The sequence below is a fragment of the Astatotilapia calliptera genome, chromosome 11 (genome assembly GCF_964374335.1).
Source record: "Astatotilapia calliptera chromosome 11, fAstCal68.1, whole genome shotgun sequence".
Lineage (NCBI taxonomy): Eukaryota > Metazoa > Chordata > Actinopteri > Cichliformes > Cichlidae > Astatotilapia > Astatotilapia calliptera.
This window is the reverse complement of record NC_137432.1, coordinates 303,701-447,879: the sequence shown is the minus strand read 5'-3', so window position 1 is coordinate 447,879 and position 144,179 is coordinate 303,701. Positions and strand designations below refer to the sequence as shown.

The 144,179-nt window shown below is 43.2% G+C and overlaps 3 protein-coding genes across 9 annotated transcripts; 2 read left to right on the top strand and 1 right to left on the bottom strand.

Moving 5' to 3' along the window:
• The first annotated feature begins 43,602 nt into the window (after positions 1-43,602).
• LOC113032636 (NACHT, LRR and PYD domains-containing protein 3-like) lies at positions 43,603-97,000 on the top strand. 3 transcript variants are annotated; one of them, XM_080308213.1, is made up of 13 exons: positions 43,603-43,718; positions 44,591-44,728; positions 46,182-46,408; positions 48,014-48,055; positions 51,672-51,947; positions 53,022-54,819; positions 56,754-56,927; positions 57,140-57,307; positions 57,448-57,621; positions 65,943-66,116; positions 68,039-68,212; positions 94,465-94,511; positions 95,735-97,000. In XM_080308213.1, the coding sequence occupies exons 2-13, from the start codon at positions 44,640-44,642 to the stop codon at positions 96,436-96,438; spliced, it is 4,047 nt and encodes a 1,348-aa protein (XP_080164339.1). In that variant the 5' UTR covers positions 43,603-43,718; positions 44,591-44,639; the 3' UTR covers positions 96,439-97,000. The 3 variants fall into 3 exon arrangements, with proteins under 3 accessions (XP_080164339.1, XP_080164340.1, XP_080164338.1); XM_080308214.1 differs by lacking the exon at positions 44,591-44,728 and having other exon boundaries at positions 43,635-43,718; XM_080308212.1 differs by lacking the exon at positions 43,603-43,718 and having other exon boundaries at positions 43,812-44,728.
• A 16,629-nt stretch (positions 97,001-113,629) lies between these two features.
• On the top strand, positions 113,630-118,753 carry LOC145431946 (uncharacterized). Its single transcript, XM_080308419.1, has 4 exons — positions 113,630-113,738; positions 117,051-117,199; positions 117,907-118,071; positions 118,149-118,753. The coding sequence occupies exons 2-4, from the start codon at positions 117,143-117,145 to the stop codon at positions 118,314-118,316; spliced, it is 390 nt and encodes a 129-aa protein (XP_080164545.1). The 5' UTR covers positions 113,630-113,738; positions 117,051-117,142; the 3' UTR covers positions 118,317-118,753.
• A 918-nt stretch (positions 118,754-119,671) lies between these two features.
• LOC113032019 (protein NLRC3-like) lies at positions 119,672-143,609 on the bottom strand. Of its 5 annotated transcripts, none has more exons than XM_080308646.1 (9): positions 143,517-143,609; positions 142,177-142,308; positions 141,991-142,092; positions 137,170-137,371; positions 135,221-137,009; positions 126,463-126,636; positions 125,146-125,849; positions 123,591-123,637; positions 119,672-123,442 (listed from the first exon to the last, which is right to left on the bottom strand). In XM_080308646.1, the coding sequence occupies exons 4-7, from the start codon at positions 137,204-137,206 to the stop codon at positions 125,666-125,668; spliced, it is 2,184 nt and encodes a 727-aa protein (XP_080164772.1). In that variant the 5' UTR covers positions 137,207-137,371; positions 141,991-142,092; positions 142,177-142,308; positions 143,517-143,609; the 3' UTR covers positions 119,672-123,442; positions 123,591-123,637; positions 125,146-125,665. The 5 variants fall into 5 exon arrangements, with proteins under 5 accessions (XP_080164772.1, XP_080164773.1, XP_080164770.1 ...); XM_080308644.1 differs by lacking the exons at positions 119,672-123,442; positions 123,591-123,637; positions 125,146-125,849 and adding exons at positions 130,482-130,648; positions 131,138-131,311; positions 131,539-131,712 and having other exon boundaries at positions 126,498-126,636; positions 141,965-142,092; XM_080308643.1 differs by lacking the exons at positions 119,672-123,442; positions 123,591-123,637; positions 125,146-125,849 and adding exons at positions 130,482-130,648; positions 131,138-131,311; positions 131,539-131,712 and having other exon boundaries at positions 126,498-126,636.
• Positions 143,610-144,179: the final 570 nt, after the last annotated feature.

The following is a 144,179-nucleotide window of genomic DNA, read 5'->3' as shown; positions in this document are numbered from 1 at the left end:
GTTTAAAAAGGTGGTATTTAGAATACAGTTACTTTGTTGAAATAAATGGATTACACGGCAGTATTTTCCGGTTTCATATTGTCGCGGGTCAGGACTGTTTGGGTTTTGTTTGACAGCTACGTTCTGTTGTTACAGGTGGCAGCGTTACGGTTGCCATGGTTACAGGGCGACGCCCTCTCTCTCTCTCTGCGACTGTGTGTTTCCTGGGTGAGAGAGGCCTTTTCGTTATTGTTGTTGTTGTGCTAAGCTAACAGGCAGAATGCTACAGGTATAGCTCTAAAGAATGTAGCATCATGGGCAGTGTAGTCTGTGGTGCAGGGAGAATGGACTGCCATACACGTTATGTGTCTGTGAGCGCGAGAAGGGAGAAAAAGGCGAGTGGAAAGGTATGACCTGTCATCGAGCAAAAACGGGAGCTGGAAGCATGTAAATATAATAATAACCACTTCAGCCAAGAAGAGTGCCTGACGAGCCCAGTTGTAAGTAAGCTGTTAAGACTCGACTGTACACTGTGTTCGTGTTTTCCTCCGAAACAATAAGTTCCGTTGGAGCAGCCTTTCAACGCCTGTCTCTGCTAGCAAAGTTGACCGACACAACAAAGTAAAGCTATTTTTCGGCTACGAGCCGACAGGGACCCCGCCGTATTAGTCAGAGGTCCCTTTACTACAGTTCGGAGTCGCGGACCTTCAGTAACAGTAATAAATCACAGCAATAGTACATTCACGTAGTTGTAAACAGCATGATAATATATTAAGTAATCCAAAGTATTTAGAATACATTACTCTCATTGAGTAACGTAACGGAATACGTTACAGAATACATTTTGGGGCATGTATTCTGTAATCTGTAATGGAATACATTTTAAAAGTAACCTTCCCAACACTGTCTATGGGCAACTGACTGCACTCAGACCAAAGGGGGCTGAATAATTACGCACACCCCACTTATTTATTGTATTTATTTATTTGTAAAAAATGTTTGGAATCATGTATGATTTTCGTTCCACTTCTCACGTGTTCACCATTTTGTATTGGTCTTTCATGTGGAATTCCAATTAAATTGATTCATGTTTGTGGCTGTAATGTGACAAAATGTGGTAAAGTTCAAGGGGGCCGAATACTTTTGCAAGCCACTGTAGCTCACTTAAATTACACAATTGAAAGCATATGTGTATTGTTTGTGTATTTATACACAGGCACTCATATATATTCAAATAATAAAAAAAAAGTTCATTTACCTGTTACTACCACACACCAAATCCGGTCATTGGTACTTCCTGGCTTGTGTAGCCACTAGGTAACAAAAGCTCAACACTGGAGTTTGTACGTGTTTGATGTTCAGTAAAGACTGGATTCATGATTACTAGCAAGCTTTGTTTACTGTGTAACTGAGCAGACATTACACGTAAGCCACCTCACTCCCGGGGGGCGGGTCTCACCTTTGTGCTGTCTCACTGCGTGCGTGCGCAGCGTACTACACGGAACAGGTACTGTATATTAAAGCAGCATTAATGAACAATATTAGTCAGATGTTCTACAGTACGTGCTTTGTCTCTAGGGGCCATTGTAAATATACTTTTATTTATTCACTCCACATAAAATGTAATAAAGAAATCATATAATACAAAAACCAACTATTTACATTTCAACTTTTAACTATTTAAATTTTCAGCTTTTTCCTTTTAAACTAATTTAAAGTGAAACAACACAAAACACTGCAAACCACAACACAATTAAATATAAATATGAAATAAATATGAAATATGAATCCAAGATGGCGCCGCGTATGGATGCCCTGGTGCTTCAGTGCGTTACTTCTGTTTTGTTTTTGTGCATAACTTCTGTGTCTGGGCACTCCTCTGGATATTCTTACACCAGAGAAGAGCTCCTTAACTACAGGACTACAACACCTGTGGATTTACTTCCAATATTTGTCGCATCTGCGGCAGATTTACTGCTGACTCTGATCAGGAAAGAGAGACGCCGAAGGAGAGGAAAGCAAGCCGGCGCACTCGTGCATCTGAGGAGACGCGGACTGCGAACTGCTCTTCCTGGGATCTTCCTTTCTAATGTACGCTCACTCGGCAATAAGATAGACGAACTGGCCCTGATAAGAAGCATGAACAAAGACTTTGCCTCCTCCTGTGTCTTATGTTTTACGGAGTCGTGGCTCAGTGAGGACATCCCGGACTGCGCGCTCAAGCTGGAGGGTTTTCATCTGCTGCGCGCGGACCGGCAGGCCTCTCTCTCTGATAAGACCACAGGTGGAGGTGTCTGCTTCTACATTAATAGTGGCTGGTGCACAGATGTAACAGTGATTGCTCAGCACTGCTCTTCCTCTCTGGAATATCTTTTTATTCACTGCAAACCGTTTTATTCTCCGCGGGAGTTTGCTTCATTCATCCTGGCCGCTGTTTACATCCCGCCAGATGCGGATGTGCAGGCAGCTCAGTGCGCACTCGCGGAGCAGATACTGCACATGGAGCGGACATTCCCGGACTCTCTCATTATTGCTCTTGGGGACTTTAACAAAGCCAATCTGAGCCATGAGCTTCCAAAATACAAGCAGTATATTAAATGCCCCACCAGAGAGGAGAGGACATTAGACCACTGTTACAGCACGATCAGCGGGGCCTGTTGGAGCCAAGTCCAGGCCAATAATTTCACTCAGTTACATCATGCCATATTTAAGTATTTGTCATGATCTTTAAGTTTCCATTATAATCTTGATCATTTTATGTTATAATGTAATATGCTGTGCTCCATAAATTAATCCTGCTTTATTAGTCTGTTGTTGTTGTAAAGTGTTGGTAGATGTCGTAAAGGGGTGTGTATTTGGCCCGCATGCGGAGGGGTGTGGGTAAAAAAGGTTAGGTAAGCAAGCAGGACGTGGAGCAACAGTTTTCTGACCGTCGCCGTTCTGACCGTCGCCGTTTTAATGTTATTTTTTGGTTGTAACATAAAGGAAATATAAACGGAGCGCCCACCAGAGGCATTTGTTTTGTACCTTTCGATTTGTTTGGAAAATAAATGTTTTGCCCCTTTTCTCCTTCGCCTCGTTTTTTTTGCTACCGGAAGGCATCCAAGCGACTGAACAAGAGCACGAGTCAGAAACTTTACGTTCTTCAGAAGCGGCAAAGAAGGACCGAAGGCTGCCGCTACAGGGCCTATCGCGCGGTGCCCCGCGCTTCACTCGGACTTTCTGACCACGTCATGATTCACCTAATCCCCGCGTACAGACAGAGGCTGAAGCTCTCCAAACCTGTCGTGAGGACCAAAAAACTGTGGAGCAACGAGGCTGTGGAGGAGCTTCGCACGTGTTTGGAGTCTACAGACTGGGACACAATGAAGGCTGCTTCTAACAGCTTGGACGAGTTTACGGACACTGTCACCTCCTATATCCACTTCTGTGAGGACAGCATTGTGCCATCACGCACCAGGGTGAGTTATAACAATGACAAACCCTGGTTTACTCCTAAACTCAAAAAGCTGTGGCTGGAAAAGAGAAAGGCGTTCAGAAGCGGAGACAGGGACTGCTACAGAGAGGCCAAGTACAGGTTCACTAAAGAAGTGGACGTTGCTAAACATCAGCACTCTGAGAAGATGCAGCAGCAGATCTCAGAGAATGACTCGGCCTCTGTGTGGAAAGGTTTTAGGAATATCACAAACTACAAGCCTAAAACCCCCCACTCCACTGATGACTTGCTCTTAGCCAACACCCTTAACGACTTCTACTGCCGTTTAGACGAGCCATCAGGCAGCCTTCACACCTCCAACGGCCCCAACAATAGAGACACTTTGGACACTCATTCCCCCACCTATCCCCCCTCCATAGAGCCATCACCACCTTCAAACCGTTCACCTACAACACCCCCCTCCTCACCCCACACAAAAGAGGATTTCACACCACCTCCTCCCACCACAACTCTTCATATTCATGAAGCAGATGTGAGGAAGCAGTTTAAGAGTCTGAATGCTCGAAAAGCTCCCGGCCCAGACGGTGTGTCTCCTGCCACCCTCAGACACTGTGCAAACGAGCTGGCCCCAGTGTTTTCTGGCATCTTCAACTCCTCACTGCAGGCATGTCATGTGCCTGCCTGCTTCAAGTCCTCCACCATAATCCCTGTCCCCAAGAAACCTAGGATCACTGGACTAAATGACTACAGACCCGTGGCTCTGACATCTGTGGTCATGAAGTCATTTGAGCGCCTGGTTCTCTCCTACCTCAAGACCCTCACGGCCCCCCTCCTGGACCCCCTGCAGTTTGCATACAGAGCCAACAGGTCTGTAGACGACGCCATCAACATGGCTCTACACTTCATCCTGCAGCATCTGGACTCCCCAGGAACCTACGCCAGGATCCTGTTTGTGGACTTCAGCTCTGCCTTCAACACCATCCTTCCAGACCATCTCCAAGGCAAGCTTTCCCAGATGAATGTGCCTGATCCCATCTGCCGGTGGATCACTGACTTCCTGACGGACAGGAAGCAGCATGTGAGGCTGGGAAAGAACGTCCCCACTCGGCGACACATCCGCCGGGGGTCAAACTCTGGTAATTGGTGATTCTGTTCTCAGACGTGAAGCTAGAGACACCGGCAACCATAGTTGTTGAGAGATTTTTTAGTTTTGTGTTATGTTTATTTGTAGCCTCATTTAAAGGAAGAAGAGCTTGTGAGTTGGACAATTGAAGGAAGGGAGTGAGGCACTGTGTGCAGAAAATATGTGCTGTGTCAGCTAAACAGTTACTTCCTGTTTCAACAGATAAGCTAAAGGTCTCTCCTTTTAAGGAGATATTATCTGTTCCATACATGCCACTCCTACTGCTCTGGAAACTTGCTTGAAGTATAAATAAAGAATGTGCTGAGAGCCCTGGGCGGTTTCCTCTGTGTCACATCTGTTGTGCACACGTTGGTGCAGAACAGATCGGACCGTGACGGGGGATCGCCCATGTATATGTACATGTAAAAAGATATCTGAGTCTGAGTTTCTTTGCCTTCTAACAATTTTCTCCTCACATTTTCTTGGTCCTCCGAGCCGGAGTAGGAAGCATCAACTGTATTGTTGCGACTCCAAACAGAGGTCTACACTGTATCCTGCCGTCGTGGAAAGCTGCGCTGAAGTCTGTCGACAGCCTCCTCTAGGTAGGAGACGTGAAATTCGGGTTCTGGCCAGTGTCATTAAGTGGTCCACGACGTTGGGATCCAGTGGCTGACCTTCAACATAGCCAGAGAATCTTGGGGAGGTAAAGAAACCACTCACTTACACTCGCGTAAAATGAACTTAGGTCTTATCCGCCGAAAGGATTTAATGAGTCTGATCCACTGCACGGATCTGTAAAAATAGGAGTAATCCACCGAAAGGATTTCAAATTAAAAGTTTTTAAGGACTGATCCACCGAAAGGGTCCACGTGTAAGAAAAGGACTAAATCCGCCGAAAGGATTTCAAATTAGGAATTTTTAGGACTGACCTGCTGAAAAGGTCTGCGCGACTGTGTAAATGTTTGTGTTTTCTGTGTGTTGAGAGTGAATTGATTTAAACAGCACAATACGCTGCTGAATCACTCTCACTGTTATTGTTATTTTATTTCCTGTCAGTAGCTGAAGTACTGGTGACAAAAGAGAATGGTTGAGTTTCATCTCATAAAACTGACACCGCTCCAGAATAGCTGGAGTAGAAGGGCGTGTCAATAACCACTCTTATTCGTCTAATACCAGAGAAGGCTCTGCAGTTCTGTTTTAATGGGTAATCAGCCCACTAAGTTTACTGTTGACGAACAGTGGTTAGAAAAAAAATGTCCAGGCGCCGGACAAATTAGTGTGCAAAGATGGAGAAATCCTAAAAATACCAAATGTCCCACCTGGGAAGGAAAATGTAGCCCATCTGCACTATCGCAACTTAAAGAAGCACTACTAAAAGAAGTAGGAGAAACAAAAGATTTTTTAAAAAAAAGGAAAACGCACACAAGAATTAGAATATTTCCAAGTGTGGAAGCGAGAGGTAACAGACAGGGACAGAGAGGAAATACAGGCAGAGGAAGAGGAGGATTTAGAGGAAAAGGGCCAGAGATACGTAGGACAGACAGACTTATGCGAAAGAAGTGAAGAAAGAGATAATACGTGCTGGAATTGTGGCAAGGAAGGGCATTTTGCCAGAGATTGCAGACATAAAACAGACAAACAACAATATTCAAATGAATGACTAAATGAGAAAAAGCCAAATGAAAATGACAAAAGTGACGCAGAAGTATTTAATGTCCATCAATTAGTTTCTGAAGTAAAAGGCAAACCTACACTGACAGTATATGTTAATGGCAAACCAGTGCAGATGTTATGTGATACAGGAGTATGTAAAACTGTTTTGAACAGAAAACCACAGGAAGTACAATTCTCAGAAGATACTTTAATAGTAAAATCAGCATCAGGTCACACTACAGTGCAGTGACTGATAAAACCCTTATTAAGTGAAAACTAGAGATCAAAATAGTTTAAAGTAGTTTAAAAAGGTTGGAAACAGACCCCACTGAATAGATATAAATATAAGAAGTACAAAAATAAAATAAACAAAGACAAAATTACATTAGAACTTATTTTTAACGTATTGAAACTAATAATAGGAAGGATAACAACCTGTAAACTGATATTAACAATGAAACATAGTTGGCATGACGACCATGCCCAGAATGTATAAAATGAATAAAAGGAAAAAAATCACACGAAAACCTTTTAAATAAAATAGAGAGATGTATAAGGTACATTAAGGCTGTGTCATTGTTCAGCCAAGGAAAGTGTGTGAAAAGGTAAATGTCTCCAGCTTGGGAAAGGGTGAAACTGCAGATCACCCGAAGCCCTTGATGGATACAAAATAATATATAAAATATATAATAATAAACTACTTGGTTCGCCATGCAACAGAGAGAATGAATGTGACCGAAGGTTGGATCTGAGATGAGACAAACAGAAGACCAGTCTAAAAAGTAGGCACAAACCTGTTCAGAGAAAAAGCAAATTTGTACAGATTGGATGAATTCTAAATTATCTGTTTGCTGAGTAAGATGATCCTAACTATTAAATTGGCTCAGTAGTAGTATAGTGGTATACACTAATAAAATATTGTAATATACTATTGTTATTATATAGAAAGAAAAAGATGATAATATTAATAATGATATAATATTAATAATAAGAAGCAACCTAGTCAGTTATGATGTGAGATGGACGATTGTTATGAAGTAGTCTGCATCAAGCTTAAGGTTTGCACAAACTCAGTATAATGACATATGAGATGAGGAAAATAAAGAAACTATCTAAACTAATTAAGTGCATAGAGGCACTTGACCTGCTTAAAAACCTGTCATTTATTCTAGTTAAAATATTACTGAGATATAGAGCACATCACACAATAACAACTAATAAGCCAAACCCTGTAGACAACAGCTAAAGCTACAGGATTGAGAAGCTGAATTAAATATGTGGACACCGCTAAGTTGATGAGCATGTTACACATTTTCTTTTATTTTTTATTTATTTGTTTTTTAGAGCAGAAGCTGCATAAAAGCCAACACATGCAGCTGTCTGTGAGCTCAGTTTTTTCCCCTCACACTTCTGCTCTGTTTCAGTAGCAGCATTTTTCTTTTTGTGTCCTGACTCATGTATGTTTTCTGTTTTGTTTGATTATTTTATTTTGTTGGTTTGGAAGCGAATTTGTGACCATACTTGTGGATCACAGTGACACATAGTGATTAGGCATATGATTTACAAATGCCTAGTTTTAGAACTGTGAGCAATTCAAAGTTTAAAAAAATATATATATATAAAAAACCCTAACTTCAAAGTTTGAAATATGTAAGATGTGTGAGATGGGTGAATTCTTTGAAAAACTAGAAATTACCTAAAAATGCATTAAGTGAAAATGTAATGTTGCATCTATAGAGAAGAAAGAAGAAGCATTCAGTTATTTAAAAATAGGCATTACAGACAGATACAGTTTTAGCACTGCCTGACTATGATAAGCCTTTCTACTTGCGTGTAGATAGAGGAGCAGGTTATATGAAAGCTGTGATAACACAGGCGTTTGGAGGAAAACAATGCTCGTTAACATTCCTGGTGAAACTTAGACTCGTGTAAATTAGACTCTGTTGCGTCAGGCCTGCCTGCATGTGCAAGCCTGTGTAGCCGCAGCAGAGGCAGTAAAAGAGTCAGCTGCACGTATGCAGTCATATGTACATATGAATTGCACGCAGGCCAAAATATAAATATATACACTGACAGCCAGTTTGTTCTTTCAGCAGTGCACCACTTTGCAAAAATTTGGCATAACAGAGGTATGGTCACCTCTACGGGTAACCCAGTGCAACACGGCAGCTTATTAAAAATCTTATTGGAAGTGATCACCTTGCCAAAACAATTGGCACTTTGCAAATGTGCAGCACATCAAAAAGACAATTTTATTGTCACAAAAGGAAATAATTTTGCAGATCAAGCAGCAAAACAGGCTGCACAACAATCGGCAGAGCTACTAGTATCCGACTACTGCCCACAAATACCACTTGATGTACTAAAAACCGAACAAAAAGCTGCAACAATCACTGAACAGAACAAGTGGCTGAAATGTGGAGCACAACTGAAAGATGACTTAATGGTCTGTGATGGAAAACCAATATTATCAGAGTCGTTACGCAGGACAGCGGCTGTAGTGACACATGATGTAACACATGTGTCAACAGGAGGGAAATATAGTATAGATAAACAATACACACTTTTACACTATAAATTTTGAAACTTCAGCGAAAAATTTGTAAGAACATGCCTATTCTGTCAAAAACACAACTCACAAGGAAAAGTTAAGACCTAAGAGAGGCCAGTTCTCCACAACATCCACATGGATTTTATTGAATTGAATGAATGTCAAGGATCAAAATATGCCTTAGTGATCATAGATGTGTTTTGGGGTGTGTGGGGCGATCGTGGCTCAAGAGTTGGGAGTTCGGCTTGTAATCGGAAGGTTGCCGGTTCGAGCCCCAGCTTGGACAGTCTCGGTCGTTGTGTCCTTGGGCAAGACACTTCACCCGTTACCTACTGGTGGTGGTCAGAGGGCCCGGTGGTGCCAGTGTCTGGCAGCCTCGCCTCTGTCAGTGCGCCCCAGGGTGGCTGTGGCTACAATGTAGCTTGCCATCACCAGTGTGTGAATGTGTGTGTGGATGGGTGGATGACTGGATATGTAAAGCGCTTTGGGGTCCTTAGGGACTAGTAAAGCACTATATAAATACAGGCCATTTACCATTTACCATTTTCAAACTGACCAGAGATATATCCAGTAAAAAGCAGAGGCAATCTCCATTGCAAAATGTTTATGTAATCATTTTATTCCAACATATGCTATCCCTTCTCTGACAAGATCAGACAATGGGACACATTTTGTCAATGATGTGATCAGTAAGGTCTCTGAAGCACTAGGATTCAGCATAAGAAATCATTGTGCATGTCATCTATGGAGTGCAGGGTTAGTAGAGAGAACTAACGGCACCATAAAACAGAGACTCAGAAAATGCCTGCAATACATAAAAATGCAAAGAGTTTAGTTTATTTAAAAGGCAGTGTGTGTGAGAGGATTATGAAATTATTGTGTGAATGACGCTACATTTTAGATTAAAAGTTAGTAGAATTACAGAGGGTTTGTAGATTGTAAATACAAAATGAGTTTGATTAGCCTGTAGAAACACAAAAGAGAGTAACAGGAAGTGTGTGTGTGACAGGACCTTTGCATGCCCATAAAAGGAGTGAGCACCCAGAGAGGAAAAACAGAAGAGACAGACTCTAGCCAGATGAAGCAAATGGAGGCTTTAAGAAAAGAAATGAAAATGATATTAATGGTATGGTTTAGTGTGTCAATACAGGTCACAAATAGATAAAGGTGGACTTTTCTCAACCTAGAATTTTGAGCATAGCAGCAAAATCATAGATTAACATAATTGTGAGAAAACAGGCCAAAGTTTGGCTTAAAATTTTACAGCTTGACCTCCCACTTGTCCCGATCCTGAGAAGAAGCTCAAAGGACAATTAATCTCCTGATGAAGACCAACAGAATATCGTGAACCTGAAGAATTAACAGCAGGCTGGTAAGAACAGTGTGACATAACTGTTTAAAGGCACTGAATGTGATATTTTGCCTGGCTGGGACTTAATCTATAAGGAAAATACTGAAAAGAAACGGAGAAGAAACAGTTGCTGGAGATTTAAGACAACAAAGGACACTTTGAGAAGGGTACAGGGGCCAGTGGGAAGGTGAAGCCCAGAGGAGTATAATTGGGTTGAAATTGAAGCCTGAACTCATGATGGTGTTTAGAGATGTCCACCAGATCACAACAAAGAGGTAAACAAAAATAGAAAACACACATATATAAATTGTTACATGTGAAATTATTTTTGGAAAGAATCAGAAGTAAGATAGTTTGAATCAGACCTCAGTGAAAAGATGCATGATTTGATGCAAGTGAACCAATAGATAAATCTGTTAGAAAGACAACTTTAGTAGAATGGATAGCAAAACTAGTAGAAAATAGGGATATTGTTTTGAACTGCTGTGCGACGCTTCTCAAGTCTCTTGCAGATTAAAGCCAGGCGATTGGGTCCTTATACAAGTACTCCAGAGAAAGAATTGGAACTCACCCCGGTGGGAAGGTCCATACCAAGTACTCCTAACGACGCCAAAAGCTTGCAAAATCGCTGAGAGGCCCTCTTGGATCCACCAGAGCCATTGCAAAAAAGTGGAAGTGAGTGACAGCACAACCTAAAAGACACCACCACCCCGACTCTTTGGTGATCTACAGGTGAAGGGAGGGCTGATTGGGTATATCCCGCCTTCTACTTCTCGCCTGTAGTCTACTCACCAGAGTAAATCGGTGTGTCTGGTCATCATGAAGATTATTCTGTTTACCACCTTGGCCCTGCTGCTTACAGCATGGACCCTGATGCACTTAATGGATCAAGAAGCCAACTTGCATAGGAGGGCATGGACATATGACAACTCACACCTGGCTGAAGTGACACAGGACCACATCCATCCCTGGATGAACAACGCCTGGTATAGATACATATATAATCGCACAGAAGGCAAAGATTGTTATATATGCTTACACATGCCTGCTACAACACAGCATGCTACATTATATGGCAGACCTATGAACATGACTCAAGTGACATGCGCAGCAAGCTTTGCCAGTCTAGGTTATCAATATTCAGGAATTGTCCTAAACCACAGCGACCCCCTGACTATTGGACTATCGTTTTGGGCTGTTTTTAAATGCATCGACCACCATCAACAAAGAGCAAAATCAGGAAATTGATGCCATAAGAATAACTGTTATGCAACACCGAGTTGCCCTGGACATGATCTTGGCAGAAAAGGGCGGACTGTGTGTTTTGTTCAATACAGCTTGTTGTACATATATTTCAGACAATGTGCATTCTGATAATATGACAAATGCTCTACAATTACTTAGAAATGTTCAACAGGCACAGGTAACCGATTGAGCAAATTCACAAAGTAATTGGTGGGATTGGTTTATGAGCGGCTCATGGAGAACATTGATGTTTAAGGTTTTGATGTTTATTGGCCAAATACTTATCATGTTTTGTATCTTTACTACATGCATTATCCCCTGTGTAAGAGGAATGGTATCAAGAATGATATCCCAATCTCTTGTTGCATATGTCACTGTGCCAGACAAGGAGGAAGGAGAAGACGATGAGTATGAAACTAATGTGACGAATGATTATGTTTGAATGATACACATTTTATGACGACCAGACCGAAAGCACTCACAATGTAGGGTCTATGACTGAAACACATTGAAGTATCTGTTTAAATTTGCTACAACAGGAGAGAATGTTGAGAGATTTTTTAGTTTTGTGTTATGTTTATTTGTAGCTTCATTTAAAGGAAGAAGAGCTTGTGAGTTGGACAACTGAAGGAAGGGAGTGAGGCACTGTGTGCAGAAAATATGTGCTGTGTCAGCTAAACAGTTACTTCCTGTTTCAACAGATAAGCTCCGGTTAACAGACAAGTTAACGGTCTCTCTCTCTCCTTTTATGGAAATGTTTTGAGATCTATACATACCAAGCTATCTCCTGTTTCAACAGACAAGCTAAAGGTCTCTCCTTTTAAGGAGATATTATCAGTTCCATACATGCCACTCCTACTGCTCTGGAAACTTACTTGAAGTATAAATAAAGAATGTGCTGAGAGCCCTGGGCGGTTTCCTCTGTGTCACATCTGTTGTGCACATGCTGGTGCAGAACAGATCGGACCGTGACGGGGGATCGCCCATGTATATGTACATGTAAAAAGATATCTGAGTCTGAGTTTCTTTGCCTTCTAACAATAGTCAATTGTCTCGTAAAGCTCCGGGTCCTGACAATATTCCTGGTCGTGCACTGAGAGACTGTGCAGTGGAACTCACTGATGTCTTCACAGACATCTTCAACATATCACTCATCCAGGCTGTCGTCCCCACATGTTTTAAAGCCACCACAATCATTCCGGTTCCAAAAAAGTCATCTCCCTCCTGCTTTAATGACTACCGTCCTGTTGCACTTACTCCCATCCTGATGAAGTGCTTTGAACGACTAGTCATGCAACACATCAAGACTGTCCTACCCCCCTCCCTGGACCCCTTCCAGTTTGCGTATCGGCCCAATCGCTCAACCGATGATGCCATCTCCACTGCACTCCACTCAGCACTCACACACCTGGACAAAAAAGATTCATATGTTCGAATGCTGTTCATAGACTTCAGTTCAGCATTCAACACTATAATCCCCCAACAGCTCACTCAAAAACTGGTCCAGCTGGGGCTCAACACCTCACTGTGCAACTGGCTGTTGGATTTCCTCACCGGAAGACCTCAAGCAGTACGGGTCGGCAGTAATACATCCAGCACCATCATTTTAAACACGGGGGCCCCGCAGGGATGTGTGCTGAGCCCCCTCCTCTTCACTCTGCTGACCCATGACTGCACTCCATCACACAGCTCCAACCTCTTCATCAAGTTTGCGGACGACACAACGGTGGTGGGTCTCATTAGCAACAGGGATGAGACCGACTACAGAAGTGAGGTGAGACGCCTGGCCACGTGGTGTGCTGACAACAATCTCTCTCTGAATGTGGAGAAGACGAAGGAGATTGTTGTGGACTTCAGGAGAATGCACACCCAACATGCTCCTCTGACCATTGACGGAGCGTCTGTGGAGAGAGTGAGCAGCACCAAGTTCTTGGGTGTGCACATCACAGAGGATCTCTCCTGGACGTACAACACCACAGCACTGGCCAAGAAATCACAGCAGCGTCTCTTCTTTCTCCGCAAACTAAGAAGAGCAGGAGCTCCAGCCCCCATCATGTACACTTTCTACAGAGGCACCATCGAGAGCATCCTGTCGAGCTGCATCACTGTGTGGTTTGGAGCCTGCAATGCGTCCTGCCATAGAACCCTCCAACGCATAGTGAGAGCTGCAGAGAGGATCATTGGTGTCTCTCTCCCCTCCCTCCAGGACATTTACAGCACCCGTCTCACTAAAAAAGCCCTTTGCATAGCGGCTGATCCCACGCACCCAATGCAAAGCTTCTTCAAGCTGCTGCCGTCAGGGAGGAGACTGCGGAGTCTCCAGGCCAGGACCAGCAGACTGAAGGACAGCTTCATCCATCAGGCTGTCAGGAAGCTAAACTCCCTCCCGATTCTGCCCCCCTCTCCCCTCTTCTCCACCACGGTCTCACTGAACTCTGTCACACACACACACTCACTCTCTGACGCACTCACTGGCCTGCTCCAGTCACTTTGTGGAGCATTGGACTGCTTAAGCATTGGACCTCATAAGACTTTGTTGTTACACTATCTCTTACCGTACACTACTAAATCCCCATTTGCACTATTTGCCTATTTTGCACCACTATGCCTTCTTACTTGAATATTGTATATTGTATATTGCATAGCTTTTTTTGTTATACGTAAAATTGTATTGTATTTATTTAAATTTTTACTTTTTAATTATTTTATTTGCATTTTTCTAATCACTAGGGTTTGAGAGTAACGCAATTTCTATTCTGTGTATGTCCTGTACATGTGGCAGAATTGACAAATAAAGTTGACTTGACTTGACTTGACTTGTCTTCCAGGGGCCAGAGCAGGCGACATTGAAGGAAATTTAAAACTGCTGGCTAAGGGTAAACGTAAATTCAGTAAAATCATAATTCACGTCGGCAGTAATGACACCCGGTTACGCCAATCGGAGGTCACTAAAATCAATATTGAATCGGTGTGCAACTTTGCCAAAACAATGTGGGACTGTAGTTTTCTCTGGTCCCCTCCCCAATCAGACCAGGAGTGACATGTTTAGCTGCATGTTCTCCTTAAATTGCTGTCTGTCTGAGTGGTGTCCCAGAAACGATGTGGGCTTCATAGATAATTGGCAAACCTTCTGGAGGAAACCTGGTCTTGTTAGGAGAGACGGCATCCATCCCACTTTGGATGGAGCAGCTCTCATTTCTAGAAATATGTCAAATTTATTAAACCCCCCAAAATATGAGTATCCAGAGTTGGTACCAGGAAGCAGAGTTGCAGTCTTACACGCCTCTCTGCAGCTTCTCTCCTCCTGCTACCCCCCAAAAACCCATCTCCATAGAGACTGTGTCAGCTTCCAAACAGACAAAAAACAAACTAAAAACCAGCAACAAACAACTTAAACATAAACAATTACAAAGAAAGAACAATACAGTATCCACATCTGAACCAAAGAGTAAAACAGTGAAATGTGGATTATTAAATATTAGGTCTCTCTCCTCCAAGTCTCTGTTAGTACATGACTTAATAATTGATCAACAAATTGATTTACTCTGCCTTACAGAAACCTGGTTGCAGCAGGATGATTATGTTAGTTTAAATGAATCAACACCCCCGAGTCATTCTAACTACCAGAAATCTCGAAGCACAGGCCGAGGGGGCGGTGTGGCAGCAATTTTTCACACCAGCCTATTAATTAATGAAAGACCAAGACAGACTTTTAATTCATTTGAAAGCCTGATGCTTAACATTGTCCACCCCAGCTGTGAAACTCAGAAACCAGTCTTACTTGTTATCATCTATCGTCCACCTGGGTCTTACAGAGTTTCTGTCTGATTTCTCAGACTTTATATCTAATTTAGTTCTGAGCTCAGATAAAATAATTACTGTGGGTGATTTTAACATCCATGTAGATGCTAAAAATGACAGCCTCAACATGGCATTTAATCTGTTATTAGACTCAATTGGTTTCTCTCAAAATGTAAAAGAACCCACCCACCACTTTAATCACACTCTAGATCTTGTTTTAACATATGGCATAGAAACTGAACATTTAACAGTGTTTCCTGAAAACCCTCTCCTGTCTGATCATTTCCTGATAACATTTACATTTACAATAATTGATTACACAGCGGTGGAGAGTAGACTTTATCAAAGTAGATGTCTTTCTGAAAGCGCTGTAACTAAGTTTAAGAATATAATCCTCCCACTGTTATCATCTCCAATGCCCTGTACCAACACAGAGCAGAGCAGCTATCTGAACGCTACCCCAACAGAGGCTGATTATCTTGTTAATAATTTCACCTCCTCACTACGTACGACTCTGGATACTGTAGCTCCTGTGAAAACTAAGGTCTCTAATCAGAAGTACCTGACTCCGTGGTATAATTCTCAAACACGTAGCCTAAAGCAGATGACTCGTAATCTGGAGAGGAAATGGCGTGTCACAAATATAGAGGATCATTATTTAGCCTGGAGAAATAGTTTGCTGCTTTATAAGAAAGCCCTCCGCAAAGCCAGAACATCTTACTATTCATCACTGATTGAAGTAAATAAGAACAACCCCAGGTTTCTCTTCAGCTCTGCAGCCAGGCTGACAGAGTCAGAGCTCTTTTGAGCCAACCATCCCTTTAATGTTAACTAGTAATGACTTCATGAACTTCTTCACAAATAAAATTTTTATCATTAGAGAAAAAATTACCAATAATCATCCCACAGATGTAATATTATCTACAGCTACTCTTAGTACCATTGATGTTAAGTTAGACTCTTTTTCTCTAATTGATCTTTCTGAGTTAACTTCAATAATCACTTCCTCCAAACCATCAACGTGTCTTTTAGACCCCATTCCTACAAAACTGCTCAAAGAAGTCCTGCTATTAATTAATTCTTCGATCTTAAATATGATCAACCTATCTCTAATAATCGGCTATGTACCACAGGCCTTCAAGCTGGCTGTAGTTAAACCTTTACTCAAAAAGCCATCTCTAGACCCAGCAGTCTTAGCTAATTATAGGCCAATCTCCAACCTTCCTTTCATATCAAACATCCTTGAAAGAGTAGTTGTCAAACAGCTAACAGATCATCTGCAGAGGAATGGTTTATTTGAAGAGTTTCAGTCAGGTTTCAGAGCTCATCACAGCACAGAAACAGCTTTAGTGAAGGTTACAAATGATCTTCTCATGGCCTCTGACAGTGGACTCATCTCTGTGCTTGTCCTGCTAGACCTCAGTGCAGCGTTCGATACTGTCGACCATAATATCCTATTAGAGCGATTAGAACATGCTGTAGGTATTACAGGTACTGTGCTGCAGTGGTTTGTATCATATCTATCTAATAGACTCCAGTTTGTGCATGTAAATGGAGAGTCCTCTTCACACACTGAGGTTAATTATGGAGTTCCACAGGGTTCAGTGCTAGGACCAATTCTGTTTATATTATACATGCTTCCCTTAGGCAGCATCATCAGAAGACATAGCATACATTTTCACTGCTATGCTGATGACACCCAGCTCTATCTGTCCATGAAGCCAGATAACACACACCAATGAGTTAAACTGCAGGAATGTCTTAAAGACATAAAGACCTGGATGGCCGCTAACTTTCTGCTTCTTAATTCAGATCAAACTGAGGTTATTGTACTCGGCCCTGAAAATCTTAGAAATATGGTATCTAAGCAGATTCTTCCTCTGGATGGCATTACCTTGGCCTCCAGTAACGCTGTGAGGAACCTTGGAGTCATTTTTGACCAGGATATGTCCTTCAACGCACATATTAAACAAATATGTAGGACCTCTTTCTTCCATTTGTGCAACATCTCTAAAGTTAGAAATATCCTGTCTCAGAGTGACGCTGAAAAACTAGTTCATGCATTTATTACTTCCAGGCTGGACGACTGTAATTCATTATTATCAGGATGTCCAAAAAACTCACTGAAAAGCCTTCAGCTGATCCAAAATGCTGCAGCAAGAGTCCTGACAGGGACTAGAAAGAGAGAGCATATTTCTCCTGTATTGGCTTCCCTTCATTGGCTTCCTGTTAAATCCAGAATTGAATTCAAAATCCTGCTCCTCACATACAAGGTCTTAAATAATCAGGCCCCATCTTATCTTAATGACCTTGTAGTACCATATCACCCTATTAGAGCGCTTCGCTCTCGCTCTGCAGGCCGACTTGTTGTTCCTAGAGTATTTAAAAGTAGAATGGGAGGCAGAGCCTTCAGTTTTCAGGCCCCTCTTCTGTGGAACCAGCTTCCAGTTTGGATTCAGGAGAGAGACACTATCTCTACTTTTAAGATTAGGCTTCGAACTTTCCTTTTTGCTAAAGCATATAGTTAGGGCTGGACCAGGTGACCCTGAATCCTCCCTTAGTTATGCTGCAATAGACGTAGGCTGCCGGGGGATTCCCATGATGCATTGAGTTTTTCCTTTCCAGTCACCTTTCTCACTCACTATGTATTAACAGACCTCTCTGCATTGAATCATATCTGTTATTAACCTCTGTCTCTCTTCCACAGCATGTCTTTATCCTGTCTTCCTTCTCTCACCCCAACCGGTCGCAGCAGATGGCCCCGCCCCTCCCTGAGCCTGGTTCTGCCGGAGGTTTCTTCCTGTTAAAAGGGAGTTTTTCCTTCCCACTGTCGCCAAAGTGCTTGCTCATTGGGGGTCATATGATTGTTGGGTTTTTCTCTGTATCTATGAAGCGCCTTGAGGCGACTTTTGTTGTGATTTGGCGCTATATAAATAAAATTGAATTGAAAATTGAATTGAATTGAACGTCTTGGACTCCCCGACCATCAGCACCGGCTCCCCTCAGGGCTGTGTTCTTTCTCCTCTGCTCTTCTCCCTGTACACCAACTGCTGCACTCCATACTGTATATAAATGCCACTTGTTTTGCACATATTCAACTCTGTATATTTTATATATTTTATTATTATTATTATTATTATTATTATTATTATTATTTTTACTATTTAATTTGTAAAAATGTGTACACACACACACACACACACACACACACACACACACAGGAAAATATTTAGTATACACATCCAGAAATGCATACACTATTATATATTGTACATATATTTATTAGTTTCAGGTTGGCCATTCTTGTATTTTGCTCGTTTGTGTTGTTGTGTTTGCACATCTGTTGCTTGTGGGGCTCGCACACAAGAATTTCACTCGCATGTGCTGTGCCAGTGTGCCTGCACATGTGATGTGACAATAAAAGTGATTTGATTTGATTTGATTTGATTTGCTGCACCTCCACCCACCAGTCTGTCAAGCTAATCAAGTTTGCAGATGACACCACCGTTATTGGACTCATCTCGGACGGGGATGAGTCTGCCTACAGGAGGGAGGTTGAACGACTGGTGTCCTGGTGCAGCCACAACAACCTGGTGCTGAATGCCCAGAAGACAGTGGAGATTATTGTGGACTTCAGGAAGCACACAGCCCCACTCCCCCCATCATCCTGACTGACACCCTCATCACCTCTGTGGACTCATTCCGCTTCCTGGGTACCACCATCACCCAGGACCTGAAGTGGGAGCCCACCATCACCTCCGTCATTAAGAAAGCCCAGCAGAGGATGTACTTCCTGAGGCAGCTGAAGAAATTCAACCTGCCAACACGGACGATGATGCAATTCTACACTGCAATCATCGAGTCCATCCTCACCTCCTCCATCACCGTGTGGTACGCTGGAGCCACTATCAGGGACAAACAGAGACTGCAGCGTGTTGTGCGCTCTGCTGAGAAGGTGATTGGCTGCAGACTCCCATCTCTGCAGGACCTGTACACCTCCAGGACACTGGGCCGTGCAGCTCGGATCTCAGCTGACCCTTCTCACCCTGGACACAGTCTGTTTGACCTGCTCCCCTCAGGCAGGAGGCTCCGGTCCATTCGCACCAGAACCTCTCGCCATAAGAACAGTTTCTTCCCCTCTGCTGTTGAACACATGAACAATAACCGTATGACTGTTCCCACCACTAACACATGACCCTACGCTGTGTTCACTGCATCATTCCATGTTTGGCATTGATCACCACCTGCATTCATGTATATATCTATCTACTTAGCACTTTTAATTCTTATTCTTATTTTTATTTTTATATCTATTTAAGCGTTTATGACAGTATGTTTGCACTAAGCACCACAGCAATTTCCTAATGTTGTAAACCTGCTCAACATTTGGCAATAAAACCCTTTCTGATTCTGATTCTGATTCTGAAAAAATATGAAAACAAAAAGAAGATGCACATTCTCTGTGATATAGACCTGCATGAATAAACTTTCTGAATCCTTTATCATCCGCAACTGAAAATAGTTGTGGATGATTACTATACCTTTCTAATGTGACGTTGTTGTCCCTGGCTCTCTTTCTCTCTCTCTCCCTCCCGCTCTGTTCCTGTGCTACTGCGAGTGTAACTACCGCCCCTCCCCCCTCTTCCCAGCACAAAGCACAAGGCTCGCGTGCGGAGTGAAGCGGAAAAAAAGTGCGAGAGAGAGAGAGGGTGAGAGAAAGAAAAAATAAACCCACGACTCCCAATAAGGAGCCGGCTCGCGTCATTCACTTCAATGAGTCGGCTCTAAGAGCTGTTTCGTTCGCGACTGACACATCACTAGTTACACAGAATCGAGGAAGATTTGAAGCTGTTGTATAATGGTGTCAAAATCCAAACACGGAGGGGTGATATGGATTTGTTTGGTGCTGTTGTCTCAGTTTGTGGTGATACACTTGCACAACATGAGCTGGCCGGTTTTAAGGAATAAGTTGGATTTGCATATAGTAAGTGTAGGCATTGCGAATGTACCTTTGACGAAATGCAAATAAATTTTGATGAACAGAAGTTTTACTAAAGGGACAATAGAAAAACATATTAAAGAATGTTGCGAAATAGAAAAAGCTTCTTGAAATCAGCTCTGAGAGCCACCTATGGTTATGAACAGAAGAAGTAAGCTAATTGATTTTCCTGCATTTGACTTAATTCAGCAAACTCCACGAGATATAATGCACATCATTCTAGATGGTGTTGCGCCAATGGAAATTAAGTATGTGTTAAGCTATCTTCTTCTCTCTGGACAGCTTGAGTTGGATGTGTTCAATTCAGCCATGCAGAGTTTTCCATTGTCACCAATAGACATATGTGACAAACCCTGCTCCATCAGTGTCAGTACCCTGGCTTCTAATGACAATAAACTTAAACAGTCTTCAGGTCAAATGTTGATACTGTTAAAAATCATTCCTTTTCTGCTCAACACTATAGAGAAAAATGAATATGTCCAGTTTATTTTATTCAGATAGTTCAGGTTGTTTTTGCACCTGTTTTATCTGTACTGTGTATTAATACTGAAAAGTATGATTGAACATCATTTGAAACAGTTTAAGCAACTTTTTCCTGAGAATAATGTAACACCTAAGCAACATTACATGCTGCATCTTCCTGATCAAATTCTTCATTTGGGGCCTTTGGTAAGGTACATGTGCATGAGATTTGAAACCAAGCACTGTTTTTTTAAACAGTGGTCATCTAAACTGAACTTCAAAAATGTATACAAGTCTCTTGTGAACCATAATCACAGCTTTTTGAATGCTGTCAAAATGAAATGGGTACTCACCATCCAATTTTTGAACATAAAAAAGATTTGGGTCCTGTCTCTGAAGTTACAAACATGGAGTACATTACTGAAAAGATGAGAGGTTTTTTGGGAGTTTGTGGCATACAACATGGAGTCAAAGTAAAGTGGCTCATTCTTAATGGTAATAAGTACCTAAGTGAAAGATCTGTAATAATCACCAATACAAGTGACACAGTTCCTGTTTTTGGACTTATAAAAACATTTATGTGATAAACAGTTCATCATACTGTTTTGAATACCAGCTTTATGAGATTGCTGGCTTGAATTGAGATCTTTTGGCGTATGAAGTTGCAGTGCCCAATCTTGCCCAGGCAACAGAATTCATAGATGCTTTAAAGTTGGTTGATTATGCATTATATTATCTAGTCAATTTCAAAAGCAGTCTGTATGTTCCTATGTATGCACCCTGGACCCAGTGCAGGTGGTGGGAGACAGAAGGACTCTGGCCAAAATAACATCTCTGATGGACAGAGTCTCCCAGCCCATGCATGTAAATGTTGCTGAACTGCAGAGCTGCTTCAGTGACAGACTGCTGCATCCTCGATGCATGAAGGAGCGTTTCCGCAGGTCCTTCCTCCCTGCAGCTGTCAGACTGTACAATCAGAACTGCTCCCAACAAACATAGATGTTTACATCTGCGCTGTAACTGCAATAATTTAACCAACCGATTCGCACTACAACCTGGCTTTGCCTCTTATCTGTAGTTAATTTTATTTAATTTAATAACTGTACAGTACTCTGTTTATAGTAACCACTGTCCTTGATGTAAATATGTAAGAAAAAAATGTCTATGTTTCTGTTCCGTGTCCTGTGTGCTGTTTGTTTGTATATGTGTCTTTTTGGCTGCTGTTACAACCAAATTTCCCCTTGTGGGACAATTAAAGGATTATTCTATTCTATTCTATGTTCTGATAAAATATAAACTTGATGATGCAATGGCACTTAAATGTTAAAACACTGAAAGATAGGTGTTCAGTATATATTGCATGTAATTAGTTATTGTTCATGCTGTGGTAAGAATTTTATTGAAAACCTTGAAACAAGTTTTCTCTTCTGAAAATTATTAGTTGAGTATGCACCATATTGTCTAGTCAATTTCAAAGTATGTTCAGACAAAATATAAACTTGATGATGTAATGGCACTTAAAAGTTAAATGAACCACCACACTTAAAACATGTATGATGTTACACTGAATTTTGAATAGATGTGTCAATGTTGGTACAGCAAGTGTGAGTAGTTATTGGAAAACCTTGAAACAAGTTTTTCCTTCTAAAAATTATTCTGAAATATGCTGGATAATCTCAAATACAATCCTGTGAGATAATTTTGCCTAAAATGCATGCAAAACAACTATTTTTAAGATCTGGTAACTAAGTAAGAAATAATAGACATTTATTCTCTAAACAAGATTAAAATTCTACCATGTTCTGTTTTTGCTTAATATATTAGTCTCAAAACAAGAGGAAAAATACTTTTTGGCTAAATACAAGATTGCAAAACTTGGTAAGAACGACAATTTTTGCAGTTTGTGAAACCTTGTTTTATTATTTATTGCTGCAGTCAGTGGAACATTTATAGAATAATGATACATTTCATGGAAACAAGTTTGAACTGATTATATCTAAATGAATCTCTAAAATCAGCTCCAAACAAATCATTAAAGAAGAGCAGTTCTTCACTGTAGTGAGACAGGAAGTCAAAGTTTCTGGTTAAAACAAGTAGAAGAAGAAACATGGAGCTGATAAAGTGTAACATGAGTTTGTCATGAAGAGGCTTCCTGCTCTGCAGCAAACTGTTAACTTTAAGTTGGATTAAGGACAAAGCTCAGCTAACAACAACTTCCATTAACACACTGAGCGTTTCTTTGATCTGCAGTCAAACAGTTTAAAGTGTCACTACAATAGAAACTACAATAGAAACATCATTTTAATGCTGCGCTCAGTAACAGGACAGAAAGCCTACAGCAAACATTTCTACATGTTGCTAAAGTCCAGACTCCATTTCTGCTTTTGTTTCATCCAAACTTCCTCATAAAAGCATGCCTGCTCAGTTTCACATCACTTTCCTGAACTCAGTCTCAGATGATCGTCTCCACCACAAACAGCACAAATCTGCTGCTCCATAGTTCACAGTAACGGGCTCACAACTGCATCAACGAGACAGAGTGGAATCAGAACAGCAGCAGGTTTGAATGTATCTTTTCACTCTGATATTACAGGAACCTTGTTTATAGAAGTTTAGACTTAGACTTTCTCCTTATCATCTTTTGGATAGGATAATAAAAATTCCCTCATGATGTCATTTTTATCTCCATTTGAATTCATATTTTCAATGAAAGCCATTTAACAGTGTTAACATTGAAAATAAGTGATGTGCAAACAGAATGATCATTTCTGAGGCCACAGAGAGAAAAGAGGAGCACAAACACTGGCTGTGAGCTCACTTCTCATGTCAGCACTCATGAACTAGGAGAGACCAAACAGCCACTTCACAAATGTATGGCACAACATAGAAGAGCCACCTCCACGGGACAAGACTTGGCTGTCGATCTGCATCTAAAGGACAAAGGTTACTCTTTCGAGGATGCCAATGTTCACATTTTGGACAGAGAGGACAGATGGTTTGAAAGAGGAGTAAAAGAAGCCATCTATGTCCACTGTGAGCGACCATCTTTGAACAGAGGCGGTGGTTTATGACACCAACTGTCTATAATCCAGTTTTGAGATCCTTTCCAGACGCCTTAACGCCCACTCACATCCTGGGCCATCTGACCTCAGGAAATCGCATGATAGGGTGGGGCCAGGTTTCACAATGAGTTCACCCGAAACCTTGGCTGATTGTGATTAGGTAGAGGATCATTAGGGGGTCCATTGTCCCTCTTTGGTGGGTTACTCCCACAGGGCTTAAATCTGGGACTCCCCACCATTTGACCCTAGAACTGAAGAAGCTTCTCGGATGAGAGGTGAAACGTCTTCAAGCAACTTAAAGAAGTCCAGACGCTTTTCTTTCCAAGCTCCTTAGACTACGATGACCTGGATGACTGAGAACCTTCACAGACAAAATTTCTTTCATGTTACACATTATATAATGAGTCAGTCAAAGAGGCCAGATCCTCTTACTTCAATAATCTCATAAATTTTCATAAAAATAACCCAAGAATTCTATTTGATACTATCAACAGTATTGTTTCTCCTCCAACTCAGCATGCTGTGTTACTTTCTGATGAAGACTGTAGCACTTTCCTCAATTACGTTGTAAAGAAGATGATGGACTTGAGATCCAAAATCTCCTCAAGTGCCTCCCCCTATGAAGATGCCCCTTGTTGTCCCGGGTCGTTTACTTCTTTTTCTCCAATCACACTCAATGACTTAATTGCAGTAATAGGTAAAATGAAATCCTCATCATGCTCCTTAGATATATTACCTCCCTCTGTCCTGTCTGGGACTCTCACCAGCATTGGTCCCACACTACTATCCATCATCAACAATTCACTGAGGCAAGGCTGTGTCCCGTCCTATTTTAAACATGCTGAGGTAACCCCTCTGTTACAAAAACAGAATCTAGATCCTACCTCCCCTAGTAGTTATCGTCCTATTTCAAGATTGCCATTCATAAGTAAATTACTAGAAAAGATTGTAGAAAATCAGTTCAGGTTAGGGATGGGTATTGATAAGATTTTCACGATTCCGATTCCATTTTCGATTCTGTTTAACGATTCGATTCTTTATCGATTCTCTTATCGATTCTTATTTTTATAAAAGGAGAACACAAGTTCGATTAGCTTAGAACTTCGTTTTATATCTTCTCTTTGAACAAGATAGAAATTTAGGAGTAACATGGCCTTACAAACCCAACAGTGAGATCTTAAGAGATCCAGCCTACGGCTCTTCAATGGGGTGTCACAGGGTCCCCAGGAAAAAAAAATTGTAAATGTAAAATAATAAAATAAATATTCTTCTGTAGCAATAACAAAGTGTAACATAAATTATTCTGTAGCAATTACACAAGAATATCCAGTAATGTCCCTGCCTACAATTAAACACATTCACTTACCAAAGTGAAATCGAGGGCATCTGCTGTGGCAGCCTTTTAACACAAACTTAGTCACTGCTTGGTGACATTCGTCTATCCTGGCCTGAAAGGAGACGCTACCGGTAGACTGCAGCGAGAACTGCCAGCATCTGAGCCAGCCAGACTCTGTCTGTCTCTCTCATCATGGTCACCTAAATGCACAGTAATGGCAGGTTTGTAATAAGGCAGATTGCGCTAACATAATATGCACTGTTAGTTGATTATTTACGTGCCGCATTAACGGGAGAGGACGTGCAAACGTTACCGCTGCTGCTGGGTTGAGATTCACGAGTCCGGAGCGGATTTAAAAACACGACATTCATTTAAGGTCATCGCGTGTTTTGTGAGCAAATGCTTTTGCATATTCGTAGTGTTTCCTCCCTTAAATGAAATATCTACTTTGCAAGTAAGTTGCCCTGTTGTCATCCGTTCTCGTAAAGTATAATCACACTTTTGAGTGTTTGAGCCGCTTAGGCGCCGTGTTTCCTGCCAGATAAATGACGCTCCGCAACGCGGTGACGTCATTCGGGGCGACTGGAATCGATAAGGGAATCGTTTGCAAAAATGGCAAACAATTCCAAGGAATTGAAACAGTGGGAACCGGTTCTCAACAAGAACCGGGTTTCGATACCCATCCCTAGTTCAGGTCCTTACTATGCCGATTGCAGATCTTTGACCCTTTTCAGTCTGGCTTTCAAAAGCAGCACTCTACGGAGACCGCTCTCTTAAGGGTCTATAATGATCTACTAATGGCATCTGATGCAGGAAATTGTTCCGTGATCATTTTGCTAGATCTTAGCGCAGCCTTTGACACCATCGACCACAAAATCCTACTCAACAGGCTGAAGGTTCTGGCTGGTGTATCTGGCACCGCCTTAGACTGGTTTTCTTCCTACTTATCAGACAGGACCCTTTCCGTTAGGACTGATAGGTTCTCCTCTAACACTGCTGCCCTAACCTGTGGGGTTCCACAGGGTTCAGTTTTGGGTCCATTATTATTTTCTTTTTATATGCTTCCTTTAGCTGGCATTATTCAGTCTTTTAGTGACCTGTCTTATCATTTCTATGCCGATGACATTCAGCTGTATATGTCCTTTAAGCCTCATCAGCTGGATAGGCTGTCCACCCTAGTCCAGGCTTTAACTCAAATCTCTGATTGGCTTTCTAACAATTACCTTGTTTTAAACATGAATAAGACAGAGACCATGATCATAGCTCCTCCTGATCTATATTCTAAAATGAGTCCGGTCCTTGCCCCTTTCTGTTCTTCTGCTGAGCCAAATATTCGAAATCTTGGAGTAATATTTGACTCTTCTCTGGGCTTTGACTCACACGTAAAATCTCTGTCTCGTTCCTGTTTCTTTCATTTAAGGAATATTTCTAAACTGCGACATATGGTCTCCTTAGCTGAACTGGAAAAAATTGTCCATGCATTTGTGTCATCGCGTTTAGATTATTGTAATTCCCTGTTTACCAGCTTGGATAAATCATCTCTTTCTCGCCTCCAAGCTATACAAAACGCAGCAGCCAGACTACTAACTCGCTCTAGCAAGCGAGCTCACATCACTCCTATTTTATGTTCTTTACATTGGCTCCCAATAGATTTTAGAATTCGTTTTAAAATCATTGTTTTAACGTACAGAGCACTAAACAGCCCCAGATTATTTATCCAAGCTTCTCATAAAATACACTACTGCTTGCCGCCGAGTTTGTTGGTTGCTCCCAGAACACGTCTGAAGACGAAAGGGGGCGGAGCCTTTCAGTCTGTGGCACCAAGGCTGTGGAACAGTCTGCCTCTACAACTACGTTTGGTTGACTCTGTGGAATCCTTTAAAAAAACAGTTAAAAACTTTACTGTTTCAACAAGCTTTCTGTTGACCAATGCTTTTTACATTTTTATATTTTTAATTTACATTTAAACACTATATTGTGTATACTGTGCATTTTGCTATTTATCGTACCATTTATTTTAATCTCTGTGTGCAGCGCTTTGTGACTACCTGTCTATGAAAAGCGCTTAATAAATAAATTTTACTTACTTACCTACTTACTTATCAGTCTGTGAGCTGAAATCCTCTTTAGTGAAGACTGAATATAAACTAGTTTACACTAATGGACTCTCTGACACAAACAGCATGCCCAAGGTAATCACGCTGTCAGGGTTTCTGGGTCGTTGACCCAGTATTTTCAGTTCACGTTCACTGTTTATCTACTGCCTGTTCCACTTCCTGTTTTATTGTGTTAGCCTTGGTCTGTGTGCATTATGTTCAGTCCTCTTCCCATTTATCATTAGTTCATTAGGTTCAGCTGTTCACTCACCTGTCTCCAATCGTTGTCATTGTAGTCATGTATTTAAGCCCTCTCTTCCCTTCAGCCCTTGTCGTGTCATTGATGTTATGTTGTCGTTTCCGCCTGCGTTCAGTCAGCCAGCCATTCAGTCAGTCAGTCCTTCATTCATTCAGTCAGTCGTCCAGCCAGCCAGCCATTTCCTACCTCTGTTCTGTTTGTTCACTCACTTAAAATCAGAATCCGAATCCGAATCCGAATCGTGTTTATTGGCCAAGTATATGCACAGACACATACAGGGAATTTGGTTCCGGCAGATGGTGGCTCACAAGCACAGCAATGTAAATCACACACACACACACACACACACACACACACACACACACACACACACACACACACACACATACACACACACACACACACACACACACGTGTCTATATACACACATTACACATACATACACATACATACACAAAGCTGTGTAAACCAACTATAAATAACGAATCTAAACTTATATACATAAAATACAGAAATGAAATGAGGTGGAATGAATACTACAGAATGTACATAAGGTGCAGTTGCAGTCTGGCAGTGGGAGCAGTGTGACAGGTCAATTGTTAAGAAGGGAGATAGCGAGGGGAAAGAAACTGTTCCTATGTCGGGTGGTCCTGGTCTGCAGGCTTCTGTACCGTCTGCCAGAGGGCAGCAGATCAAAAAGTCTGTGTGCAGGGTGTGAGGGGTCTGCGATGATTTTCCCTGCCCGTTTCCTGGTTCTTGAGAGGTACAGATCCTGGATGGAGGGCAGGGGCGTGCCGATGATCCTTTCTGCTGCCCGTACAGTCCGCTGCAGTCTGCTCCTGTCCTGTTTAGTGGCTGCTCCATACCAGACTGTGATGGAGGAGCACAGGACAGACTCAATGACCGCAGTGTAGAACTGGATCAGCAGCTCCTGTGGAAGACTGTACTTCCCCAGTTGTCTCAGGAAGTACATCCTCTGCTGGGTCTTTTTGAGGATGGAGTTGATGTTGGTCTCCCACTTCAGGTCCTGGGAGATGGTGGTACTCAGGAACTTGAAGTTCTTCACAGTCGACACAGGGCTGTCTGATATGGTGAGGGGGAGCAGAGTTGAGGGATGTCTCCTGAAGTCCACTGTCATCTCTACAGTCTTAAGAGTGTTCAGCTCCAGATTGTGCTGACTGCACCAGAGTACCAGCCGCTCAACTTCCTGCCGGTATGCAGACTCATCACCATCCTGAATGAGGCCAATGACAGTGGTGTCATCTGCAAACTTTAGGAGTTTGACAGCCGAGTTCTTGGAGGTGCAGTCGTTAGTGTAGAGGGAGAACAGTAGTGGTGAGAGGACACATCCTTGAGGGGCACCAATACTGAGGGACCGAGTTTCAGAGGTGATCTCCCCCAGCCTCACTTGTTGCTTTCTGTCTGTCAGGAAGCTGGTGATCCACTGACAGGTAGCTGGTGACACGCTGAGCTGGGAGAGTTTGGAGGAGAGAAGTTCAGGCACAATGGTGTTAAAAGCCGAACTAAAGTCCACAAACAGGACCCTGGCATAAGTTCCCGGGCGGTCAAGGTGTTGCAGGATGTAATGCAGCCCCATGTTCACTGCATCATCCACCGACCTGTTTGCCCGGTAGGCAAACTGCAGAGGGTCCAGCTGGTGGCCTGTAATGTCTTTCAGATGGGCTAACACCAGTTGTTCAAAGGATTTCATGACCACAGACGTCAAGGCGACAGGTCTGTAGTCATTCAGTCCTGTGATGGTGGGTTTCTTGGGAACAGGGATGATAGTGGAGCGTTTGAAGCAGGAGGGAACTTCACACAGCTCCAGGGATCTGTTGAAGATGCGAGTAAAGATGGGAGCCAGCTGTTCAGCACAGGTTTTGAGGCAGGAGGGTGAGACACCGTCTGGTCCGGGGGCTTTCCTGGGCTTCTGTTGAAAGCTGAATGTTCTAAAGCTAGACATTTTAAATGAGAATAAGAAAGAAAAGTATGTCTTTGTGCCCCCTTTTCCCTGTTAATGCCCTATCGGCCCCCCTGGCTAAACTTTGCTAGATCCGCCCCTGCACAGTTACCAGCCGTCAGCTACGTAGAAAAAGATCCTGGTGTAGAAAGTAATAGTAAATAAATTCTAACAACAGATTATCAAGGTTAAACGTGCTGCTGTTGTTCAGCCGCTGGTTTCCTCTTTCTGGTGCAAAGTGGGCCAAAAACAAACGAGAGACGGACTCATGACAGAAAAGCTGATCAGCTGATCATTGATCAGTTTCATGATTGAAGTAGCAGCAGGAGAGAGAGGGAGAGAGGGAGAGGCAGTCGCTCCATATATCGGTTGTTAAGCTTAATGCTGGAATGCTTTACAAACATTCAGAGATGAACTTACATGCTTGCTTTACTTTTCTCTGGGATAACTTTGTCAGAGATGAAATGCTGGGTTGTTAGCGAGGCTCCAAATGCTCAACCAGACTGCCGACTGTCACGGTTCTGGGTCAGTTTGACCCAGTATTTTGAGTTGTCATGTTTTTGCAGGTCTAGTTTAGTTCCATGTGTCATTTTCTGTCTGTCTCTCAGTGTCGAGTCTGCGTCTTTGTGTGATGGTTTCTTGTTCCTGTTTTATTGTGAAGGTCTGCGTCTCATGTGAGTGTGTGTGTGTGTGTGTATGTGTGTTCAGTTTTACCTCTGTCTCGTCTTGTTGATTACTCCCAGCTGTGTCCACCACCTGTGTGTAATTCCCCTGTGTTTCTCTGTGTGCATTTAAGTCGTGTCCTCTGTCATTGTAGTCGCTGGTCTGTCTGTGTATCCACCATGTCTCACCCGTGTGTTCTCCCTGCTGTCCATCGTCATTCTCCTCTGCTCGTTCTCATTCTTGTCCAGGTTTGTGCTCTGTAGTTTAGTTGTTTCCAGTCTAGTTCGTGCTCCATTTGCTGTTTGTCTATATTTATTTCGTATTTAATAAACCACCCTCACCCCTTTACAAGTGCCTGCTTTTGGATCCTCCTTTATTTCCCACACGGCTCATCGCACTCGCCGTGACAGTACGGACCAGCCCGATATGGATCCAGCGGCATTCACCCCACCCACGGAGCTTCTGGACATCATAACGAACTCTGCTTCAAAATTAATCAACCTGTGGCTAGAGCATGAGGGAGAAGCATTTCTCTACCTTCTGGAAGCCAGGCTACAACAGCTTATTTCCGATTATCCCTGGCTATTGGACTCACTGCACCCTCTGGTACAAAACTTCATTCTCCACGAACTACACCTCCACCCCCCCGCCGCTACTGCTCGCCCGCTCGCTTCAACGGAGGACGTGCCGTCCGTACCTCTGGAGGAGTTACCCGGCCCGTCGGAGCCGTCTCCACGGAGGAAGCGACGTTCGCGCCGCTGGCGCAGCACCCCACAGCCGGAGTTCAGAATGTCAGAGCAGCCGGCTGTGGTGAGTGAAAGGGACACTTTTGTTGACTCCGTTGCTTCTGTGACTGTTGTTTCTGGGGCAATTTTTTGTGTTTCTTCTGAGGATAACAATGATTTCTCACCCATGGCCATAGCTCCTAAGACTGCCTGTTCTGAACCCTCGTTCCATGTTTATGACCGTGTCCGCTCCATTGTCCCATCCTCACTTCCATCCCAGTCAAATGCCAGGCTTGTAACGCTGCCCTCAGTTCAGTCAGCATCCGCGCTGCCCTCAGTTCGTCAGCCACTCCACCACTTATTACGACTCCACTACAATCGTCTCCACTACCTGTAGGTCAGTCTGTAGCCGCATCGCTGCCTATTGCACTGTCGCCACCAGTTCAGCTGTCTGTCCGCTCGTTTACTCAGCCACCATCCTCACTGTCTCATTCAAAGCAGGGAACACACTTCACCACGATATCTGCTGGTTCTCTTAAGCTGGCCATGTCAGAGACAGTTGCTCCCTCTAGGGCCTCCCCAGAGGCTGGATGTCAGTCACCAGCCAACTCTGGACCGCTAGAGGTCAAGACGCCCCTAGAGGTCACCCGTCCGCCTCCGTCCTCTGCTGAGTGTATTTGGGAACACTTTCAGCCCTCCGAGGACTGCATCCCACTGTTGCTGCCTGAGTCAAGCCACTGTGCTGCTCAGCCCCAGCCAGTGTCCACACTGCCAGAGGTCTCCGTACCTGCTGTTTCAGTGTCTGTCTCCACTGGAGGGCCCGAGGAGCCCGTCCAGTCTCAAGCCACGTTAGCTGGGGGTTCAGGTGAACCCAGCCAGCGTCCTGCCTCATCGGCTGGAGGGCCAGAGTCGCCTGTCCGGTCTCAAGTCAGGTCTGCTGGAGGGCCCGAGTCGCCCGTCCAGCTTCAGGTCTCGTCAGCTGGGGGTTCGGGAGAACCCAGCCAGCCTCAAGTCTTGTTAGCTGGAGGTTCCGAGGAGCCCGTCCAGCCTCATGTCACGTCTGCTGGAGGGCCCGAGTCGCCCGTCCAGCCTCAAGTCGCGTCTGCTGGAGGGCCCGAGTCGCCGTCCAGCCTCAAGTCGCGTCTGCTGGAGGGCCCGAGGCGCCGTCCAGCCTCAAGTCGCGTCTGCTGGAGGGCCCGAGTCGCCCGTCCAGCCTCAAGTCGCGTCTGCTGGAGGGCCCGAGTCGCCGTCCAGCCTCAAGTCGCGTCTGCGTCTGCTGGAGGGCCCGAGTCGCCCGTCCAGCCTCAAGTCCCGTCTGCTGGAGGGCCCGAGCCGCCCGTCCAGCTTCAAGCCAAGTTAGCTGGTGGGTCCGAGGAGCCCACCCAGCACCACGCCTCGTCTGCTGAGGGTCCTGGAGGATCCAGCCAGCACATCCTTACATCTGCTGACGGTCCGGGGAAGTCTGTTCAGCCGTCATCTGCTGAATCATCCCCTGCGACTTCTACATCATCGCCATTCGCATCATCACCATTTGCATCACCGCCTGCAGCCGTCCCGCTGCCATCGGGTCCCGCAGCCGTCCCGCTGCCGTCGGATCCAGCCTCTGTGTCTTCATCCACGCCTGGTCCAGCCTCGTCTTCGTCTTTGTCTGGTCCTGCCTCATCTTCGTCTTTGTCTGGTCCTGCCTCGTCTTCGTCTGGTCCTGCCTCGTCTGGCCCTGCCTCGTCTGGTCCTGCGGTTGCCACACTGCCGTCAGGGCCAGCTCGACCCATTCCGCCTCGCCTCTGCCAGCCGTTTTCCGGGCCTCTAAGTCGGCATCATGGCCTTCGGGGACGGCCTCCAGAAAGAGTTTGTCGCCGCCGCTGGCATCGCGGCCGACCTCCGGACCTGCTCAGTGGCCGCCACTGCCTTCCAAGTGGTCGGCCTCCAGAACTGTTTGCCCGCCGTTGCCGTGTGCACGGTCGGCCTCCAGAACTGTTGGCCTGTCGCCGCCGTTGCTGTGTGCACGGCCGGCCTCCAGAACTGTCTTGGTCTTTGTGTTGTCGACCCCCGGGTCGACCCCCTGAACTTTTCTCGGACTCTTGTTGAGCTCTGGTTTGGTTTTGTTTTTGATCTGTTTTCCAGTGTGCTTGAACTGTTTGCTTGTGTTTTTGGACTCTTGTGCTCCTTGTTTTTTGTTTGGTTTCTGTCCCTCCGTCCTTGACCCCCTCCGCCCGCCCTGGTCTGGTGCTCTGTTTTTGTTCTGTTTTTTTGTTTTGGGCTGTCGGGAGCCAGCCCTTGGAGGTCAGGTTGTTTTGCAGCTGAGCTCTAATGAAACTCTGAGTCTATTTTGGTTTGTGCGACATGAAAACATTCGGGTGCCTCGGGCTGCACGCTGATCACAGTTCACAGGTTTTAAACAAGCGAGAACACGAAGACGACAAGTGTTTCCTTTTTTTTTTTTTTTTTTTGCCTGTCCCGTTTGGCTCTTTTGCCATCAGAATTATTGTCTAAAGGCAAAGAAAGCTGCCCAACGGATTTACTTTACCAAATTGACCATCCCAGCCTTGCCGTAATGGTCCATTTGATTCACCTTTTATTGTTTATTTTATTTTCACTTGCTGAATACGGGACAGACTTGACTGGGGGAAAGAAGGGGAGAAAGAAAGAGGGAAAGAAAAACAGCTGAGAAGAGGGATGGGGGAGAAGGGCAAAAAACAAAAACCAACAGAATAAGCAGAGAAAAAAAATGCATATATCAATCACCTGGATCACCTGTTGAGAAAGAAAAAAGAAAACAAGCAGAAGAAAACGAGAGCAATACATTAAACAACATCACGATGATATATGGGAATATAACAGTAAATACTAAATATTAAACATTATTGTGCAGCACGTAAGATCGACAGCGCACAGTGTGCTTTTAGGTAGGAGCGGAAAAGGGTGTAGTCTGTGTGTGTGAGCACCCGTGTGTACACCTGTGAGCATGAACGTGCTTGTTTTTAAAAGGTTCCTTCATATAATGTTCTGCTAGAGCATAGGTGTCAAACTCTGGCCCGCGGGCCAAATTTGGCCCGCAGCCTAATTACATTTGGCCCGTGAAGCCATACCAAATTACTATTACAGCTGGCCTACTGGTATTATACAGCTAATATATATATTGTTTAGTATTAAGCTTTGCTTGTTCCATATTAAGTTTTTCAGCAAAACGTGTTTGAGTCCATAAGAAAAGATTAATTCTTATATCTGGAGGAATAAATATATTTCAATAAATATTAACGTTAGCCTGCGACTTTGTTCCAGTTTTGAATTTTGGCCCACTGTGTATTTGAGTTTGACACCCCTGTGCTAGAGGGTGTGGGGAGCCACAGCCCCGTCCACCAGGGCATGAAGCAGGTATGGAGGAGATCAAAACTCCAGACATCCAGAGGCCCTCAGAACACAAGAGACCAAGGAAGACCAACAGAGGGGCAGCTGCGCCACTGTCCCAGAAAGAGCTGACGAGAGTCCCAGATGAGGGGTCACTCAGCAGCCGCGGAGGAGAAGCCAGGGGGGGTTGCAGTGACGTGCCCGTGAGCTCCGCAGGCAGCCAGCTGTGCCAGAGTGACCGAGCCCCAGGCCGAGAGGCCGAGGGCACCCCACCCCCGAAGTGGCCCGAGTGAGCCCCAGGCTCCAGGCCCCGATAAGCAGCCACCAAGGAGTGAGCCGGTGTGTACCTGGACGCCCATCCCCGGACACAAAGAATGACCAACGCACCGATGTCTGAGGGCGTCTGCCATTGGTAGGGGAAGTGGTGGGGGAGATAGGCCTCCATACCTTGGAGGACCTGGGATGTCCCCAGAGAGGTGACGTCTGATACGCGACCTGACATATGGACACAGACAAACAGGCACACACAGATACAAACATCCATTCGCCACCCTCATGCTCTCATAGATACAGAGAAAAACCCAACAATCATATGACCCCCTATGAGCAAGCACTTTGGCGACAGTGGGAAGGAAAAACTCCCTTTTAACAGGAAGAAACCTCCGGCAGAACCAGGCTCAGGGAGGGGCGACCATCTGCTGCGACCAGTTGGGGTGAGAGAAGGAAGACAGGATAAAGACATGCTGTGGAAGAGAGACAGAGGTTAATAACAAGTATGATTCAATGGAGAGATGTTTATTAACACATAGTGAGTGAGAAAGGTGACTGGAAAGGAAAAACTCAATGCATCATGGGAAGCCTACGTCTATTGCAGCATAACTAAGGGAGGATTAAGGGTCACCTGGTCCAGCCCTAACTATATGCTTTAGCAAAAAGGAATGTTTTAAGCCTAATCTTAAAAGTAGAGATAGTGTCTGTCTCCCGAATCCAAACTGGAAGCTGGTTGTGGTGGAGCGGGAAGAGGGAGGCAGCTGGAGATGGGGAGGGAAGAAAGGGAGGGGCAAGTGACCCCTCCCTGGGGCCAGCTCCCCCGCTGACCCCAGTAGGTACCCCCATACTCCGCAACCCGCCAGGGAAAGGGGGCCCAGGCCCATCCGGACCAGGGCCCAGTACAGCAGCGCCGCCCGGCCGCTCAGAGCCCGGTACAGTCCACCCGACCCCACCTCAGAGAAAACTGCACCCACCCCGTCATCCACTCATCTTCCAGACTACACAAGACAATAGACGCCCAGGCTGAGATCTTCCTCCACCTCTCCTGTATCTCCCCCTCCTGCAGAGTGAGTTCCTGAAGAGAGGACAGCTCCTGCAAGATGTAACAACCTCCCCCACCAGTTGAAGAGCCCCCCAGGTGGCTCGATGCACCGGCGGCACCCTGCGCCAGGACTGGGCCCCCATACACCCACCCACAACCCCGGCAACACACCAACAAGGACCCAAGCCCCCGAGGCCCAGCCAGGGCCCCAGCCCAGAGACGGAGCACCCCCAGAACCTCACGCCCGTCCCGGACCCACCCAGAGGCAGCCAGGCTACCAAGTCAGTAACCCACGTCCGTCAGCACAGACCCTCCCCTAGTCCTGCTGCACGCAGCCACGAGGAAACCGTCACCTAAGAGCCAACAGAGCCCTTAATAGGCCATGACCGCTACCCCGGGTTGAGCCCTCCAAGGAAGATGCTCCTGGGATTATAATGTTGATTACACCAAATATGTCTAGGGGAAGGTTGCTTTCCCTAACCACCATCTTCCCTGGTGTCCACTTTCTCTCTATATACTCAGACTACAACCTCTGTCTAACAAATTTTCAACCTTTTATAGTCTAACACAGTGTCTTCCAGGTTGGGCGATTCTCTCCGCTCTTCCTGCTCTTCTTACTTCAATCTCAGGGGTAGACTACCCTGAGATCTTTACCACAGACCAGGGGATTATTCTGCCCCTGTAGTTGAGGTCTCAGGTGTAACTAACAGTGAAGTGTTCCAATGTTTTTCTTGTGTTTATATTTGTAAGTTTCCTTTAATTGTGGAACTTTGTTTTGTAATTGGTGGTAGCGGAAGTAACATGCAGCACGGACTGAGTTTGTGGTGACACAAGAGCAGAGAAGCATGGCGCTCTGTGAGTTCTGCTGCATCGTCCTACTGCTTTAAACTGGACTTAAGTTTTAAAGAACACATAAGCTAAGTTAAATTAAACCCAATTGTGGACTCACAGTTGAGAGGAGTAGCGGCTCGCGCGAAGAACGGACTTTCTCCCGTTTGGCTACAGCAGGCAATGAGGGTGCCTCCGTTAATTTCAGTTTCAATGAAAGTGCCATAAAAAGGCATTTATGTGTCTATACCTTTGTTGTTTGGATTTACTGTGATAAGAGTTATTGTAAACATGTTGCTTATTGTAATTGTTTTGATGATGATGATGATGATGACGACGCTGAGTGATCTTGTCGCCGAACATTGAATAAATCATCTGTAAACAAGAACTTGTCCGCGTGGTGGCTGACGGGAGCTACATCAGGGCTTTGGACCTGCTCCGTCAGGTCCTCCTGGATTTCCTTCACACTCCGTCCGGGCTCCTCGGCCAGAGCACACTGGCTCCAGTGATACCAGGTCTCTCCCTTGCCTTTCATCTGGACCGCATGGGAGGTCCACTCCACCACCTCGAACAGTCTGGTCCACCTTGGCTCCTTAGTGTTATTGGTAATGCATCCAACCAATTTATTTTGGTCTGTGCACAGATTTTAGCCTATTTGTTTTTCAGATTCTGGTTCATTCTCTCTTCTTTACTTTGTGATTGTGGATGGTAAACTCTCTTTCCTTTGGTGGCCCATGCCTCTGGCCACCTAGTGCATGCATCCACACACACACACCAGTACATACCTACAACCCCTTAACTGTGTTATCATATCTGTAAAGTCTACGAAAATCTCCTGTCCTGGCTATGACAGAAGTGGGAAAGCCCCCATCTCCTGTCTCACTGTTGGTTTAGGGTTATACTGGTTGCAAATTGGGCATTTTTGCATGTGTAGTTTTATCATGTCTCTCAAGAATGGGTGCCACCAATGACACAAATCCCTCTCCTTTTGGGCAGTTCCCACTTGTCCTAGTCCATGGGCCTCTTCAATGACCCCGGTTCTGATTTCTGGGGGCAACACTGGTCGACTGTCTGGTCCTCTCCACAGTCCTTCATTCTCTGTTGCCCCTCTCTGCTTCCATACTGTCTTCTCTTGAGGTCTCACCCCCTTTTGAGCCTCTATGATCACCTCTCGAGTGACTTCTGGGTGATCCTCCCACTTACGCCTCATACTTAACATCTGTTTCCCTTCCTGATTGCCAGCAACTTTATTGGCTTCCTTGGCTGCCATATCATTTCCTTCGGCCACTTGAGTATTAGCCCCCTCCCCCTTTCTTCTGAAACAAAACTCAGCTTACTACACCTTTTGTTTTAGAGACATCTAAAAAGAAGTCTCTGTTATAATCAGGCACTGCCAAGTCTTCTGCCTTCGACAGGGCTTGTTTCAGTGTGATAAAATCCTGCTCAGCCTCCACTATCCAATTAAGTTTGCCGGTGGGGTTACGCATAACTTGCTCCTTCACCAAGTCACATAAGGGTTGAGTTAAACCCATGCAGTCTGGAATGTAGTGTCTGCTATACCCTGTCAAACCCCAAAATGACAACATGTCCTTCACCCTTAATGGTTTTGTGTGATTCAGAATCCCCGACTTTTGTAAGGAAATCGGTGTATACTGCGTCAACTCAAAGTTCAAAAGTGCGCAGTCAGTTAAGCCAACATCAGTGGGACCCTGACACCAAAGAGAGTTGGGCAAAGCTGCCAATGCCCGGAGAGCTTTGGATGATCCCTTTTTTTTCTCTTCCATGAACTCTGCTGATTCAGGGTTAGGGTTAGGGTTAACCAGTAGGACCATGTCTAAAGCCTCAAGATCAGTCCAATAAGTTTTACACCTGGAACAACAGGTGACACCAAGTATTTGTGTGAATACCCAATCAATGGATTTACCAGCCATTCTTACCATGGGACCCAAATCCTTAGCTTGGTGTTCTACATGTAAACCCAGTGACACATGGGGGATGGATTCATCCTGCATCTTATACCACACCATCTGCTCTGGTGTTAGTTCAACTAACGTAGGCACCCTCCATGGGCCAACATAAATCCCCTTCGAATGAATCTCCCATGATTTCTCTCCCAAATAGTTATCAAATAGATCCTCATACCACTCTGTATATTTAGTGTCATAAAGCAGAGTGACATGGTAGGGGTCCACAAAAGGAGAGTACATGTCCAGAGCCAGAATCCAGGGTTCCCACTTCAGGTACTGTGCCGGAATGCCTGTATCAGTGGTTAGGCACCCCCAGAAGATCTCTGAGTGTGACCGGAAAACCACAGTCAACAGTAGTGCCGTCTGGCAGGGTCACCAGTGGTCTATCAGGGCCACGTAGGATCATTGCTCCCAGTTTCATTAAGAGGTCCCATCCCAGAAGATTCACCGGGACAGAGTGAGAGATATCAAAAGGATGTGTGACTGATTGTCGACCCACTTGAGTTTTCAGTGGTTCAATGGCAGAGTTTGAGGTACCCCAGAGAAACTAAATTACTTCAACAGTGTCGTCAGATAGATGTGAACATCATCTTCATGATGGAAAAAGTTGCTCTACTGTCCATTAGGAATGGCAGTTCAGTGCTTGCCACCCTTAGAGACAACATAGGGTCCGCCTTTCCCTTGTTGTCCCGGTCTCCCTGTGGGGCGTGTCATTGCTGGTTATTGTGGCTCTCCTAACCTTGGTCGTCCCCCGACATCGGGAATTGGTGACACTTCTTTTTTCCTTTCACTTACCTCTCTTGCCCGCTTTCTACATTGTTCTGCCTCCTCCCCGAGCTTCACCGCTAGGGACCCTCGGTGCTTCAGGTCCACGCTTTTCCTTTCCAGCAGCTTCCTCACATCCTCCTGAACTTTCTTCTGAGCCTTATCCGGATCCCCGGAAGTGGAGGTGGCACACACTGCCTTAACCAACAGGTCCACCTGATCTCCTTGAGATTTCCACCATTTTCCTTTTCCCCATCCAGTGTCCTGTAATTCACGAACAAATTCTCCATCCATCCTGAAATACTTTACTTCTCACCTTTAATTCGCTAATTGTATTTATTTGTTTTTAAATTACTACTATTTATGTGTTATTATTATTATTTATTTATTATTACTATTTATTTATTATTATTTCACAGGCAATCCACTTTAATCCACTCTGTCCCTTTATTTTTTTACACACTCTCCCTTCACTTCTCGTTTTATGGCCTTCCAAACACAAACTCTGACTTCCTGTTACACATACACACAGCACCGTGCTGGAATTCTCTGCTTCTCTCAGGGTGCACACTAGTCTAATAACATAAAATAAAAAAAAACCTTTTATTCAAACAACAACTTCACACAATGAACTGATAAGAGCTCTGGTTTTTAAAGAGTGTTCTAACTAATCCCAGTTTCTTCTCTGGGCCTCCAAACCCTTTACACAATTTCTGTGGGTACTTTGGAAAGGTCGCCGTTTTCCTTTCCAGGCCACCAACCCTAGTGCTTCCTTTAAATACAATTTTTCAGCGAGAGAGCAGGATTCAGGGGAGTCTTCTACTCAGCCATATATCCCCCTTCACGGCCTCACCTTTATGTGATATTTTCGGGGATCCTGAATTCCCCGGGCCTCCCAACCCAGTTTCTGGAACACCCCCGGGCCTGTACCCTCGTCAGGCGTACAGGAGGAACAACCACCTCCAAGGACAATGGGAATTTCGGGGGTCCTGAACTCCCCGGGCCTGCCAACCTAGCTCTGGAAATGCTGTCCGGGCCTATTGCCTCGTCAAACAATAAGTGGGATGCCACTCCAAGGGCAAAGACGGTGGTGCAGGGGAAATGTATAGGTTTCCCAGTCACCAACCCTCTATACAAGCACTTTGTTTTATCACAAACTTCTCTTTTTATGTTATTCTACACACATCCCTTTTCTACTTTTACACAGCTTCTTATTATAATGTATATGAAGACAATGATACTGGAGATGTGAGCCCAATCATACTTTGGTATGCATTAAAAGCAGTTTTATGGGGAAAATTAATGGCTCTAACAGCAGCACAAAAAAGGCACGATTGGCTTTATATAAAAACTTAAATGTCTTGAGAAGGAGCACAAAAAATCTAAAAACTCACTAATTTTAGAAGAAATATCAGGTATTACAAAGTAAATTAATCAATTACTAAGAGAAGAAATAGAAAAAAAGGCAAGGTTTACACAGCAAACCTATTATGAATCAGGGCCGAAAGCAATCAAAATCCTAGCAAGAAGACTACGTAAAAAGCAGGCATCGATGACTGTTAATAAAGTTAGAAACCTGGACAGTAACAAACTACATTATATGCCCAATGAGATAGAAAATGAGTTTAAAAAATATGCGACTGTACTCATAACCGGTTGCAGCAGACCATGAAACAATCAGAAATTTCCTTGATCCACTCGACCTGCCCTCTGTAGGGGACAATCAAAACAAATTATTGATCTCACAAATTACTGATAAGGAATTAGAAGCAGCCATTGGCAAGCAGAAAACTAACAAAGCTCCAGGAAGTGGTGCCATCTAGTCTGAATTTTATAAAGTGTTTAAAGAAGAACTCTAGCCACTCCTTTAATCCTGCTTTAATTGGACTTTGAAGCAGGGAATAGCCCCACCATCATGGGGAGAAGCCATTATCACAATTTTACCAAAAGAAGGCAACAATAAAGAGTATTGCAAAAGAGTATTTGTGCTGAACAGTGGGGGGGTGTCAAGATCTCTGTCTAAATAAATAAATAAATCTGGGTAACTTCCCAGATGATTAAACATGCAACTATTTTGCTGGTAATAACTGAAATGAGTAAAGAAAATCAACAGCCTATTTATGCAAGATAATTCATAATTTTATTGGGGGAGTTATATTATAATAATGGATTGCATTTATATAGCGCTTTTCTAGGCACCCAAAGCGCTTTACAATTCCACTATTCATTCACTCTCACATTCACACACTGATGCAGGCAAACCACATTTATAGCCAAAGCTGCCCTGGGGCAGACTGACAGATGTGAGGCTGCCATATCGCGCCATCAGCCCAACATCAGTAGGTGGTAGGGTGAAGTGTCTTGCCCAAGGACACAACAACCAGGACAGATAGAGCTGGGGATCGAACTGGCAACCTTCCGGTTACAGATGAGCTTCCCAACCCCCTGAACCACAGTCAGTTGGTTGGATCTGATTATTGGGGGGGTCATAACCCCTCTAACCCCCCCCGGAATTTATGTCTCTGGCCTGACGGACAGAATTCAGCTTCATAGAGGTATAAAACAGGGCTGTGTCTTGTCACCAATTCTTTTTGCATTATATGCCAAGCCACTAGCGCAAGCAGTGTAGCAACACCCAAATGTAGTGGGAGTTACTCTAGTCAGACATCAGATTATTTACTGATGATATCGTTTATTTTCTTACGAGATCCTGAGAAATGTTTTCCAATTCTGATGCAATTATTCCATACTTACGAACACCTATCGGGCTACAAAATTAATGTATCCAAAACACAAATTCTATCATTTAACTATACACTGTCTCAAAAGATTAGAGACGAATATAAACTAAAGTGGCACTTGAACACCATGAAATATTTGTGCATAACATTGACAAAATCATTATCCGCTATGTTTGAGACAAACTACAACCAGGTGGAAGGTAACATAAAAAAGAACGGTGGTCAACAATACCTACAAATTTCTACTCTAGAATCAAGATAATAAAGATGAACGTTCTCCCAAGATTGCTATACTTGTACCAGTCACTCTCACCTCCTATACCTCAAAGTAAATTTAAAATATGGGACAAAATAATCTCAAGGTTTTTAATAAGATGGGAAAAAGCCAAGAACAAGGTTAACAACACTGCAACTCCTGAAGTGTAAGGTAGGGATGGCTTTGCCCAATCTAAGGGAATACTTTTACACAGCTCAATTTAGACCCCTTGTTTGTTGGTGTAGAACAGACTATGAGGCATGGTGGAAAGAAATTGAGAGAGAAATTGAGGGAAACAAAATACAAATTTTTATTTCCGACAAACAACTAATAACCTCTTATAAAAGTAGAATGAACCAATTCGTGAAATTTACATTAGACATATGGCACACAGTAATAGATAAATGCCAGTTAAAGGAAAATTTTTTTTTACTGAGATGGTTCAGACACGATAAAAATTTGATCAGACGTTTAAGCAATGGGAGTTAAAAGGGATTACAGCCGTTTGTACACTAATGAAAAATGGAACACTAATGAGTTTCCAACAACTAAAAAATAAATACAAATTGGAAAATAGAGACTTTTTTAGATACTTACAAGTAAGGGACTAGTGTGCAAAACAAATAAAGACCGACTGGTTTGAAAAACCATTGGGTATAATCGGACTACTGACCACTTGCTATGAACAAAAACTGTTCAAAGCAATATCCACGTTCTACAGATTATTAGAAGAAGGTAGACAGGATACAACCTTTTACCTTAAAAAGAAATGGGAAACTGAACTGACAACAAATATAACAGAGAAGGAATGGTTCATTATATGTGAGATACAACACAGTTCAACGAATTTGCCGTTGTGGAGGGAATTTTGCTAGAAAAATTTGACCCGTTTTTTCTTTACACCCAAAATTAAAAGCAAACAGGTCTTAACTCCACAGAAATGATGGAGATTGTGTGGAGAAATGGAAGCTGATCATTCACAGGTATTTTGGAAGTGCATAAAAATAAAAAAGTATCGGGAAGATCTTAAAATGAACATAAATAATATTCCAGGTTATGCACTCCCAAACACCTGTCAAGTAATGTACCCTGGAAACATAAAGGGACTGGTAAATAAGGAGGACATCTATCTAGTAGAAATAATTCTAGCCACAACAAAGAAAGCAATCACAAAGAACTGGTTACAACCAGACCCTCACACTCAACAAGATTGGATTAGGATTTTGGAAGGAATCTCAGAGATGGAAAGAATTACATACAATATTAGACTGATTGGGTGTAAATAAGATAGACAATGGGGGAAGTGGAAAGCATTTTGAAGTGGTACTAAAAACAAGACATAATAAGAGATTTGCATGCAATGGAAGGTGAAAAAAAGAAATGTTGATCATGTCTGTGCTATTTAGAGCTCAGAGAAGCAGACACAATTTGTGAAGTCAAAATGTGTCTGCTTCCTGAACCTGTTGGTTAATGAGACGTCGAATGGCCGATTTAATGAATTCAAAGTAAAACTACTCTGTGTCCACCGGAATTCAGACTAAATGGAAATAAGGTAAGAAATGGCCAAAGGATATAAGCAGGAAGCTTCACTTTTCACATTATGTGAACTTTACTCTGACTTTGACTCAGTCTGAGCAGTTGGACGTCATATTTCTGGAGTGAACACATGAAGGTGTGGCCCTCTTACACGCTTCAAGTGTAGTCCCGCCTCCTTACAGGAAGCAGCTCACCTGTGTGTCCGTGTTTAGTGTCCAGGTGTGGAGTGGAACTTGTTGTTGGTGTGTGTGTTTGAAGAAACTGTAAGTTTGCTTTGTTTCCTCCTTTAAAAGTTTGTCTTTAAAATCTGTTGTGCTCTGAAGCAAATATCTACTCTGAGGGTTTGATGGATTTGTTTTTTGTTCATGACACTAAATTGAATAGTTTCAGACTGATTACGCTGCAGTTAAATCCCTAACTGATATTTTATTGAAAAGCAATCGGTCTAGAAGATAACTTTGAGTCTAAAAATGAATGAAATGTTTAACTCTGATTGGCTGGCCACATTAATCCTGAACTCACAGACACAGAGCGTTAGAGGATGGAGGAGGGTTCTTATTATTATTTGGGGTGACCATGGGTTGGGACGTTCATCTTGTAACCGGAAGGTTGCTGGTTTGATCTCCAGCTTTGTCTGTCTTGGTCATTGTGTCCTTGGGCAAGACACTTCACCTACCGCCTACTGGTGATGGCCAGAGGGGCCGATGGCGCGATATGGCAGCCTCGCTTCTGTCAGTCTGCCCCAGGGCAGCTGTGGCTACAACTGTAGCTGCTCTACCAGTGTGTGAATGTGAGAGTGAATGAATAGTGGAATTGTAAAGCGCTTTGAGGGTCTCGAAAAGCGCTATACAAATGCAATCCATTATTATTATTATTATTATTATTATTATTAACAGTGAGTCAGTGTGTGTCAGTGAATGCATTGTTTGTGCTTCCCAGCTCCATCTAGTAGACTGATAGTAGAAGTAGAGCAGCTGATGGCAGCTTCCTCTGCCTCACACTGCTGTCTGACTGCATTCAGCTGACGCTAAGATGAAGCAGGAAAGAAGCAGCTTGGGGACATTTGGACAGCACACATGATGGAAAGGAGGATTTCAGTTGATGTGCACATGAATGATTTGTGGTTCCTCTGCAGGTGAAGGTAGAAAGTGTGTGTGAGCTGATGTGAATGTAAATTCAGCAGCATGGATCAGTGTGAGGACAGAGAGGAGGGAGTCCCTCCCTCTAAAACCACTCTAAGTGGGGAACATGAGAACCAGACCAAAGCTCAGAGGTGAGATGAACCCAGCTGTGTGTCCTTACTTTCCTGAAAATTGTTGCGTTGATTTTATAGCCAGAAACCCCCTCCACAAAAAACAAAAAACCCCAGAGTCAACATATTTCAAATAGTACAGAGCCCCGCAAGGGACATGGGAAAAAAAAAAAAGAAGATGAAGTTTTATGAGATCTCGCAAAACTTTTGCTATATTTGAAGTTTACACAGCTACATTCTCGCCTGAAAATATTGTAAACGTTTATTTTGTGACCCAGAAAGAGTATTAAAACTAAGTAGCCGCCGCCATTGTTGGAAACTGGAATTTGCTGGGCCGCGCTTTGAATTCTGGGAGAGGTGACGAGCCAGACTGTTGGAATAGAGACAACCAATGGCACACAAAACAAGACGAGACAGCACTCTTTCACTTGCAAGGGAAGCTGGCAAAGGCCAAGAGCTGTTCACCCTTCACTTGAACCTGGCTTCCTTTGCAGCCCTTTTATTGAGTGAAAGCAGTTACATTGGAGACAAGCGTATGGGAGCAACGTCAGCGTCTGTGTGTGTGTGTGTGTGTGTGTGTGTGTGTGTGTGTGTGTGTGTGTGTGTGTGTGTGTGTGTGTGTGTGTGTGTGTGTGTGAATGTGTGGGTGTTATCCCCGCCATACCATACAAAGCATGACTTCTTATCAACGTTTCCAGTCGCCCCCACACAGGATTCAACATTTCAATGAACTTAACACACACGAGACATATATATAAGTCAGAGTCTCGCTGAACTATAAAAACCGGAAATTGCAAAAATTCATGCTTGCAATGGAAATGTTCTGAAGCTGAAAACAAGTCTTCTTATCATCTAGCTCTTTCTGCACAATGACAACCATATTAGGACACATAAAAGCAATGGTTATGTCTCTTTGCACAAATGACAATCTTAAAATAATCAACTCTAACAAAGGCGGCGAAGGCTATCCCAATTCAAAGGCTGTTACAAATGTGTCCCTCCTTGCCCAACTCCCAGCACATCGTGCCTCGACCTCCTGGTCAGCTTCATGCTGGCGGCCTCCGAAGGATGCGGCCTATTTTGCAAGATCTCACAAAAGTTTTGCGAGATCCTGAGTTACTTTTGGAAGATCTCGAAAAAGTTCATCTTCATTTTTTTCTCCCATGTCCGTCGCAAGGATCCGTAAAATAGAGTGGAATGAATGATTTTAATTAATTATTTTAGTGCTGAGTTGAAATTACAACTGAATTGTTAAAAAAATTAGGAAAAATGCAACAATTTGTTCTAAAAAAAAATCTTCATCATACAAAATAATTCAGTGTTTCTATAATGATTAGTTCATAGAACAAGATCTATAAGTATAACATACAGTTGATGTAACAGATCACAGATCATTTCTTTAGGTCTTAACAAGTCTTACAGCTGCTCTGTCCTATTTTCCATTTTTCAGTATTTTGACTCTCATATTTTATAGTTCAGAGATGGAGGAGTCTGTTCATGAGCAGCCCCTTGAAATGCTGGAGAATTTGGAAGTGGAGGAACTGGAACGTTTCCACTCCTACCTACAGGATGTACCTGTAACCATCAATAAGTGCCAACTAGAGAATGCAGACAAACTGGAAACTAGAGATCTGATGGCGCAGACATATACTAATGACCATGTGATGGAAGTGGCGACATCAATTTTGAAGAAGTTGAAAGGTCAGTCAGAGGAAAAAGACATGAAACCCTTGGTGCAGTATGAAGACACAGAACTGGCAATTGTATCTCGTGAAATGTATTAAAAATTTACTCTGTATTAGTTTGATTTTAGTCTAGATTTGTGACTTAAAATTAGAGATGTGCAAAGCAGCTGATATTTGTATCTGTATTTGTATTTGTTGAGGGGGGAAAGGTATTTATATTTGTATTTGTATTCGAGTAAAATTCAAAATAGGCATAAAATTTTTGTGTTACACTTCTAATTAACGTTACAGAGTAAGTATTCTTTAATTATATCCAATATAATAATTATGAATATGCAGTATTAGTTGATGTTTTCCCATAAATGTAACGTCATTGAAAAGAAAATAGCATAACAGCCATTGCCTCATCCATGGTTAAACCAACAACTAATAAAATACCATTGGAACATTATGAACCCCCCCACCACCCGTCCTCTTGGAGGACGCTGATCAGACAACGAAACTGACTTGCAGGGGCAGAACATGGCTGTGATGATGAATTGGTGCTGGTAGAGGGGTTGGAGTTTGGGGGGGGGGGGGGGGGTCCTCTCAGTACCAGGAGAGGATGCTTTAAGCTCATGTGATTATGCAGATGTTTGATATCTCTGCGTTTCACCTAAGTTAATGAGTGACGGGAAGCTATGCTAAGGTTAACTGGCCTATAGTCTACATCTTAAACGTACCATATAACTCACACAAGTGCATACAATTCAACACAACTACACAAGCATTGTTTTAACCTTTTTAACCGAACGTTAAGGTTACTCTGTCAACAGCCTGTTGTCTAAATTACCGAGCTAACAGAGCTACGTAAACAGAGTGAACATGAGAGCACTGCAGACGTCAATAATGCAGCGTAATGGAATAATCTCCCGATGTTTGCAAAAGTTATAATCTGCCTCCAGAACCCAGTTAAGGTGTAAAAAAATCTATTAAAAAAAAAGAAAAACTGATTCAGTTCAGTCTTTTTTCGCTCAGCCAAGCCTTCTCTGTTGCTGTGTGAGGCAGCCCGTGTCAGTCACCTCTTTCACATATCACTCACTCATCTGGGCATGCACTGCGGTCTCATAAGGAAACTCAGCTTTTTGATATAAAGTTTTTCCTTGTTCCCAAATACAAATATTTTTTAAAGTATTTGTTCGAAATAAATATTCGTAAAAAACACGTTATTTGTGCCTCTCTGAATACCGTATTCGGGTTCAGCTCCACCCCTACTTCAAATCATGTTTGCAGGCAGATATTTTCATGTTGTTTTGAAGCCTCACAACTTTTTACTCTCAAAATACCAGTTTTATCATTCGTGATCTGCTGATAATATAACAGAGCAGCTAAACCGGTTGTGTCAGTTTGAGTCCAATGAGGCCAACGTGCTGAGACGAGTGTCTTCCTCACCTGCCCCTATCAGTGCGGGACTAACTTTTGCTTGACATAGTGGAAACTGTAGATCTGATGGTGCAGACATATACTAATGACCATGTGATAGAACTGACTACATCAATTTTAAAGATGAAAGAAGGTCAGTCAAAGGAAAAAGAAGACAAAGCCAGTTTTATTATTCAAAATGTGCTTGTTCCTTCAACAGGACATTCCTCAACCCAGGGAGCGTCACCATTATCACCAGAAGGTAAGAGTCAACATCAGCTATGGAAAAGCTAAACCTACACTATTACACATCATCACTGACATCACTGGGAATCAGGCAGGAAAAGAGGTCAAAGTCTTTAATCCCATGGGATACAAGCTGATATGGGCATTTGGATGTGGATTAAAATTTCAGATCAAAAATTCATGAAATTATTCATTCAAGATCCAATAAAGTGAAAAAAAAGTTACTTTGTCATATTTATACCAGACCTGAGGAACTAAGTGCTGACACTGATGCTTAGAACAGGTTTACGGTCCCCGTTGGACAGAAGAATTAGCCCTGATGAGCAGAGAAAGGTCCAATCTGAATATGGGGCAGACCAGGTGAGAAATGTGGTGGAGAGCAGAAAGGCAAGCAAGTAGGTCTGAGATGGATCTTCCTTTTTGTGGGTAAGAATTTTGAGATGTGTTGATAGAAGTGGAAGCCAGTAATAGTCTAACTGAGGAGTCTCTGAAACGGAGGATACGGGAGTCTTGTATTATTGTAGTCTTTACCTTGCAATATAAAGTGACTTGGGGCAAATGTTGTTGTGATTTGGCACTAAATAAATAAAATGGATTTGAAGGAGAGTTCGTCCGCTAGTCGAACCTCAGATACAGGAGGAACAATGCGGTTTTCGTCCTGGTCGCGGAACACTGGACCAGCTCTTTGTCCTCTCAAGGATACTTGAGGGTGCATGGGAGTTTGCCCAACCAGTCTACATGTGTTTTGTGGACTTGGAGAAGGCATTCGACCGTGTCCCTCAGGGTGTCCTGTGGGAGGTGCTGCGGGAGTATGGGGTGTCTGGCCCATTGCTACGGGCCATTCGATCCCTATACAACCATTGCAAGAGCTTGGTTCGCATTGCCGGCAATAAGTCGGACTCGTTCCTGGTGGGTGATGGGCTCCGCCAGGGCTGCCCTTTGTCACCGATTCTGTTCATATTTTTTATGGACAGGATTTCTAGGCGCAGCCAAGTGGCAGAAGGCTTTCACTTGGATGGTCTCAGGATCTCATCTCTGCTTTTTGCGGATGATGTGGTTCTGTTGGCTTCATCGGGTGATGGCCTCCAGCTCGCACTGGAACGGTTCGCAGCCGAGTGTGAAGCAGCGGGAATGAGGATAAGCACCTCCAAATCTGAGGCCATGGTTCTCAGCCGGAAAAGGGTCGAGTGCCCACTCCAGGTCGGGGATGAGTTCCTGCCCCAAGTGGAGGAGTTCAAGTATCTCGGGGCATTGTTCACGAGTGATGGGAGAAGGGAGCCGGAGATCGACAGACGGATTGGTGCGGCGGCTGCAGTGATGCGGACGCTGCACCGGTCCGTCGTGGTGAAGAGGGAGCTGAGTGTAAAAGCGAAGCTCTCAATTTACCGGTCGATCTACGTCCCTACCCTCACCTATGGCCATGAGCTGTGGGTAGTGATCGAAAGAACGAGATTGCGGATGCAAGCGGAGGAAATGAGCTTCCTTCGAAGGGTGGCTGGCCTCTCCCTTAGAGATAGGGTGAGAAGTTCGGCCATCCGGGAGGGGCTCAGAGTAGAGCCACTGCTCCTCCACATCGAAAGGAGCCAGCTGAGGTGGTTCGGGCATCTGACAAGGATGCCCCCTGGGTGAGGTGTTCCAGGCATGTCCCACTGGGAGGAGGCCACGGGGCAGACCCAGGACACGCTGGAGAGATTATATCTCTCGGCTGGCCTGGGAACGCCTTGGTGTTCCCCTGGATAAGCTAGAGGAGGTGGCTGGGGAGAGGGAGGTCTGGGCTTCTCTGCTTAGGCTGCTGCCCCTGTGACCCGGCCCCAGATAAAGCGGAAGAAGATGGATGGATGGATGGAGTTGAAGTCAGGGAAGTTAATAAAAAAAAGGTCTAATCTCATAATAAGCATCTGAATCAAAACTGTGGCTGTAGTGAACTGTTCATCTAACTGATGGTTAAATGAGTCTAGTCAGATACAGCTAAGTGCTAATACAATTTAGCACATTTTTAAAAGCACTGTAGCTGTTTCTAATTGGTAGGTTTAAGCCTCCTACAGTAGACTGTAGGTTACTTTCTCTGGGTCGATGAGTCATGTTATGGGTCAGCTTCGGTCAGCCTGTCTGAGAGGTTTCCATTGCACAGTTGTATGCAATAGGCAGAAAGTGAAAGATAAAGAAACATAACCCAGTGAGTGATTGATTAGTTGATCATATGATCAATTGGATGAACTTCTGTTTATTTCCTTCTTGGAGTCTGCTGTGCCACCAGCTAAGAATCCTGGGGTACCTGCAAAACATGACTTAGTGGAGTACTTGGTGCAGAACCTATTTTTTTGGCAAGCATAGTTGTTTGGAGGTTTGCACACATCTCAGGAGAGATTTTGGCCCACTCCTCGTTACCTTTGCCTGCCACTTAGGAACTTGAAGTTTCAGCTGAATCCACAGACTTTCTACAGGACTGAGTATGAGGAGCTTGCAAGGAAAAGCATCTGGGCTTCTTTAAGTTTCTTAAAACTTTAAAAAAAACTTAAAGAAGTCTTTCCAAGTTTAGACTACGATAACCTGGACGTCTGAGAACCTTCACAGACATATAGGACTGAGGTTTGCAGACTGGCTAGGGTACTTGATGACCTTAATGTGCCTAATATTTATTTCTACTTTGCTGCCTCAGAGGTATTTATGGGGGTCACTGTCATGCTGCAAACCTCAATTCACAACCCATCTTCAGCATTTTGGCTCAGGGAAGAAAGCCCATGTGGAAGCCCTGCTTGGCATCGGAATCAGAAATCATACTAATCAGTTACACACAGGAGGGGTGGAACCTTTATATTCATAAATATAATTTTATCAGAATTCACTCACATAAAAAACTGAATTGTAATCTATTTGCACATCTTTCAAACAGAGTTAAGTTTACTAAGTGTCACGTTCCTGGGTCTGTTGACCCAGCGTTTTAAGTTTTACTTTATTTTGATATCTATGGTTTATGTTTAAGTTCATTGGGTTTTCTAAGTTCATTTGTTTATTAGTTTCCCCTTGTGTTTTCAACCCCTGTGTTAAGTCTTCCTTGTCCTTTATATGTTTCATGTATGCATGTCTTTTTAATTCTCAAGTTCATGTTGTCATGTTTGCATTTCATTATGTTTCCTGTTTAAGTTTGAAGAGGTCCTGTGTTCCTGTGTTCAATGTGTTTAGTTTTACGTTTCCCCTGTGATGTCGTTATGTGCATGTGTGTCAGCTGTTTCCCCATGTGTTCCCACTTCCCTCATTATCCTCCTGTGTGATTTAGTCCTGTGTTGTCAGTCATTCCTTGTCAGGTCGTCTGTTCTTTTCCATGCCATGCTCCTAGGTTTCCATGTTCCACGTTTAATGTTCCAGGTAACTTTGTATCAATGCCAACTTTCATGTTTAGGATTTTTCATGTTTATTTTTAGTTTCCCCAGTTTAGGTTGTTTGTTTAGTCTCATCTTTGTTTGCCTGAGTATTTTTCCATCAGCCATATTAAATGGCTCACTTCTTGTTAACATTCACGTTTTGTTCTATGTGTCTGCATTTTGGGTCCACTCCTCACATTTATACAGTCAGCTTCGCAGCCTGACTGTGACACTAAGTGACACATTCATGTTCATTTCTTCATCTATTAGAGGAGCTTGCCATGTTACGGACAGGATTTGTGAGGAGGGTGTCAATAGAAATCTTTACACAGCTCCTTGAAGCCCTTGTAAGTGATGGTGTTTTGGATGATCTGGAGAAAGAATCGATATTAGAAAAAAACCAAACCAGAGCAGATAAGGCTCGCTGCCTTATTGACACAGTGAAAAAAAAAGGAAACAAAGCCTGCAGGATAACTATCAACCATCTTCGGATTATAGATCCAGTTCTCTCCTCTCAACTGCATCACTCCTCATCTACAAAGAAAGGTGAGACCACATATCTGTAAAACAAAGGTTTTTTTTTGTTTTGTTTTAACTCATTTTCATGTTTAAACAATTTTATTTAATTAGCAAACTGTTACATGTATGTCAATATTTTTGAAAATACATGTATTAAATTTTATTCATAAAACTGTTATCAATGAAGTTCTTAACACACTTGCCAGTTTATTAACATTGTAATTCATTATGGACTCATGTTCTCCAGTGTGATATCTCTACAGTTATAATAATTGAATTATTCATGCATTTTTAAAATTCTTATTCTTATTCTTATTATTACTGTAAAATAACTAGCTTGTAATTTAACCATGTCATCCATAGTTATTTTGGAAAAAAATGTTTACATCCAGCTGACGAAATACCTGTAAATACTTAGGACGTTTATGTACTTTATTTCTATTTGAATGATGTCATATAATATTAGAACCTAAAAACATCCTTAACATACCCTGAGGAGCTAACTTAGCCTTAGCTCCTCAGGTGTGGTACCCTACCCCCTAGGGTACCTATATGAAAACAATACAAACAAAATTTATTTTTGTCTTATGATACTGTAAAAGTTTCATGTCATATGAACATCTCACTTACATAACACACACAAACTTGTGGTTCTGAATCTACACAGTAACCCAAAGACATTTAAATTAACTTCAGTGATTTCTAAGTATTTATAGGCTGATTTTAAAACTTCCTTTTTATTTCAGAAATGTAATATTTGCACTGTAAGTGCTTACTTGACAAATTTCATCAGTTGGGGCTGGATCAAGTGAACCAGAAACATTCAATGTTAAACTATGACATTTCTAAGTTTTTCATTAGTCAATGCAGTGTTATTTTTGGCCTGCTAACATGGTGTCACTTAAGTCAAGGTTTTGAACTTTTGACTGGATTTTTCTTTTAAACTGACAAGAATATTAGAAAAAAAGTACATTTAATTGTGTTTTAATATAACATAAACAACTTCATCAGATAAAGATCTGTAGGAAAAGTATGTTTCCTGATTTTTGCCACTTTTTTCTTCTTATTTTAATTTCTGTTCTTTCTTTTTTTTTCATTCAGAGACTCTGCAGCCATGTCCGTCTAAATTCAAGTCTCATCTGAAGAAGAAGTATGAGCGTGTGGTCGAAGGGATCTCTGTAACATTAAGCAAAAACCTTCTCAATCAGATCTACACAGAGCTCTACATCACAGAGGAAGGGACTGCAGAGGTCAATGATGAACATGAGGTCAGACAGATTGAAACAGCATCCAGGAAACCAGACAGACCAGAAATAACAATCAGACAAGAAGACCTCTTTAAAGCCTCACCTGAAAGAGATGACCAAATCAGAACAGTGCTGACAAAGGGAGTGGCTGGCATTGGGAAAACAGTCATAACACAGAAATACACCCTGGACTGGGCTGAAGACAAAGCCAACCAGGACATCCAGTTGATATTTCCATTCACTTTCAGAGAGCTGAATGTGCTGAATGAGGAAAAGTTCAGCTTGGTGGGACTTGTTCATCACTTCTTTACTGAAATTGAAGAAGCAGGAATCTGCAGCCTTGAAGACTTCCGGGTTGTGTTCATCTTTGATGGTCTGGATGAGTGTCGACTTCCTCTGAACTTCCACAAGACTACAATCCTAACTGACCCTAGAGAGTCCACCTCAGTGGATGTGCTGCTGATAAACCTCATCAGGGGGAAACTGCTTCCCTCTGCTCACCTCTGGATAACCACACGTCCTGCAGCAGCCAGTCAGATCCCTCATGACTATGTTGACATGGTGACAGAGGTCAGAGGGTTCACTGACCCACAGAAGGAGGAGTACTTCAGGAAGAGATTCAGAGATGAGGAGCAGGCCACCAGGATCATCTCCCACATCAAGACATCACGAACCCTCCACATCATGTGCCACATCCCAGTCTTCTGCTGGATCACTGCTACAGTTCTGGAGAATGTACTGAAAACCAGAGAGGGAGGACAGCTGCCCAAGACCCTGACTGAGATATACATCCACTTCCTGGTGGTTCAGGCCAAAGTGAAGAAGGTCAAGTATGATGGAGGAGATGAGACAGATCCACACTGGAGTCCAGAGAACAGGAAGGTGATTGAGTCTCTGGGAAAATTGGCTTTTGATCAGCTGCAGAAAGGAAACCTGATCTTCTATGAATCAGACCTGACAGAGTGTGGCATCGATATCAGAGCAGCCTCAGTGTACTCAGGAGTGTTCACACAGATCTTTAAAGAGGAGAGAGGACTGTACCAGGACAAGGTGTTCTGCTTCATCCATCTGACTGTTCAGGAGTTTCTGGCTGCTCTTCATGTCCATCTGACCTTCATCAACTCTGGACTCAATCTGATGGAAGAACAACAAACAACCTCTATGTGGTCTAAATTATTTAACAAATCAAATCTTCAAACTCTCCAAAAGAGTGCTGTGGACAAGGCCTTACAGAGTCCAAATGGACACCTGGACTTGTTCCTCCGCTTCCTCCTGGGTCTTTCACTGCAGACCAATCAGACTCTCGTACGAGGTCTGCTGACACAGACAGGAAGTAGCTCACAGACCAATCAGGGAACCGTCCAGTACATCAAGAAGAAGCTCAGTGAGAGTCTGCCTGCAGAGAAAATAATCAATCTTTTTCACTGTCTGAATGAACTGAATGATGGTTCTCTAGTGGAGGAGATACAACAGTCCCTGAGATCAGGACGTCTCTCCAGAGATAAACTGTCTCCTGCTCAGTGGTCAGCTCTGGTCTTCATCTTACTGTCATCAGAAAAAGATCTGGATGTGTTTGACCTGAAGAAATACTCTGCTTCAGAGGAGGCTCTTCTGAGGCTGCTGCCAGTGGTCAAAGCCTCCAACAAAGCTCTGTGAGTAAATATGTGATCATACCTTTATTTGGACATAATGCATAGTCAGTGATGTTTTTGATCAGAAGTCAGTAATTGATGATGACTTTGTGTTCTATTATTGGAAGAACTTGCATCTCTAAGTAGGGGAATTTTCTTCTTCAACTGTAACATTTTTCATGGCTTAATAATGTACTATTATCAAATTCACTGTAAAAAATAGAACCCAAACAAAAAAAAAAACAACAAAAAAAACTTTCTGTCACTGTCAGTTCTCACTCACCTATCTTTTCATCTTCCCAACAAAAAGTTGTGAATAACACAGAGCTGAAGGGTTTGTTTGTTTGTTTGTTTGTTTGTCTGTACAGTAGATCCTTCCTCAGTCAGTGTTTATCTATCTTGAGGCATGCTCATTCATTCAGGTAAAGAAACCTCAGAAAGTTTATTCTGTTCATCTGGACGTAGGATTTTCAGCGGGAGAAATGTTTTGACATCCAAGTGACTTCTTCAGTCTTGGCTGACTGCAGGTTTCGCCAACCTTATAAATAGTACCTTTCCATAGTGACTTAAACTAGCACACTTAATGGCTGTGAAGTCAGTTGCATGATTGTTAATATGCAAGTTGTCATGAGCATTGATCTATGGCAATTGGTTCCATTTATATAGAGATGGAGAACTGCTGCAATCACAGCATTGTAAGATGGTGACAGATGTACTGTTAGGCCCTTCCTCGATTCAGATTTGGTCTTTCCCTTTTCATGCAAATGGCCTCCTTGACTCCGTGCTCAAACCAGTGTGTCACGGTTAACCGAGTGAGCCGTGTGGAGGAATAAATGAAGACCCAAATGCAGGCACTTGCTGATATGCCAGGGAGGTTTATTGCAAAACAAAACACAATGCGAAGATGGCAAAATGGAACCAAAAGTAACCTGAACTGGGAGAAACTAAACAACTAAAAAGCAAACCTGAACACGAAGGATGGAGAGCGAAGGTACATGAAGGATGACGTCAGGGAGAACACACGGTAGATTTACAGACAGACCAGCAATCAGCACACGAGTTCACACAACCTAAGTACACACTGAGGAACACAGGGAAATTACACACAGGTGGGGGTAACAGCTGGATCTTATGAGACAGGGGAAACGCTAACATCAGCGACCAACAGAGGGAGCAAAAAACAAAAGTCAGAATGCCAGTTCACGAAACCATAATAATAATAATGATAATAATAATAATAATAATAATAATAATAATAATAATAATAATAATAATAATAATAATAATATACAAAACCAAAATCACTGAGTTCATGGACTCAGGACCATGATACAGTGTTCCTCCGTGTCCTTGATGTGTACATCCTCATCATTGAGTGTCCACTGGCTTGTAGGTGTAAATAGACTGAAGCTTTTCTGAGTCCTGGCAGTGTTCATGCCTTTTTTTTCCCCCCACTTAAGCAATACTTGTAAGTCTGGTAGACTCACAACCTTTTGGAGTTTTAAATCAATCCAGCCATAAAGCAAATTATGTAAAGCTATGATGTTGTTTACTCCACCTTAGTTCCAAGCAATACAGACCACATGTACAGTGAGTATTTTGTATTTTTGCATTTCTTAAAGCACAGAGGGAAAAAAAATAAATGTTTAGCTTGAACAAGTATGTAAATCAAGGTTTCTTATTACTACTGATGCTTCCTTCTTTGCGCTTAATTGGAAGTTAAACAGATTCATGTCAGTCTGTAACAATAAGAATAACTTTCTACAATCTAGACTGAATCTACACTTGCTGGACTCCCTGTCCATCCTGAACACACAGTGTTTTTTGTTTTAGATGTTTAGCTTATTGATTAACCATGAATTTTATTGCTCACTGGCATTTTTCTTTGACTGATTATAATATGTGAACTGATATAATTTTTATAACAAATATTGCTTATTATTCGTTGTTTTCAGGCTGACTCACTGTAACCTCTCAGAGAGAGTCTATAAAGCTCTGTCGTCAGTTCTTGGCTCCCAGTGTTCTAGCATGATAGAGCTGGACCTGAGCTACAACAGCCTGGAGAATTCAGAACTGGAGTTTCTATCTTCTGGACTGAAGAATCCACAATGTAAACTGAACACACTGAGGTCAGTTCAAATGATATTTTATTTTTCATCAGTTGACAAAACTAACCAATTAAATATTTTAGCCAAAACAAGTGAATTTAATTCATGTATTGTTATATATTACTAAGGAATTATGGGTTCCTGAAAAAATTGTATTGGATGTTATCAAACTTAATGACTCCTGATCACACTTTTACACAAGCATTGGTTTTAATGTTTGTCTTATTTTTCAGACTGAGTCAATGTAACCTCTCAGTGAAAAGTTTTGAAGCTCTGTCCTCAGTTCTCTGCTCCTCTCGTCTGAGAGAGCTGGACCTGAGCTGCAACAACATTTGGGATTCAGAAGTGAAACTTCTGTCTTCTGGACTGGAAAGTCCACAATGTACACTGAACATGCTGAGGTCAGATCAAATGATATTTTATTTTACATCAGTTGACAAATAACAACCAAAAAATCTGATGTCATTCATGTGTTGTTACATCTTAGTAAGGCATTTGAACACCAGTATTTCTTTATTGTTTGCTTTTATTTTTTCCCCAGGCTGAGTCATTGTAACCTCTCAGAGAGAAGCTGTGAAGCTCTGTCCTCAGCTCTCAGCTCTCAGTCCTCTAGTCTGAAAGAACTTGACCTTAATAACAATAGCCTGCAGGATTCAGGAGTGAAGTGTCTGTCTGTTTCACTGCAGAGTCCTCACTGTACACTGGAAACTCTCAGGTCAGGATTAAAACTTTTCCACTGATATATATTTTAATCTTAATTATATTATTGTGTAAACAGAAAAGCTTTATACAAAATATACACTGCCAGTCAAAGGTTTGGACACAAATTCTCGTTTAATGGTTTTTCTTTACTTTCATTACTATTTACATTGTAGATTATTCTCAATGAACACATAGGGAATCACATAGTTTTTTTAAAAAAAAGTGTGAAATAACTCAAAATATGTTTTATAGCTTGAATTACTTTAATTACTGCTTTGCACACTCTTGGCTTCATGAGGTAGTCACAATTCTTCTCCACTCATCTTAAATACACGAACATCACAGTGATGTGTGCTGAGCCCCTGCTATATTCCTTGTTCACACACGACTGTGTCGCTAAACATAGGTCCAACACCATAATCAAGTTTGTGGATGACACAACCATCATAGGCCTCATCATGAACAATGATGAGACTGCACTATTGAGAGTAGGTGATGGCACTGTACAAGTGGTGTCTGGATAATAACCTGTCTCTCAATGTCAGCAAAACAAGGGAAATGATAGTGGACTACCGGAAATCACCAGTCGGGGAACACTGGCCCATCCACATCAACGTTGTCAAGGTCGAAAGGGTAAGCAACTTCAGATTCCTTGGAGTCAACATCACTGAGGATCTCTCCTGGAACCTTCACACAGACACTGTAATCTGAAAAGCTCGCCAGCAACTGTAACACCTGTAGAAGTTTGAGATCATGTTGGCATTCATGCCAAACTTCCTCAGCCTCCTCAGGAAGTACAGGTGTGCAATTGAGAGCTTGCTGACGAGCTGCATCGCAGTTTGGTATGGGAGTTGCTCTGCCAGCAGCCAGAAATCACTACAGAACGTGGTGAAGGCAGCAGAGAACATCACTGGCATGAGGCTTCCTGCCATTCAGGGCATTTATCTTCAGCGGTGCCTCTGTAAAGCACACAGCATCATCAAGGACCACAGCCACCCAGCACGCCAGCTGTTTTCCATGTTACCATCTGGCAGATGTTACAGGCGCCTGTCTGCTTGGACTACAAGACTTAAAAACTGTTTTTACCATCGAGCCATTCGACACCTCAACACCTGAAAACACACCTCACTTCACAGGATGCAAACAGATACTGTCTTACAGTTGCTCAAGTACACTCTACAATCTGCACTGTTCACTTCACTTTTATCAATATTCACAAAAACTCATACTCTGTGCAATACTATACTGACTGCCACTTTTAATCTTGTACTGCACATGAACTTGAACTGCTGCTCACTCCTGCCACTTTATTCTCATGTGCAATTACGTTGACACCCCCCCTCAAGATTTCGATGGATAGGTATTGCTCTCCTTCTTGGTCATATTGCCCTTTACACAGCCTGGAGGTGTGTTTGGGGTCATTGTCCTGTTGAAAAATAAATGATGGTCCAACTAAACGCAAACTGGATGGGATAGGATATCACTGCAGGATCCATAAAGGCCTGATTAGCACAGTCTCCTCTGAAGAGTGGATGTAGAGAAATGTCTGCTACTGGAACTCTGTGTGGCATTTATCTGGGCTTTAATCTGAGATGCCCTTAACTTTTGCTTCCTGAGGCTGATAACACAGAAGAATTTATCCTCCGCAACAGAGGTGACTCTTAGTTGTGATATAGAGCGCTGTGGCAGGCTGGATCAGGAGTGAACTCACGGAGGCAGCTTTAATGCTCTATCAAAATTTAAATAATACAAAACCGGGAATAAGAAAACAAATCTAAAAAAACTGGGAAGTTAAGAACGTAGGAAAGTAGAAACCAGAAGCCTGGGAAAAACGCACAGCAATGTGCAAAGATGTGACTAGGGGCCCATAGGGCTTAAATGCACAGAGGATAATGAGGGAATGGGATACAGGAGCGAAACACAGCTGGAACCAATGGCAAATACTGAGACCCAGGCTGTATCCCAATTCAGGGTCTGCAGCCTTAAAGGCCGCATTTTAAGGCCGATTACGTCACAGCGACGCGACGAAGGCTGTCCCAATTCAAAGGCTGCTCGAAATGCGGCCCTCAAATGCGTCCTTCATTTCCCTGAATTTTAAGGACGTGGTGGTGTAGACTTCGTGGCCCAACATATCCCAGAATGCATAGCGCAGAGGTGGGTGTGGATAATTTTGCCGAAAAAAAAACGGCGGATGAGGGGTGCCCGAAGAGTAAACTTTAAGTAAGTACTGAATATCATGTCACTTATTTATGTGCAAATGTTTAATAACGAAGAACATCAAAACATGACTGTTGGCCACATGTCGGCAAAGTTATGTGACATAAGTGACGTTTGTACTAACTTGGTTTTACAGCCTTTACTTTAAAATATACGCTGTTCAATAGCTGACCTTAATCTTACAGAGAATGATCAAAGCTCATGTAGAAACAAACAAACAAATGAACAAAAGATTTTCTCCTTCATTTCTGTCAAACAAAGCTGTATGAAACGTTTCCAGCTGTTAGTATCATGGTTGCTAGGCAACCTGGGCAGCGCAACGGAGGCTAGACCGTCCCATATCACAAGCCTCGCACTTCCGGCCTTAGCGGTCTTTAAGTACGCGGCCCTTGAGGATCGTTGAGGCTGCGTACTTTAAGGCTGCAGACCCTGAATTGGGATACAGCCATTGATACAAAACTGAAAACACTGAACACAGGACTTGGAACTGTCAAAATAAAACATGAAACATGCAACATTTACAAAGACGCGGACTTGACACTGTCACGGCTGACGAGGCAAGCCATGTGGAGGTGAAGAAAGGACCCAAATGCACCCAGAGGTTGTGATTTGAACGAGCTGTCAAAACCAGATGACTATTGCACACACTAGAGAGCAGGCTGGATGGATGCACTGGACCCTCCAGTGGGGACCAAAGATGGCTGAAATGATCCAGATGGCAGATGGCTGAATGGGCCCCTCGGACCCTCCAGAACCCCAAGCGGACACAAGGAAATGCTGGCTGGGCTCTCTAGAAGCCCCAGTGGATGAGGCAGATGCCGGTGTGGGAGCCACGGAGTGCTGGTTTGGCTAACCTGAGCCTCCAGCAGATGCAGGGCCAGAAGGTATGGGGACCCCTGGCTGTATGGGTAGCTGAACTGATGGCCGAACTGACGGTTGAGTAAATAGCTGAGCTACTGATTGAACTGCAGGCTGTGCTAATGGTTGAGCTGCACACTAGGGAGAAGGTTGAACTGCATACTGAGGAGAAAGCAGAGCTAATGGTTGAACTGCAACCTGAGCAGGTAACTGAACTGCAGACAACAGAGCAGGAGACTGAGCTAAGGGCGACTGAGCAGGAGACTGAATTAGAGACTGAGCAGACAGCAACACAGGAGACTGAACTAGAGACTGAACTGATGAAAAAACAGATAGCAGAGCTACATGGGTTTTGTCTACAAACCCATGTACTGGAAATCTCGTTTGGCTCTTTGTGGAAGAACTTCTAATCCCTGATCCTATGAGGTTCTGGAGCTGGTGTGGATGAGTCACCCAGCTTGACTCCCTTGGCGTACTTAGCCCTGCAGTTTAAATCTTATCAGTCACACTTGTGTCCCCTGGTTTCTTTCAGCAGCTCCTCTTTCTGGCTTCTCTGTATAAATTTACATGTTCCATACATAAAATGAAGCAAGATCACATACAGGCCAAAGTGTCATGCCATTGCTGGTCTGGATGGGATACACTGCCTGAAATGGAGGCAAACTCTAACCCACAGGTGAATCGTCCACAGTTACACTTTGCCCAGTGTCATAAAAGGCAAGGCAAGGCAAGGCAAATTTATTTGTATAGCACAATTCAACAACAAGGTGATTCAAAGTGCTTTACAGAGACATTAGAAACAAAAGCAAACAAAAAGCATGATTTAAAATTGATTAAAACAAGCAAACAAACAAACTAACTAAACACACACATTTCACACCTGTTCGCGCGATCTGAACCCTTATCGTAAGGGGAGCTACCAGTCCTTCTGTGGACGAGCTACTTTCTATTATAAATTCCCTGAATTTAAAATACTCTCTAGACCCAGTCTAGACCCAGCTGGGGAGCTACCCAGAGCTCTAAACCCACTTAACAAACAAACAAACAAACAAACAAACAAACAAACAAACAAACAAACAAACAAACAAACAAACAAACAAACAAACAAACAAAACAGTATATAAAATCAAAACAGATAAAATCAGAACAGTAGATAAAATCAGTAGTTAAAGTTTTGAAATTTAAGCTTAACAAACAAACAAAACAGTATATAAAATCAAAACAGATAAAATCAGAAATAGATAAGATCAGTAGTTAGTGTTAGTATAAAAGGGGAACCCGGTCCACCCACTAGTCCCACACAGTGCAGACTGCCTTCTAACATGTCTTGATTCAGGATAATCAAATCTGATGATCCTTGAGAGCTTTCATGTGAAAGCTCTTCAGAGACATTGTAGCTCTAAAAATTTCTCTCCATGTCTCAGCATCCCTCGGACTTTCAGTCAACTCCCCTCTTGACCTGTATACACCAAGGATGAGGATCCCAATGTAGGCCTACAAATGTGTGATGTCTTCATGATGTTTTTTCTGCTGGTCACTGAAAATAAGTTTCACCTCAGGACTGGTTATATCCAGAATAATTTTCTGATTGACTTGATATCTTGAAAATGACTTGCTGCAAACATGTATGTCCTGGTAAAATTCGTCTTATGTTAGCAGCTGAGCAGGGACTCTGTCACTGAGGGATTCCAAGTGACGGCCACCTTTAGATTTACTTTCAGAAACAGAATGAAATTATTTCTAAATTATCCTCCTATTGTGAGACATCTTCCTCTTCCATGTCACTGTATGCCTGACTCTCTTCAAATATGAGTTCTAGAGTCCTCTGACAGCTCAACCTTTTGGTCACACTGATTGTGGAAGATTCTGTAATGTGACATGGAAGTGTTTATCTCTTTTGCCCTCTGGACTTGTGTTTTGTGTTTTTGTTTGTTTGTTTGTTTGTTTGTTTGTTTGTTTGTTTGTTTGTTTTTCTGTTAAAAATTTCAAATGGGTCAATATGAATATTGTACAAGGGATAAATGATCGCTCGATTCAACAGGTCTGTCAGTAATCAAGCCTGGGTGTGGCTAGTGAAATTGAATTCAGCATTCCAAAATGCAAATAAAAAAATATTGATCAATCATTCAGTTCATAATTTAGCATGAAAGGGAATTATTGTTTCACTGAGGTACTACATAGCCTGTGTGTGGTAGGCAGGAATATTTTTTTTCAATTCAGAAATGAAATCTTCATTTAAAAACTGCATTTCCTACTCAAGTTTTAATTTTCCAATATTAAAATTAATTTGATAGAACAGAGGCAACATTTTGTATTTTGGTCTAGACAACCCAAAATGTGATGTCAAATCAAATCAAATCACTTTTATTGTCACATCACATGTGCAGGTACACTGGTACAGTACATGTGAGTGAAATTCTTGTGTGCGAGCTTCACAAGCAACAGAGGTGTGCAAAAAATACAATAACGTAAAACAAGCAAAATATAAGAATGGCTAAATCTGAGACTAATAAATATATGTACAATATATAATAGTATATGCATTACTGGATGTGTATACTAGATATGTTTTTCTACATGTGTGTGTGTGTGTGTGTGTTTGTGTATACATATTTTACAAATTACATAGAGTAAACAATAAAATAAAATATACAGAGGTTGGTAGTTGGACATGTGCAAAACAAGTGGCATTAATGTACAGTGTGGAGCGCATAATGTTCAAGTTCCAGTAGTGAAGCTGAGGTGTCTATGACGTGTTCAGCAGTCTGATGGCCTGATGGAAAAAGCTGTCTCTCAGTCTGCTGGTTCGGGACCGGATGCTGCAGAACCTCCTTCCTGATGGAAGTAGTCTGAACAGTTTATGGCTGGGGTGACTGGAGTCCTTGATGATCCTCCCCGCTTTCCTCAGGCACCGCTTCCTTTAGATGTCCTGGAGGGAGGGAAGCTCACCTCCAATTATCCATTCAGAGCACCGCACTACTCTCTGGAGAGCTTTGCGGTTGTAGGCGGTGCTGTTGCCGTACAAGGTGGTGATGCATCCAGTGAGGATGCTCTCAATGCTCTGCGGGGGCTCATGCCGAATCTTTTCAGTCTCCTGAGAAAGAAGAGACACTGCTGTGCCTTCTTCACTGTTTTGTTTATGTGTCCTGACCACATAAGATCCTCAGCCAGATGTACACCAAGGAAGCGGAAGCTGCTCACTCTCTCTACAGCAGCGCCGTTGATGGTGATGGGGGTGTGTGCTTCTCTGCACCTCCAGAAGTCCACTATCAGCTCCTTTGTCTTTGCGACGTTGAGGGTGAGATGGTTGTCTTGACACCAGTGGGTCAGGGCGCTGACCTCCTCCCTGTAAGCCTCTCATCACCGTTGGTGATAAGACCCACCACTGTAGTGTCGTCCGCAAACTTCACAATGATGTTGGAGTTGTTAGTGGCCGTGCAGTCATGGGTGTAGAGTGAGTACAGGAGAGGGCTCAGTACACACCCCTGTGGAGCACCAGTGTTCAGTGTGATGGGGGATGAGGTGATGCTGCCCAGTCTGACCACTTGGCTTCTGTCAGACAGGAAGTTAAGGATCCAGCTGCAGAGGGAGCTGCTCAGTCCTAGATCCTGCAGTTTCCTGTCCAGCTTCGAGGGAACGATGGTATTGAATGCTGAGCTGTAATCTACAAACAGCATTCTCACATACGTGTCTCTCTTCTCCAGGTGTGACAGGGCAGTGTGTAGTGTCAGGGCTATGGCATCATCGGTGGACCTGTTGTGGCGGTATGCGAAATGTAGAGGGTCCAGTGAGTCGGGTAGTGAAGAGCAGATGAAGTCCCTGACCAGCTTCTCAAAGCATTTGCTTACGATGGGGGTCAGGGCTACAGGTCGCCAGTCATTCAATGAGGAGATGGTGGAGGATTTGGGTACAGGGACGATGGTGGCCATTTTGAAGCAGGCTGGGACTACAGACAGAGAGAGGGAAAGGTTGGCTGTATCCCAATTCAGGGTCTGCAGCCTTAAAGTACGCAGTCTCAACGATCCTCAAGGGCCGCGTACTTAAAGACCGCTAAGGCCGGAAGTGCGAGGCTTGTGAAATGGGACGGTCTAGCCTCCGTTGCGCTGCCCAGGTTGCCTAGCAACCATGATACTAACAGCTGGAAATGTTTCATACAGCTTTGTTTGACAGAAATGAAGGAGAAAATCTTTTGTTCATTTGTTTGTTTGTTTCTACATGAGCTTTGATCATTCTCTGTAAGATTAAGCTCAGCTATTGAATGGCGTATATTTTAAAGTAAAGGCTTTAAAACCAAGTTAGTACAAACGTCACTAATGTCACATAACTTTGCCGACATGTGGCCAACAGTCATGTTTTGATGTTCTTCGTTATTAAACATTTGCACATAAATAAGTGACATAATATTCAGTACTTACTTAAAGTTTACTCTTCGGGCGCCCCTCATCCGCCGTTTTTTTCGGCAAAATTATCCACACCCACCGCCGCGCTATGCATTCTGGGATATGTTGGGCCACGAAGTCTACACCGCCACGTCCTTAAAATTCAGGGAAATGAAGGACGCATTTGAGGGCCGCATTTCGAGCAGCCTTTGAATTGGGACAGCCTTCGTTGCGTCGCTGTGACGTAATTGGCCTTAAAATGCGGCCTTTAAGGCTGCAGACCCTGAATTGGGATACAGCCGTTGAAGATGTGTGTAAACACTCCAGCCAGCTGAGCCGCGCATGACTTAAGGACTCGGCCGGGAATCCCGTCCGGACCAGTAGATTTGCGCGCGTTCACCTTCCTGAAGCACTTCCGCACATCCTCCTCAGACACAGTGTGCGCACTGACGTCATCCGCGGTGCGCGATGTCCACATGTGTAAATGCCAGGTCCTAGGAGGTTAACGATGCATGATGTTCTCCTACTGTAATGTCCTTTCTTACTACTGCTCTGATCTTCTTAACCAAATTCTCTTTGTCAATGCACTGCTCAGGTGAAGATTTGAATTTTCTTCTTGTTTGTTAATACTAATTAGCTATTTTTCAATAAATGTCTTTTCAATAAAAACACGAGGCACAATCAATATAAAGTCAACAGAGTGCATTCTAGCCACATTTAGAGTAAAGAAATGGAAAGACAATGACAATGAGAACAGTGTTTTGCCAAACCAATCACGTGGCTGCAATAGCATGAGTGCACACTGAGAACAGTTTTCTTTAAGTTGAACATTTAAAGTTTTTGGTATTGAACAGAAACTCCGTTTTATTTTATTTTTCAGACTGAGTGGCTGTTTCCTCTCAGAGAGAAGCTGTGAAGCTCTGTCCTCAGTTCTCAGTTCCCAGTCCTCTAGTCTGAGAGAGCTGGACCTGAGTAACAACGACCTAAAAGATTCAGGAGTGAAGCTTCTGTCTACTGCACTGCAGAGTCCACACTGGAAACTTAACACTCTGAGGTCAGATCAAAGGATTTTTTTTTTCATCAAATGATGTAACTAACCAATTAAAACTTATTAAATGTGAGTTTTTTCCATTTATTTTTGTGTCATAGGTTTTTTTTTTTTTTCATTATTTCTAAATCACAGTAGATTGCCACATTTATAATGTGTTTAAAATAAGGAATTAGCTATTCTAGCAACTCGTCATTGCCCCATCAATACACATTAAATTCAGGTTTGTGTGTGTGTTCTTTGTTTTTAGACTAAGTGGCTGTTTCCTCTCAGAGAGAAGCTGTAAAGCTCTGTTCTTTTCATAACAGTACAATTAATCTTGTGATCAAATGCGGTCTATTTTTTGTCCTCTAATATGCACATTAAAGACAAAATATAATTCTGCTTTCTTTCCCGTGATCAGTATTGAAAAAATTGAAATCATCATTTCATCTTACTAAGAGCAACTATATTTATCCCATATTAGGTCCTTATCATTGGCTCCCTGTTGAAACAAGAATTAAAATCCAAATTCTTCCGCTATACAAAGTCCTGCTTATTCAGGTTCAATGATATGTTAAAGACCTCATGAGACCGTATTCTCCAAGCAGAGCACTTTACTCTGGTGCCTTTGGTCACCAGTATACCCTCACCCAGATCAGCAATGATATAGAAAAAGAGATCAAAACTGGAAGCAAAAGAAATCAGAACTAGAAGCAACAACACTAGAAGCAACAACACTGGGGAGAATTTCTCCCCAGTCTCATATTTTCAAACTGTTGCAATGCCGCCTGTTTAATCTGTAAATCTCTGAGACCTTCTGTACTGAAATGTAATTAAAATGGTAAAAAAACTGATGCAATAGTTTTGCTTCCAACCCAGCTGTGATAGTTCCATGTGGTAGGTTAAAAATAATCATTATGTGCACAACCAGCTGAAGCAACACTAAAACGGATGATGTGACATCATTTTCAGTGCTCACTGCCATGCAACGAGGTAAGCAGTGAGCATTAAACAGCCTTACTTGTGATTCGTTAGAGTATTTAAAAATAGACTTAGATTAGAATAGAATAGAATAGAATAGAATTCAACTTTATTGTCATTGCACATGCACAGGTATAGGGCAACGAAATGCAGTTTGCATCCATCCAGAAGTGCTTTAGTGATATAGATATATTACAATATATATTAGCAATAATATAGATATGTAAGGTTAGGGTTTCATTTTTGATAAAGCATATAGGTAGGGGTGGATCAGGTGACCCTGAATCCATCCTGAGTCGCGCTTCCACACGTCTGGACTACTGGGGGAGTTCCCATGAAGTACTGAACATTTCTTCTCCACTCTTCTGCAACTTGAGCACATTAACATTTATCTCTGCTCTCTTGTAGATTGTATTTTGCTGTTTATGTTTTTTTTTCTCTTCAATTTTCCCTCATCCTGGTTCTGTTGGCAGTATCTTCACATTAAAATGGATATCTTCCTTCCATCTGTAGTCAAATACCGTGTAATAAACCACGGCAGACCAGATGACATTTCTATGCTTTTTTAGCATCTTTATTGTACACTTTCGACACGGTTGCTGGTATACATTCAAATGACTGCAGCTGTCCTGCTGCCAGCTGTAACAAAAACCATCAACAGCTAGCAGAGCACAGATTTTAAGCCGGAAAGACATGCTTGTAGGTGCCATGCAGTTGAGTCAATCTCACCTGCAGCAGCATTTCAGCCCACGCTCCACCAAACCTGCAGCTCTTCCCACCTCCGCCTCTTTTGCTATGTAGCTGCAATTTTGGCCACCACTCGGGGCAGGCTCCGCCTTTGGCTGGCCTGGACCTGGTTCAATTGAATGGATAGAGTGAGTGAGGGTCATTGTATCTGAAAAAAGAAGAACAAAGGCAAAATTTGACTGAAGCATTTTCAGGTCAATTGTTTTGTGTGTCTGCAGTCTGTCAGGCTGTCTGATCACAGAGGAGGGCTGTACTTCTCTGGCCTCAGCTCTGAGCTCCAACCCCTCCCATCTGAGAGAGCTGGACCTGAGCTACAATCATCCAGGGCCCTCAGGAATGAAGCTGCTGTCGGCTCAACTGAAGGATCCATGCTGGAGACTGGACACTCTCAGGTATGGAGAGAATGTCGGATAGAGGAAGAAGAGCTGGAAACATTTGCAGAAACATTAATGATAACTGACTTTTGCTTACCATTTATTCACCATTTGGACAGATCTCTGTTAGAGATGGCACGATACCACTTTTTTATGTCCGATACCGATATCATAAATTTGGATATTTGCCGATACCGATATGAATCCGATATAGTGTGTTTTTTAATCAATAAAACAGTTTTTTTAATATCTTGCTGCTTTTTGTATAAGTTCATACTCAAGTAAAAAAACAAAACAAAACACTAAATCTACTCTGTTATACCTGTATGTAAAAAATACACTGCACCCAAAATATTTCATAGTTCAGCAATACTGATCAATCTAATAAACTCAAACCTACTCCATCCTTCCTATTCTGGTATTTTAAAGAGTAAGCAACCTAACTAATAGGGCTCTAAAACTCCCAGCAAAGGAAAAAAAAAATAGGGAACCACCCCCCACCCTCCTCCCCATGATGCTTAATCGATGTAATCAACTTTAATTTGATGCAGTGTGAAAAAAAATGCACAGAAATAAATTATTTTCCAAGAATAATTAAATAGGTTCAACATCTTTCTTCAACAGAACTGCAGACTGCACAGATGGTATCTTCCCAAAGGAAAAAGTACTATAGCTTACTAGGGTATATTAGACTTAACAGTTACTATATACAGTAATGGACTTCTATACATTTTACATCAGATTAAAACTTTGGGTGTGAGATTCAGATAATTATTTATTAAAAGCTAGACATTTTAAATGAGAATAAGAAAGAAAAGTATGTCTTTGTGCCCCCCTTTCCCTGTTAATGCCCTATCGGCCCCCCTGGCTAAACTTTGTTAGACCCCGCCCCTGCACAGTTACCAGCCGTCAGCTGCGTAGAAAAAGATCCTGGTGTACAAAGTAATATTAACTAAATTCTAACAACAGCTTATCAAACTTAAACGTTCTGCCGTTGTTCAGCCGCTGGTTTCCTCTTTGTGCCGCGAAGTGGGCGATAAACAAACAAGAGAGAAAAGCCGATCAGCTGATCATTGATCAGTTTCATGATTGAAGTAGCAACAGGAGAGGGAGCGGGAGAGAGAGAGAGAGGCAGTCTCTCCATATATCGGTTGTTAAGCTTAAGGCTGGAATGCTTTACTAACATTCAGAGATGAACTTACACTCTTGATTTACTTCTCTCTGGGATCACTTCCTCAGAGATGAAATGTTGGTTTGGTAGCGAGGCTCCAAATACACACAGCCGCTCTATCACGTGATGCACACTGCTGCGACGTGCTACGGTTGTGAGCCGAGTATCGCCATGTCGCAAGTTTTGTGAGATGTTTTTTTGATATTTAATGGATCGGATTACATTTTTTTATTTTTCTCCGATACCTGATCCAGTAATTTAGGTCGGTATCGGACAGATACCGATACGTAATATCGGATCGGTCCAATACCTGATCCAGTAATTTAGGTCGGTATCGGACCGATACCGATACGTAATATCGGATCGGTCCATCTGTAATCTCTGTATGTTCAATGGTGCAGCGATTTTTAAGGGAAATTTTCATCCTCCCTTTTGACCAGATTAAGATCACATCTCTGTACAGAGACAGGTCTGCATACATTTATCCTAACTTACTGCAGACACTAAAAGCAGGGATAACTTTTAGCATAGCTTTATCAAAAGATGAAAAATAAATAATTATTAAAGCTTAATAATCAGAAAGTTTTTAGAACCTGTGATACAACAACCAAATAGAAATGCTTGATGAGCTTTGGCAGGTCTGTAGAACAGACGGTAAATTTATCATGTTTGAACTAAGTGAGTGAGATGAAGAGTGATGGTGTAGATGGACTACATACACTGACTGTCATACAGCCTGACTGTGAATTTCTCTGTTAAATTTTTTTATGAAAGGGTGAGGATTTAAAAATGAATCCTGAAGACAGGTATATATGTAGAGGTGGAGGAAGTGACAAAAAAGGACCCTTTAGAGGCCAAAAGACAAAACTTAAAAATCAAGAAATCAAAGCAGACATAGGAAGCATGAAAAACAATAAGGGCTCCTTGAAGTCTCCAAATACTAAAGCTTATAGAAATGTAATATGCATTTAAGCTTGACATTAATTAGATAAGTGATGGACAGAATTTAACTTTGGTAAATAAAAATAAAACAAGCCTGAACAGCAAGGAAGAAATCATATACTTTAGGTCATCTCTCAAGCAGGAAACAAAAAGAAAACCAAATGTATTTCATTTTATGGACTCCATTTTCTTTCTTTCCTCCATCACGCCAGTGCCAAAACACTCATCACCTACATGCCTGAACAGCTTTTGCCCTTTTGCACACAGAAAATATGGCAGTCTCCTGATGCGTCTTATCATCTTTTTGCTGATGATATTCAGCTATAATACTCATTTAAGCCTTCTGAAGTTCATAAACTCTCTGCTCCAATTGAGTGTTTAACCAACATTAAACAATGGTTGAACAACAATTGCTTACAGCTAAACCCAGACAAAACAGAATCTTTGATTATTGCACCAGACCAATGCCTGATATTAAACAGCAAATCGGTGATTTAGGTTCCTCACAGAAGCGTAACCTTAGAAATCTAGGTGTTACTTTTGATGAAGCTTTTTGTTTGGGGGGAAATTTAAATGAGCTGGTAGTAAGTAAGATAGTAAGCTTTTTTTCACTTGAGGAATGTTTCAAAACTTAGATCCATCATGTCAACAAGTGAACTTGAGATGATAATCCATCCTTATGTCTCTACAAGACTCAATTACTGTAACAGCCTGTTTACTTTTCTAAACAAGAAAGGGCTAGCTCGTCTACAGCCGTTGCAGAGTGAGCGAGGCTACTGACCCGATCGATCAAGGGAGCTTATATGACTCCTGTTTTAAAGTCGCTTCATTGGCTACCAATCAGATTTAGGTTCCTTTTTAGTTTTAACCTTTAGAGTACAGGGACATGCCCCTCCCTATATTGCTGATTTGATTCATACACATACCCCTTCTCAACCTGAGGTCATCAAATCAAAACCTTTTAGTGGTCCCCCATACTCGTTTTAGAACTCAAGGGGACTGATCTTTCCAAGCTGTTGCACCCAGACTGTGGATTGCACTTCCTCTACTTCTATGGTGTCTGGACTCGGTGGAGAACTTAAAAATGCAGCTAAAGACATTTTTATTTCAAAAAGCTTTTAATTAGACAAGGGGTTATGTTGTATTTATGATGTATTTATGACTGTATTGTGTTTTCTTTCCTTTCTTGTAAAGCACTTTGTGACACGTCTGTGCAAGGGGCTATATAAATAAACTTTACTTACTTACTTATGCAAGAATGCTCTTTGTTGACTTCAGCTCACCATGCAATACAGTTATTGCCTCCACACTGATTATTAAACTTGGAATCAGCAACTCCATCTGGACTTTCTGACCAACATGTCAAGTCATGCCAAAAATGCACTACCGCCATCACCCTTACAGACAACAACCTTGGCACTCCACAGGGCTTTGTGCTGAGCCCGTTCCTCTACTCCCTTTTCACCTGTGACTGCAGACCTAGGGTATGGATCCAACTGCATCATCAAGTCTGCAGATGACAATGATGAGTCTGACTATAGGGAAGAGGTAAAGCACCTAGTTGTATGGTGTGCTGACAATAACGTGCTCCTGAATACCAGCAAACATATAAGAGCTCCTTGTGGACTTCAGGAGAGAGAAGAGAGACACCCATGCCCCTAGGGCTGTTCAATATAATGATATATAGCAGATGACGATATAAAAACGTCTATCGTTTCATATTACACTATCATTTGTTCCATGCTGTCACAAAACTGTTTACGGCAATATTGTTTCATTGTTTTGATGGTCACTGTAGTGGCTATATTAATTTCTTAACCCATTTAAGATGGCACAGCAACAAGATGCAGCGACCCAGAGTCAGAGTCGAAAGCCCGGACTTCAAACTATATACCAGTTTTAAATCATGTTGACTGGCCACGTAAAACTAGAGTTATGATAAAAAATAAATGCAATGTTTTTTGTCTGAATAATGTGTTTACAGCGGGAAGAGCAATATATACATTAAGTGAATATATACACGGGGGACACTATATGCAGTAAGTGGCATTGTGTGCAGCAAGTGGATGAATTCTCTACATTAAATGAATTAAATAAGAATACACTATCTGAACATTTTACAAAATAGACAATCTGAACATATTAAAATTTTTAAAAAATTGAAATGTACATTGTGCCGGTGGGTTCAGACTGTCTAGAAGAGAGTCCTGTCTCAGTCACTTATGGATGCTGTGAGATGGCGGGTGTGTGAGTGTGGGGGGAGGGCTTGTTATGGTTTAGGGCCCGGATGGCTTGGGGATAGAAGCTCCTCTTGAGTCTCTCTGTCCTTGCCCGGAGGATGCGGAACCTTCTACCAGATTGCAGAAGTTGGAACAGTTTGTTGTCAGGATGGGACGGGTCCTTCAGTATCTGCGCTGCTCTAGTCCGGCATCTCCTGGTGTAGGTGTCCTGAAGCGGGGGGAGAGCAATCCTGCAGCAGCGTTCTGCTGTACGGATCACTCTCTGGAGAGCTTTTTGGTCCTTCACACAGCTGTTCCCAAACCACGATGTCATGTTCTGTGTGAGGATGCTCTCCACAGCACCTGCATAGAAAGTCCTGAGGATCGCTGGCAAGGCCCTGAACTTCCTCAGTTGTCGTAGGTGGTACAGGCGCTGCCTAGCCTTTTAGGTCTGGACCTGAATGTGGGCAGCCCATGTCAGGTCTGAGGAGATGTGGACACCAAGATACTTGAAGGACTGCACCCTCTCCACTGGAGTTCCCTTGATGATAATGGGCTTGTAGTCTCTGTGCTGACTCCTTCTGAAGTCCACCACCAGCTCCTTGGTCTTGCCAACGTTCAGCTGGAGATGGTTATCCTGGCACCATGATGCCAGATTCTTCACTTCGTCAATGTAGGCCGCCTCATCGCTGTTGGAGATGGCACCTGTTACCTGGTTCTTATTTGAGAAGAGACATACGACTGAAAGTCCATAGTGGGTCAACACAAATGATTTTATTAAAACGCATATATGTGGTGAAGATGGGCTCTGCAAAACATCAGCCTCGATCTCCCCCGAACAATAGGTGGGTGTGATATTTATACTTATGATGACCAGTAACTCGCGTCACCGCAGATGAAAAACAACATGCATGTTCCAGTAATTCTATCTCAGGAGATATTCTAAAAAAGAACAGCTACTTCCTTTGTTCCTCCAGATGCTTCCTGTTATTACACTCTTCTGGGCTTATCAGAACTAAACTGTCACGTATGCAGGTACACAACATTTGCAGTCAGTTCACTCAGGCAGACTATGTGTCTGTGTTTTAACCTCAGTACATGACCCCCCTCTACGTCATCTGTTACCAGGCAAACATCCATAGCACAGGGCACACGGCCTTTATTTCATCTCTTAAACAATCATGTATAATATGTGTTAAATTGTATATATAGGCAATTCTTTCAGCTTGAACTTTGCTCCATTGATCAGTCGAACTCGCGCCTGCTGTAGCTTCAAACCATTAATTAACTTCAACCCTTTAATAAGCACAAAAAGGCAATATATGTGTATATAAGATTATAATGTAGTTATACTAACACCTGAAATACAGACTTTAATATAACATCATCAGTTTCAATAAATGTGTCAATGAAATGATAATAATGATAAATCATAAGTGATGCAACAGTAATAATAATGAATAGTAAAATAATATTTCATCCCGACACACCCAACACCACTGTGTCGTCAGCAAACTTCACAATGGTGTTGGAGCCATGGGTGGCCACGCAGTCTGAAGTGTAGAGGGAGTAGAGCAGTGGTGAGAGGACACATCCCTGAGGTGCTCCTGTGTTGATGGTGATGCTGTTAGAGACGCATCTACTTAATTCGTGGCTGTGGCATGCTGGCTAACGTGGTTTTAACTTGGCTGTGTGAACAAATGGAGAAACTATGATTCCCCTTTTAACCATACAATGGATATGCCTACTGTTGCTTGGTTTTATCATTGGACTATGCAGTGTTTTTTATAGCCATATTAAAGGCTCGGACCTTTATGCAAATGACGGAATGCACTATTCAAAATTGGAACTGCTACATCTTAACACAAGGACTCGGCTGCCTCCCCAAACTTATGCGCGCTGTGTTGCTTTGGGGATAGCTCGCTGTCCACGCTATATTCACCGGGGCTGCCGTCATAATCTGCATGTGTATAATCATCCTGTGGGAAACGGACTTTCTCACCAAATACCATCTATTTGGTCAGCTTTCCGTCGTAACCCAACTAGACTGGACAGGAAAAAAAAGAGGTGCCAACATCACCAATTTTCAGCATCTGGAATTTGTACCATCTGGTGCTGTCACACATTCAGTCTTGGATTCTTCACCACTTAAATTGGCATTAATCAATGCAAGGTCCGTGGTGAACAAGACTTTCATATACCGTGACCTGTTTGTTTCTCATGGCTTGGACTTTCTCTTTATTACTGAAACTTGGCTAACTACTGATGATCTAGCTGCTTTTGTGGAATTCACTCCTGAAAACTGTAACTTCCTTAACACACCTAGGACCTGCCGTCATGGAGGAGGCTTAGCAACAGTTTTCAGAGATCACTTTAAATGCAGAATACTACCCAGAAGTGTCTACACCAGTTTTGAACTGCAACTGTTTATGCTGGATCTGTCCTCTCCTGTACTCTGTGCTCTAGTTTATAGGCCTCCTCACCTTAACAAAGACTTCATTAAGGAATTTTCGGATTTTCTATCTGTGACATTACCAACCACTGATAGGCTTCTAATCCTTGGCGACTTCAATATCCATATGTGTTGCCCCTCTAAACCTTTGGTTAGGGAGTTTTTACAACTCTTGGACTCATTTAATCTGACCCAGTCTGTCAACGGCCCTACACACAAGCAGGGCCACACTCTTGACCTCATCTTGTCATCTGGGCTCTCAGTGATCGGCGTTGAAGTGATTGATGTGTGTCCGTCTGACCATAATTTCATTTTGTTTAATGTTCCAATTCCTCACTCATCCCCCAAACAAACCCAGGCCCCCTCTCTTATATGCCCTATAACACCTGAAACTGCTCCCCAATTCTCAGCTGTCTTCACTGCTGCATTTAAGTTACTTGAAGACGTTTCACCTCTCATCCGAGAAGCTTTTTCAGTTCTAAGGTCAAATGGTGGAGAGTCCCAGATATAAACCTAGTGGGAGTGACCCCCCACAGAGGGACAAAAGGACCCCCTGATGATCCTCTAATCGCCTGAGCCAAGGTGTGAAACTGGGTGTGGGTCCCAATCAGCCAGAGTTTTCGGGTGAGTTCACCATAGATGCCCTCTAGATCAAGATCAGCCAGACCCTGCAGGAACTGGAAATCCTTCTACCCTCTCCAATCTTAGAAGAGGTTTACAAGTTTGTGGACAAGGCTCAGCGGGCCCAACACTATAAAGGAAAAGAAAGACAACGCAGGAAATTTCACACCTTGCTTTCAAAAACACACACTCCTCATCCTGAACCTACACAACCCAGAGAAGAAAACACACCTGCACAGACTGGGATGTATTCAAGGTGCAGGACACTGACAATCGTGTCGCATTGGACAGTTACACCTCCACTGTCTTGGACTACATCTGTTTCTGTGCGGACAATGTAACAACTTGGAAACGATTCCGTGTGTTCCCTAATAATCCACCCTGGATGACACACGGAGTTCAACAACTTATTCGAACAAGGAACAATGCTTTCAAATCCGGGGACCAGGAGGCATACAGTGCTGCCAGGGCCAACCTGAGAAGAGGCATCAAGACTGCCAAGCAGCAGCACAGGAGGCGTATCGAGGCCAGGTTTGAGAACAACACAAACCCAAGGCAGGTCTGGGAGGGCATCAGGGCTATCACGGACTACAAAAGAAGAACACCATCACCCTCAGCCAACAGTTCTACTCTGGCTGAGGATCTAAATCTCTTTTATGCCCGTTTTGACAGGGAGAACACCGACCCTGTCCTGTCCCCTCTCCCCTCAACCGACCCTGCTCCGGTCCTGAGCACTCATGAGCTGAGGCGTGTGTTCCGGAGCATTAACACCAGGAAGGCGGCCGGGCCGGATGGAGTGCTGGGCCGGGTGCTAAAAGACTGTGCTGCGGACCTGGCGGACGTCTTCACCTCTATATATAACACCCCGTTGTCCTGTTCACTGGTACCATCCTGTTTCAAAGCAGCAACCATCGTTCCCATCCCAAAACAGTCAAATGTCACATGTCTGAACGATTTCAGACCTGTGGCACTCACCCCCATTCCCGCCAAATGCCTGGAGAGACTGGTCATTAAACACATCAGAGCTGCTTTTCCACCATCCCTGGACTCGCACCAGTTTGCATACAGGGAGAACCGGTCAACCGAGGATGCGATCGCCACAGTGCTGCACACATTACTGAAGCACTTGGAACACAGGAACACCTATGCACGGCTCCTCTTTGTAGACTACAGCTCGGCTTTTAATACCATCCGGCCATACAAACTCCGTCCCAAACTCCACCAACTGGGACTTAACTCCTCTCTGTGCAACTGGATTGTGGACTTCCTCACTAACCGTAGACAGAGTGTCAGAGTGGGTAAGAACACCTCTTCCACCCTTGTGGTCAACACCGGTGCCCCTCAGGGGTGTGTTCTGAGCCCTCTGCTATACACTCTCTTCACCCATGACTGTATTTCCTCCTGCGCGTCCAATCTCATTGTTAAGTTTGCAGATGACACTACAGTGCTCGGACTTATATCCAACAATGATGAGACAAACTATAGGACAGAGGTGCAACAACTAGAGTCATGGTGCCACGACAATAACTTGGTCTTAAACACCAAAAAGACCAAGGAGATCATTGTAGATTTCCGGAAGAGGGGCCATAACAACCATCTGCCTCTCTTCATTGGCAGTGAGGCGGTGGAGAGGGTGAGCAGTTTTAAATTCTTGGGGGTAACTGTGACCGAGGACCTGTCCTGGGGCAACCATATCACCTCAGTTGTACGGAAGGCCCAACAGCGCCTCTACTACCTGAGGAGACTGCGGAGCGCACACATTCCCAGATCTCTGATGTTGAACTTCTACAACTGTGCCATCAGCAGCGTTCTGACGTATGGATTTCTAGTGTGGTTCCCCAGCTGCACCAAGGCCGACCAGCAAGCACTCCAGCGGGTGGTGAAAGAAGCTGGCAGAATTATTGGAACAAGTCTGCCAGAGATCAGTAATATCTTCCCCACTCGCTGTCTGAGGAGGGTGCACAGTATCCTGCGGGACCAACATCACCCTGCGCGCCACCTTTTCCATCTGCTGCCCTCAGGGAGAAGGTACAGGTCTATACAGGCCAGAACATCCAGACTGGCCAACAGCCTGTATCCACAGGCTGTGAGGCTCCTGAACTCTCTGCCCCCCTCTCACGGACAATAACCATATCCAACTTCTTAATAGCAATGAACTGGTCTGCATTGGTGCATCATATCTTTATTCTCTTCCCCCTCCTGCCCCCCCCCTCTTTCTTAAATAGATAACTATCATATCTGATATCATATCTCACAGTACAATAATATTGAATGGGTTGCATTGTTGTATTTTGTCATGTTTCTCAGGTCTTTGTCTGAATTTCTACGAACATTATTGCTAAGGATTGTCTTATTGCATTGGAGTCACACTGGGTTAAATATGTACACTTGGGTTTTAAGGGGTATTTATTATTTTCTTCTTTTTTTGGGGTTGTATGGAAGCCCCAAACGCAATTTCATTGTTCTTGACAATGACAATAAATAAATAAATACTAAATACTAAATACTAAAATACACCTGAAGACAGTCAGGAGAAATGGGTTAAGAACTTTTCAGACAGAATTCTCACTGAACCTGAAAAGAGAGTATTAGCCAAAGGACTCAATTTTGCCATTTCTCCACAACAGTTTCCCATAGTGGACCTCATCACAGCCACAGAATCTGCCATACGGATTAATAAATTATCACAGACAGAAGCAGAGCAAATCAGGATGAAAGTCTCAGCCACGCTCTCCAGTGCCAAAGTCCCTCCATCCAACCTCACAATACAGGAAAAGAAGGCCGTCGCTTCCCTGAGCAAAGACCACAACATCACTGTTTTACCAGCTGATAAGGGAAGATGCACCGTGGTCCTAAACACTACAGATTACCATACAAAGATCACTACTCTCCTCAGTGACAACAATACCTACGAAGCCTTAAAGCGAGACCCCACAAGCAGCTACAAAAAGAAAGTTATAGCTTGCCTTCAAGACTTTGAAAAGGACAAAATTATTGACCGCCTTACATATCACCGCCTTTACCCAGGGGATGCCATACCCTACATCTACGGACTTCCTAAAATCCACAAGGAAGCTGTCCCACTCAGACCCATAGTCAGTAGCATAAACTCAGCCACTTATAACATTGCTAAACACCTTGCTACCATCCTTGCTCCTCTCGTGGGGAACACCCCACACCACATCAAGAACTCCACCGACTTCACCGGCAAGGTCCAGAAACTTACCCTGGATCCAGATGAAACCATGGTGTCCTTTGATGTAGTCTTTCTCTTCACCTGCATACCCACCACAGAGGCCGTGGAGACGGTCAGAAAACGACTACAAGAAGACAGCTCCTTGGAGGACAGGACCAACTTCACACCCGATCAGATTTGCACACTGTTAGACCTCTGCCTCACCACTACATATTTCAAATACAACGAAGGCTTTTACAGACAAAAACATGGCTGTGCCATGGGCTCCCCCGTGTCACCTATTGTAGCCAACCTTTACATGGAGGAAGTGGAAAGGAAGGCTCTTGGCTCTTTCAAAGGAAGAGTACCCAGCCACTGGTACAGATATGTGGACGACACCTGGGTCAAGATCAAGACACAAGAAGTGGAATCCTTCACTGCGCACATGGACGCTGTGGATAAAAACATCAAGTTCATCAGGGAAGACACAAAGGACAACTGTTTGCCTTTCCTGGACTGCGCTGTGCACATTGAGGAGAACGGCAACCTCAACATCGAGGTTTACCGGAAGCCCACACACACGGACCAGTACCTCCTCTTTGACTCCCATCACCCTCTGGAACACAAACTTGGAGTAATTAGGACCCTACACCACCGGGCAGAACATGTTCCCTCTAAGCCTGAAGGTAAAAAGAAGGAACACACACATGTAAAGGAAGCACTCAAAACGTGCGGCTATCCTAAATGGGCGTTCTTAAAGTCAGCAAAGAGGCACAGAAAAGAAGACCAGACACCAGCGAGGGAGGATAAGAAGGACAGACGCAACAACATTGTCATCCCCTATGTAGCCGGTGTATCAGAAAAACTCAGGAGGGTTTTCTCCAAGCATGACATCCCGGTGCATTTCAGACCCAGCAACACGCTCAGACAAAAACTGGTTCACCCGAAAGACAAAACTCCAAAACACAGACTTAACAATGTGGTGTATGCTGTACAGTGCAGCGAGGAATGCTCAGACCTCTACATTGGAGAGACCAAACAGCCACTTCACAAGCGCATGGCACAACACAGAAGAGCCACCTCCACAGGACAAGACTCAGCAGTCCATCTGCATCTTAAGGATAAAGGACACTCCTTCGAGGATGCCAATGTTCACATTTTGGGCAGAGAGGACAGATGGTTTGAAAGAGGAGTGAAAGAAGCCATCTATGTCCACTGTGAGCGACCAACTTTGAACAGAGGCGGTGGTTTACGACACCAACTGTCTGCCATCTATAATCCAGTTTTGAGATCCCTTCCCAGACGCCTTAACGCCCACTCACATCCTGGGCCATCTGATCTCAGGAATTCGCATGTTAAGGTGGGGCCAGGTTTCACAATGAACTCACCCGAAACTCCAGTTTCACACCTTGGCTCAGGCGATTAGAGGATCATCAGGGGGTCCTTTTGTCCCTCTGTGGGGGGTCACTCCCACTAGGTTTATATCTGGGACTCTCCACCATTTGACCTTAGAACTGAAGAAGCTTCTCGGATGAGAGGTGAAACATCTTCAAGTAACTTAAAGAAGTCCAGACGCTTTTCTTTGCAAGCTCCTTTGACTTCCACACTAGAAGTATTTCTCCAGTCTTGGAAAGACTCATTGTCTGTTTTTCATTGTGCTGATAAACTTTTTTCTGACTTTAAGGTTATTTCCCTGTCTGGATTAACTAAAATTGTAAACGCAGCTCGATGTACAACCTGTTTTTTGGATCCTCTACCAGCCTGGGCTATAAAGGAACTGTGGTCAAGGTCAAGGTCAAATTTATTTATATAGCACATTTCAAACAGCCGATGCTGCACAAAGTGCTTAACAATATAAAAATGGCATTAAAAAGCAACAATGTAATACAATAATAACAATAAAAAACAATAATAGGACAATAAAAGAATTCAAACAATAACTAAAACTAATTCAAATAAGACCAAAATGCTTCGGTCATAGTGTGTTAAAAGCCAGGCATAGAAATGTGTCTTTAGTAATGATTTTAATTGCTCAAGTGTTTGTGCAGATCTAATATTTAAGGGGAGACTATTCCAAAGTCTGGGACCTGCCACAGAGAAGGATCTATCACCACGGGTTTGAGATAAGTCCGTGGGATTGACAGCATTAGTTTTGAGCTAGACCTCATGGTTTTTCCTGGAGCATAGGCAGAGAGGAGCTCAGACCGGTAAGGAGGTGCTCGGGCATTAAGTGACTTAAAAATAAAAAGTGAAAGTTTAAATTGGATCCTGTAGATCCTGCCAGTTAACAGGCGAGCAGCTGCATTTTGAACCATCTGAAGACGATGGATGGTGGCCTGATCTAGACCATAATACAATGAATTGCAGTAGTCCAACCTGCAAGTAAGAAAAAAGACGTTAGTCGGGAGGTATGGCTTTACCTTGGCCAGCTGTCTTAACTGAAAGAAGCAGGACTGAACTACTGCACTCACCTATTCAATTTAAAAGAACCATCAATGTAGACACCGAGGTTTTTTACATTAAGAGGAAAGGGCGCCCAGAGTGCTGTTGATATGATTAAAGTTGCCAAAAATGACAACCTCAGTTTTATTTTCATTTAGCTTTAAAAAATTTAATGACAACCACTGTTTGACATCGTCAGCGTAATGAGAGCTGCGGATGGTCTGACCCTGCTTTTAAAGGTAGATAAATCTGCCAATCATCAGCAAAACAGTGAAATGAAATGCTGTACCGCGAGAAGATGGAGCCCAATGGCAACAAATAGAGTGCGAACAGGGCAGGACCCAAAATAGAGCCTTGAGGTACACCGTATTAAAGAGGGGCTATTTTGGAGTTGTGAGGGCCCATATTGACATGAAAAGACCTTTCTGACAAATAGGACCGAAACCACTGTAGGGCAGATCCTTTTAGGACAGCATGAAATTCTAGCTGTGATAACAGGATGTCATGGTCGACTGTCTCAAAATCTGCTGACAAGTCCAACAATAAAAGGGCAGCAGGGCTGCCAGAGTCCAGAGTTAAAAGAATATCGTTAAAAACCCTTAAAAGTGCCGTCTCAGTGCTATGTAGTGATTTAAAACCAGATTGAAATTTTTCAGAGATCATATTAAAATCAAGGTGGGCCTGCAACTGTAGGTAGGTAGACCACTTTCTCCAAGACTTTAGATCAGGGGTGTCCAAACTTTTTGCAAAGAGGGCCAAATTTTATAAAGTGAAGATGCCTGGGGGCCAATGGTTCCTTTTGACTTTTTTTTTCCATAACAAAGTTACAGTACATGAAAAAATAATGAAGAACAATTTTAATAGTCACAATTACCTTTATTTTTAAAATAGAAATGTACCTAAATAAAAGACACTCAGGCAAGCATTTACAACTCTAAAGACACAATTCCGCCTTTCATTTATATCTGGAGAGTCAGACAACAGTGAACAAACTGTATAGAATACCCTAAATTTCCATGAGTTTGCAATATCTTTGCCTAATGAACATTTAAACAGGAGTTATAAGTAATGAAAAGTGTTCTGTTATCAATAAAGTTTTTTTTAAGTGAATTTTGCCCTTGACTTTTACAAGACCTTTCAGGAAGCCAAAGTTTTTCACATCTACTGCACAACTGGAAGTTCACTTGCCGCAAGAAATAAACACATTTGTAAATTTACACAATATGTACACAACACACTCAACTATGAATTAAGAGCATAACATCAACAGTTAAAACCAAATCTTAAGAGTTTTAGAAAATACGTTTCCTTTTGTGGATTGCATTAGCATGCTTTATGCTTTTTACTGTTCAGGAACACATGACTAATGCAGGGATGTCACTCCTGGAGGCCTGCTCTTCATTTGATTCAACTGTGCTAAACCAGAAATAACTAAAACATGCATAGCAGCTCTCCAGTACAGAATTTGGACATCCCTGGACTAATGAGAGGGGTGATACTGAGATCTAGATTTTAGTAAAGCAATTAGGTCTGATTTGAGGGCAGTGGTTGAGATGCGTAAAATATCACGCAAGTGGGAGTCACTCATCCTTGATCTCAATCGGTTCTTGTTTAAGTTCATGACAGAGAATGTTTGCTCACACAAATATGTGGAACCAAATAAGCTCAGCATTTTCTTAGCAAGAGATCGCACTTCAGGAAACCTGTCTTTGTCTAGCTGCCGATAAAAGTCAACAAAAGAACACTGCCGGTGTTTTCCACTCATCGTCACACTGCAGCTCAATGAGCTCCAGCTGAAGCTGCGGAGGAGCATCATCAGGGTCCACGGAGAAGGGAGATGAGAAAAGCAGCATGTCTTTTTCAATAGCTGCAAAGTCCTGAAAGCGTTTATTAAATTCTCCAGAAAGAGACGCAATAGCTGTTGCGTACCTCTTCATTTGGACATTAATGTCCACTGGGAAACTGTCAATAACCTCTTTCAAAGCTGGGAAGTGTGCAGTACAGGGCTCTGTTAGGGACAAGTGTCTTTGGAAAAGTTGCAGTTTGGTTCCAAAGGCCTTGATGTGAGCGTATAGTTGGCTCACCACTGCGTCTTTTCCTTGAAGATTAACATTCAGCGCATTCAGATGCTTCGTAATGTCAACCAAAAAAGCCAAATTTGCCAGCCATACAGGATCAGACAGTTCTTCCATTGGTTGTCCCTTCTCATCTAAAAACTGTCTGATTTCCTCTCTGAGAGAGAAAAATTGCTGTAGTGCAGACCCCCGACTTAGCCACCTCACATCATTGTAATAAATTAAGCTACCATATTCAGCCTGGATGTCGTGAAGAAACTGCTTAAACTGTCGGTGGTACAGAGCTTTAGAGCGAATACAGTTGACTGTCTTTGCTACGGGTTTCATAACATCATCAAATTTGAGATGTTTGGCACAGAGAGCCTGCTGATGAATGATACAGTGAAGTTTAACAGCGTTACCTGCTTCTTTGCTGACTTTATTGCAGATCAGTGTGGACAATCCGCTTCGCTCACCAGCCATGGCAGGTGCACCATCAGTAATGATCCCAGAAACTTTACTCCATGGTAGTTTCATATCATCAACAGCTTCACAAACAGAAGCCAATTCTCTGCTTTGACCCTTAAGGCTTTTGAGATCCAGCAGCTCGTCTGTCACGTTCATCTTGTCGTCGACTCCTCGTAAATAAATCAGCAGTTGCGCGGTATATCCTCACCTCTTCGTGCCACAGTGATGCGTGCCAAGCAAGCATTCAGAAATTCTTGCTTCTTCTCGGGGCAAATGTTCTCCGCCATTTTCATGACACAGTCTTTGACAAACATACATTCAGTGAAAGGTTTGCCATGTTTAGCTATTAACATAGCCACTTCGTAGCTGGCTTTCGTGATATTTTCATGTGTCTCACAGGCCCGCGTGAAAAATCGCTGTTGCAAAGCCAGAGCAGCTTGGAGTTGCTTTACTTTTTCAGCGCGCTCACTCCCTGTTAGCTTGTTATATGCTGCAACATATAACAAGCTAACATGTTTAGTCTCGTAGTGTCTCCTAATGTTAAAATCCTTAAACAAGGCAACAGTCTCTTTACAAATCAGGCAAACACAATTGCCTCGAATTTCAGTTAAAAAATACTGCAATTCCCACCGCACCATCAACCTTTCTCTTTTTTTGTACAGTCGCTGATAGGTTTGTAGCATAAACCATATTGGTTGGAACGTTAAGGACAATTTAATTACACAGCAAAGCAAGACACGAGTAGGCAAAGATCTTTATGTTTCTCGTGCACGGGAGAGAACTGGACAAACGCCGTTCCTTCGCTTGACCCCAGTTGCTCTCATCTGCTCCCCCGTAACACTGCTCTTTTATTGAGGTTACATGAATATACATAGGTTCATTAACATACGACGTATACATACACACAAAGAGTACCTTGCCTGTGTGTTGTGTAAGTGTGTGTTTGTGTGTGTGTGTGTGTGTGTGTGTGTGTGTGTGTGTGTGTGTGTGTGGGGGGGGGGGGGGGGTCAGAGTGTGACCCCATAAACAACTTCCCTAACCCTGCTGGTTTGGAAGTCCAACAGTTCATCTAAACAAAAGGCACTTAGCCTAAAACAGATATAGACACGTTTATCCTACCATAAAACAATAAGAGAAGGTACGCCCTCTCCCATGCTCCCAGAATATGGGTGTGAATGCCAGAACACTCTGGAATGCACACCAAGCCTATGCAGACTGCCAAAGATCACACATCCTATCACTACACAATCGATTATACACCGCTAAGCATATATGGTTAAATATTTCTAAGCATAAATGACAATAAACAATATAAATCTAACAGTCGCCATGGCAGAAATGAGCAGAGAAGGGCGGGCTCGCAGCACAGGTGCAAGTAGCAGAAAAAATGTGCAGCCACCATGTGGTGAAAAAAGGAATTACACCTCTAAAGCCAGGATTTATTTATTCAGACTTGGAAAGTGAGCCATAAATTATACATAATTAGACTGAAGCTGTGGGCCACATGAAATCTGCCCGCAGGCCAATCACGGCCCGGACTTTGGACATGCCTGCTTTAGATAGAAAAGGAAGCTTTGAGATAGGCCTGTAGTTGGACAGAACAGTTGGGTCCAGGTTTTTTAAGAAGAAGCTCAACTATAGCTTGTTTAAAGCATGATGGGACGCAGGGACATATTAATTAATCTCAGGATAAAAGGCCCAACAGTATTAAAAGTGCTTTTAAGCAAGCTTGGAAGGAGACAATCAGAGGGGCAGTGTGATGATCTTAGGTTACTAACTACCGTGATCAAGTCATTAAGGGAGACGGGATCAAACTGCTCTAAGACAGCTGAGCACACAGGAGAAAGACTTGGATCTGAAGCAGCAGACAACGAGACAAGGGCCCTAATCGATAGGATCTTGTCATTAAAAAATGCTAAAAAATCATCGCACATACTTGGTGAAGAAGTGACTCCAGAATTATCACGTGAACTAAGAAAGCGATTAAGGACATTAAAAAGTACCTGAGGCCTGTGACTGTTTACTGACACTAAGTTTGAGACAAACTTTGTCTTTGCAGTTTTTACAGCTTTTTGGTGAGCAGAAAGACGAGTCCTTAAAATCTGTAGGGAAACATGCAATCTGTCCTTTTTCCATCTCCTTTCAGCGCGTCTGTAGTCACTTCTGAGGGAGCGCGTATGTTCATTTAACCACGGCTCTGATAAATGCTTAGCGCGCACAGTCCTGAGCGGAGCAATAGAGTCCAAGATATCAGTGCAGGTAGAATGAAGAATGTCCGAAAGGTCCTCAACACTTTTACAGTTAGAGTTCATTATTCCAGAGTCCATAAAGGCAGCAGAAAAAGCGGGCGCTGTTAGAGCATTAAGCGCTCACTTTTTGCGTGCTGGGACGTACGGCTTATCTACCGAGCAGCACAGCGTTAGAGTGAACAACACAGGAAGATGATCGGAGATATTTCGGATATTTCTGTGATGCACACATCTAGCCCGTGGGAGAGCACCAAGTCCAGTGTGTGACCTTTTTCATGCGTGGGACCGGTAACCCACTGGGTCAAGTTAAAAGAGTCAATAATATTTAAAAAGTCCTTGACCAAAAGTTTAGAGTCACAGCAGACATGGATGTTAAAATCACCAAGGATTAAAAAACTGTCAAATTTAAGAACGATTCCAGCAATAAAACCTGAAAACTCTTTGATAAAATCCTTGTTAAACTTGGGAGGGCGGTATATGAGGGCACACAGCAAAGGCGCAGCAGAATTCAGGTGTAACTCAAACAGCTGGAGTTCAAAACTAGAAAATGAGTCGTGCTGTAATGTTTGATGGCAATGAAATCGAGCCTCCCCCCCTACCAGAGGGCTAAGGGAGACTGAAGAATGAGAAATTAAGAGGAACCAGTTCCGAAAAAGCTACAGACTCACCGGGTTGAAGCCATGTTTCTGTCAGAAACAGAAATTCCAACTGTTGTGACTTTAGCAAGTCGTTTAATACAAACGTCTTGTTTGCTAATGATCTTACATTTAGTAAAGCCATTTGGAGTTTGCGACAACAGGCAGGATCCATCTAAAGATGCACTCTGCTGGTCCAGTAGTTCCACGAGAAGCATGGAGAAGAGCTCAGACTTTGATGAGTGTACCAGCCCGCTTTCCTCGTTTCCTCGGGCGCTTCATCCAGGAAGTGGTGTAGGAGTGTTGGCACAGATAAACCGGAATACAGGGCTCAAAAAGTGGTGGAGGAGGCCCATATCCTCCTCATCTCCTGTCTCCGTTTGTTTAAGTGCCAGGTCATACGATGCTTTGATTTCTAAGAGTAACTGGTGATTGTACACATGCAGAGCGAGCGCATTTTGGGATAAAGTAGAAAAGGATAAGCCAAAGCAAAGCTAGCAGAGTTGACGGACGTGTCGCCATGCATACTGCTGGCGCCATCTTCCACGTGTATTCACAGTACACGGATTTCTCTGACGAACTGTCTGTATTAGGACCCTACATTCTGTTTCTTTTAAATACTTCGTTAACAACCGGAGTCTTCCCTGAATGTTTTAAATCAGCTGTGGTAGTACCAATCTTGAGTCGGACTGGATGTTGACATAGTTGCAAACTATAGACCCATCTCATATTTGTCTTTCTTATCTAAGGTCTTTGGAAAAGTGGTTTTTTAGCAGCTCACTGAGCATTTGTCAACAGACAATCTGTTTGAACCATTTCAGTCTGCTTTTAGACCAAATCACTTTAGTCAAAGTGGTAAAAGATCTACTGGTAAATGCAGACAATGATCGCTCTTCAGTTTTATTATTGCTGGATCTCAGTGTTGCATTTGTCACTGTGGATTACTGTATTTTATTGGATAGTCTAGAACAATTTATTGGAGTTACGGGAAATGTTTTATCATGGCTGAGATCCTACCTGTCTGGGAGATCTCACACTGTTAGTTTTAAAAATGATCTGACTTGAGGGGGTGCTCAGCTGGTTAATTACTTCCGATAAGGTAGGGATAACGACTGAGCTGATTTTTGAATGAACAGAAGTGACAGCAGCAGCTTGGGAAGATTTGATGAATTGAAAGACTGATTAGAGGGTCGATTGTGTCGAGGGTGGATGCCTGATGATGCTGGTGAAAGCACATGAGAAGTGAAGGGACGCCACGAAGGATTATGTGCACGGCGCAGTTTGGATGTCTTAAAAGGAGCGATAGAGAACAGAACCTGGCATCCCGGTGCCACGAAGGTTCGCCGGTGCTTTGCGAAGGCAGGAAAGATGGCAGTGAATCTGGCATCGCGGTGCCGAGCAGAGAAACTGGCAACTCTATATTAGAAAGCATGCTGCTGCGTTTGCGAATGAGGGATAAAGAGAGAACCTGGCATCTCGGTGTCAAGCTTGATATTGCATTCGTAAAGGAGGGACAGAGGAAGAGAACCTGGCATCACGGTGTCAAAAGCATCCTGCTGCATTTGCGAATGAGGAATAAAGAGAGAACCTGGCATCTCGGTGCCAGAGGGGTTTACTACTGCTTTGCAATAACGGATGCAGAGAAACTGGCAAAGTGGTGGAAGAAGATCACTGCTGCGATTACGAATGATGGATATAGAAGGAACCTGCTAGAAGATTTCGCTGCTGCTTTTGCCATGATAGATGGGCAGGGCCTGGCAACTCAGGTGTAAGAAGCTTGTCGCTGAAGTTTGGAAATTATAGATATAGCAAGAATCTGACACCAAAGTCCTAGAAGGGTTTGCCGCTGCTTTGCGATGATAGATGCGGAGAAACTGGCAGTTTGGTAGTAGAGAAGCTTAATGCTGCGTTGCAAATGGGAGATGAAGGAAAACCTGGCAACCCAGTGTCTTTTTAAAAAAAATCTTTAGCATATGTAGGGAAGCTGGCAACTCTGTGCCAAAGCATGCTGCATTTTGCATTGAGAACTGGGGGATTGACAACTGCTGCTTTTGCGAATGAGGGATAAAGGAAACCTGGCAACCCAGTGCCGAGGTTTGCTGCAGAGTTTAGCAAAGGAGGAATGAGTGGCTGAAAGCCTGGCAGGTCGGTGCTGAGGTTTGCTGCATAATTTGCAAAAGAGGGATGAGTGACTGAGAACCTAGCAACCCAGTGCCCCGTTTGCTGCAGTTTAGTCAAGGAGGGATGAGTGGCTGAGATCCTGGCAACCCGGTGCCGAGGTTTGCTGCAGAATTTTGCAAAGGAGGGATGGAGAACTGGCAACTCGGTGCCTTCTTTTTTTATGCTGAGAAACTGCAACCTGATGGTGAAAAGCTTCCTGCTGCTTTTGCAGGAACAATGTGGTTTTCGTCCTGGTTGTGGAACACTGCACCAGCTCTACCAGTCTACATGTGTTTTGTGGACTTGGAGAAGGCATTCGACCATGTCCCTCGGGGTGTCCTGTGGGAGGTGCTGCGGGAGTACGGGGTGTCTGGCCCATTGCTACGGGCCATTCGATCCCTATACAACCGTTGCAATAGCTTGGTTCGCATAGCCGGCAATAAGTCGTACTCGTTCCCGGTGGGTGATGGGCTCCGCCAGGGCTGCCCTTTGTCACGATTCTGTTCATAACTTTTGCCCACTCCGGGTCAGGGACGAGTTCCTGCCACAAGTGGAGGAGTTCAAGTATCTCGGGGTCTTGTTCGCGAGTGATGGGAGAAGGGAGCCGGAGATGGACAGACGGATTGGTGCTACGGCTGCAGTTATGCGGACGATGCCACCCATCTGGTTTCCACTCAAACTTAGTAATCACCGAAGCATTTGGGTTCGGGTACTTCTGTCTGACAGCATTCCCCACTCTCCTGCACACGGCAGTAAGGTGTGGTGTCAGGAAGATCCACAACTCTTGCTATAATCTGCACCGCTTCTAATGCTGTTATAGTAATGCATCTTCCAGCTATGGCCCTGAAGTCTCCCAGAGCAAGTAGGGTGCCTGAAGTCACTATCCAATTGTCTCAGTAATTGGAGGCAGCATCTGTACCAAACCGGTACGTAGGCGCCGAACTTTTATCAACACATCACCTGCCCCACCAGAGGTGAAAGGACACTGGACCACTGCTACACTACGGTCAAGGACGGCTACAAGGCACAATCCCGCCCTCCGTTTGGCAAATCTGATCACGCCTCCATCTTCCTCATGCCAAAATACAAACAAAGGCTGAAACAGGAAGTTCCGGTTCAGAGGAAGGTCGCGCGCTGGACGGATCAATCGGTGGCCGCGTTACAGGACGCACTCGATGACGCAGACTGGGGCATGTTCAGAAACAGCTCCGATGATGATGTCAACGTGTTTACGGAAGCGGTTGTGGGATTCATCGGGAAACTAGCGGATGATACCGTGGAGACAAAGACTATCACAACGTTTCCCAACCAGAAGCCGTGGGTGGATAAAACCATCCGCGACGCTCTGAGATCCCGCACCGCTGCCTACAACACGGGACTCACGACGGGGGACATGGACCCGTACAAAGCCGCGTCATATAACTTGCGGAGGGCGGTGAAAGAGGCGAAGCAGCGCTACGGGAGGAAACTAGAGTCACAACTCCAACAGAGTGACTCTAGGAGCCTGTGGAGGGGACTAAGGAACGCGGCCGTGACTCTGGCAGACGAGCTGAACACTTTCTATGCTCGCTTCGAGGCTGCAGCTAAGGACTCCAACAATGCTAGTGCTAGCGGCGCTAACGGCTGCAGACAGGAAGATACTGCCAGCACCGGAAACGTGCTCGTCATCTCCGAGCATGAAGTAAGGAGAGCCTTCAAGAGAGTGAACACCAGGAAAGCAGCAGGACCAGACGGCATCCCAGGTCGTATCCTCAGAGACTGCGCATACCAGCTAGCTCCTGTGTTCACTGAGATATTCAACATTTCTTTATCTCAGTCGGTGATCCCCACATGCTTCAAAGAGTCCATCATTGTTCCTGTCCCGAAGAAACCCCACCCTGCTTCTCTCAATGACTATCGCCCTGTAGCCCTCACCTCAGTAGTGATGAAGTGCTTTGAACGCCTGGTCAGAGACTTCATCATTTCTTCACTACCAGACACACTGGACCCACTACAGTTCGCTTACCGTCCAAATCGTTCCACAGACGATGCCATCTCTCATCTCCTCCACACATCACTCACTCACTTGGACACTAGAAGGGGGAATTATGTTAAAATGCTCTTCATAGACTACAGCTCTGCATTTAATACCATAATTCCCTCCACACTCACCACCAAGCTGGAGCATCTGGGACTCAGCTCATCTATGTGTCAGTGGATCTCCAACTTCCTAACTGGCAGACCACAGGCAGTAAGGATGGGCGGACATGTCTCAGCCTCCACCACTCTCAGCACTGGAGCCCCCCAGGGGTGTGTTCTGAGCCCCCTGCTGTACTCTTTGTACACATATGACTGTGTGGCCACTACCAGCTCCACCACCATCATCAAGTTTGCTGACGACACCGTCGTGGTGGGCCTGATCTCTGATAACAACGAGACGGCCTACCTGAAGGAGATTAGGAATCTGGAGAACTGGTGCCAGAGGAACAACCTCCTTCTAAACGTCAGTAAGACAAAGGAGCTGATAGTGGACTTCAGCACTAAGCAGGAGAGGAACTACCAGACCCCCGTCATCAACGAGTGCCCAGTGGAGAGAGTGGACAGCTTCAAATACCTCGGAGTTCACATCACGCAGGACCTGTCATGGTCCTGTCACATCAACACCGTGGTGAAAAAGGCCCGGCAGCGTCTCTACCACCTCAGACGCTTGAGAGACTTCCAACTGCCCTCCAAGGTGCTCAGGAACTTTTACTCGTGCACCATAGAGAGCATCCTGACGGGAAACATCTTAACCTGGTTCGGGAACAGCACCATGCAGGACAGACGAGCTCTACAGAGGGTTGTGCGGTCAGCTGAGCGCACCATCCGCTCCGAGCTCCCTGACCTGCACTCAATCTACAGCAGGCGGTGCTGGACCAAGGCCAGGAAGATCGTGAAGGACCTCAGCCATCCCAACAACAGACTGTTCTCTCTGTTGAGGTCAGGAAAGCGATTCCGCTCCCTGAAGACCAACACAGAGAGACTGAGGAGGAGCTTCTTCCCGCAGGCGATACGGTCTCTCAATCACACCACCACACAGTACTGACCCACACATATTGTTCTTACACACACACTGGACATTCTGGACATTGTTTTCACTTCATCACTTAAATCACTTTAAGCATATTTGCACTGCACAAGACATAATGTGGATTGCACAACACTGGTCACTACATTCTTCACTTCCAGTTAATACTTGTACAGCTGCTGTTATTGTGTATATATTTATTTATATTTCTTCATACATTCTTATATAGTTCTATATTGTGTATTGTGTATTTTGTTGTACAGTTATTTTATTTTCAACTTTAATTTATATATTTTATCTTATTCTTTCCCAGTTAAATTTACCCTTCATTCTAATTTGTGTTGTACAGTTATTTTATTTTCAACTTTAATTTATATATTTTATCTTATTCTTTCCCAGTTAAATTTACCCTTCATTCTAATTTGTGTTGTACAGTTATTTCATTTTTAACCTTAATTTATATTTTATTCCTTCCTAGTTAAATTTACCCTTTTTAATTTTTCATATTTATTTCCTATCTTATTCATAGCCTTTTCCTTTTTTGTTTTCTTTAGGTCACGAGCAGTTGTCCAAGCATTTCACTACATATCGTACTGTGTATGACTGTGTACATGACAAATAAAATTTGAATTTAGAGGCACTACAACGAGTTCGCTCCCCTCTGCACGGAATCTAGGCAGCCGAAAAACTTGGGCCCGCCCTCGTGCAGGCTTTCAACTGTGACGAGGATCCCACACCTCGATATAGCTATTCTGGGGTCCTCAACTTCCCAGATTGCCACCCTAGTTCCCGTCCCACGGGTCTCTAGCCTTTGTCTACTGCAGCAAATTGACAAAAACTTAGCGAACAGACAATTTATATAAGCTCCAATGTGCACACTTTTGATTAAATGTGGTGCTTACCTTTTTAAGATGACCCGGAGTGCTTCGTATTAAAGCATGTCAAGTAATATCATTCTAACACAGGCCTAGAAGAATTTGGAGAAGACAAGAGGTACACAGAAGGAGAGATATTGTTCCTCACCTTGCTAACTTTTTCAACAAAGAAAGAAAGAAAATTTTCAGTCATCATTTGATGAAATTGGGACAGCAGGTGGAGCTGGAGCAACAATATCACTAATGGTATCAAAAAGTACCTTGGGGTTACCTCTACTCTTTGAGACTAAGTCAGAGAAATAGGCAGCCCTTGCATTTTGAATTGAAGCATTAAAAGAAGCTAAAAGGTTGACACGCACATTTTAAGCAGCGAATGCTGTTGTTTATGCAGGGGGATGATTTTAAGACAGGAGCTAATCTGGATTTAAAAGGACAAATACTATCTAAAATAGAAAGACTAATTATTAAAAAGATTTCTTAATAAATCAACATCATTAGAGACAGGCAACACCAAATTAAAAACATCAGAAAATTAGCAGTAGTAGAGAAATATAAAGTTAAATATAATAGAATGAGGGTCAAAAGTCAGACACCGTCACACTGCCAAGTTTCAGTTCAAAATAAAAAAATGTAATTTTTTTGGAAAGAATAAATTAATTCAACAAGAATGTTTTATTGGTTATTGATCAGCCATTGAGAAGCGCCATGCTCAGTGAGGTAGAAGTCATGTCACTAACAGAACTGAGGGACGTAAATTCCATTCATTGCAGGGACAGAGGGCCAGACAACTGGAGAGTCTCGATAAACATTTGTAAGGTAACACGGTCCCATAGGTCCAGGCCCTACATGATCAAGTAGGGACATGGAAGAAAAATTCCCCTCCATACGAGCTGTCTGAGCACAGGTGACCAGAGATGCTAGGCGTCGCTTACCAGCTGAACCTGCTCTTTTACCTCTTCTGCTCCGCAATTTACGTGAGCCCAGAAGGGTACCTGTTGGCAACGTCTGTTGAAAATCCAGACTCTGGCAATGGAGGGTGGAACATACCGTTGTAGGAAGAGGAGGTATCCAGGCCCACCATAGTGGAGCGAATTGCCAGCAGCATCAGACGATCGTAGACTAAAGCGGCCAATACATCAGAGACAAAAAAGGAGAGCAGTAAGGTCGAAAAAAATAGCACTAGAGTAGAGCGAGAAAAACTGCAACCGGCAGCGGCAGAGCCAAACACAGGTGCCATCATCGCGGAAGCATTGAATTCCAGAACACACACATCCTGTGTGTGTTCTGGAATTCTTGGTTGTATGCTAACCAAGAGCAGTCACAGTTTAATATCTATTGTTCTAATTTGATGGAATAGAATAAATATTGTAAAATGAATGATTTTCTACTTCCCAGTTTGTCTTGGCAATGTGACAATAACTCAGACTGGAAGTGATCTTAATGACAAATGAATTTTCAGACTTTCAGAGGTCATGTACAGTAACCACACTGACACCAAGAGGAGAAAAACAGAGAGATAAAAGATAATGAAGGTGACAGTTTGAATCTGTCATATTTCATTCAATACAGTGTTGTACTGAAAGATCCAGGATCAGTCCAAATCATCATCAGTTTGATCCACGTATGGATTGAAGTGTATTCGTGAAAATGTTAGACTGTTCCTTTATCAGTGTCTAATAGTATGTATATGAGAGCCATGTAATATCCATGTGTGCGTGCTAAAAGAGACTGTGCTGGTCTGACCCCCCCTCCTCCTTTCAGGGTGGAGCCTGCTGGAGTCCAATGGTTGAGACCAGGTCTGAGGAAGTGTAAGTGTGTTTTTAATGGGATTCATGAAAACAAAGCAGCACACATTCAACTATCTTCAAACTGTCACATCTAGGGATGGGTATTGATAAGATTTTCACGATTCCGATTCCATTTTCGATTCTGTTTAACGATTCGATTCTTTATCGATTCTCTTATCGATTCTTTTTTTAAAAAAAAGGAGAACACTAAGGTCGATTAGCTTAGAACTTTGTTTTATATCTTCTCTTTGAACAAGATAGAAATTTAGGAGTAACATGACCTTACAAACCCAACAGTGAGATCTTAAGAGATCCACAGCCTACGGCTCTTCAATGGGGTGTCACAGGGTCCCCAGGAAAAAAATTGTAAATGTAAAATAATAAAATAAATATTCTTCTGTAGCAATAACAAAGTATAACATAAATTATTCTGTAGCAATTACACAAGAATATCCAGTAATGTCCCTGCCTACAATTAAACACATTCACTTACTGAAAATCATCTGCTGTGGCAAATGGGTTCAAGCCTTTTACCACAAACTTAGTCACTGCTTGGTGACATTCGTCTATCCTGGCCTGAAAGGAGACGCTACCGGTAGACTGCAGCGAGAACTGCCAGCATCTGAGCCAGACTCTGTCTCTCATCATGGTCACTAAATGCACAGTGATGGCAGGTTTGTAATAAGGCAGATCGCGCTAACATAATATGCACTGTTAGTTGATTATTTACATGCCGCATTAACGGGAGAGGACGTGCAAACGTTACCGCTGCTGCTGGGTTGAGATTCACGAGTCCGGAGCGGAATTAAAAACACGACATTCATTTAAGGTCATCGCGTGTTTTGTGAGCAAATGCTTTTGATATTTGTAGTGTTTCCTCCCTTAAATAAAATATCTACTTTGCAAGTATTGCAAGTTGTCCTGTTGTCATCCGTTCTCGTAAAGTTTAACCAAGCTTTTGAGCATTTGAGCCATTTAGGCGCCGTGTTTCCTGCCAGGTAAATGACGCTCCGTAACGTGGTGACATCATTCGGGGCGACTGGAATCGATAAGGGAATCGTTTGCAAAAATGGCAAACAATTCCAAGGAATTGAAACAATGGGAACCGGTTCTCAACAAGAACCGGTTTTTGATACCCATCCCTAGTCACATCACTCTTCTCACATCTCATCATCAAAGTGTCAATCAATGAACAGATGATGGATCAATAACTGCAGCTGGATTGTGTTTGTTCTCTCCATCAGATTCCTGTCAACTCACAATCGACACAAACACAGTAAACAGGAAACTTAAACTGTCTGACAACAACAGGAAGGTGAGACATGTGGAGGAGGTTCAGTCATATCCTGATCATCCAGACAGATTTGATGTTCATCCTCAATTGCTGTGTAGCAATGGTCTGACTGGTCGTTGTTACTGGGAGGTCGAGTGGAGAGGAGATGTTTCTATATCAGTGAGTTACAGTAAAATTGGAAGAAAAGGAAACAGTGCTGACTGTTTGTTTGGATGGAATGATCAGTCCTGGAATCTGGAGTGCTCTGCTCTTGGTCCTCTTTATGTCAGGCACAATAACAGAAAAACATCCATCTATTCCTTCCTTTCCTACTTGTCCTCCTCTGTGCCCTCTGGGACCTCCATGCTCTCCTTGCACTCCACCTTATCCTTTGCCCTCTCCTTGCCCTCCTTGACCTCCTCCTTGACCTCCTCCTTGCCCTCCTCATTGCCCTCCTCTGTCTCTAACAGAGTTGCAATTTACGTGGACTGTCCTGCTGGCACTCTGTCCTTCTACAGTGTCTCCTCTGACACTCTGATCCACCTCCACACCTTCAACACCACATTCACTCAAACTCTTTATCCTGGGTTTGGATTTGGGATCAAAGTTGCATTACCTATGTATGGGCTAATTAATAGAGGTATTTCTCCTGGTTCGTCAGTAACTCTGTGCTGAGTGGAGTGTAAAGAGTGTCCTCCTGTTAGAGAAACACTCTGACTATTGAACAGATAGTTCAGTCTCTACATGTCTGTCTCCTTCACTCAGAAACACGTTTTCAGATTCATGGATTCAAACAGTTGATGTTTTAAACTGTTCTAAATGATTCCTTGTAAACTTCTTCCTCTTCAGTCCTTTAAAGATGGAAACTCCCATTATTCCAGGATCCACGTGTTGTTTTTCTGTCTTTTTCCACTCAAAGCTTCACAGTGAATCTCAGTATGTTGTGTTTCTCTGAAGCTCAGTTCACAACCAGCTCCTCTGCATTTTCAACAAGTCTAAGCTCATTAAATGAATCCAAATGTTTGATTTCTCTTTCTTAATGTGATTTTTCCAAACTCTCCACATGCTCTCACTGTTTCACTCATTGTTGCAAGCTCATCATTTGAAAATGTTTCAGTAATATAAGCTGAAAATATTGGCACAGTAGCTTTTAATTGAGTTGTAATCATAATATGATTGTATTGAGGTATCCTAATGCATGTGACTTATCTAATAAATAGCAAGACTGCATTAACCATTTGAAACTAGTCTTGTCTTTTTCACAGAAACACTTGAACAAGAATATCGTGCAGTATGTTGGCAACAGCACAGTTATAATTCTTAGAAATATTCAAATATGTCTGTATAACATTCCATATGTCATGTATCACTTAAGTTTGTATAAAACATGAAAACGAACCGTAATGATGAAGACCCTTGTGGATTCTTGCAGTTTATATTATTCATAGTTTTGTATCCATGATTTATTTTACAATATTTGAATTAAGTTTTCACTAAAAGACAACGTCAAATCAGGTGATTTTTGAATTACATGAGTTTAGTTTATTATTTAACCCTGTCAAATGTGATTTTAGCTGATCGATGGTGTTACATAACAGTTTGATATGATAGGCTCTATGCTGCTGGTGGTGGATTTCAGCATTTATTAAATAAAGTATAACACACACAGTTAGGTAAGTGGCCAATACAAAATATGTGGTTGTATTGTATTGTATAAATGCCTTTATTTGTCGGTTGCAGTTGCCTGCAGCTGAGATTACAGACCTTGCCTACCGTACATACAATGCACAAACATCACATTGGGGAGACAAGTCAGGCTAGGTAGCAAAAAGGAAAAAATAATGAAATGTGTAACATAGAAGGGCAGTTCAGGAGAAAAAAAGAATTTCTGCTCATACTTATCCCCAAAAGTGAGTCAGCATGACGAGAAGACAAAAACTCCATGGCAAATAAGAAGCACAGATATCATCACACCATAACACCATGAAACACAGACAAGCAACATGGGGGAGTATACCAATCTGCACAGCTGCATCTGGGACGCTGCAATCGTGCAATCGCGCCTTCGGCTGAGCTGCTGTCCACATCGAATGGGAGGTAAGCATGGGAGGAGGCATTGGATTTTTGGAGGGGAGGGTGGTGGTGAGGACATATCAATATCAGTGTACATGTGTCATGGTCCCTGTGCCTTCTCAGTTGACTCAGTATGGCCACAAGTGTTTTCTGTTCTGTTGTGTCTCTACCGGGGCGGAGTCATGGCGACTCCAGCCCCTGTCTCTGACACCTGCAAACGATCATCTCATCATCACGCTCACTACTTAAGGCGGCTGCTGAGAATGCTTCGTCACTGGATTATTGTGTAACACTCGTCAGTGTCATCACTAGACTCTAGCTATCTTCAGAGTTTCATTCGTGCCGTGACTTACCTGCTCTTTTCTCCCTGTGCCAGACTCAACTTACCAGCCTGAGGACTGCCGCTATGGTAAGCTTTAAAGCCGGAGTGTGAGAGCTAACCTGAGCGTCAGAGGAGGATTATTGTACATAGCCCTGTGTGTTTCCCGGAGACCCCCTTCCAGTGACCTTGACCTGTATATATCTGCACTTGGTGTCAGTTTGTCAATAAATTGTGAACTTTTGAGACGGTCTGCTTCTGAGTCTCTCCTGAGCCTGACAGAATAATCCAGCCATCATTATGGACTCAGCAGACTGCACCAATGTCTCTGGAAGAGCTTCTGCACCGACATTAACAATAGTACGGCTCAGTTGAGAGGTAGCATCACTTTTTTTTTTCCTTCTTTTTTGTTTCCCCGTTTGGATCTTTAGCGATCAGAATTGTTGTCTTAAGGCCAACAAAGATGCCAAGCGGATTTATTTTACCAAGTGGATCATCATGGCCTTGCCATATTGGTCCATTTGATTGACCTCTATTATAATTATGTATTTATTTTATTTTATTTTCGGTTGCTACAAACGGGACAGACATGACTGGAGGATAGGACAGGGAGAAAGAATAAAAGAAAGAGAGGGAGAGAAAGAAAAACAGAGGGGAGAAGAGACGTGAGAAAGGGGGGAAGAAAGAAAAAAAAAAACAAACAAAACACCTGGATCACCTGTATGGAGAAAAAAAACCAGAAGAGAAAACAAACAAAAAAGAGCAACATAATAAAAAAACAGCACCATCACAATAAACTAGCTAGCAGTAGATAACAGTAGATACTAAATATTAAACGCTATTGTGCAGCACGCAAGATAGTGTCATGGTCCTGAGCCTGCCGACTCAGTGTTTTGTGTTTCCTTATGCTTTTGTTCATTCCGAGTATGTATTCTGTTGTGATTTGCCATTTGTTAGGTTTCTGTTCTTTGCCTGCCTGCTCCCACTTCTCTGTGTTCCCTCCGTCTGTCCATGGTGTCACACTGTCTGCTTGTGAATCTGTCTGTTTAGTTCTGTGTCTTGTCTGGTTCTGTGTCTGTGAGTTTCCTGTTTTATTGTGAAGGTCTCCGTCTGATGTGAGTGTGTTCAGTTTACGTTTCCCATGTCCTGTCAGCTCTGATTTCTCCCAGCTGTGTTGCCCTCCTGTCTCTCATCCCCTGATTACTGGTGTGTGTATTTAAGCCCTGTGTGTTCTCCTGCCTGTTGCCGGTTCGTCTGCGTCACTCGGTGTCCCTCGGTGTCCCTCGGTGTCCCACGGTGTCCCTCAGTGTCCCTCAGTGTCCCTCGGTGTCCCACGGTGTCCTGTTCCTCATCTGCGTCTCTCTGTCTCTCATCCCTTTTGGTATCTTCTCAGGTTAGTTATTTAGTTTTCCCAGTTTAGGTTTCTTTAGTTTATTGTCCTCCTTCATTGCCTGTTTTGCCTCCACTTTGTAAATAAACATCACTAGCATTTTCATCCACTGCTTGCATTTTGGGTCCTTTCTCCCTCCAACACCACAGACAGACAGCACACAATGTGCTTTGAGGCAGCAGCCACGAAAGGTGTAGTTCGCGTCTGTGAACACCCGTGTGTACACCTGTGTGCATACCTGTGTGGATCAGCATGCTTGTATTCCAATGGTTTCTCCATGTAACGATCTGCTAGGGAGTGTGGGGAGCCATAGCCCCGTCCCCCAGGGCATGAAGCAGGTATGGAGGAGATCCAGGCCCCAGACATCCAGAGGCCCCAGAGTACGAGGACCTGAGGAAGACCACCAAAAAGGGGGGGGGGGGGGGGAACCGTGCCACCCTCCTGGGAAGAGCTGAGTAGAGCCCCAAATGAGAGGTCACCGAGCAGCTACAGAGCAGAGAGGGTTGCAGTGGCATGCCCGCGGGCTCTGCCGGCAGCCAGCTGTGCCAGAGAGGACCAAGCTTCAGGCCCAGAGGCCGGAGGCCTGAGGGCACCCCACCCCCCGGAAGGGGCCCAGCCAGGCCACAGGCGCCAGGCCCCGCCAATCAGCCACCAGGAGTGAGCCGGTACATACATGAGCACCCAGCCCCAGTCGACAAGAACCACCAGCACACCAACATCTGAGGGCATCAGCCACCGGCAGGGAGTGTGGTGAGGTGACATAGGCCTCCGTACTTTGGAGGGCCTGAGATGTACCCAGAGAGGTTGAGTCTAATACCCAACCTGACATATAGACACAGACAAACAGGCGCACGCGGACACAAACGTGCATTCCCACCCCCATATACACAACCAAATACTCGGCACTCACCCAACGTGTAGACAGACACAAATAGATACTGCACAGACAGTCGCACTCCCCAAACATACTCTATATCCCAGGTCCAGGTACCCCCGCCCCCAGAGGGGCAAGCCGCACCTAGACCCAGGAGATGTAACCCTTCTCTCTGGGGTGGAGGCAAGCGGACCACCTCCTTATCTGCAGTAGCAGGGAGGCCCCGCATCCCAGACCCCAATCTGACGGCCAGCACCTCCTCCCAGCCCCCCAGCCCTGACGGCTAACAGAACTGGGATGAGTGAAGACCCCAAACCTCCCTACGCCCGCTCATATGTAGTGTTGCTGTGTGCTGTTCTAAGGTGCATTTAAAACACAGGAGAGCATGGTTCATGCTTCCTATCAGAGAGCAGCACGGCTACTCCCGAAAACCCTCAGTGTCTATATGCATTTAAAATTTAGGGTAGGGCACCAGCGCCAGAGGTGGGTTGGAGTACACCGACCATCCTCTGGATGCTGTAAAATGTGCCCACCCCCAAGGCCCTATATGTATGTGTTATGTGAGAGTGTGAGTAATGTGGATGTCTAGGTTGCAGAATAAAATTGAGGCACAGGCGGCCAGAAGGGGACAGAGGGGGAGTGCCTCCCCTGCACCCTGGTGACATACCTGCACCCCAAGCCCTGCGTGTGTGGGTGTGGTAGAGCGGGAATAGGGAGGCAGCTGAGGATGGGGAGGGAAGAAATAATAATAATAATAATAATGATGGATTGGATTTCTTCTCTCTTGGCTCTCGGTGAAGGCGGTCGCACTTTTTCTCCTCTCCTCCTTCCCCTTATCTTCCCTGCTTAGCCTCTTGTGTCTTTGTCCTGTCTCGTGTGCATTACTTTTCCCTGGAACAGTCTCTCACTGTCGTTCTCTAAAACCTAAAAGAGAATTATGGATTTGATCAACTGGTCTCTGAATGCTATTGACACCCTCTTCTCAACGAGAAGTCTGGGTTCGGGAGAGCCTGAGTGCCCTGGAGGGACTTTCCCTGCCGGATACACGATGGATGGGTGGCAGAACTGGAGGATCTTGTGCCTGGCGGGACTGTCTATCGAGGACGCTGAAGACATCTACCTATTCGGAACCATGATAGCAGGGTTCTTGCTGATCGGAGCTGGCCTGGCCCTGACCTATCGGAGAAATAAGAGAGCGGAACCAGCTGTTCAACCCCCCCCCCAAGGCTGACCGCTGGAATTGAAGCGACGGGACGAGGCGCGACCTCTCACACTGAACGCAGCATGGTTAACACCTTGGAGACGCTTACAGCTGCCGTGAAGACTCAAACTAACACCATTGAGCGTATAATAATAATAATAATAATAATAATGGATACTTTATATGATGGGATACATCAGAGAGGGGCCTGCTCACAATGTCACCCTTGAGCGAAAGTTGGAACACATCGCAGAACGGCTCACTGCAGCTGTGGGGTCTCAGAATCAAAAGAATGACAACACCACGGAACAGAAGTTTGATACCATCATGCGGAGGCTCGCGGCTCTCCAACGGGAGATCGAGAGACCAGTGTCAGAGTGCTAAATTCGGAGCTGCTCCAACATATGGACACCACGGCGCCAGCTGCTTAGGCCCAAGGCTGGAGCCCACCAAAACAACTCCCTGATAACGACTGTTTGATGACTATTCTTCCCATCCCATGCAAGGCCACCTGAGTTGGCTGGCGGACTGTTTACTTAGCCTGATAGGGCGAAGGACACTGTCTCTGCTGAACTCTGGACACGCACACACATACACTCACACTGATGAGCACGCACTCATCCCCCTCCCTTTCCAAACGCCTTCGATGCTTGTTTCCTGCGGGGGAAGACGGCGGGTCTGTGTGCCGCGCTGAAATGGTAGCGCTGTATAGGACGACTGCTGTGTTCCTTCGGATTACCCCCCACCCCCCTATCCACCCCTGTGGCTAGTCACGTGCTCTAATGTTGTGATGTGGACATTAATGTGCTCTCTGTGCAGAGGAGTTTTTTTTTGTTTCCTGTTCATGCTGTCCTCCCATAGGTGCCCAGCCTGAGAAGAGGTCTCTTTTTTTCCTCTTGTACTTTTTCCCATTGTTGTGTAATTTTTCAGTGTTTTCTCTGCAACGCTGCCGATCTCCGACTGTATTCCCATGTGATGTCTTTGTTGTGTGTGTAAGGGGGGGGGGGGTCCTATTCCTCTGCGGGGCAACCTGCATATGGCCAATAAAGCAATCAATCAATCAATCAATCAATTTATATAGCGCTTTTCAAGGCACCCAAAGTGCTTTACAATTCCACTATTCATTCACTCTCACATTCACACACTGGTGGAGGCAGCTACAGTTGTAGCCACAGCTGCCCTGGGGCAGACTGACAGAAGCGAGGCTGCCATATCGTGCCATCGGCCCCTCTGGCCAACACCAGTAGGCGGTATGGTAAAGTGTCTTGCCCAAGGACACAACGACCAGGACAGAGAGCCCGGGGATCGAACCGGCGACCTTCTGGTTACAGATGAGCTTCCCAACCCGCTGAGCCACGGTCACGGGGCAAGCGGCCCCTCCCTGGGGCCAGCTGACCCCAGTAGGCACCCCCACACTCTGGAACCCACCAGGACAAGGGGGCCCAGGCCCATCCGGACCGGGGCCCGCAGCAGCAGCACCGCCCGGCCCCACAGAGTCTGGGGCAGCCCACCCGACTCCACCCCAGAGAAAACTGCACCCACCACATCATCCAATCATCTCCCAAACTACACAAGACAATGGACACCCAGGTTATAATCAAGTGTGCCTTATATTCTAACCAAGTATGCCTTATATTTTGTGTGTTCATATATTTTCACATAACCAAGCCTATTGTTGAAGAATCACCTAACCAAGTCTATTGTTAAAGGAAAACATGATGCATTCCTTACCTCAGTGTCTGAGATGTTTGACAAGCATGATATAATGATGCATTCTTTACTTCAGTGTCTGTGATGTCAGATAAAGCATGATATACTTCTGTATTCTTATCCCAGTGTGTGAAAGATCAGATAAGCTGATTTAATGTTTAACCTCTCTTCAACTTCTGTTAAAAAAGGAAGTACTATGTAACCTGCTTTGCCCTATAAATAAAGGAAGCAAGCCTGCCCTCGGTGTGTGTGTCTTCTCAGAGACATTCACACCCGTGCGCACGCTCTTATACACTCTGAGTCGGTCTGCAGTTGTCTCATTTCTCTTACTTGTGTTTGAACAAATGTCTACCCCTGACAGAGTTTGAAGAAAGCGTGGCTAAATAATTCATGTTTAATAACAGGCAGGATGAAAATCTGGTCTTAGTCACTTTGAGTGTAAAAAGGAAACAAACTGCATCCATTTGTGCTTCTTGCACCAGGATCCTCCTCGTATCTTCCACAGCCAGGAAGTTCAGTTCTGCTCTCATGAAGCAGCAGGAAGATGTGAGGCTCAGAGTGAGGACTGAATATAGGCTGATGGCACACACTCAGCCTTTTGCAACTGCATGCACAGCTTTGAGTCATGTGACACTCGTGCCATCATGTTGATCACACCTCTCATTGTATATTCAATTTAATTCATCCATCCATCCATCTTCATCTGCTTTATCCGGCGCCCAGGATGCATCCTTGTCAGATGCCCGAACCACCTCAGCTGGCTCCTTTCGATGTGGAGGAGCAGCGGCTCTACTCTGAGCCCCTCCCGGATGGCCGAACTTCTCACCCTATCTTTAAGGGAGAGGCCAGCCACCCTTCGGAGGAAGCTCATTTCTGTCGCTTGTATCCGCGATCTCGTCCTTTCGGTCACTACCCACAGCTCGTGGCCATAGGTGAGGGTAGGGACATAGATCGACCGATAAATTGAGAGCTTCGCTTTTACACTCAGCTCCCTCTTCACCACGACCGGTGCAGCGTCCGCATCACTGTAGCCGCAGCACCAATCCGTCTGTCCATCTCCGGCTCCCTTCTCCCATCAGTTGCGAACAAGACCCCGAGATACTTGAACTCCTCCACTTGGTGCAGGAACTCATCCCCGACCTGGAGTGAGCACTCCACCCTTTTCCTGCTGAGAACCATGGCCTCAGATTTGGAGGCGCTGATCCTCATTCCTGCTGCTTCACACTCGGCTGCGAACCGTTCCAGTGCAAGCTGGAGGCCTTCACCCGATGAAGCCAACAGAACCACATCATCCGCAAAAAGCAGAGATGAGATTCTGAGGCCACTGAAGTGAAAGCCCTCCTCCACTTGGCTGCGCCTAGAAATCCTGTCCATAAAAATTATGAACAGAACCGGTGACAAAGGGCAGCCCTGGAGGAGCCCATCACCCACCGGGAACGAGTCCGACTTATTGCTGGCAATGCGAACCAAGCTCTTGCAACGGTTGTATAGGGATCGAATGTCGCGTAGCAATGGGCCAGACACCCCCATACTCCCGCAACACCTCCCACAGGACACCCCGAGGGACACGGTCGAATGCCTTCTCCAAGTCCACAAAACACATGTAGACTGGTTGGGCAACCTTCCATGCACCCGCAAGTATCCTTGAGAGGATAAAGAGCTGGTCCAGTGTTCCGCGACAAGGACGAAAATCGCGTTGTTCCTCCTGTTTCCGAGGTTCGACTAGCGGACGAACTCTCCTTTCCAGCACTCTGGCATAGACTTTCCCAGGGAGGCTGAGGAGTGTGATCCCCTTGTAGTTGGAACACACCCTCCGGTCTCCCTTCTTAAAGATGGGGACCACCACCCCGGTCTGCCAGTCCAGGGGTACTGCCCCTGATCTCCACGCAACATTGTAGAGGCGTGTCAACCAGGACAGCCCTACAACGTCCAGAGCCTTCAGGAACTCGGGGCGGACCTCATCAACACCAGGGGCTCTGCCAACAAGGAGTTGTTTAACTGTCTCAGTGACCTCGCCCCCGGAAATTGGCGGGTTATTCCCCTCATCCCCAGACTCTGCTTCCTCCTCGGAAGACGTGTCAGTGGGATTAAGGAGGTCCTCGAAGTATTCCTTCCACCGCCTAACAATTTTCAGGCAGTGCAAGGAAGCTTTGTACTTTTAAGCTTTTAAGCTTGTACTTAAGTAACTCCTCATTAATCTGTAACTATGGATTAAACTGTAAAACTGAAAAAATGTAAGAGAAGAGCTTCAGGTCCCCAGTGAGTGAGGGCAGAGAAGAATCAGCTTTATTTCAGATTTGAGAGATAAACTTTATATTTCAGTTTGTGATGATTCTGTTGTCTTTGTGATTACAGGAGCTGCCCTCAGATTCAGACCTCAGCACCACCCAGTGACAGCAGACAGATCATCCAACAAGTTCACATGTTAACTGCAAAATTAACTGATGAAAACAGTACAAAGATTAAAGTACCACATGTGCTTTCAGTGAAAGCTGCAATTGTTTTATTGATAAAGTTAAAGGCAAAAAATCAAAAGCATTAATCACCCCTGTAACTGTGTCACTATATATCAGCATTAACAGGACCTCAGTTTGGTGTTTCACAGAGCTGTTGATCTCAGACCTGCACAGCTTGTTTAAAACACTTAAACATACTCAGCTGCATGAAGAGCACGTTTGAGTGTCTCTGACACAATTAAATAAAACTATATTTAACTATAAACTTGTGATCTGGAATTCCTTTACAGTTTTTGCAGATAGTGTTTTATTTATCATAAAGTGATTCAGTTATTCATGCCAGAGTAACCAGAGAGGATCATATATTTTTAAATATATAACTTTCTACATGACTGAATATAATATCTTTATGTAAAAGTCCGGAACCTCTGGGGAGTATCCGAGTATTTATAACATTACACAAACCAAAAGTCTCCATCACAGTGTTCATGAAATGCTGGGTTTCCATCTCGTGGGGTGGGCCTACGGTGGAGCTCTGAAAATTTCCCTGTGAGGGAGCTGCTGTTGAAGATGATGAGTCCTGCTTGATCAGTGCGTTGAGCTTCGGTCTTCTTGGTGTTTGTCAAATGATGCCTCTCTCAGTGGGTCAACAGAACTTATGGCACAGGACAGCTGTGATGAAAGAAAGGAAAGAAGATTCTCCAAACCTCTGGACCCAGAAACCCAGCTTAGTCCTCATGGTCTCCCTCCCTAGTTTCTCCCCAGGGTGAATGTAACTGTTGATACAATATTGAAAAGAACAAATTACACTACACTACTGAAACCTCTGTTTGCTGCTGTTTTTGAAATTTCCATGTTATCTGACTGTTGACGGCTCTGAAGATTTAAACCGTTTTAGATCAATTACACTCACAGTCTTAAATGTTAAAATCTCAAAGGACAGCATTACATTATTGATATTAACAGTAACTCTGGGCCTCTGTGGAGTGAGCAGCTGATCTCTCATTACTGTCTAAAAATGGATAACAAAACCGAAGGAGTGCTGAATCATTGAAAAATACAGAGTAACAGGTGTGTAGCATCGCTGACTAGGTAGCAACAAGCCCCCAACACATTGCGTATGCTAGCGGCTAATCTAGCAAACAAATTAACCAGAGTGATTTTAGATGTTTTAGAACTATAAGATGATAAGCTGTGGGTCTTTTTCATAACAGTGATGTGGTTGTATAGGACGAGCACAGAGATGAGTCCACTGTCAGATGCCATAAGAAGATCATTTGTAGCCAGTGTTGGGCAAGTTACTTTGAAAAAGTAATTAACTATAGTTACTAGTTACTTCTTCAAAAAAGTAACTGAGTTAGTTACTGAGTTACAATATTCTAAGTAATTAATTACTTGAAAAGTAACTATTGCGTTACTTTAAAAAAAATGTTTATCCCTCTGGGGTCCAAATGTTTAACCCTCTGGGGTCCAGGGTATAGTGTGTGTGTGAATGTGTGTGTGTGAATGGGTGGATGACTGGTTGTGTAAAGTGCTTTGGGGTCCTTAGGGACTAGAAAAGCGCTATACAAATACAGGCCATTTACCATTTATAATTGGCCATTGTATTAACATAATTGATCTAAAATCAGACAAAAAACATGAAATCAGAGTAGAAAAAGTTATATTTTTACTGTAACAACCACAAACATGTTTAATGAATCATATTTCATTACTTTAATAGCAAATATAAATTGTCAATTTTAAAATCATATGCACAAGTTTTGCAAACAACAAAGTTATTTGCATCCATTTACCTTTTACCTTGATTTTTTAAATAACCATTTCAAACTATTTACAGAACAATCAGCTGTTCTTCAATAAGATGCCACACAAATTATTTGTGCCACCACAAAAATTATTTTCTGTCCACTATAAAGGAGAACATCACAGCCTGATACCTGCAGGTCTGACAGCAGCAGGTGTATCACTCCTTTTGCTACCTGGAGACAGCAGTCGCCTCATTGTTCTGACACACAACACAAAACTATCCACAACACTACACACCAACTACACAAGACAACACATTAACTACACACTGCAAACACGCTAAACGTCACAAATCTCTCACAACTGTATGGAACGCCAGGACTGCCATAATGAATTAATTAAATACACCATTAAATAATTAATTAAATGTGTCAATAATTAATTAAAATTGGAATTAATTAATTAATTAAATAGTTATGACACATGTAATTAATTAATTATTGACACATTTAATTAATTATTGATGTATTTCACATTTTAATTAATTATTGACACATTTAATTAATTATTGACACATTTAATTAATTATTTAATGATATATTTATTTATTTCATTTTGGCAGTCCTGGCGCCTGGCTCTCATCTTGAAATAATTTTATCTGTCAGCCTCACCCATCAAACTCAGGGGGCAGGGTTAACGCTGATCGAGTCAAAACCATTGCTTTGGCCTGGTGGCCATTGTTTCTAGCACACAACAACCGGCATGTGGAAGCTAACAGAACTGAACTTTGAAAAACCCTGTTTGTGTGTCACCAAATACCGTTTTAATATTTTTTTAGCCGAGAATGTAGTGGTTTAATCTTCATGTGTCTGGTCGGTTTGTCAAGATACAGCCTCTTTGCAAAAGTGCTTCGATGATTTCGGAGATGTCTGCCCAGTCTCACGGCAAAGCGTGGGATAGACCCGCTCGCCTCGCAAGCAATCCCACCAACAAAGCGCAGGCCCCGGTACACAGCTGTAGTAACCCCCGCTGACTTCTTTTACTGAGGTTATATTTATTGGTGCTTTATTTCCTGAAGTTCTTATGTGTCCTACGTGTTTCAGTCGCCAATTCTGAATTATAGCTAACATTAAAAACATGTTTAAGGAGGAGAGAGAGCAAATAAATCTGTTTAACATCTGATCTTTGGGTTTTTGTTCAGTAATCAGGGTGACCTGTGTATAAACGCATAAAAGAGATAACGTTGGTGTTTCCGTCATGTAGTAACTGTTGGCTTTAACTGTACAAAGGTTGTTCGACACTATGAAACACATACAGACTTCATGATGTTCGGCTAATATTTTTATAGTGAATATTAATCATGAGGGTAAACGGCCCTGTACACCACGGAGCGAGGTCAGCATATCCACGATATCCTCAGCTCCATGAGTTAACACAGAGTTTCCCAGCTGACTATCTAACTGCCAACTATTCCAGAGACGTGAAAATATACAGCATAAAGAAAAATGTAAGAGACTCAGCAGCAGATTAGAATAACAGTTATACATTTAATAAATCACCAAATGAATCCAAGAAACGAGCAAACCTGTTCCGACAATTTGAGTTTGTATTCCCTCAGCTGCAGACTCGCTGCTGTTTAAATGTTTGAAAAGGAAGATTAGATATAAACAAACGTCAAACATAGACTCAGTCTGCCTTCACATTTGATATGAGGCCAGCACGTATAGTGGCTGTGTCCTGTTTTAAGATCATATATGTAAAATTGTTGTCTGACCTCCGTCGATCGAGCCGCTCAGAGTCCGTGGTTACCATGGTTACTGCATAAGCAGCTATAATGTTAACAGCTGGCACTGAGGAAACCTACCGGCAGCATGGGTGTTTATGTTTTTCATTGCAAAAGAACTGTCTGAATGGTTAACTGAAGTTAACTTGGATAAATTATAGTTAAGGAGTTTCACAGATAACGCCTACGTGAGCTGTGCGACTGTTCACCACTACACTGAAATCAGCAGGCTATTACTGAAATACACATGCTATATCATAAACTATGATATAAATAGGGAGGTCCTATTAACATGTTTAGTTTTATAGGACACCTTCCTGCCTTTAGTCTCCTTCATGAGCAGTATTACTTTTCTTCTAACATCCAGAAGTCTGCACGATGTGTTTCATAGTTTGTAACAAGCCTTTGACAGGTAAACATAACATGACCGAAAAAGCAAAAAGAAAGAAAAAAAAGAAAGAAAGAGAGAGAGTGTTGACATAAGAAGAGAAAATGCTCTCAATTATGGAGACAGGCAAATGGTTCATTTATGTTTGATGTGTGTTTATTCCTCCCTAAATATCGTCGGTGAAGTTTGCCATGCACGTCAGATTTTCCTGCGCATTTTTATACCTCTGCCAACAGAGAGAGAAAAAAAATCACATTCTAACAGACAGCTGGTGCTTAGAATACAGTTGAATAACTATTAAAAATCAGATGATATAATATTTCTGTCCAGGTTGCAGACTTCATGATGAACATGCTGTTGCAAATTCTGCTTCTCTCGGTGGAAATGCGCCTTCTCTTTCCTCTTTGTATAAAAACATTTTAAAAGTCAGTTTAATCTCAAAATTCACTGTTAAATCCAAAACACACCAGATAAAGAAAAGCGAATAGTTCAGTCTAACACATGTGCCAGTGAACCATTAAACGTCTGTGAAACTATGCAGTTATGAAACGTAACTTTAACCTCAGCCAAACCGATTTGCTCAGTTGTAAATAAAACAGCGAAGTAAACGTGACCCGACAGACAGAACCTGAGTGAATGAAGTCCAGCGTTTAACCACTGAGAGCTAAAACTCAGCTGAGGTTTCAAAGCTGTGTGCCGGTGATTGGACATCAGCCGCTGATGAAGCTGGTTCGCCTATAAAGTGCTCTGTAAGGAAACAAGCTCCAGCAGCTCTGCACTCGGGGAAAACACTATATTTACTTATCTTGTGCAGAAAAATGCGCTGACATTGCTTTATATCGAGCACCGGCTGCCCAGTTAAACTGTGACTATCACCAGGTAACGTAGGCATGTTTCTTGAATTAGCAGCAGGTGTTAAACAGCTGACAGATGAGGAGGAGGATGCATGCAGGTAAACTGAGGGTCTGTTGAGCTGATCGCTGGTTTCGTGAGAAAAATGTCAGCTCGTTCTTTATGTTACAGAAGCACAGAGACACAAGACCAGGCGGAAAGAGACGATCGTTCGGTGAAAATGAGAATCTGCGAATGCAACATGTGGAACACGGAGAGTGGAATATGTTTACCCGACCAGTGCAGGGGCCTCCCTACACCCCGGACTCTGCGTTGTGTTAATTTGTGTTGGATTGGGGTGCACCGCAGAGAGACCAGTCGGACACAGGCGTTCAATTTGTGGCTCGGACCGCGCCGTTTATTCGGAAGCAGGGGCAAACACCACTCCAACTCTGCTGCTGGCCCTTCGCAAATCACAGCAAACACTCCGTGACTATCAACATTGCAAAATACAACAACACATATACACAGAATACACATTAAGTAACAATAACCGTGCCTTCTACAACATTCCACGGTCTCGGCGATGAATACAACACAAAACTGATGCAGTTCGCCACTGGCAGTGCTTACCTTCGCAAATCACAGCAAACACTGACCCAAGATGGCGCCCGCGCGAACAAGAAATCTAAAGTACGGTGTCCTGCAGAGGACGAATGGCCAAAATTGCTAACATTTACACCATATATGCAGCTCAACAGCGACACCTTGTGACTTATTCCAGTCACTACCTTACATAAACAAACCAGTTAACGTAACCCCTGGGTGCACTCTGCATACTAATTGTTAGCAGAGCTAGTGAAATCTCTGAAAAAATCTGAGCACTTTTGCAAACATGTTCTATGTTGACAACCTGACCAGACATACGTCGCGACATTCGCGGCTAAAACACTGTTAAAAGTGTAGTTGGTGACAGAAAAACGGGGTATTTTAAAACTACACCACCACCATTGCTGCCTGTGATTTGATCTGCATTCTGGGATACCTGGCTGCCCCAAGTCTACACAAGCAATCGATTATCTAGGATCGACCTGTTTTGACTTACTTTGCACGGCAACCAATCAAATGTTAGAGAAGCTGCATGGGCAGCGTTAACCCCGCCCCCTGAGTTTGATGGGTGAGGCTGACAGATAAAATTATTTCAAGATGAGAGCCAGGCGCCAGGACTGCCAAAGTGAAATAAATAAATATATCATTAAATAATTAATTAAATGTGTCAATAATTAACTAAAATGTGAAATACATAAATAATTAATTAAATGTGTCAATAATTTATTAAAATGTGAAATACATAAATAATTAATTAAATGTGTCAATAATTAATTAATTACATGTGTCATAACTATTTATTTAATTAATTAATTCCAATTTTAATTAATTATTGCCACATTTAATTAATTATTTAATGGTGTATTTAATTAATTCATTATGGCAGTCCTGGCGCTCCATATTACGTGGCCTATCAACACAATATAAAGACTGGTACATATTACCTTGTTGCTTTGTCTTTAAGTGGTCAGGTGATTGGCTTACCACAACTACTTTATTCTTCCTCAGTCAAACAGCAGCACTCATGCGATTGTTTTGCCCCCTGAGCTCCAGGTGTTGTGCTAGACAGTGATCGTGATTACTGTCCGCGGGAGCGTGCAGCTGCTTAAAGCTGTAGCGTCCAGATTACTTATGTAGTCAGCTACTTCCGTGCAGCTGGTATAAGATGCGTTAAGCTGAACACAGCTTCAACCGTCTGTTTGTTGAAAAATAGTAACGGACCGCAAATTTTTTGTTAGTAACTGTAACGGCATTGTAGTGATAGGAATAGTAATTAGTTAGATTACTTGTTACTGAAAAAAGCAAAGCCGTTAGTAACGCCATTATTCCCACCACTATTTGTAACCTTCAGTAAAGCTGTTTCTGTGCTGTGATGAGCTCTGAAACCTGACTGAAACTCTTCAAATAAGCCATTCCTCTGCAGATGATCTGTTAGCTGTTTGACAACTACTTTTTCAAGGATTTTTGATATGAAAGGAAGGTTGGAGATTGGCCTATAATTAGCTAAGACTGCTGGGTCTAGAGATGGCTTTTTAAGTAAAGGTTTAATTACAGCCAGCTTGAAGGCCTTTGGTACACTCAGAAAAATTATGGTTCTTAAATGGTTCTTCAGATGTCTTCATGGTTCTTTAAAGAACCATCATATGTCAAAGAACCTTTTTATTTTGTGGATGGTTCTTCAGCTATTACAAATGGTTCTTTAAAGAACAAAAGGTTCTTCATCCTTAGCTATCTAAGTTTGATGGTGTAAATGGCATAAATATTTATTCACCATAACGAGGCTGTGAATTATACTGTGTGTTTTCTTTGTGTGCATGTGTGTGCGAAGGGGGAGGGCGGGTTACCTGGCAATTACCCTTTAAGAGAAGATGGTAGGAAACTGAATATTCAAATAAAAGTTAGAAATATTTGCTTAAAAATATACTGGTGGCAGGGGTGGGGGGGGAGCCTAAAGACCCTAACCCCCCCCCCCCCCCACACACACACACACCCCTAACCCCGCAAACCCAAATATGGTGAGTTAACAAACAGTAGAAACAATACACACATTCAAATAGTGTACATTCGTTTTAAATTTTGATAAAGCATTACTATTTTCTACTCCAAGGCATTACTTTTGAGATTATTATATATTTTTGAAAATATAGCATAATGATAATACTAGTTATTGTAAACTTTACAAACCACCCAGCAGTATGTAAAGTCAAATTATAAAATACAAGTAAATAACAATTGCAGAACAGAATGTCAGTGTAATGAACACACACTTCGTTTTGACAAAGCGCACTGCTTAGGTAAATGATCTGAGTAGTTGTTCATCACTGAGCAATTTGTTAATATGTGTTTCGAGCCAAATAAATGACAGGGAGAGAGAGAGAGTGACGTCAGAATACGTCATACTATAACCTCCCGGGAGCGGACGGAGGGGGTCAGTCGTTGGGATGCGCATGCGCAGACAGAGTGCGCGAGCGGCGGGCCTTGACCTTTCGGGGAAAAAAAAACTCTTTCTCACGGATGGTGACAACGAAACGGGTAACAGTCTTCAGTACCTGCTGGACTTTGAAGCTCTGGATTCTGGGACTGTTGGAAAAGGTAAAACATTTTCATTAAAACCTTATTACTGTTTTGTTTTTGTTACTCGCCATTGTAGCTTGCTGTTAATGTTGTGCTAACAGTAGCGATTAGCTAGATACGTTAGCCGTTGACGTCAGCGCAATTTAGTATCCGGTATACAGAAACTATTTTCCTAACAAAACCACTGTTATAATTAAGTGAAGGTGCTCCCAGCTAATTTGAACCTTAGGCTTCTAAAATATGTGGTTCAATTGCGTGCTGCGTACATAACCTAATGTCAGCTTGACCGAAATTAAAATTTTATATATTGTTAAAGTCACTAAAATGGCGCCTGAAGCCTGTTGTGATGTGAGCTCTGTGTCTGCTCTAGAAACTCTGAAATTCTGTAGATCTGAGCCGTACATTAAATACTCACATGAACCTGTACTTTGAATTTTGTATGAGCTGTATAAAATACAGCTATGAATAAGTGTTTTGAATGAATAATTAGATTAGATAACTCTTTATTGTCTAATCTAATTATATAGAAATGTGAATAGAAATGAATAGAAATGTGACATGAGAAGTAGGGGTGGGGGGAAAAGATCGATACTGTGTAGTATCGTGATATTTTGTTTGCTAATAATGTATCAATACAGGGACAGCAGAAATCGATATTTTGTTACAAAAAAGTTTTTGTGGACTGGAACTGACTTCAGAGCATGTTGATCCTTTTTCTGAGCAAGAATCCTGACATTCCTTCACTGTCCAAATGTGTTTAACTTTTTTTTGGCAGTAATAAACATGACAGTTTACTTATTTTAATTTAAGACACGTTTTATTTTAATTAAGTTTAAAACTTTTTTATTTAATGTAAAATTATATTTTGTTTTAATTTACTTTCAAATTCTTCAGTTGCTGAAGGGGCTGCATAGTTTTCATAAATTGCATAGTTCAGAATAGCTATAATTGTACCAGATGGTTGCATTCAGTTAAGTTGGACTAGACTGTAATACAAACCGTTCAGTTTGTCAACAATAAAACTGACTGAACTGAGAGAAAGACTGAGTGTGAGACTTTGATATTAGATAAAATGAATATTGATAAAGTTTACCTTTATGTACAGCAGGGGTGTCAAACTCAAATACACAGTGGGCCAAAATTCAAAACTGGAACAAAGTCGCGGGCTAACGTTAATATTTATTGAAATATATTTATTCCTCCAGATATAAGAATGAATCTTTTCTTATGGACTCAAACACGTTTTGCTGAAAAACTGAATATGGAACAAGCAAAGCTTAACCCTCTGTAGAACCTGGGACCATTTCGTGGCCTTTGCGTTTTTTAATTCCACGCCATTTCCACTGTGTTTAATGGAGTATAGCCAAATTTTCAAACATGTATTTTTTTCCCATTTTATTTTAAAATTTCAGTCTGAGTTTTTTAAATGAGCTTAAATGGCTGAATAAAAGGCATACATCCACTATCGAACCTCGTGGCCGATTTGTGCCCCATTGAAACCCATTATAAACGTTATTTTTCACGCCAGAAAAATTACGGTCAAAGGGATCGTCAGGTTTCCAGCTTAGGTTTCGTTTTGGACTACAGGCCTTAGAGTTGTAATTTTTTTATTTGTCCACCGGGTGGCGCCCTTGCTCCACATGTGACGCCTGCTGGAACATACACATGTTCTCCAGCGGCCTGCTCGAGACAGATACCCGGAAAAGGCAGACTAATTTCCCGCGTACAGCAGCAGCTTGGCCCGCTGCTCGTTCCAGACCATTTTCTGACCTTAGGTTCGTTTGAGGGTGCATTAATTTTTTTTAATCAACAGGAAATGATGTATTTGTTTTCACGTGGTAGCGGAAGTGTGTGCTGCAGACACGGGAACCGAACCATATGCTCCGGCGCTGCGCGAAACACACCCGCGGCAGAGGCACTCCTCCCCGGGGGAGCAGGAGCAGCAGCGCCGCCTGGGGACATTTTTGGCTTCTGCAAAAAAAATTAAAACCGGATTGAAATTAATGTTCGTGCCAATCTTTTGTCCATCTAAAGGCCTAATTATAATAACAATAAAATATTACTTCAAATGTTTTTTTTGGAAAATATTTTATGTTTTATGTTTTATGTTTTTGGGGCAAAAAAAGCAGTGCGCTCATGTGACGAAACCGGGATATAAAGGGTTAAAATCCGTGAAATGTAATTAAAACTTGACATGAATATTTCAAGGAGAAGTAGGTCTAAAAGATTGGCTAATTTAAAGTGGAATAAAATATTAATATATAAATTTTTTATAGCACTTTTTGGGCGTGGTCGATAGTGTGCATTTTATGAAATGCGCTCCTGGAAAAAAAATAAAAGGCGATCGAAATGACTGTTGGTGCCAATCTTTAGTCCATCTAAAGGCCTAATTATAATAACAAACAAATATTACTTCAAATGTTTTTTTTGGAAAATATTTAGTTTTTTTGTTTTTTGGGGCTAAAAAAACAGGGCGCTCATGTAATAAAACTGGGATTTAAAGGGTTAAAACAATGAAAATATAATTAAAACTTGACATGGATATTTTAAGCAGAAGTAGTTTTAAAAGATTGACTAATTTAAAGTAGAAAAAAATATTGATATATAACATTTTTAGAGCACTTTTGGGGCGGGACCATTTTTTGGTCCCGAGGTTCACGAAAGGATGGGATTTTGAGGTCCTACCACTAAACAATATATATATTAGCTGTATAATACCAGTAGGCCAGCTGTAATAGTCATTTGGTATGGCTTCGCGGGCCAAATGTAATTAGGCTGCGGGCCAAATTTGGCCCGCGGGCCAGAGTTTGACACCTATGATGTACAGAATCTGAATATCGCAAAATATTTTAAAAAATTGCAATAATATCGTATCGTGCGTTAAGTATTGTGATAATATCGTATCGTGGGATGTATGGTGATTCCCACCTCTAATGAGAAGGTGTGTCTTTGACTGTTCCTGTATAACTTATTTTCGGACTAGTTGACAAGTTATGCTCCGGTCATTTGATGTTTCCAAGATAGATGTTCTTTTGTAAAATAGTTAAATTTTCTTTGTATATTTCATTTATCCACCATCATACATACAAGCTAAGAAGAGGTCGTTATACTAACAAGAGGTATCAACGCTGGGCCAAAGTTCAGCACATGTTAAAGTTTGTAATCCAGCCAGGGTGTAAATATCACTCAGCAGCCAGAGCTGAAGCAGGCAGCATCAACACATAAATCTACTCTACCCGGCTTAAATCACAAGAGCACCTCTGACCAAAAAGCTGTAGATTTTTCTTGTTTGCACAAATTAATCCAGATTCACATTAATTGTGTTCACAGCTCCAACAAAATGAGGAAGAGGAGGGGGAGAAACACAATTAGGTTGAATTACAATTGGATGGAAGGCGAGGACAAGGAGAAGGAAGCTTAGGATGAGGAGGAAGAGAAGCAGCAGGAGCATCTTTAGGGATCCCTATGATGTCATTGAGGTTTGTTTCATTAATATGGTCCTCTCACAAAGAAAGATGAGTTGTTTTAGTTCACCTACTTCCTGTATTAAATAGTGATGTGCAAAACCTTGTGGAAAACCATGGAGCAGGCACGTATAGGACATCTGCAGGTAAATGAACATCAAATCTCTAAGACTGAAATCTGTATATTTATCACCCTTACGATAAAACCCATGTCAGCCATTGATTTATGGACTTTTGTATTTTGAAGCCTCAACATTTGCTTTATTGCTGTTGCTATGTTGGGACCATATTAGGATGAGGGATCAGAATCTGGAGTCATGCACACTATTGTTTCATTTAGTGTGTATCCATAAGATTCGTACAGCAGATCCAAGTTGTGCCTTGAAAACAGGAAAGTCGTCTGCATAGAGGAGAACTGTAATAGCAGGCTTGTACAAAGTGAGGCTTTGTGCTCACATTTGCTGCAAACACTCGTTTTACCCTGTTTTGATGCAGAATTCAGTTGAAATCGGGCAAGAACTGGACTTGTTTTTTATAATGTGTTCTTGTGAATTGATTGTGTATCGCATATGTTTGATTTGACTTTCTGCAAGACAACAGTCGTCCGCTGGCCAAATACGTTTTCCAAATACCTCCACGTGATCTAGCCTGGATTTAGAAAAGAATAGCAAAAAAAAATCTGCACCTCCTGCTTCAGATGCAATTTGTGTTTCTGTGTTCAGAGGCAGCGGCGAGAGGGGAGACCTCGGCTCATCCAGTTGGAGAGCCTGACCAGGAGGAGTCGAACATTAACTCAGCTCTTCCAGGGCACCCTGCAGACTCGGCTACTGGCAACAGCAAGGGATGACGTGAACGCCAAACTGGAGTCCATCACAGGTCAACTGCAGGTATGCGAGTCAGACCTTCTGAGGAGGGTTTCACTTTTCTCTCTTCTTTATAATTGACTCTTTTCTCTCTCTTTCAGCTCCTTGTCTCAGAGTGGGAGGGATTTGAAGCACAAAGGGAGGAACTTGTCGTTTGGTTGGCTGATATGGATGTCCGCCTGAGTGAGGTTGACCAGCTGACAGGAAACACCAGTGAAAAACTGAAACAACTGCAGGTGTGGGCTTGTTTTGATATGACATATATTTGATATGATATATACGTCAGAGACATTATCCTAAACTGGACTAACAAAGGACCATGAGTACAACATGAAACGTACATTACATAGCGTAAGGCTGAAGTTCATTGATCATTTTAATCATAAACTTGTTGTTGAAATATTTTTACTGAACATGCAAACATCTGCTGATGAAAATGTGTTGATTTATTGGTCTGTTATGAAGCTATTGCTATTTCTAATGTGTTTTATCACTTTCTGATGTTTTCTTAATTAAACAATACATGTATTAATTGTTGTGTTATCTGTAGATATAGTATTTTTATATATATATTTATTTATAGTATAGCCAATATATTTAATTATTACTGTTTAAAACACTAATATGTGACATGTATTAGTAGTGATGTTGTGCTGAGGGTTAAAATGCCTTTTTGTCTTTTGGTATACTACAAAATGACAATAAACTATTAATATATGTCTATGCTGTGCTCGTATTTATTTTACCCTGCTCAAATTCAATTTATGATACATTTTATTTCGAAAGATTTAAAGTGGTTCTTTAAAGAACCACTCAAAAGAGGTTCTTTAAAATGGTTTTTTTAAAGAACCATTTGAAGGATCTTTTTAAAAATGGTTCTTTAAAGAACCATTTTTAAAAAGGTTCTTTGAAAAACCATTAAAGGTGCCCCAAAGAACCATTTCTTGATGGTTCTTTGGGGCACCTTTAAAGGTTCTTCAATGAACCACTGAAAGAAATGGTTCTTCAAAGAACCATTGTTTGAAAGGTTCTTTGTGGCACCAAAAAAGGTTCTTCTACGGCATCAGTCTAAAGAACCACTTTTGGTTCCAGTTGGCACCTTTATTTTTCTGAGTGTACATAGCCGATTATTAGAGATCCTAGAGATCCACATACATATATAATACACACTAATGATGAAGGAACTGATCTCACAGTCCATTGTCCATTCCGTAAACTACTAAATTTACTTTGAGCCTCAGAAATGCTCACTCTGTTTGTACATCACTTATTGTCAGCAATAGAGCTCATTCTGCTGTGTGGACATAAACACATGTAACATCACTTCCTCTTTGTTTTTGATGCAGCGTTTTATCAAATTAGAGCTGCATGAAAAACAATGAAACAGCTTCTAAAAGTTTGACATCAAAGCAAATCTAATGTCTGTCAACAAATTCCAGCAGATTCTTCACCAGGACCCTTTGTGATAATTTTCATGTTTCATACAAACTAAAGTGATACACAACATATGCAGTGCTATACACAGATATTTACGTTTCTAAGAGTTTGATAACCAAGCTGTTATCAACATCCTGAACCATGTTCTTGTTGTTCAACATGGGAAAAAAACAAGACTAGTTTCAAATGAGGATTGAAGCCTTTGCTGTTTATTAGATTAGCCCAAGGGCGTAGATTTGGCATGGACGGAAGGGACATGTCCCCACCAATATCCAGCGATTATTGAATTGTCCCCACCAATAATTTGATCTCTTCGAGTAAAGAAAAACAAAACCGATAGAAAGAAAAAAAAAAAGATCTGTCTACGTCTCATTCACCCAGCGGTGCAGAAAGAGTTAAATTACGTTCTCTGCTGGAGTCCTCATGTGACAAATATGACCAATGTGATTAGCTGTGCCTTTCAGGGAGCTCTGTTTAATTTTAGCAGCGCAGCGGCAGTGAGGGCTCACTTGACCGCGGTCGCTGCGATGACCTGCAGGGAGGAGAGGAGGATGGTAGCAAAAAAGGAAGAACCTGGATAAAAAAAATATTTTTCAAAGAAACCTGTAAGTCACATCAATCTAAAATTGTATGTAACTATGAATAACGTGTTGCCATGTCCATCAGGAGAGACTGGACAGTATAGATGTAAAACGAATGTCAGCAGTTTATCTCAGTTAATGAGAGGAGCAGGCATGTGTTTGGCTCCTTCACATAGTGGGCATTGGTTGTAGTGTGGGGCACCAGTAGTCCATGTCTGTTGCTGTAACAGTAGTTCATGTTTAGAATAAGAAATCCCAGCTCACTGAGTTGACAGGGACAATAATGTGCCTAAAATGTTGCATAATTTTGCTGAGAGATCTTTTACTTTGTGGTAATCTTAGATGAGTAGTTTATGGACAAAACCCACCAGGTCATTTAGTGTTCCCTTAGTGCTAATGTGTAAGCTATATTGGTGTAGTAAACTGAAGTAATGTTGTTAAGTCCTTAAAGTCATATTCTTTTATTGTAATGACCTATTTGAATCTATTTTTATTTTTACATGATACCTAATATATATGGAATATGGCTGAAGTAAACTAAAGTCTAAAATACTTAGTCATTTGTTTAATAGTAATATAACATTATATAATTCACATATAAAACTATGAATTGTAATTTTAAATGGTTTAAAAGCAGGTAGAATGGCATATGTAAGCAAGTATGTTTCTCCTTTTTCTTTTTATATCAAGAAGCAAAAAGAAAAAAAAAGAAACAGGGCAGGGTTTGGTGGCTGAATCATTTGTTCCCACCAATGCCAAAATCAAATCTACGCCCTTGGATTAGCCACATGCATTATGATCCCTCAATACAATCAGATTCTGCTTAGAACTGCATTCAAAACTATTGAGCCAACATTTTCAGCTTCTATGGCTGAAACTTTTTCAAATGATGAGCTTCCAACATTGAGTGAAACAGTAAGAGCATGTGGAGAGTTTGGAAACATCCCATTAAGAAAGAGAAATCAAACATTTGGATTCATTTTAATGAGCTCAGACTTGTTGAAAATGCAGAGGAGCTGGTTGTGAACTGAGCTTCAGAGAAACACAGCATACTGATATTCAATGTGAAGCTTTGAGTGGAAAAAGACAGAAAAACAACATGTAGATCCTGGAATAATGAAAGCTCCTGGATTTTAAATGAACCTTAGAACACACATGCATCAACACTACATATGAGCGGGTGGAGGGAGGTTTTGGAGTCTTCTCACACCCCCGTTCTCTGCGACCTGCTGGAGCGGGGGGCCAGGAGGAGGAGTCCGACTGGGGTCTGGAATGTGGGGCCTCCCTGCTGCTGCGGAGTCGGGGTGGTCTGCTTCTCCCCACCGCAGGGAAAAGGGTAACACCACCTGGGTCTGGGTGCAGTTCCCCCCTCCAGGGGCAAAGGTACCTAGACCCGGTTCTTAGAGTACGCTTGGGGAGTGTGATTGTGTGTACAGTGTCTCTCTATGTCTGTCTCCAAGTTGGTTGAGTGCTGAGTAATTGCATATGAGAGCATGAGGGTGGGAATGGATGTTTGTATCTGTGTGTGCCTGTATGTCTGTCTATATGTCAGGTTGGGTATCAGACGCCACTTCTCTTGGGGACATCTCAGGCCCTCTAAGGTATGGAGGCCTATCTCCCCCCACCACTTCCCCTGCCAGTGGCAGACGCCCTCAGACATCGGTCCGTTGGTGGTTCTTTGTGTCTGGGGATGAGCGCCCAGGTACACACCAGCTCACTCCTTGGTGGCTGCTTATCGGGGCCTGGAGCCTGGGGCTCGCTCGGGCCACTTCGGGGGTGGGGTGCCCTTGGCTTCTCGGCCTGGGGCTCGGTCACTCTGGCGCAGCTGGCTGCCGGCGGAGCTCACGGGCACGTCACTGCAACCCCCCCTGGCTTCTGCTCCGCGGCTGCTGAGTGACTCTCCTCAGCTCTTTCTGGGATAGTGGCGCGGCTGCCACTCTGTTGGTCTTCCTTGGTCTCTTGTGTTCTGGGGGCCTCTGGATGTCTGGAGTTTTGATCTCCTCCATACCTGCTTCATGCCCTGGAGGACGGGGCTGTGGCCCCCCCACACCCTCTAGCAGATCATTACATGAAGGAACCTTTTAAAAACAAACATGTCCATGCTCACAGGTGTACACACGGGTGCTCACACACACAAACTGCACCCTTTTTGGCTCCTACCTCAAAGCACACTGTGCGCTGTCGATATTACGTGCTGCACAATAATGTTTAATATTTAGTATTTACTGTTATATTCCCATATATCATCGTGATGTTGTTTATTGTATTGCTCTCGTTTTCTTCTGCTTGTTTTCTTTTTTCTTTCTCCACAGATGATCCAGGTGATTGATATATGTATTTTTTTTGTCTGCTTATTTAGTTGGTTTTTGTTTTTTTGCCTTTTATGCCGTCCCTCTTCCCTGCTGTTTTTCCCCCTCTTCCTTTCTCCCTTTTCTTTTCCTCATTCTAGTCTGTCCTGTATCTAGCAAGTGAAAATAAAAAAATAAATAAAATAAACAATAAAAGGTGAATCAAATAGACCATTACGACAAGGCTGGGATGGTCAATTTCGTAAAGTAAATCCGTTGGGCATCTTTCCTCGCCTTTAGACAATAATTCTGAGGGCAAAAGAACCAAACGGGACAGGCAAAAAAAAAAAAGAAAAAAGGAATAATTAGACCTTCATCTTCAAAGGACTGAAGAGGAAGAAGTTTACAAGGAATCACTTAGAACAGTTTCAAACATCAACTGATTGAATCCATGAATCTGAAAACGTGTTTGTGAGTGAAAGAGACAGACATGACATGTACAGACTGAACTATCTGTTCAACAGTCAGAGTGTTTCTCTAACAGGAGGACACTCTTTACACTCCACTCAGCATAGGGACACGGAGGAACCAGGAGACCTAAACCTAAATCCAGGATAAAGAGGTTCAGTGAATGTGGTGTTGAAGGTGTGGAGGTGGATCAGAGTGTCAGAGGAGACTCTGTAGAAGGACAGAGTGCCAGCAGGACAGTCCACATACACTGCTACTCTGTTAGAAAGAGAGGAGAAGGGGGAGAGCGGTGTTTCTCTCTTATTGTGCCAGACAGATTGAGGACCATCATTAGAGAAACTCAGAGTCCAGGACTGATCATTCCATCCAAACACAGTCATCACTGCCTCCTTTCCTTCTGATTCTTCTGTAACTCATTGATATACAAACAATTCCTCCATATTCGACCTCCCAGTAACAGCGACCAGTCAGACCATTTCTACACAGTAACTGAGGACGAACATCAAATCTGTCTGGATGATCAGGATATGACTGAACCTCCTCCACACGTGTCACCTTCCTGTTGTTGTCAGATAAGTCTTCTATATACTGTGTTTGTGTCGATTGTGAGTTGACAGGAATCTGATGGAGAGAACAAACACAATCCAGCTGCAGTTATTGATCCATCATCTGTTCATTGATTGACACTTTGATGATGACTCCTGACATGATGAAGATGGTTGAATGTGTGCTGCTTTGTTTTCAGGAATCCCATTAAAAACACACTTACACTTCCTCAGACCTGGTCTCAACCATCGGACTCCAGCAGGCTCCACCCTGAAAGGAGGAGGGGGGTCAGAGCAGCACAGTCTCTTTCAGTATCCACACATGGACATTACATGGCTCTCATACATATACTGTTAGACACTGATAAAGAAACAGTCCAACATTTTCACAAATACACTTCAATCCATATGTGGATCAAACTGCTGATGATTTGGACTGATCCTGGATCTGCCAGTATACCACTGTATTGAATGAAATATGACTGATTCAAGTTGTCACCTTCATTGGGTGAATGCCACAGGCCATGGACCTATTGAGTTTGTGTTTCTATTTACTGGGTGAATGTCGAAGCTATATTTTTTGGTATTTATTTCTTTTATACTAGTTTTAATATTAAGCCTTTTCATGATTTTTTTCCCATTCAAATGAATGGAAAACTTCCAAAATTCTGGACCCTAAAAACAGCTTTTTTATATGATTTACTAATTTCATTTAATCCTTGTTTAAATTTTCAGTCGCATCATTATAATTTTTCAGAAGATGCATGCATTGTTATGGTCGCTGCATAGCATACTCACTGGACCTTTCTGAATCTTTTCTTCATGTCTGAACAATTTCTTCCTACTTGGTGAATTCTCACTCTATCAATACAAATTATACATCAAAACGTAGGTATTTGTGCTGGCTTTCAAAAAATTATCACTGTCATTATTTTGGGAGTTACAGATTTCTGGAAAATTGCCTCAGAGCAACACAAAATCTGAAAACTCTCCATAGAAAGAGAAATGGAATTTTCTACAGGGATGCATTTTCCAATTGTTCCTAAAGACACAAACCTTTTACCAATATATTGTCAGACACTCCTGATGCTCATGATTCAAGAATTTTTTTCATAACTTTTACTGTTGTCCCATGAATTACGTTTGAGGAGAGGAAATACAGAGAATTTGATGAATTTATGGATAATTAAAGTCAGTCATATATCCACAAACACGACAAGCTGAAAGTCAGTGAATGCTGTTCGGTTTCCAGTCCTGAATATCACGGCACAAGCAGGATTTACTTCACTGTTAATGTTAGCTATGTTATATTGCTGTCTGTGTTCGGTGGTGTCGAGCCAAATGGACATATTAAAACCATTGTGACTTTATTTGTTGTGGATACAAGTAATTAATTATATCATCAATCAATCAATCAATTAATAAAGGTATATAATTATGCCATAGTAATAAGGGAACATTGAAAGTGTACAACTCGTTGAGGGGACGGATGACCTAATGGGTTGGGCAATTGAAAGGTTACATTTTTGATATGATTTCTTTTGTTATATTTTAGCTATTATTCTCAAATGAAAGTAAACGTAATGGGATAAATAAGGAATTATGTTGTGTTTCTTGGAAAACTCGAACAGGGGAAAACTGTTGGGATTTAAATATATATTTTTAATGCTATTTGCTGATTACATTGTTTTATGAGAGGCCCAGCCTTGACTAGGTCACAGGCTGATAGGAAACTGCTTGTTTTTGCAGAATATGAGGTGCAGACAGAGTGAAACTAACTGGCAGACCGGGGTGGTGGCTTTCACTTAGGTGGCCTCAGAATCTCATCTCTGCTTTTCGCGGATGATGTGGTTGGCTTCATCGGGTGATGGCTTCCAGCTCGCTCTGGAATGGGTTGCATCCGTGTGAAGCAGCGGGAATGAGGATCAGCATCTCCAAATCTGAGGCCATGGTTCTCAGCCTGAAAAGGGTGCAGTGCCCACTCTGGGTCGGGGACAAGTTCTTGCCCCAAGTGGAGCAGTTTAAGTATCTCGGGATCTTGTTCGCAAGTGATGGGAGAAGGGAGCCAGAGATCAACAGACGAATTGGTGCTGCGGTGCTGGAGTGATGCGGACGCTATGCCGGTCCATCATGGTGAAGAGAGAGCTTAGCGTAAAGGTGAAGCTCTCAATTTAATGGTCGATCTACATCCCTACCCTCACCTATGGTCATGAACTTCATGCGAAGGGTGGCTGGTCTCTCCCTTAGAGATAGGGTGAGAGGTGCAGCCATCCGGGAGGGGCTCAGAGCCGGTTCTCCTCTACATCGAAAGGAGCCAGTTGAGGTGGCATGTCCAACTGGGAGGAGGCCCTGGGGCAGACCCAGGACACGCTGGAGAGATGATCTTTCTCGGCTGGCCTGGGAACACCTTGGTGTTCCCTCGGACAAGCTGGAAGAGGTGGCTGGGGAGAGGGAGGTCTGGGCTTCTCTGCTTAGGCTGCTGCCTGCACGATCAAGCCCCAGATAAGCGGGAGAAGATGGATGGATATAAGCATTGGGCCAAATTTAGTAATGAATGGACATAAAAATAAATGCAACTTAAAATCTTTACTGAAGCTCAGTATTTGACACAGAGTTCCAGTTCACTCCTGTAAATAACAATGATAAATATAAAAACTTTAATATTGGTCATATTATATTTACATTACCATAGTGAGATGACTTTAGTTTCATGAAAAACATTTGCTAACTATTAATTACTAGCTAATTTTAAAATTAGTTGGTTACAAAGATGAAGCCCAACAATCATGCTTTTACAGTCTCATTGTCTCAGCCTCAGATACTTCTTTTAAATCAAGAAAAGCTCACAAACAAACAAATGAACAAAAGGATTTTCTTGTTTATTTTTGGTAAACAATGCTGTATAAAACGTTTTAGCAGTCAGTATCATGGTTTATAGGCAACCTGAGCAGCGCAACGGAGGCTAGACCGTCCTATTTCACAAGCCTCGACCTTCCGTCCTACTCTGTCTTCGAGGAAGCCGTCCATGTAGACCACGAAGGCCGTGTCCTTCAAGGCTGCAGACCCTGAATTGGGACACAGCAATTCTCTCCATACCTGAGAGTGTCCAGTCTCCAGCGTGGGTCCTTCAGTCCAGCCGACAGCAGCTTCTTTCCTGAGTCACCTGGGTGATTGTAGCTCAGGTCAAGCTCTCTCAGATGGGAGGGGCTGGAGCTCAGAACTGAGGCCGGAGAAGTACAGCCTTCCTCTGTGATCAGACAGCCTGACAGACTGCAGACACACAAAACAACAATCCATCTGTCAACGATGATTTTCTGTTTGTCAGATTCAATAACATCTATCCATTTACATCAATTCAATTTAATTTCACTTCATTTCTAAGTGACAATTTCAAAAACTCATCTCAAGCATTTTATCAGTGTAATGAAACATGATATAGTATGATAGAGAGAAAGCCCCAACCATCAGACAGTCAGTCCACTGTGAGCTGCAATTGGTGATGATGGGATGGAAGAACTCCCTTTTACAAAAAGATACTACCAGGCTGAAAATCTACCAAGGCTTGTGAGGGGAAAGAGAATCATGAGCACAAAGAGATAAGAATTAAACAAACTAAGGAGAAAGAAATCAAAAGTTAAAAACATGCAGTAGTGATATATAAAAACATCAGGAGTGAAAAGAGGGAAAGAGACCAGAGAGATATAATCTCTCGGGATTTTGACACGGTATGTCAAAATGTAAAAATGCTAACATGTGAGGTTATGCTGAACCCCCCACCCCCAACGGAAAACAAGGCAAGGTAAACTGTTTTTAAAGGTGAAATATAGAGGTATATTCAAAAGTAGTCAAAAACGACGAATTATATTGTGGACCCCAGAGGGTTAAATTTTATCTTTGAGTGAGGCAAATATGTCATGACTCTTAATATGTGCAAATGTAATTTTCCACAACAGAAATTTGATCTTGATCTTTCAATCACATTCTGATACATGAAAAAACATGTCTGTTAAAAACTTCAGATTACAGGGATAAAACTGGAAGGCTTGGTGGATGAAAGTGGTGCTGATATACCTCAGAGGATCAGTTGTGATAGTTCATTGCAAATGAAAAAAAGTGAACAAATATCATGAACAATCCCATCCATCCATCCATCCATCTTCATCTGCTTTATCTGAGGCCGGGTCGCGGGGGCAGCAGCCTAAGCAGAGAAGCCCAGACCTCTCTCTCCCCAGCCACCTCCTCCAGCTTATCTGAGGGAACACCAAGGTGTTCCCAGGCCAGCCGGGAGATATAATCTCTCCAGCGTGTCCTGGGTCCGCCCCTGGGCCTCCTCCCGGTGGGACATGCCTGGAACACCTCACCCAGGAGGCGCCCAGGAGGCATCCTTGTCAGATGCCCGAACCACCTCAGCTGGCTCCTTTCGATGTGGAGGAGCAGCGGCTCTACTCTGAGCCCCTCCCGGATGGCCAAACTTCTCACCCTATCTTTAAGGGAGAGGCCAGCCACCCTTCGGAGGAAGCTCATTTCTGCCACTTGCATCCGCGATCTCGTTCTTTCGGTCACTACCCACAGCTCGTGGCCATAGGTGAGGGTAGGGACGTAGATCGACCGGTAAATTAAGAGCTTCGCTTTTACACTCAGCTCCCTCTTCACCACGACGGACCGGTGCAGCGTCCGCATCACTGCAGCCGCAGCCCAAATCCATCTGTCCATCTCCGGCTCCCTTCTCCCATCACTCGCAAACAAGACCCCGAGATACTTGAACTCCTCCACTTGGGGCAGGAACTCATCCCCGACCCGGAGAGAGCACTCCACCCTTTTCCCGCTGAGAACCATGGCCTCAGATTTGGAGGTGCTGATCCTCAATCCCGCTGCTTCACACTCGGCTGCAAACCGTTCCAGTGCGAGCTGGAGGCCTTCACCCGATGAAGCCAACAGAACTACATCATCTGCAAAAAGCAGAGATGAGTTTCTGAGGCCACCGAAGGGAAAGCCCTCCGCCACTTGGCTGCGCCTAGAAATCCTGTCCATAAAAATTATGAACAGAACCGGTGACAAAGGGCAGCCCTGGCGGAGCCCATCACCCACCGGGAACGAGTCCGACTTATTGCTGGCAATGCGAACCAAGCTCTTGCAACGGTTGTATAGGGATCGAATGTCGCGTAGCAATGGGCCAGACACCCCATACTCCCGCAACACCTCCCACAGGACACCCCGAGAGACACGGTCAAATGCCTTCTCCAAGTCCACAAAACACATGTAGACTGGTTGGGCAAACTCCCATGCACCCTCAAGTATCCTCGAGAGGATAAAGAGCTGGTCCAGTGTTCCGCGACCAGGAAGAAAACCACATTGTTCCTCCTGTATCCAAGGTTTGACTAGTGGACGAACTCTCCTTTCCAGCACCCTGGCATAGACTTTCCCAGGGAGGCTGAGGAGTGTAATCCCCCTGTAGTTGGAACACACCCTCCGGTCTCCCTTCTTAAAAATGGGGACCACCACCCCAGTCTGCCAGTCCAGGGGTACTGCCCCTGATCTCCACGCAACATTGTAGAGGCGTGTCAACCAGGACAGCCCTACAACGTCCAGAGCCTTCAGGAACTCGGGGCGGACCTCATCAACACCAGGGGCTCTGCCAACAAGGAGTTGTTTAACTGCCTCAGTGACCTCGCCCCCAGAAATTGGCGGGTTATTCCCCTCATCCCCAGACTCTGCTTCCTCCTCGGAAGACGTGTCAGTGGGATTAAGGAGGTCCTTGAAGTATTCCTTCCACCGCCCGACAATTTTCTCAGTCGATGTCAACAGCACTTCGCCAGCACTATACACAGTGCAGGTAGAGCACCGCTTTCTCCTCCTGAGATGCCTGACTGTTTGCCAGAATCTCTTCGAGGCAGTCTGAAAGTCTTTTTCCATGGCCTCTCCTCCCACACCCGAGTTTTTGCTTCAGCCACTGCCCGAGCCGCATTCCGCTTGGCCTGTCGATACCTGTCGGCTGCCTCTAGAGTCCCACAGGCTAACCAAGCCCGATAGGACTCCTTCTTCAGCCTGGTGGCTCCCTTCACCTCTGGTGTCCACCATTTGGTTTGGGGATTACCACCACGGCAGGCACCAACCACCTTGCGGCCACAGCTCAATGCAGCAGCTTCGGCAATGGAGACGCTGAACATGGTCCATTCGGACTCAATGTCCACAGTCTCCCTCGGAATGCTGTTTAAGATCTCGCGGACTGGGGCCTCTGCTAGACGTTCCCAGCACACCCTCACTACGTGGTGCACCGGGTCTGTCCAGCATCCTCCGCCGCCACCTGATCCAACTCACCACCAGGTGGTCAGTTGACAGCTCAGCCCCTCTCTTTACCCGAGGGTCCAGAACACATGGTCGCAGGTCTGGTGATACGATTACAAAATCGATCATCGACCTGCGGCCTAGAGCGTCCTGGTGCCACATGCACTTATGGACACTCTTATGTTCCAACAAGGTGTTTGTTATGGCCAAACTGTGATTTGCACGGAAGTCCAATAACAAAACACCGCTCGGGTTCCGATCAGGTAGGCCCAATCACGGTCCCTATTTCTGGTTTGGCAGCTGGGGATCAGTCCACCAGGGCCTCCGCTTCTGGCCGCCGCCCGGCACACAATGCACCCGACCCCTATGGCGCCTCCTGTGGGTAGTGGGCCTGCGGGAGGATGGGCTCATGTCTCCTCGTCGGGCTGTGCCCGGCCGGGCCCCATGGACTAAGGCCCGGCCACCAGACGCTCGCCCTGGGGCACCCTCCCCGGGCCTGGCTCCAGGACTGGGCCCCGGTAACCCTATTCCGGGCAGGGTAAACTGTTCCCTTGATGTTCTCTTGATAAGGGTCTTCTTAATCACTCTTTGTCTGGTACCTCACCCAGGACCAATTTGCCATGAGAGACCCTACCAGGGGGCAAAAGCCCCCCGACAACATAGCCCCTGGGATCCCTGGGACACACAAACCCCTCCACCATGATAAGGTAGCGATTCACAGAGAGGGAAACTGATAATTTAAATGAAGAATTCCCTATCAAGATACTGTTTATGCAATAATATAAAACATGTTTGAAATGATCATCAGTAGAAAAAATTTCAATTCTGACCTGAGAGTTTCCATATTACAATGTTGACTCTTCAAACCAACAGACAAGAGCTTCACGCCTGAATCCTGCAGGTCAGAGTTACTCAGGTCCAGCTCTCTCAGAGTAGAGGGCTGTGAACTGAGAACAGATCTTCACAGCCTCTCTCTGAGAACTGACAATGACTTAGTCTGAAAAATGAAATATAAACATTAAACGAACACTGTTGAAGTGGAATGAGAGTGCACGGAAGAGTTAAGGTTTAGCAATATGTAACCCTGTTTTTTTTCTTTTTTTTTTCAGGAATCCTTCATGCCTTACTAACATACAATAGATGGATGACACTGACATTTATTGGCTATATTACACTAGTCAAAAGAAGAAAAAAAACACAGCAAAAACAAAACACCAAGATGATACTTAGGACAACGGTGAATCAATTCTGGTTTTCTAAGGCAAATGCCAATTGGGCTCCATGTGCCGGGCAGTGAGGGCAGTGCATTAACACCGAAGTAGCTGACATTGATCAATACTTAAATGATCATAAAACTATTGCAGAAGTTTAACTGATGTTATATTTTAATTAAAAGGTGTTCCTTTATTTTTATTCTTTTTTAATAGTGTATTCATATTGCTTAATTCTGCCAATTGATGAAAAGCACAGTATCACTTGATTTCACCTCAGCATATTCAGTTTACAGTGTGGACTCCTCAGTCCTGCTGAAAGAAGCTTCACTGCTGAATCCCGCAGAGTGTTGTTACTCAGGTCCAGCTCTCTCAGACTAGAGGACTGGCAGTTCAGAACTGAAGACAGGGCTTCATAGCTCGTCTCTGACAAGTTACAGAGACTCAGTCTGGGGGAAAAGAACATTTTTAAAAATCTGTTGTCTTCTCATGTTAAAAGGTTAGAAATATAGAAGATTACCATAACTTCAAAAAAAAAAAATCTTTCTCTCCCTCTCTCAAATGTATTTCATAAAACACAACAATAAAAGTTGACCTTGATTTGCTTAGTACTTTAACTGATTTCTTATGTCAATTCATAAAGAATGAAAGAATGCAGAATATTAGATGAGCTGACCTGAGTGTTTTCAATGCACACTCTGGACTCTTCACTGAAGCAGACAGAAGATTCAGTGCTGAATCATGCAGAGTGTTGATACTCAGGTTCAGCTCTCTCAGACTAGAGGACCGGGAGCTGAGAACTGAGGACAGAGCTTCATAGCCTCTCTCTGAGAGTTTAGGGACACTCAGACTAAAAAGAACAAAAACAATTATCATTTAATCACAAACGGTTTGCGATTCATTCAAATCACTTCATATCTTGAACCTTTACAAGAAAGACAAATGTCAGTGTGCATTACTATTTATGGTTGACTTAATAACGTTAGATTTACACAGGGACAAAATATCAAAGACCTGGAACTTGCTCATTAAATCCAATGATCCTGGTGAGTGAGGGCTAATTAGACTCTAAGACTGCAAAAGTCCTTTGATCTCACTTAGGTTAACAAATGATTTAGAGATTCTGAGAGACTGAAACAGTAAAGTTTTTATAGAAATAATTTCTGCAAAAGCAGATACAGTAGTTAGAAAACACATCAGAGTTCTCCACAAAGCAGTGTGTAACAAGCAACCGAACATGCACGGGATTTCAGTGTCACTTGATCTGTTTATTTGGCTTTGTTGACTAAATTCTTCACTGTAAGCTACAGGTGTCTCCAGGAGCAGCTCCATTCTGTGCTACTCCACTAACATTACAAACTCCTCTCTCGCATGTCCCCACAGTCTCTACATATTTAGAGAAGAGAGAGCCATTAGTTCCCGCACACACCAGTTTCTCCCATCACTGTGATGCTGCCCTTAGAACTCACTATACTGGCCCTCCACAGGCAGACCAGTTATCACAACACCACCACATACTCCCACCGCCCGACTGAGGCCTGGGCCACATCCGACCGAGCCTACTCCATCTGAGGACACACCTGCCTGCCCTTCCCCCAAGTGGTACCCTAAATATTGTACCTTCATCCAACTGCACACACTTCTTCAGGTTTGCTGTGAGCCTCAAAGACTCCAGGACGCGACCACTTGCTGCACATGGTCCACCCAGGTATCACTGTGGATGATAACATCATCCAAGTAGGCAGCAGCATACACAGCATGCAGCTGCAGTATCCGGTCCATGAGGCACTGGAAGTTGGCAGGGGCTCCAAACAACCCGAACAGAAGTGTGACAGATTGGTACAAACCGTACAGATTGGAGAAAGCTATTTTTTCCCTGGAATCTGCAGATAAGGGAATCTGCCAGTAGCCCATGGTAAAATCCAATGTAGTGAAAAGGCGGGCAGTGCCCAAGGGGTCGTCAACCCGGGGCATGGGGTAGGCTTCAAGCTGTGACACTTCGTTCACCTTGCGATAGTCAACACAGAACCGTATAGACCCATCCTTCCTCACCACAGGAACTATGGGGCTACACCACACACTGTGAAACACTTCTATTACTCCCAACTTTAACATCTTAGCCAATTCCCTCTGAACAATTTGCCTTTTATGTTCAGGCAGAATGGTGCTCAATGAGTGAAGTATGACCAGGAACGGGGGAAAACACATCTGCTTGGATGTCTGGCCAATAAAATCGGGATGTTATTCTCTCCAGAGTTTTGTTTCATCCCACATGCCCTGCCATGGGGATATAATGAGCTGCCGGGAAATTATATTCCAGGCGGCATCGCAGCACCAACAGCTAGGTGTGTGTTTCTTCGGTGTGAGTGCCGTGACTCACTCAATACAGCCTGTCATTCCGCAACAGGAAATGCAGGTAAATCTGCACAGCAAACAATATGTGATATCATGCGAGCCTTCTTCTGATAGCCCAGGTCAAAGCCAACCATTCCATTCTGCAGTTTCTGGCCCAGGCAAACAGCCGCTCTCCTCCAGTCATCCGGCTGGCTGGATGGTCCTCCAGGGAGAGGCCCAGATGATCCACAACTGCAGCACACATCGAGTTAGGGCTGGGCGATATGTCGAGTTTTGTTTCTTTTTTTTTTTTAAATATCGATATATTTTTATACGAGATATAAGATCCTAAAATCCTTTCATTTTCTCAAAAGTTGACAGTGCACCTTATGTATGAATTCTGGTTGTGCTTGATGACCGCGAACCGATTTTATGTGGGACACGGCGCTCAGCAATCTGTCAAAAAATGTTTTAGTACGACTTTGGTAAACTACGGGGCTGCACCACTTGATGGATTGTCTGAGCATTGCTGCTACCATAGTCTGGAGCCTTAGGGAGTGATATCTACTGTGCTTCAACGTAATATTACCATACTGTGTGCGTATAAGGACCATAAATTGCACCTGTTCAGCGATGTGGTTAAAAAGAGCATTTCAAACTCCAGGCCGTTGTCATGAAATCAATATCCTTAGTATCCTTATTTTCCTATTATATTGTTTTATGTACTTTAATAATGAAGGCTTGTAGAGCAAGGCCACACAACTAAGTGCTCAGCCAGACTGAAAAACAGGAAGTTTTAGTGCACAGGCATATTAATAGATAAGATACAGAAAAGAGGAACTTTCCATATAAGCAATGTTTGAAACTGTGTGTGACGTGTGTGACGTCTGAAGTACAGAAATAACACCATATAAGACACATGTTGAGCTAAAAATGTTAGAACTCTTGCAGCTGGCGTTTTAGCTGTGCAGGGTCTCTCTCTCTTCCGGAAGATGATTGAATAAAAAGACATATAAATTTTTTAACACACTATGAGTCGGTTTTCTCTGTTCTATCATGGGGACAAAAGAATCGGGGTTAATACTGTCAGTCACGTAGTAGAACTTGGGAACAGAGCAGCTGTGAAATCTGTCTGTCTTTGTTATTACGCTCAGCGTCTGTTAGTTTACATGTTGACTGCACAATTGCGAACTTTTTGTTATGCACAAAAACAACATTGTTTTCTTTTATTTATAGAGCATTATTATTTATTAAATGCTAATTATTTATTTGAGTAATTTTTTCATGTACATCTACATTGTATGTTAATAAAAGTGCCTGTGTGACATCTGGGACACAGCTTTGACTAAGAACTCTCTTTTTGTTCTTACTTTATGGCTTTAAAAAAAATTGAGATATATATCGTATATCGCCATCCAGCTAAAAACTATCTAGATATGAATTTTGGGTCATATCGCCCAGTCCTAATTGCAGCCAGAGCCAGAGGCAGAGTTAGGGCCGCCATCTGGGCCTCCCCTGACAGTAGCAGCTGCAGCAGCAGTGCCCACTTCTCCTCTGGCCAACGACACACCAGTGCTTTGGCGCGGAAAGTCTCTGTAAAAATTTGCAAATCGTTGCCCTCCCCCATCCGATGCAATGCCACTGACAGCAAAAGGGAGGGGGCCGGCGCCAAAGCAGCCTCCACCTGTTTCCCCCGTCACTGCCCTGAGAGCTCACTGTACCTCCCCTCCACTGCAGCAGGCCAGAGACCAAACCCACGCCCCACAGTGACATAAAGTCTCATGCCTCCTTATCCACAGTGTAGATGTCAGTGTCCTCTGGGTCCTTACTGATCATTGCATTTCTGTCACAATTTGTCAAGGTTTACAGACTGTGTGCAGTCAAAGTGAAAGTGACTTTGATAAAAGCTGACACCCAGAAATGTTTAAGAAACTGACATTTCCTGCTGCTATGATTTTTTAAGGGTTCATCACACATTACACGGTTTGTGTTATAAATATAAGACTAATCACAGAGTTACTTACAGAGCTTTGTTGGAGGCGTTGACCACTGGCAGCAGCCCTAGAAGACCTTCCTCTGAAGCAGAGTATTTCTTCAGGTCAAACACATCCAGATCTTTTTCTGATGACAGTAAGATGAAGACTAGAGCTGACCACTGAGCAGGAGAAATTGTATCGTAGGACAGACGTCCTGATCTCATGGACTGTTGGATCTCCTCCACTAGAGAACGATCATTCAGTTCATTCAGACAGTGGAACAGATTGATGCTTTTTTCTGCAGACAGATTCTCATCGAGCTTCTCCTTGATGTACCGGACTGTTTCCTGATTGGTCTGTGAACTAATTCCTGTCTGTGTCAGCAGACCGCGTAGGAGATTATGATTGGTCTGCAGTGAAAGACCCAGGAGGAAGCGGAGGAACAAGTCCAGGTGTCCATTTGGACTCTGTAAGGCCTTGTACATAGCACTCTGGTGGAAGTGTTTCTCTGCAGATTTTCCTGTTTCAGACTTCCTGGAGGATGTTTGTTGTTCTTCCAGCAGATTGAGTCCACAGTTGATGAAGGTCAGATGGACATGAAGAGCAGCCAGAAACTCCTGAACACTCAGATGGATGAAGCAGAACACCATGTCCTGGTACAGTCCTCTCTCCTCTTTAAAGATCTGTGTGAACACTCCTGAGTACACTGAGGCTGCTCTGCTATCGATGCCACACTCTGTCAGGTCTGATTCATAGAAGATCAGGTTTCCTTTCTGCAGCTGATCAAAAGCCAGTTTTCCCAGAGACTCCATCATCTTCCTGCTCTCTGGACTCCAGTGTGGATCTGTCTCAGCTCCTCCATCATACTTGACCTTCTTCACTTTGGCCTGAACCACCAGGAAGTGGATGTACATCTCAGTCAGGGTCTTGGGCAGCTGTCCTCCCTCTCTGGTTTCCAGCACATCCTCCAGAACTGTAGCAGTGATCCAGCAGAAGACTGGAATGTGACACATGATGTGGAGGCTTCGTGAGGTCTTGATGTGGGAGATGATCCTGCTGGTCTGCTTCTTATTTCTGAATCTCTTCCTGAAGTACTCCTCCTTCTGTGGGTCAGTGAACCCTCTGACCTCTGTCACCATGGCAACACAGTCAGGAGGGATCTGATTGGCTGCTGCAGGTCGTGTGGTTATCCAGAAGTGAGCAGAGGGAAGCAGTTTCCCCCTGATGAGGTTTATCAGCAGCACATCCACTGAGGTGGACTTTCTAGGGTCAGTTATGATTGTAGTTTTGTGGAAGTCCAGAGGAAGTCGACACTCATCCAGACCATCAAAGATGAACACAACCTGGAAGTCTTCAAAGCTGCAGATTCCTGCTTCTTTGGTTTCAGTAAAGAAGTGATGAACAAGTCCCACCAAGCTGAACTTTTCCTCTTTCAGCACATTCAGCTCTCTGAAAGTGAATGGAAATATCAACTGGATGTCCTGGTTGGCTTTGTATTCAGCCCAGTCCAGGGTGTATTTCTGTGTTAAGACTGTTTTCCCAATGCCAGCCACTCCCTTTGTCAGCACTGTTCTGATTGGTTCATCTCTTCCAGGTGAGGCTTTAAAGAGGTCTTCTTGTCTGATTGTTGTTTCTGGTCTGGCTGGTTTCCTGGATGCTGTTTCAATCTGTCTGACCTCATGTTCCTCATTGACCTCTGCAGTCCCTCCCTCTGTGATGTAGAGCTCTGTGTAGATCTGATTCAGAAGGGTTGGGTTTCCTGCTTTAGCGATCCCCTCAAACACACACTGGAACTTCTTCTTCAGGGTGGATTTAAGGTTACGATGACAGACTGCAGCTAAAAGTTGTATTGTTATTATTACTATTCACAACTTCAACAATCATATTTTACAAAACGCTGATGATAATTTCTGACTAAATGAGAAATGACTGAACACACTGGTGTCATAAGTCCCTCATTTATCCAGCAGCTTAAGTCTTTATAGAAATCCTCTTACTGTTCTGCAGACGGTCAGCCAGTTCCTCCTGATTCATTCTCCTCAGGAAATCCACTGTGATCTTAACAAATGCCTCTCTGTTTCTCCTCTGTTCATCATCCTCCCTCTGAAACTCCAATGACTGGGGCTTATTTGGACTCAGAACCTTCTGGATCTTTTTCAGCTCGTTCTTCACAAAGGTTATGATGTTGTCCTCCAGCAGCTGGAACAGAATACTTTATGAATGACCCACCACTCTGAACTTCAGTCTACACAACATTCACTTCTTCAGTTCAGTTCATTTCAGTTCATTTTTATTTCAAACATATACAGTCACCAACATTTTATAATATCATTCCATGCAGTTGTTTGAAAAGGAGTAGGCAGAAGTATATACTTATTTAGCCCTACCCACTTATGTTTACATCTTAATCATTTCCTCATCATCTAAATTTGAACAACAAAAACTTATACAATGGTTCCAACTTAGAACATAACGTCACAATTTTTTTTTAACGTTCAACTAAAAATATGTTTAGATTGAATGATTTGCAAAAGAAAATAAACATCACTTTGACTGCTGTCTTGGGTTAATTTTCTTCATTCTCATAATTATTTAAAATTTATTTTTTGAGTTTTATTTTAAACTGGTTTATATCCCTACTGACCTTTATTTCTTCTTTTGCTCATTCCAGAATTTATATAAATTATTATTATATAAAATTATATATAAATAGATATCCTTTTCAAAGTTGTTCTTACTTTTTGTATTTTTAAATTCCACATCCCTCTAAAATTATACCCCCCTTCTCTTTCTAACAACCATTTACTTGTTTTTAAACTTCACCAGATCCTGGAATTTTATAGCTTGCGTCTTAATAAAGAGTGCATTTGTGTGAGCCCTATACCCCTTCTGATTTATTAATCTAATACCCCTTTTCTGCATTATGGTTATAGTCTGAATATTACTTTTATATGTATTTCCCCAAACCTCTACAAAATAACTCATGTATGGTAATAGCAAAGCACAATATAACGTGTACAATGTTTTCCTGTCCAGAAATTGTTTTGCTTTCCCCAAGACAGCAATGCCTCGAGCTAACTTTCCCCTCACATCACTTATGTGAGGGGAAAGACCCTATGAAAGGCCCAGGCCCTACGATCAATGATCACACCAAGAAATTTTATGGTATTAACTAGAGATGGACCGATCCGATATTACGTATCGGTATCAGTCCGATACTGACGTGAATTACTGGATTGGATATCGGAGAGAAATAAAAAATGTAATCCGATCCATTAAATATCAAAAAAGCACCTCACAAAACTTGTGACATGGCGTAAATCGGCTCATAACCGTAGCACAGTAGCAGTGTGCATCACGTGATAGAGCGGTCGTGTGTATTTGTAGCCTCGCTACCAAACCGGCATTTCATCTCTGAGGAAGTGATCCCAGAGAGAAGTAAAGTAAGTGTGTAAGTTCATCTCTGAATGTCTGTAAAGCATTCCCACATTAAGCTTAACAACCGATATATAGAGCGACTGCCTCTTCTCTCTCCCTCCCTCTCCTGCTGCTACTTCAATCGTGAAACTGATTAATGATCAGCTGATCAGCTTTTCTGTCGCGAGTCCATCTCACTTCTTTGTTTTTGGCCCACTTTGAACCAGAAAGAGGAAACCAGCAGCTGAACAACAGCAGCACGTGATAAGCTGTTGTTAGAATTTATTTAATATTACTTTCTAGACCAGGATCCTTTTCTATGCCGCTGACGGCTGGTAACTGTGCAGGAGCGGCTCTAGCAAAGTTTAGCCAGGGGGGCCGATAGGGCATTAACAGGGAAAAGGGGGCACAAAGACATACTTTTCTTTCTTATTCACATTTAAAATGTCGAGCTTTTAATAAATAATTATCTGAATCTTACACCCAAAGTTTTAATCTGCTGTAAAATGTATAGAAGTCCATTACTGTATATAGTAACTGTTAAGTCTAATATACCCTAGGAAGCTATGCTACTTTTTCATTTGGGAAGATACCATCTGTGCAGTCTGCAATTGTTTTGAAGAAAGATGTTGAATCTATTTAATTAGTTTCTGTGCATTTTTCCCACACTGCATCGAATTAAAGTTGATTACGTCGATTAAGCATCTTGAGGTGGAGGGTGGGGGGTGGTTCCCGTTTTTTTTTTTTTGCTTGTCTTTAGACAAGTGTTTTTGCACACCCTGGATCAAGCAAAAAGAGAGAAATGGGCAAACGAGGAGTCAAAGCGAAAGCTAGCAGTGACATGGTAGCTAGCAATTGCCCCGAAAATGAGACCATGTGCGAGGCTGAGGATGCACTAAGTACACTGCAGGATGACGTGATTGTGGACAAGGTGACTTCTAACATATCAAAAGTATTGGATAGTAAGATATCCGAAGTCATAAAGCCAATAAACAAGCTCACTGAGAAATTCGATAATCTGATAGAAAAAATGGGAACAGTGGAGCAGCGGGTCTCGGACTTGGAAGATGTTACGGCTACAAGTGAGCCACGTATTGCCGCTCTCGAGACCCAGCTTAAGAAGGCCATGAAGCGTCTGGAAGGCTTTGAGAATTAGAGCCGGCTGCAGAACATGAGGATTGGGTGGCTGTAGCTCAGGTGGCAGAGCAGGTCAGCCACTAATCAGAAGGTCGGTGGTTCGATCCCAGGCTGCCTCCTGGCTGCGTGCCAAATATCCTTGGACAAGATACTAACCCCGTGTTTGCCTACTGGTGGTGGTCAGAGGTGGCGCCAGTGTCCGGCAGCCTCGCCTCTGTCAGTGCGCCCCAGGGCAGCTGTGGCTACAATGTAGCTTGCCATCGCCAGTGTGTGAATGGGTGAATGACTGAATGTAGTGTGAAGCGCTTTGGGGTCCTTAAGGGACTAGAAAAGCGCTATACAAATGCAGACTATTTACGATTGTCGGGCTAAAAGAAGGCGCGGAGGGTAGAGCACCAGTGGACTTTTTTAAAAAGCGGGTACCAGAAGTCCTGGGCCTTCAGCAGAGTGCCATTACAGTCGATAGAGCTCATCGCACTGGAACACCTATGAGGCTTACCAGCACGGAGGGACCGCATGCAGTACTGGTCCGGCTTCATTACTACTCCGATACACAGAAGATTCTCCAGGCTGCCAGGGCTAAAAGTACCACAAACACAGAGACAGGGAGTGTGTCCTTCTATCAGGATTTCTCCGCTAAGGTGGCACGAAAGAGAAAGGAGTCGGTGAATGCGCGTAAAGCTCTCCGAGAGGCGGGGATCAAATATTCCTTCCTTTATCCAGCCATCATTAAAATATTTAACCCCGATGGCACTAGCAGCTCCCTTGCAACCATCCAGGATGTCAATCAGAATCAGAATCAGAATCAGAATACTTTATTGATCCCTGGGGGAAATTATTTATATATATATATTTATATATATTTATATATATAGTCAAGGACTACAGTATGTGAGCAAATTGCCAAGACCTAAATAAACTGTTGGTGCACGACAGTGTTATTGTAACGTAAGTTACAAACTCGAGGCTTACAGCATTACAGTATTGTTAACGAGCTAAGGTATAAAGTATTTTTATTAACATAGAGTGCCACACCATCTCCTTTTTTATTAGTCCTATCTAAGTGGAGGAATTCATATACCTCTATCTCAAAATCTTCTTCTTTTCCAGTGTTTTTCCTAGACTTTGATATTGTTATCACATCAAATGGTTGATTAACCCTTTAAGACCTACCATAGAACCAAGTCTGCCAGAGCTTATATTATATTTTTACATGCTGTAGTGACATTTTTGGGAGCTTTTCAAGTTGCTATACATCAATACAACCATTATAGCCTAACTTTTAATAATATGTATGCATTAAGTGCATAGTAATTACATAAATTGCAAAAAAGTGCAATGAACTACAAATAAATTGAAAATCGTTTGTTTTTTTTAACATCTATTTCTAGTTAGAGAAATTTAAGAGGCTTATCCCTCAAAACTGTAAATACAAAATACATTAGGAGCGTTCATGTGTTTGCAGTTAGACGAGGAGATGTTACCATCATGGACATGTTAACAAATCCTGCAGCATCACGTGGAACAAACACTTTGCGTTCCTGTCATCTGCAAGCAACAGGAAGTTCATTAATAAAGGCGGATAGAGACGTGACTGTGATCGTTCTCCTTCATCCAGCTGTTATACACATCTGGGCTCACACGATGAGCCTTTGTCTAAAAAAGCAGTTTGGATTATTGTAATGGTCTTTTTACTTGTCTCAACAAATCAGCTCTGGATCATCTTCACACTGTACAGAATCCAGCGGCAAGACTTTTAGCTGGCACAAAGAAGAGGTCACACATTACTCCAGTTTTAGCTTCTCTTCATTGGTTGCCACTAAATTTGAGCGTTCATTTTAAAATTTTAGTTGTAACTTTTAGAGCTCTGCACGGTGAAGCTCCTAAGTATATCTCTGACCTGTTGAAACCTCATGCTTCATCCCGTCACTTGGGTCATCAGGTCAGAGGTTACTGGTGGTCCCAATTACTAGGTTTAAAACACGTGGGGATTGGACTTTTCAGGCACTGGCACCAAGTGCTGTGGAACTCCCTGCTGTTGTCTTTTTTACGCTGTCTAGACTCCATTGAATCCTTTAAAAAGCAGCTGAAGACATTTTTATACAAACAAGCTTTTAATTAATTTTTTCACTGTTTTATATTATTTTATTTGTATTTTTGATTTTATTGTAAATGACTTTATGACTTTTATCTGTGAAATGTGCTATATAAATAAATTTTACTTACTTACTTACTTACATCAGTTTATCTTAATAACAGCTCACCTCTCTGCAGCAGACAGAGGCTGGACTTTAAAATAAATGGGTTTATCTTTAGACCGGTCACTCTGTAGGGAAACAGAGCTGGGTGGAGGTCCAGGTTGGTTCCTGTGAATAATGATGGGGCAGTGATGTGAGTGCTGAGCTGTGACATGGAGAAGAGTCATGGACAGTTAGAGATGGTCATCTCACCTCTGAGCTTTGGTCTGGCTCTCATGTTCCCCACACAGAGTGCTTTTAGAGGGAGGGACTCCCTCCTCTCTGTCCTCACACTGATCCATGCTGCTCAATTCACATCAGCTCACACACACTTTCTACCTTCACCTGCAGAGGAAACACAAATCATTCATGTGCACATCAGCTGAAATCCTCCTTTCCATCATGTGTGCTGTCCAGATATCAGCTGCTTCTTTCCTGCTTCATCTCAGTGTCAGCTGAGAGAATGACAAACCCACTATGTGTCAACATTTGATGGATGATGATACAGAAATGTGAAATGATATTGACCTAAATCTGTCCTGATGATAATGAGAAGCTTTGATGAGTTGTGACTCTCTGAGGTGTTACTAGGATGTAGAAACACTGGAGCTCAGCCCTGAAATCTTTGCTATTTTCACTTGATAACAGCAGCTGTTTAAAGTTCCCGAGTGTGTTTGATAGTAAATGAATGTAAATGTGAGACACTGTGTGCTCACAGCTAAAGGCTGCAGTCAGCTGTGTTAGAGCGTCTCTCACACAATGATCCTTTAATAAACACTCAGAGCTCCATGTTGTGTGCTGACATGTTGACAGTTTGACTTCAGCTTTTACTGAAGAAAATCCACAGAAGGCTGAAAGGGAAGCATCACTTCCTGTTTGAGGAGAGCCAACAGTCTGTTTACATGTCATGTCTAAGTTACAGCTGGAATAATAATTTGCAAAGTCTGCTGCTCTTTCTGTAACCATCTGACCATCAACTAACTCTGTGCTGTTGTTGCTGCTCTCATTCACAAAGTGCTCAATTACATTTTTAACTTGTATCTTTAAGAGCTCTTAGCGTTAGCTTAGCGTTAGCATGCTGTCTGGCTAGCTTAGCGTCAGAGCTCTGCAGGTGTCATATGTAAATATTAATCACAGTGACAGTAAAGGTGGAAAAAGTGAGAAAAACACTGCAGCTGAGTTGTGACGTCATCACGTACGCTGTGTTCTCTGTGCTCTGAGTGAACTCACAAAGTACAAACTATAAGTACACTAACACAAACGTAGCTCAGAGTGGAGAACACACTCGGCCTTGTTGGTCCAGCTGTGAGTCCGTTACCGTGAACTCTGGAGCGGCAGATTTGTGCTGGAACTAAGCTGCACACAGCTGATGTTAGCCAGGAAAAAATATGTTTTCCTAACCCTAACCCTGGCTAACCCTATTACACACTGACTTTAATGGAGAAACCGGAAATACAAACACACACAGTTGTGTGAAGAACTCAAACATGGGCTGAACAAACAGTAAAGTTCCTAAAGACAAACTGTTAAAGGAGGAAACAAAGAAAACTTACAGTTTCTTCACACACCAACAACAAGCTCCACTGCACGAAGTTCAGGAAAGCGAAAGTAAACTGAGCAGGTAGAAAACACCCAGAGAGGCGTTTGAGGACACTCGGGAGCAGTGGCGTGTCCAGCGGGGTGGCCTGGGGGGCACAGGCAACCCCCCCACCAGACTAGCCACCCCAGGTGCCACCCCGAAGCTAAAACAATAAAATTCTATCAAATATCAAATGTGCGATTATGTTTTCACAGTGAAGCTCAGATATCCGAGTGTAAGAGAATGCAGCATTGGCTTCTGCACTATGAAGTGTACTTCAAATGCATACTCCAAATGCGCCATCGATTTCCCCAAATATCAAGCGTGGTCCGGTGCACGCTTCGTGGTCCCATATATCCCACAATTGATAGCGCGGCGGTGGGTGTGGATGATTTTGCCGCAAAATACCAAGAGCACCTGGCTGCAGCCACTGTGGAGCTCCACAGTAACCGGAAACACGTGACCTCCACAGTAACCGGAAACACGTGACCTCCACAGTAACCGGAAACACATAACTTCAGTTAAATCGACTTTGACAGCGAAAACTAAATTGCGTTTTTGTTACTATTGATGCTGCTGAGAAATAAAAATGGTTTTAAGTGGGGGTTTTTTAACACTCTGGGTTTGTTCAAAAAAA

What these genes read in the sequence shown, in the direction of transcription:
- LOC113032636 (XM_080308213.1), top strand. Translation starts at nt 44,640, where the DNA reads ATGGATCAGTGTGAGGACAGAGAGGAGGGAGTCCCTCCCTCTAAAACC. An exon ending in GTCACCATTATCACCAGAAG is followed by an intron (nt 48,056 to 51,671) that starts GTAAGAGTCAAC and finishes TTCATCTATTAG; the next exon opens with AGGAGCTTGCCATGTTACGG. An exon ending in TGTACACTGAACATGCTGAG is followed by an intron (nt 57,308 to 57,447) that starts GTCAGATCAAAT and finishes TTTTTTCCCCAG; the next exon opens with GCTGAGTCATTGTAACCTCT.
- LOC145431946 (XM_080308419.1), top strand. Translation starts at nt 117,143, where the DNA reads ATGAGGAGGAAGAGAAGCAGCAGGAGCATCTTTAGGGATCCCTATGAT. An exon ending in ATCCCTATGATGTCATTGAG is followed by an intron (nt 117,200 to 117,906) that starts GTTTGTTTCATT and finishes TTCTGTGTTCAG; the next exon opens with AGGCAGCGGCGAGAGGGGAG. An exon ending in CCATCACAGGTCAACTGCAG is followed by an intron (nt 118,072 to 118,148) that starts GTATGCGAGTCA and finishes TCTCTCTTTCAG; the next exon opens with CTCCTTGTCTCAGAGTGGGA.
- LOC113032019 (XM_080308644.1), bottom strand. Translation starts at nt 137,206, where the DNA reads ATGAATCAGGAGGAACTGGCTGACCGTCTGCAGAACA. An exon ending in AACGCCTCCAACAAAGCTCT is followed by an intron (nt 131,713 to 135,220) that starts GTAAGTAACTCT and finishes TGTTCTTTTTAG; the next exon opens with TCTGAGTGTCCCTAAACTCT. An exon ending in TGTAAACTGAATATGCTGAG is followed by an intron (nt 130,649 to 131,137) that starts GTGAAATCAAGT and finishes TTCATTTTTCAG; the next exon opens with ACTAAGTCATTGTCAGTTCT.